Consider the following 144,179-nt stretch of genomic DNA (forward strand, 5'->3'; position numbering starts at 1 on the left):
GGTAGCTTCTTACGAAGCAATCCCTTTCGGCAGATTCCATGCAAAGGGATCTGTTGGACAAATGGTCAGGGTCGCATCTTCAGATGCACCTGCGGATAACCCTGTCGCCGAGGACAAGGGTATCCCTTCTGTGGTGGTTGCAGGAGGCTCATCTATTGGAGGGCCGCAGATTCGGCATACAGGATTGGATCCTGGTGACCACGGATGCCAGCCTGAGAGGCTGGGGAGCAGTCACACAGGGAAGAAATTTCCAGGGAGTGTGGTCGAGCCTGAAAAAGTCTCTTCACATAAGCATTCTGGAACTAAGAGCAATCTACAATGCTCTAAGCCAGGCGGAACCTCTGCTTCAAGGAAGACCGGTGTTGATCCAGTCGGACAACATCACGGCAGTCGCCCATGTAAACAGACAGGGCGGCACAAGAAGCAGGAGGGCAATGGCAGAAGCTGCCAGGATCCTTCGCTGGGCGGAGAATCACGTGATAGCACTGTCAGCAGTATTCATCCCGGGCGTGGACAACTGGGAAGCAGACTTCCTCAGCAGACACGACCTTCACCCGGGAGAGTGGGGACTTCATCCAGAAGTTTTCCACATGCTATTAAACCGTTGGGTAAAACCAATGGTGGACATGATGGCGTCTCGCCTCAACAAAACACTGGACAGGTATTGCGCCAGGTCAAGAGATCCGCAGGCAATAGCTGTGGACGCGCTGGTAACACCTTGGGTGTACCAGTCGGTATATGTGTTTCCTCCTCTGCCTCTCATACCAAAGGTATTGAGGATTATACGGCAAAGAGGAGTAAGACTAGTGGCTCCGGATTGGCCAAGAAGGACTTGGTACCCGGAACTTCAAGAGATGGTCACGGACGATCCGTGGCCTCTACTTCTGAGAAGGGACCTGCTTCAGCAGGGTCCTTGTCTTTTTCAAGACTTACCGCGGCTGCGTTTGACGGCATGGCGTTGAATGCCAGATCCTAAAAGGAAAAGGCATTCCAGAAGAAGTCATTCCTACCTTGATAAAGGCAAGGAAGGAAGTCACCGCGAAGCATTATCGCCGTATTTGGCGAAAATATGTTGCGTGGTGCGAGCAGCGGAGTGCTCCGATGGAGGAATTTCAACTGGGTCGTTTTCCTACATTTCCTGCAATCAGGATTGTCTATGGGTCTCAAATTGGGATCTATTAAGGTTCAAATTTCGGCCCTATCAATATTCTTCCACAAAGAATTGGCCTCAGTCCCTGAGGTCCAGATTTTTATCAAAGGAGTACTGCATATACAGCCTCCTGTGGTGCCTAAGGTGGCACCGTGGGATCTAAATGTAGTTTTAGATTTCCTCAAATCCAATTGGTTTGAACCACTAAAGAATGTGGATTTGAAATATCTCACATGGAAAGTGACTATGTTACTGGCCCTGGCTTCGGCCGGGAGAGTATCTGAACTGGCGGCTTTGTCTTATAAAAGCCCTTATTTAATTTTCCATTCGACATAGGGCAGAGCTGCGGACGCGTCCGCATTTTCTCCCTAAGGTGGTATCAGCGTTTCACCTGAACCAGCCTATTGTAGTGCCTGCGGCTACAGACGACTTGAAGGACTCCAAGTTGTTGGACGTTGTCAGAGCCTTAAAAATATACATTTAAAGGACGGCTGGAGTCAGAAAATCTGACTCGCTGTTTATACTGTATGCACCCAACAAGTTGGGTGCACCTGCTTCTAAGCAGTCGATTGCTCGTTGGTTTTGTAACAAAATTCAACTTGTACATTCTGTGGCAGGCCTGCCACAGCCTAAATCTGTTAAGGCCCATTCCGCAAGGAAGGTGGGCTCATCTTGGGCGGCTGCCCGAGGGGTCTCGGCATTACAACTCTGCCGAGCAGCTACGTGGTCAGGGGAGAACACGTTTGTAAATTTTTACAAATTTGATACCCTGGCAAAGGAGGACCTGGAGTTCTCTCATTCGGTGCTGCAGAGTCATCCGCACTCTCCCGCCCGTTTGGGAGCTTTGGTATAATCCCCATGGTCCTTTCAGGAACCCCAGCATCCACTTAGGACGATAGAGAAAATAAGAATTTACTTACCGATAATTCTATTTCTCGGAATCCGTAGTGGATGCTGGGCGCCCATCCCAAGTGCGGATTATCTGCAATACTTGTACATAGTTATTGTTAACTAATTCGGGTTATTGTTTAGGAAGCCATCTTTCAGAGGCTCCTCTGTTATCATACTGTTAACTGGGTTTAGATCACAAGTTGTACGGTGTGATTGGTGTGGCTGGTATGAGTCTTACCCGGGATTCAAAATCCTCCCTTATTGTGTACGCTCGTCCGGGCACAGTACCTAACTGGAGTCTGGAGGAGGGTCATAGGGGGAGGAGCCAGTACACACCACCTGACCTGTAAAAGCTTTACTTTTGTGCCCTGTCTCCTGCGGAGCCGCTATTCCCCATGGTCCTTTCAGGAACCCCAGCATCCACTACGGACTCCGAGAAATAGAATTATCGGTAAGTAAATTCTTATTATTACTGCTATCCATGTCCGGCGTCAGTATTACCCTGTACTCTGTATAATAAACGCATTCTCTGGATTCTTACTGCATACTGTATATACTGAATATGGATCATTCCCTATATCAGGTAAGTGAATGTGGGGGAAGTCTATCACATAATTTCATACTGGTCATTTGCTGAATACAGTATATCAAATCAGTATATTGAATAAAGAGTCATCAAGTTAATTGGATGTCCTGTTATATGTATTCATCACATATGTCCCATTAATTTTAGAGAATAGAGGCTATTACCTTCTACTTTATATTTTTGGTTATATACATAGGAACCACGTTAATATTATTTATGATGAGGAGATATATAGTTTTAGAGTGCTTCTAAGTGAGATTTTTATAATATGCATTTATTATTAATTATGAATATTCAGTCCAAGAGAATCAGATCAGTGTCTCAATTGTAGTGTCATATAATCTGCAAATATTATAATTAGATTCTGCAAACCTTATAAGTAAAGGTGAAATTATTATGGTGTCAAAAAAAGCTTGGAGTGAAAAGAATAAAGGTGATGGGGATACGGAGGGGTGTGAAGTGAATTAGGACCCCCTAATGGTAGATTCTGAAAGAAAGAGGAGGGGGAGAAAGCAAACAACAAATAGTGTAAGTGTGAGTGAACGTAACTATAACAAAAGGTGTAAGTGCATACGTGTTAGGGACTAATAAGGAAGAGAGGTGGCGGAAAAAGCATTTTTAATAATTCAATCTACACTTTGGGTATCCACTGGGGGTGAAGATGTATTTATTATTTATTATGTTGTGATAAATATTTCTTTGTCTGGCTTTGGACCTACTAAAAGTAGTCATACATGGAGCCAGACATTATAGTGTTGAGATACGTCAAAAGATGAAATTTGGTGTATTATGTATCCAAGATGTGGGGATCATGTTGCTATTTCACTCTTTCAAGTGATCATGATATCCTATTAGAGCTTAACAAGGTAACGTGGATGATCAGAATCAAATATTAGGATAATAATGAGGGAAATAGAAGCATACTCACTCATAAATGCCTATCACTGGTGTGGTATATACCAGAAATTGAGAATCATATGCAGTAAATATTTCCAGGGGCAGAGGGTGATACTAATAACAGATAATGAATTGGCTTTAGCATCAATATATGTGTCCTGGTTGGATGCTGTAGACTTGTTATAGAGATAGATCTACTGTAAGGCAGATTAACTACTGTCGGAGAAGTTCTTCAAGCTATAAAGGGTATATAGCTGTTGGATTCATTGAGTCCATTAGGATATAGACTATCCAGCAGGAAAATCATTTTGGTCTCAAAGCGGAGTAATTCTTGATCCAAGTCTCCACCGCGTATCCCCAGCTGTATATGTCTCAGACCAAAGGCTTTGAGACCATTTGGGTCACTATTGTGGTAACTGAGGAAGTGTCTCGCTACGGGTTGTAGGGTTCTAAAGTTGGAGGTATCTCTTTTGGCGTTACGTATACTTCCAATGTGCTCTAAAATCCTGACCTTTAGAGGTCTAATGGTCTTCCCTATGTACTTTTTGTGACATGGGCATTCTAACTGATAGACGGTTCCTACAGTTGTGCACGTGATCTTTGGGGAGATTGGCCATTTTTTGCCAAATTTGTCGAAAAAGTAATCTGTGGGAACCATATGCACACAGGCTTTGCAGTTACCGCAGGGCATCGAACCCATTGATTTAGATTTTTTATCTGTGACTTTGGTCAGATGACTATGGACAAGTCGGTCTTTTATATTCCTGGACCTTCTCCAACTCGCTTGAGGTTTTATAGGTAAAGCTAGAGATAAATCTCTGTCTGTCTGGAGTATGGGCCAGTGCTTTTGCAAGCTATTCATGATCCCTTTCCACTGAGCGTTAAAGGTGCCCACAAATCTTATGGGTTCTTCTCGGTGGATTTTTTGTTTGGGTTTAAGTAGGGTGTCTCGTTCATACGTACTCACTTCTCTGATCGTTCGTTTTAGGAGTCTCTTACTATAACCTCTTGTTTGGAGACGTTCACTGAGTTCATTCTGTCTGACATGGAAAGCTTCATCACTGGAGCAGTTCCTTTTTGTCCTCAGTAGTTCTCCCTTGGGTATTGCTCGAATAGTAGCTGGAAGGTGGGAGCTCTCTGAGTGTAGGATACTGTTTGTCGCTGTCGGTTTCCTATACAGGTCAGTTGAGATATTTCCCTCATCATTGATATGTATAGAAATATCAAGGAAATGAATGGAAGTCTGACTAGCCTCTAGGGTTAGTTTGAGGTTGAGATCATTGACATTCAAGATTTCAATGAATTCTTTCAATGTTCTCAGTGGTCCTTCCCACAGTATCAATATATCGTCGATATATCTAAGGTATATCAGTATATTGTCTGTATATTTTTCAAAAACTTCCTGGAATACTACCTCCCTTTCCCACCACCCCAGGTAGAGGTTGGCATACGTAGGGGCACAGGCTGTCCCCATAGCGGTGCCCCTCACCTGGAGGTAGTGGTACTCGTTACAGGTGAAGTAGTTCTTGAGGAGAATAAACTCCAATAATTCAATGATGAAATCACTTAATTCATTGTGGGTCTCCATACTCAAAAAATATCTGGTAGCTGCGATCCCCTTATCATGAATAATGCTGGTGTAGAGACTTTCTACATCGCATGTGGCAAGCCACACTCCCGGATTGACACTAAGATTGTTTAATCGATTTAGAACGTCCATTGTGTCACGGATATAAGAAGGTAGTGCGATAACATGTTTGCGGAGATGATAATCTGCGAAGGTACTCGCTTTTTCGGTTAGGCTACCAACTCCTGATAGGATGGGTCTGCCGGGTGGTTTCCTTTCATCTTTGTGTACCTTAGGTAATAGGTACATGGTGGGAGTCTTGGGTTTAGTCACTGTCAGAAACTCCAAGTCCTTTTTATTAATGACTCCATTGTCAAAAGCACTCTGAATCATGCTGTTGTATTGACCCAGAAATTTGATTGTAGGGTTAAAACTGAGTCGTTTGTAACAATTAACATCGTTCAGTTGTCTATTCAGCTCATCTAAGTACATGTTCCTAGGCCACAAGACTACATTCCCCCCCTTGTCAGAGGGTTTGATTATAGTATCTTGCCATTTAGATATTTCGTCTAGGGCAGATCGTTCCAAAGGACTTAGGTTATCGTCATGACATTTATGATGACTGAATAATACATCTAAGTCCTTGGAGACTAATTTCTGGAACACTTCTACTTGGGGACAAAGACTAGTATCTGGAAAGAATTTGGACTTTGATCTTATTAATGATTTATTTCTGACAGCATCTTGAGATGTAACCACCGCAGCTGATTCGTTAGACAGATCCTCCAGGATTTGTAAGGCCATTAGTTCGTCTGTATCGATAAAGTTTCTCCCAGATATCTCTTTTTGAAGTTCTTGATTAATGAAGAACTTTTTGAGAAGGATCTTTCTAATAAATAGCTGCAGATCTTTTTCACATTCAAACCTATCCATAGTCTGTGTCGGTGAGAAGGATAGACCTTTACTTAAAACAGAGATCTGCTCAGTTGTCAAAATTTTTTCTGTCAAATTGATGATTCTAAGGTCATCCACTTTCTCCCTTCCAGATAGTTTGGGGTGAATTACTTGTATCTCCTCCTCTCTCTGGGTTCTTCTCTCCAATCCAAAGAATCTCTTTTTCTTCTCCCTCCCCGAGCCCCGCCTGATCTTTCTCCTTCTGTATCTGTATGTAGTCGTGAATGTTTCTGACCTCTTCCTAAAAAATCACGTCTAAAGGGCCTGCCACCATTGCTACCTGTGGGGTTCTCCCCTTCTGAGGATTCCGCCTCTGATGTTGAATAATTTGCTGAATATGTCGGTCTATTTCTCTGTATTGGAGTATTCCATTTGTAAACCCTATTTGAGGCATAGTCTATCTTGTCGCGTTGGAATTTGCGGCGTTTCCTTTCTATAATTTCTTTCTCATGTTCCTCGATATCCTTCTTAAACCTGTGATACTTTTGTTGAAAAGCTTCCAGTGGTTCAAAGTTCTTAAGTCTCTCACTCAGTAATGTTATTTCACTATTTAGTTGAGTGAGTATAAGTTCGTCATGTCTCATTAAGATTTTAATCAATTCTTTAGAGCAGTTGGTGAGAACACCCTCCCATTCCCTTTTCAAACCCTCCGTCGCTAATTCAAAAGCTGGAAATAATTTGGGCCTAAGGCCACGTGGAATCAGATTGTGTTTGAGATAATTTTCAAAAGTGCTCCTATTCCAGCTTGTTTTATTCTGTTTCATCAGGGCTACTTTTAAGCTATATAAATCATCTGACCAATTTGGGTCATTAGTGAGCTGAGAGTCAGAGTTCATATTAAATATGGAGTCCATATCTTTCTTGAGTTTATCTCTTCTATTTTCCAAATCTTTTGTTAGGCTGAACGTTGACATTTTAATTCGGGAGAGGTACTGGTTCTTGATAAAGAGAAATTTTTTATATATATTTTTGAGTAATTATTCCAAACATTGGAGGGTGCTAGATACTATGGTAGGAGACTGGTAATTTACCAGCAAGATGCAACAAAGTGGGATTGTATCTGCACACACACAATTGTATTATATCAAATTTGGAACTGTATACAGCTCCAAAATAACCCCTATTATATTCAAGTAATCACAATTGTTTGTGGGGGTGCTATCGACTACAGCTAAGGTTAGTCAGCAGAAGAAAAAGAGAAAAGGACTGTATTTGTCGATGCACAAGGAGAAGGGTGACCTGATTGTCACAACTTTCTGAAAAATTGCTAAGATTTAACTTTTATTCGTGTCAAATTAAAATAGTGTGACAATAACTAACACACAAACTACGAGTATGGACGAAACATAGAGGTTAAAATCAAGACATATACAACATATACCACAAGTGCAATGAAATAATAAATGTGATTAAAGATTAAAATATGTATCCGCGTGTCTGTTATTCTATCCAGTTATGTGATATTGCTCACAATTTTTACTCAGTCTGATGATCGTTGTCAGCAATTGGTCTTCATATATTCATATGACTATTTATCAGTATTTATAATGTCTGGAGTGTCCCACTCCTATGTTTATAATTGTAGCTGACACTATGATTCCAATGGTGTCTATAATATTCACACTGTGTATATCTTATATTCTAGGCTTGATGGTCTATCTTATTCCCCACTTCCAATAAAGTGCTTTTAATCACACTTAAGTGGGTCACACTCAGTCTGTATACTTTTATATACTGATATGCAGCTTTGTCAGGATGGACTATTATTTATGTATATATCATTTATTGCAAAAGCACTGGCCCATACTCCAGACAGACAGAGATTTATCTCTAGCTTTACCTATAAAACCTCAAGCGAGTTGGAGAAGGTCCAGGAATATAAAAGACCGACTTGTCCATAGTCATCTGACCAAAGTCACAGATAAAAAATCTAAATCAATGGGTTCGATGCCCTGCGGTAACTGCAAAGCCTGTGTGCATATGGTTCCCACAGATTACTTTTTCGACAAATTTGGCAAAAAATGGCCAATCTCCCCAAAGATCACGTGCACAACTGTAGGAACCGTCTATCAGTTAGAATGCCCATGTCACAAAAAGTACATAGGGAAGACCATTAGACCTCTAAAGGTCAGGATTTTAGAGCACATTGGAAGTATACGTAACGCCAAAAGAGATACCTCCAACTTTAGAACCCTACAACCCGTAGCGAGACACTTCCTCAGTTACCACAATAGTGACCCAAATGGTCTCAAAGCCTTTGGTCTGAGACATATACAGCTGGGGATACGCGGTGGAGACTTGGATCAAGAATTACTCCGCTTTGAGACCAAAATGATTTTCCTGCTGGATAGTCTATATCCTAATGGACTCAATGAATCCAACAGCTATATACCCTTTATAGCTTGAAGAACTTCTCCGACAGTAGTTAATCTGCCTTACAGTAGATCTATCTCTATAACAAGTCTACAGCATCCAACCAGGACACATATATTGATGCTAAAGCCAATTCATTATCTGTTATTAGTATCACCCTCTGCCCCTGGAAATATTTACTGCATATGATTCTCAATTTCTGGTATATACCACACCAGTGATAGGCATTTATGAGTGAGTATGCTTCTATTTCCCTCATTATTATCCTAATATTTGATTCTGATCATCCACGTTACCTTGTTAAGCTCTAATAGGATATCATGATCACTTGAAAGAGTGAAATAGCAACATGATCCCCACATCTTGGATACATAATACACCAAATTTCATCTTTTGACGTATCTCAACACTATAATGTCTGGCTCCATGTATGACTACTTTTAGTAGGTCCAAAGCCAGACAAAGAAATATTTATCACAACATAATAAATAATAAATACATCTTCACCCCCAGTGGATACCCAAAGTGTAGATTGAATTATTAAAAATGCTTTTTCCGCCACCTCTCTTCCTTATTAGTCCCTAACACGTATGCACTTACACCTTTTGTTATAGTTACGTTCACTCACACTTACACTATTTGTTGTTTGCTTTCTCCCCCTCCTCTTTCTTTCAGAATCTACCATTAGGGGGTCCTAATTCACTTCACACCCCTCCGTATCCCCATCACCTTTATTCTTTTCACTCCAAGCTTTTTTTGACACCATAATAATTTCACCTTTACTTATAAGGTTTGCAGAATCTAATTATAATATTTGCAGATTATATGACACTACAATTGAGACACTGATCTGATTCTCTTGGACTGAATATTCATAATTAATAATAAATGCATATTATAAAAATCTCACTTAGAAGCACTCTAAAACTATATATCTCCTCATCATAAATAATATTAACGTGGTTCCTATGTATATAACCAAAAATATAAAGTAGAAGGTAATAGCCTCTATTCTCTAAAATTAATGGGACATATGTGATGAATACATATAACAGGACATCCAATTAACTTGATGACTCTTTATTCAATATACTGATTTGATATACTGTATTCAGCAAATGACCAGTATGAAATTATGTGATAGACTTCCCCCACATTCACTTACCTGATATAGGGAATGATCCATATTCAGTATATACAGTATGCAGTAAGAATCCAGAGAATGCGTTTATTATACAGAGTACAGGGTAATACTGACGCCGGACATGGATAGCAGTAATAGTACCTTAAGCAAAAGCATATATACATCATGTGAAACGAATCTATTCTGAGTGTCCCAAACTAGACTTAATAAATAGAATTAATGATACCAAAAGATGGACAGTTCTACTAAAATACAGCATATGTACACCCCAGCCGAATTATCATTATACAGAGGAAGGGGCAGGAGTAATCAGTAGTGTTCGGGAACGCGATGCAGCTATCAGCCGTCACCATGGAGACCAAAGTATACTGTGATTGGCTACATGGAGCATGTGACCACAAACGGGGCACAGTGATTGGCCAGTTACCACACGTGACCAGTCAGATCACACTGATTGGCAGACGGCAATAGCTCAAATATCATGCCAGGAGAGGCATTCTGGTTCAGCCCTGACGAAGCTGTCAGAGTAACGGCGGAACACGCGTGTGGGCAGCGTGTGTCCGCGTGTCAGTTTATGTCCTTACTCATAAATCAATTCAATGTATAACCAGTTCTGATTATGTGATTAGTTAGATTCCAATGGTATCCACAGCATTGAATAGCAGGCAGATGGATAAATGGTGCTAAGCTAGCAGACACAGTCAGTCTATCGATGTCAGTGAGAAAGCAGTAATTGACAGTGTTGTGGCTTATACAGATAGAAAGGCAACAATGTTTCACAGCTGACTCTTTAAGCCACCTGTGAGTCAGGAGGAGACATGCATGATACAATTTAACCAATGCCAATAGTACAAACGTTACAGTTTCAATCTGTGTAGCAGATATAGAAACTGTTAGTCAGGAGGAGATATGCATGATACAATCTAACCAATGCCAATAGAATAAACACTACAGTTTCAATCTGTGCAGCAGATACAGAAACATTATAAGAAACATCCCCCAAATCTGTGCTGTTTGAGAATTATCAGCACATACAATACAGCATATTTTTGTCTTTAGAAGGAATAATTAAGCCAGCAAGGTTCCAATTATAACTGTTTGGTCATCTATAATTTAAAAGGCATGTGGAAACACATACGATACAATTTAATCAATGCCAATGAATAAAGTGCAGCAATATCAATTTATGTAGTAGGTATATTGATACTATAACAAATACCTCAGAGCCAGCACTGTTTATTTAACAATTAACCTATCTAATTCAACATTGATACATCTTGTGTGGTGGGAATATAAACCACCATTATATAACTTACTATCAATAACCAGCTGGCCCTCTATAACTGACACAATTAGCCCTATCCAAATCTGTTAATATAGGAGGTGTCACCTTTAAGAGGGATATTGTAGCACGGTATACTGCTGCACATTCATAATATCGATATTGAAGTGTTAGGTAAATATTCACTCTCACTATAGGAATGGCATGTCTCCTGATATAATTATCCTACATGACTACAGAGAGTCTTACTTAAATTAAGAGTGCACGTAACATAACTACATAGAGATATTGGTACATTGTAACCTATTTGTACTGCCTATAATAATAATAATCTACACACAAGTACCAACTAATATATTGATTGTGTCAACTCTTAAGCAGAAGAAGTCAACCTGTATTCTTAATGAATGCCCTTGAGAAGGCTCAGGAAAGATGCATTTAATATTGAATAAATGATATATACATAAATAATAGTCCATCCTGACAAAGCTGCATATCAGTATATAAAAGTATACAGACTGAGTGTGACCCACTTAAGTGTGATTAAAAGCACTTTATTGGAAGTGGGGAATAAGATAGACCATCAAGCCTAGAATATAAGATATACACAGTGTGAATATTATAGACACCATTGGAATCATAGTGTCAGCTACAATTATAAACATAGGAGTGGGACACTCCAGACATTATAAATACTGATAAATAGTCATATGAATATATGAAGACCAATTGCTGACAACGATCATCAGACTGAGTAAAAATTGTGAGCAATATCACATAACTGGATAGAATAACAGACACGCGGATACATATTTTAATCTTTAATCACATTTATTATTTCATTGCACTTGTGGTATATGTTGTATATGTCTTGATTTTAACCTCTATGTTTCGTCCATACTCGTAGTTTGTGTGTTAGTTATTGTCACACTATTTTAATTTGACACGAATAAAAGTTAAATCTTAGCAATTTTTCAGAAAGTTGTGACAATCAGGTCACCCTTCTCCTTGTGCATCGACAAATACAGTCCTTTTCTCTTTTTCTTCTGCTGACTAACCTTAGCTGTAGTCGATAGCACCCCCACAAACAATTGTGATTACTTGAATATAATAGGGGTTATTTTGGAGCTGTATACAGTTCCAAATTTGATATAATACAATTGTGTGTGTGCAGATACAATCCCACTTTGTTGCATCTTGCTGGTAAATTACCAGTCTCCTACCATAGTATCTAGCACCCTCCAATGTTTGGAATAATTACTCAAAAATATATATAAAAAATTTCTCTTTATCAAGAACCAGTACCTCTCCCGAATTAAAATGTCAACGTTCAGCCTAACAAAAGATTTGGAAAATAGAAGAGATAAACTCAAGAAAGATATGGACTCCGTATTTAATATGAACTCTGACTCTCAGCTCACTAATGACCCAAATTGGTCAGATGATTTATATAGCTTAAAAGTAGCCCTGATGAAACAGAATAAAACAAGGTGGAATAGGAGCACTTTTGAAAATTATCTCAAACACAATCTGATTCCACGTGGCCTTAGGCCCAAATTATTTCCAGCTTTTGAATTAGCGACGGAGGGTTTGAAAAGGGAATGGGAGGGTGTTCTCACCAACTGCTCTAAAGAATTGATTAAAATCTTAATGAGACATGACGAACTTATACTCACTCAACTAAATAGTGAAATAACATTACTGAGTGAGAGACTTAAGAACTTTGAACCACTGGAAGCTTTTCAACAAAAGTATCACAGGTTTAAGAAGGATATCGAGGAACATGAGAAAGAAATTATAGAAAGGAAACGCCGCAAATTCCAACGCGACAAGATAGACTATGCCTCAAATAGGGTTTACAAATGGAATACTCCAATACAGAGAAATAGACCGACATATTCAGCAAATTATTCAACATCAGAGGCGGAATCCTCAGAAGGGGAGAACCCCACAGGTAGCAATGGTGGCAGGCCCTTTAGACGTGATTTTTTAGGAAGAGGTCAGAAACATTCACGACTACATACAGATACAGAAGGAGAAAGATCAGGCGGGGCTCGGGGAGGGAGAAGAAAAAGAGATTCTTTGGATTGGAGAGAAGAACCCAGAGAGAGGAGGAGATACAAGTAATTCACCCCAAACTATCTGGAAGGGAGAAAGTGGATGACCTTAGAATCATCAATTTGACAGAAAAAATTTTGACAACTGAGCAGATCTCTGTTTTAAGTAAAGGTCTATCCTTCTCACCGACACAGACTATGGATAGGTTTGAATGTGAAAAAGATCTGCAGCTATTTATTAGAAAGATCCTTCTCAAAAAGTTCTTCATTAATCAAGAACTTCAAAAAGAGATATCTGGGAGAAACTTTATCGATACAGATGAACTAATGGCCTTACAAATCCTGGAGGATCTGTCTAACGAATCAGCTGCGGTGGTTACATCTCAAGATGCTGTCAGAAATAAATCATTAATAAGATCAAAGTCCAAATTCTTTCCAGATACTAGTCTTTGTCCCCAAGTAGAAGTGTTCCAGAAATTAGTCTCCAAGGACTTAGATGTATTATTCAGTCATCATAAATGTCATGACGATAACCTAAGTCCTTTGGAACGATCTGCCCTAGACGAAATATCTAAATGGCAAGATACTATAATCAAACCCTCTGACAAGGGGGGGAATGTAGTCTTGTGGCCTAGGAACATGTACTTAGATGAGCTGAATAGACAACTGAACGATGTTAATTGTTACAAACGACTCAGTTTTAACCCTACAATCAAATTTCTGGGTCAATACAACAGCATGATTCAGAGTGCTTTTGACAATGGAGTCATTAATAAAAAGGACTTGGAGTTTCTGACAGTGACTAAACCCAAGACTCCCACCATGTACCTATTACCTAAGGTACACAAAGATGAAAGGAAACCACCCGGCAGACCCATCCTATCAGGAGTTGGTAGCCTAACCGAAAAAGCGAGTACCTTCGCAGATTATCATCTCCGCAAACATGTTATCGCACTACCTTCTTATATCCGTGACACAATGGACGTTCTAAATCGATTAAACAATCTTAGTGTCAATCCGGGAGTGTGGCTTGCCACATGCGATGTAGAAAGTCTCTACACCAGCATTATTCATGATAAGGGGATCGCAGCTACCAGATATTTTTTGAGTATGGAGACCCACAATGAATTAAGTGATTTCATCATTGAATTATTGGAGTTTATTCTCCTCAAGAACTACTTCACCTGTAACGAGTACCACTACCTCCAGGTGAGGGGCACCGCTATGGGGACAGCCTGTGCCCCTACGTATGCCAACCTCTACCTGGGGTGGTGGGAAAGGGAGGTAGTATTCCAGGAAGTTTTTGAAAAATATACAGACAATATACTGATATACCTTAGATATATCGACGATATATTGATACTGTGGGAAGGACCACTGAGAACATTGAAAGAATTCATTGAAATCTTGAATGTCAATGATCTCAACCTCAAACTAACCCTAGAGGCTAGTCAGACTTCCATTCATTTCCTTGATATTTCTATACATATCAATGATGAGGGAAATATCTCAACTGACCTGTATAGGAAACCGACAGCGACAAACAGTATCCTACACTCAGAGAGCTCCCACCTTCCAGCTACTATTCGAGCAATACCCAAGGGAGAACTACTGAGGACAAAAAGGAACTGCTCCAGTGATGAAGCTTTCCATGTCAGACAGAATGAACTCAGTGAACGTCTCCAAACAAGAGGTTATAGTAAGAGACTCCTAAAACGAACGATCAGAGAAGTGAGTACGTATGAACGAGACACCCTACTTAAACCCAAACAAAAAATCCACCGAGAAGAACCCATAAGATTTGTGGGCACCTTTAACGCTCAGTGGAAAGGGATCATGAATAGCTTGCAAAAGCACTGGCCCATACTCCAGACAGACAGAGATTTATCTCTAGCTTTACCTATAAAACCTCAAGCGAGTTGGAGAAGGTCCAGGAATATAAAAGACCGACTTGTCCATAGTCATCTGACCAAAGTCACAGATAAAAAATCTAAATCAATGGGTTCGATGCCCTGCGGTAACTGCAAAGCCTGTGTGCATATGGTTCCCACAGATTACTTTTTCGACAAATTTGGCAAAAAATGGCCAATCTCCCCAAAGATCACGTGCACAACTGTAGGAACCGTCTATCAGTTAGAATGCCCATGTCACAAAAAGTACATAGGGAAGACCATTAGACCTCTAAAGGTCAGGATTTTAGAGCACATTGGAAGTATACGTAACGCCAAAAGAGATACCTCCAACTTTAGAACCCTACAACCCGTAGCGAGACACTTCCTCAGTTACCACAATAGTGACCCAAATGGTCTCAAAGCCTTTGGTCTGAGACATATACAGCTGGGGATACGCGGTGGAGACTTGGATCAAGAATTACTCCGCTTTGAGACCAAAATGATTTTCCTGCTGGATAGTCTATATCCTAATGGACTCAATGAATCCAACAGCTATATACCCTTTATAGCTTGAAGAACTTCTCCGACAGTAGTTAATCTGCCTTACAGTAGATCTATCTCTATAACAAGTCTACAGCATCCAACCAGGACACATATATTGATGCTAAAGCCAATTCATTATCTGTTATTAGTATCACCCTCTGCCCCTGGAAATATTTACTGCATATGATTCTCAATTTCTGGTATATACCACACCAGTGATAGGCATTTATGAGTGAGTATGCTTCTATTTCCATCATTATTATCCTAATATTTGATTCTGATCATCCACGTTACCTTGTTAAGCTCTAATAGGATATCATGATCACTTGAAAGAGTGAAATAGCAACATGATCCCCACATCTTGGATACATAATACACCAAATTTCATCTTTTGACGTATCTCAACACTATAATGTCTGGCTCCATGTATGACTACTTTTAGTAGGTCCAAAGCCAGACAAAGAAATATTTATCACAACATAATAAATAATAAATACATCTTCACCCCCAGTGGATACCCAAAGTGTAGATTGAATTATTAAAAATGCTTTTTCCGCCACCTCTCTTCCTTATTAGTCCCTAACACGTATGCACTTACACCTTTTGTTATAGTTACGTTCACTCACACTTACACTATTTGTTGTTTGCTTTCTCCCCCTCCTCTTTCTTTCAGAATCTACCATTAGGGGGTCCTAATTCACTTCACACCCCTCCGTATCCCCATCACCTTTATTCTTTTCACTCCAAGCTTTTTTTGACACCATAATAATTTCACCTTTACTTATAAGGTTTGCAGAATCTAATTATAATATTTGCAGATTATATGACACTACAATTGAGACACTGATCTGATTCTCTTGGACTGAATATTCATAATTAATAATAAATGCATATTATAAAAATCTCACTTAGAAGCACTCTAAAACTATATATCTCCTCATCATAAATAATATTAACGTGGTTCCTATGTATATAACCAAAAATATAAAGTAGAAGGTAATAGCCTCTATTCTCTAAAATTAATGGGACATATGTGATGAATACATATAACAGGACATCCAATTAACTTGATGACTCTTTATTCAATATACTGATTTGATATACTGTATTCAGCAAATGACCAGTATGAAATTATGTGATAGACTTCCCCCACATTCACTTACCTGATATAGGGAATGATCCATATTCAGTATATACAGTATGCAGTAAGAATCCAGAGAATGCGTTTATTATACAGAGTACAGGGTAATACTGACGCCGGACATGGATAGCAGTAATAGTACCTTAAGCAAAAGCATATATACATCATGTGAAACGAATCTATTCTGAGTGTCCCAAACTAGACTTAATAAATAGAATTAATGATACCAAAAGATGGACAGTTCTACTAAAATACAGCATATGTACACCCCAGCCGAATTATCATTATACAGAGGAAGGGGCAGGAGTAATCAGTAGTGTTCGGGAACGCGATGCAGCTATCAGCCGTCACCATGGAGACCAAAGTATACTGTGATTGGCTACATGGAGCATGTGACCACAAACGGGGCACAGTGATTGGCCAGTTACCACACGTGACCAGTCAGATCACACTGATTGGCAGACGGCAATAGCTCAAATATCATGCCAGGAGAGGCATTCTGGTTCAGCCCTGACGAAGCTGTCAGAGTAACGGCGGAACACGCGTGTGGGCAGCGTGTGTCCGCGTGTCAGTTTATGTCCTTACTCATAAATCAATTCAATGTATAACCAGTTCTGATTATGTGATTAGTTAGATTCCAATGGTATCCACAGCATTGAATAGCAGGCAGATGGATAAATGGTGCTAAGCTAGCAGACACAGTCAGTCTATCGATGTCAGTGAGAAAGCAGTAATTGACAGTGTTGTGGCTTATACAGATAGAAAGGCAACAATGTTTCACAGCTGACTCTTTAAGCCACCTGTGAGTCAGGAGGAGACATGCATGATACAATTTAACCAATGCCAATAGTACAAACGTTACAGTTTCAATCTGTGTAGCAGATATAGAAACTGTTAGTCAGGAGGAGATATGCATGATACAATCTAACCAATGCCAATAGAATAAACACTACAGTTTCAATCTGTGCAGCAGATACAGAAACATTATAAGAAACATCCCCCAAATCTGTGCTGTTTGAGAATTATCAGCACATACAATACAGCATATTTTTGTCTTTAGAAGGAATAATTAAGCCAGCAAGGTTCCAATTATAACTGTTTGGTCATCTATAATTTAAAAGGCATGTGGAAACACATACGATACAATTTAATCAATGCCAATGAATAAAGTGCAGCAATATCAATTTATGTAGTAGGTATATTGATACTATAACAAATACCTCAGAGCCAGCACTGTTTATTTAACAATTAACCTATCTAATTCAACATTGATACATCTTGTGTGGTGGGAATATAAACCACCATTATATAACTTACTATCAATAACCAGCTGGCCCTCTATAACTGACACAATTAGCCCTATCCAAATCTGTTAATATAGGAGGTGTCACCTTTAAGAGGGATATTGTAGCACGGTATACTGCTGCACATTCATAATATCGATATTGAAGTGTGAGGTAAATATTCACTCTCACTATAGGAATGGCATGTCTCCTGATATAATTATCCTACATGACTACAGAGAGTCTTACTTAAATTAAGAGTGCACGTAACATAACTACATAGAGATATTGGTACATTGTAACCTATTTGTACTGCCTATAATAATAATAATCTACACACAAGTACCAACTAATATATTGATTGTGTCAACTCTTAAGCAGAAGAAGTCAACCTGTATTCTTAATGAATGCCCTTGAGAAGGCTCAGGAAAGATGCATTTAATATTGAATAAATGATATATACATAAATAATAGTCCATCCTGACAAAGCTGCATATCAGTATATAAAAGTATACAGACTGAGTGTGACCCACTTAAGTGTGATTAAAAGCACTTTATTGGAAGTGGGGAATAAGATAGACCATCAAGCCTAGAATATAAGATATACACAGTGTGAATATTATAGACACCATTGGAATCATAGTGTCAGCTACAATTATAAACATAGGAGTGGGACACTCCAGACATTATAAATACTGATAAATAGTCATATGAATATATGAAGACCAATTGCTGACAACGATCATCAGACTGAGTAAAAATTGTGAGCAATATCACATACTGTAACTGGATAGAATAACAGACACGCGGATACATATTTTAATCTTTAATCACATTTATTATTTCATTGCACTTGTGGTATATGTTGTATATGTCTTGATTTTAACCTCTATGTTTCGTCCATACTCGTAGTTTGTGTGTTAGTTATTGTCACACTATTTTAATTTGACACGAATAAAAGTTAAATCTTAGCAATTTTTCAGAAAGTTGTGACAATCAGGTCACCCTTCTCCTTGTGCATCGACAAATACAGTCCTTTTCTCTTTTTCTTCTGCTGACTAACCTTAGCTGTAGTCGATAGCACCCCCACAAACAATTGTGATTACTTGAATATAATAGGGGTTATTTTGGAGCTGTATACAGTTCCAAATTTGATATAATACAATTGTGTGTGTGCAGATACAATCCCACTTTGTTGCATCTTGCTGGTAAATTACCAGTCTCCTACCATAGTATCTAGCACCCTCCAATGTTTGGAATAATTACTCAAAAATATATATAAAAAAATTCTCTTTATCAAGAACCAGTACCTCTCCCGAATTAAAATGTCAACGTTCAGCCTAACAAAAGATTTGGAAAATAGAAGAGATAAACTCAAGAAAGATATGGACTCCGTATTTAATATGAACTCTGATTCTCAGCTCACTAATGACCCAAATTGGTCAGATGATTTATATAGCTTAAAAGTAGCCCTGATGAAACAGAATAAAACAAGCTGGAATAGGAGCACTTTTGAAAATTATCTCAAACACAATCTGATTCCACGTGGCCTTAGGCCCAAATTATTTCCAGCTTTTGAATTAGCGACGGAGGGTTTGAAAAGGGAATGGGAGGGTGTTCTCACCAACTGCTCTAAAGAATTGATTAAAATCTTAATGAGACATGACGAACTTATACTCACTCAACTAAATAGTGAAATAACATTACTGAGTGAGAGACTTAAGAACTTTGAACCACTGGAAGCTTTTCAACAAAAGTATCACAGGTTTAAGAAGGATATCGAGGAACATGAGAAAGAAATTATAGAAAGGAAACGCCGCAAATTCCAACGCGACAAGATAGACTATGCCTCAAATAGGGTTTACAAATGGAATACTCCAATACAGAGAAATAGACCGACATATTCAGCAAATTATTCAACATCAGAGGCGGAATCCTCAGAAGGGGAGAACCCCACAGGTAGCAATGGTGGCAGGCCCTTTAGACGTGATTTTTTAGGAAGAGGTCAGAAACATTCACGACTACATACAGATACAGAAGGAGAAAGATCAGGCGGGGCTCGGGGAGGGAGAAGAAAAAGAGATTCTTTGGATTGGAGAGAAGAACCCAGAGAGAGGAGGAGATACAAGTAATTCACCCCAAACTATCTGGAAGGGAGAAAGTGGATGACCTTAGAATCATCAATTTGACAGAAAAAATTTTGACAACTGAGCAGATCTCTGTTTTAAGTAAAGGTCTATCCTTCTCACCGACACAGACTATGGATAGGTTTGAATGTGAAAAAGATCTGCAGCTATTTATTAGAAAGATCCTTCTCAAAAAGTTCTTCATTAATCAAGAACTTCAAAAAGAGATATCTGGGAGAAACTTTATCGATACAGACGAACTAATGGCCTTACAAATCCTGGAGGATCTGTCTAACGAATCAGCTGCGGTGGTTACATCTCAAGATGCTGTCAGAAATAAATCATTAATAAGATCAAAGTCCAAATTCTTTCCAGATACTAGTCTTTGTCCCCAAGTAGAAGTGTTCCAGAAATTAGTCTCCAAGGACTTAGATGTATTATTCAGTCATCATAAATGTCATGACGATAACCTAAGTCCTTTGGAACGATCTGCCCTAGACGAAATATCTAAATGGCAAGATACTATAATCAAACCCTCTGACAAGGGGGGGAATGTAGTCTTGTGGCCTAGGAACATGTACTTAGATGAGCTGAATAGACAACTGAACGATGTTAATTGTTACAAACGACTCAGTTTTAACCCTACAATCAAATTTCTGGGTCAATACAACAGCATGATTCAGAGTGCTTTTGACAATGGAGTCATTAATAAAAAGGACTTGGAGTTTCTGACAGTGACTAAACCCAAGACTCCCACCATGTACCTATTACCTAAGGTACACAAAGATGAAAGGAAACCACCCGGCAGACCCATCCTATCAGGAGTTGGTAGCCTAACCGAAAAAGCGAGTACCTTCGCAGATTATCATCTCCGCAAACATGTTATCGCACTACCTTCTTATATCCGTGACACAATGGACGTTCTAAATCGATTAAACAATCTTAGTGTCAATCCGGGAGTGTGGCTTGCCACATGCGATGTAGAAAGTCTCTACACCAGCATTATTCATGATAAGGGGATCGCAGCTACCAGATATTTTTTGAGTATGGAGACCCACAATGAATTAAGTGATTTCATCATTGAATTATTGGAGTTTATTCTCCTCAAGAACTACTTCACCTGTAACGAGTACCACTACCTCCAGGTGAGGGGCACCGCTATGGGGACAGCCTGTGCCCCTACGTATGCCAACCTCTACCTGGGGTGGTGGGAAAGGGAGGTAGTATTCCAGGAAGTTTTTGAAAAATATACAGACAATATACTGATATACCTTAGATATATCGACGATATATTGATACTGTGGGAAGGACCACTGAGAACATTGAAAGAATTCATTGAAATCTTGAATGTCAATGATCTCAACCTCAAACTAACCCTAGAGGCTAGTCAGACTTCCATTCATTTCCTTGATATTTCTATACATATCAATGATGAGGGAAATATCTCAACTGACCTGTATAGGAAACCGACAGCGACAAACAGTATCCTACACTCAGAGAGCTCCCACCTTCCAGCTACTATTCGAGCAATACCCAAGGGAGAACTACTGAGGACAAAAAGGAACTGCTCCAGTGATGAAGCTTTCCATGTCAGACAGAATGAACTCAGTGAACGTCTCCAAACAAGAGGTTATAGTAAGAGACTCCTAAAACGAACGATCAGAGAAGTGAGTACGTATGAACGAGACACCCTACTTAAACCCAAACAAAAAATCCACCGAGAAGAACCCATAAGATTTGTGGGCACCTTTAACGCTCAGTGGAAAGGGATCATGAATAGCTTGCAAAAGCACTGGCCCATACTCCAGACAGACAGAGATTTATCTCTAGCTTTACCTATAAAACCTCAAGCGAGTTGGAGAAGGTCCAGGAATATAAAAGACCGACTTGTCCATAGTCATCTGACCAAAGTCACAGATAAAAAATCTAAATCAATGGGTTCGATGCCCTGCGGTAACTGCAAAGCCTGTGTGCATATGGTTCCCACAGATTACTTTTTCGACAAATTTGGCAAAAAATGGCCAATCTCCCCAAAGATCACGTGCACAACTGTAGGAACCGTCTATCAGTTAGAATGCCCATGTCACAAAAAGTACATAGGGAAGACCATTAGACCTCTAAAGGTCAGGATTTTAGAGCACATTGGAAGTATACGTAACGCCAAAAGAGATACCTCCAACTTTAGAACCCTACAACCCGTAGCGAGACACTTCCTCAGTTACCACAATAGTGACCCAAATGGTCTCAAAGCCTTTGGTCTGAGACATATACAGCTGGGGATACGCGGTGGAGACTTGGATCAAGAATTACTCCGCTTTGAGACCAAAATGATTTTCCTGCTGGATAGTCTATATCCTAATGGACTCAATGAATCCAACAGCTATATACCCTTTATAGCTTGAAGAACTTCTCCGACAGTAGTTAATCTGCCTTACAGTAGATCTATCTCTATAACAAGTCTACAGCATCCAACCAGGACACATATATTGATGCTAAAGCCAATTCATTATCTGTTATTAGTATCACCCTCTGCCCCTGGAAATATTTACTGCATATGATTCTCAATTTCTGGTATATACCACACCAGTGATAGGCATTTATGAGTGAGTATGCTTCTATTTCCCTCATTATTATCCTAATATTTGATTCTGATCATCCACGTTACCTTGTTAAGCTCTAATAGGATATCATGATCACTTGAAAGAGTGAAATAGCAACATGATCCCCACATCTTGGATACATAATACACCAAATTTCATCTTTTGACGTATCTCAACACTATAATGTCTGGCTCCATGTATGACTACTTTTAGTAGGTCCAAAGCCAGACAAAGAAATATTTATCACAACATAATAAATAATAAATACATCTTCACCCCCAGTGGATACCCAAAGTGTAGATTGAATTATTAAAAATGCTTTTTCCGCCACCTCTCTTCCTTATTAGTCCCTAACACGTATGCACTTACACCTTTTGTTATAGTTACGTTCACTCACACTTACACTATTTGTTGTTTGCTTTCTCCCCCTCCTCTTTCTTTCAGAATCTACCATTAGGGGGTCCTAATTCACTTCACACCCCTCCGTATCCCCATCACCTTTATTCTTTTCACTCCAAGCTTTTTTTGACACCATAATAATTTCACCTTTACTTATAAGGTTTGCAGAATCTAATTATAATATTTGCAGATTATATGACACTACAATTGAGACACTGATCTGATTCTCTTGGACTGAATATTCATAATTAATAATAAATGCATATTATAAAAATCTCACTTAGAAGCACTCTAAAACTATATATCTCCTCATCATAAATAATATTAACGTGGTTCCTATGTATATAACCAAAAATATAAAGTAGAAGGTAATAGTCTCTATTCTCTAAAATTAATGGGACATATGTGATGAATACATATAACAGGACATCCAATTAACTTGATGACTCTTTATTCAATATACTGATTTGATATACTGTATTCAGCAAATGACCAGTATGAAATTATGTGATAGACTTCCCCCACATTCACTTACCTGATATAGGGAATGATCCATATTCAGTATATACAGTATGCAGTAAGAATCCAGAGAATGCGTTTATTATACAGAGTACAGGGTAATACTGACGCCGGACATGGATAGCAGTAATAGTACCTTAAGCAAAAGCATATATACATCATGTGAAACGAATCTATTCTGAGTGTCCCAAACTAGACTTAATAAATAGAATTAATGATACCAAAAGATGGACAGTTCTACTAAAATACAGCATATGTACACCCCAGCCGAATTATCATTATACAGAGGAAGGGGCAGGAGTAATCAGTAGTGTTCGGGAACGCGATGCAGCTATCAGCCGTCACCATGGAGACCAAAGTATACTGTGATTGGCTACATGGAGCATGTGACCACAAACGGGGCACAGTGATTGGCCAGTTACCACACGTGACCAGTCAGATCACACTGATTGGCAGACGGCAATAGCTCAAATATCATGCCAGGAGAGGCATTCTGGTTCAGCCCTGACGAAGCTGTCAGAGTAACGGCGGAACACGCGTGTGGGCAGCGTGTGTCCGCGTGTCAGTTTATGTCCTTACTCATAAATCAATTCAATGTATAACCAGTTCTGATTATGTGATTAGTTAGATTCCAATGGTATCCACAGCATTGAATAGCAGGCAGATGGATAAATGGTGCTAAGCTAGCAGACACAGTCAGTCTATCGATGTCAGTGAGAAAGCAGTAATTGACAGTGTTGTGGCTTATACAGATAGAAAGGCAACAATGTTTCACAGCTGACTCTTTAAGCCACCTGTGAGTCAGGAGGAGACATGCATGATACAATTTAACCAATGCCAATAGTACAAACGTTACAGTTTCAATCTGTGTAGCAGATATAGAAACTGTTAGTCAGGAGGAGATATGCATGATACAATCTAACCAATGCCAATAGAATAAACACTACAGTTTCAATCTGTGCAGCAGATACAGAAACATTATAAGAAACATCCCCCAAATCTGTGCTGTTTGAGAATTATCAGCACATACAATACAGCATATTTTTGTCTTTAGAAGGAATAATTAAGCCAGCAAGGTTCCAATTATAACTGTTTGGTCATCTATAATTTAAAAGGCATGTGGAAACACATACGATACAATTTAATCAATGCCAATGAATAAAGTGCAGCAATATCAATTTATGTAGTAGGTATATTGATACTATAACAAATACCTCAGAGCCAGCACTGTTTATTTAACAATTAACCTATCTAATTCAACATTGATACATCTTGTGTGGTGGGAATATAAACCACCATTATATAACTTACTATCAATAACCAGCTGGCCCTCTATAACTGACACAATTAGCCCTATCCAAATCTGTTAATATAGGAGGTGTCACCTTTAAGAGGGATATTGTAGCACGGTATACTGCTGCACATTCATAATATCGATATTGAAGTGTGAGGTAAATATTCACTCTCACTATAGGAATGGCATGTCTCCTGATATAATTATCCTACATGACTACAGAGAGTCTTACTTAAATTAAGAGTGCACGTAACATAACTACATAGAGATATTGGTACATTGTAACCTATTTGTACTGCCTATAATAATAATAATCTACACACAAGTACCAACTAATATATTGATTGTGTCAACTCTTAAGCAGAAGAAGTCAACCTGTATTCTTAATGAATGCCCTTGAGAAGGCTCAGGAAAGATGCATTTAATATTGAATAAATGATATATACATAAATAATAGTCCATCCTGACAAAGCTGCATATCAGTATATAAAAGTATACAGACTGAGTGTGACCCACTTAAGTGTGATTAAAAGCACTTTATTGGAAGTGGGGAATAAGATAGACCATCAAGCCTAGAATATAAGATATACACAGTGTGAATATTATAGACACCATTGGAATCATAGTGTCAGCTACAATTATAAACATAGGAGTGGGACACTCCAGACATTATAAATACTGATAAATAGTCATATGAATATATGAAGACCAATTGCTGACAACGATCATCAGACTGAGTAAAAATTGTGAGCAATATCACATAACTGGATAGAATAACAGACACGCGGATACATATTTTAATCTTTAATCACATTTATTATTTCATTGCACTTGTGGTATATGTTGTATATGTCTTGATTTTAACCTCTATGTTTCGTCCATACTCGTAGTTTGTGTGTTAGTTATTGTCACACTATTTTAATTTGACACGAATAAAAGTTAAATCTTAGCAATTTTTCAGAAAGTTGTGACAATCAGGTCACCCTTCTCCTTGTGCATCGACAAATACAGTCCTTTTCTCTTTTTCTTCTGCTGACTAACCTTAGCTGTAGTCGATAGCACCCCCACAAACAATTGTGATTACTTGAATATAATAGGGGTTATTTTGGAGCTGTATACAGTTCCAAATTTGATATAATACAATTGTGTGTGTGCAGATACAATCCCACTTTGTTACATAGGCACCTGTCAAGGCTTGGGATATATTAGACAGCATGTCAGCATCTCCAAAATGGCTCTCCACTACACCTTTCATTTTGGAGATGCTCTGACCAGTTGTCTAGCCAGCACAATTTCACCCCTGTCAACGTTGCCCAGATCCTTATACTTGCCCATCTTTTCTGTTTCCAACACATCAACTTCAAAAATGAATTGTTCACTTGCTGACTAATGCATCCCAACCTTTGACAAGTGCCCTTGTAACAAGATAATACATGTTAATTGAAAATAAACCGTATTCCCTGTAATTTTAGATTGTGTACTAAATTTTTGAATAGCATTTACCATGCGTTTTTTGTTAACCTTTAAAATCTGGGAGTTTTTATTGCTTTACCCTGTATATACTGTATGTAACCCATAATTATGTACACTAGCAATATGAATGTTATAGTTGATTCTAAACATTCTGTTAGTCATACAGTGTAAAACACAAACAGTTATGCAATAGGTAAATATTTTTAAAAAAAATTGAGGAAGGGGTTCAAAACTATTTGTGTATATTAATTGTATATGTAGTTTTTATATACTGTTTTAGTAATTTTCAGCACCAAACGGGAAGGAGTAGTGGCACAAGACAGCAGGAATGAAAACGTATAAATAGAGCTGCACCAATGGCTTTAGGGAGTTACTGCATGAGGAGACTGTTAACTGTGAGGAATTTCTGGCTGGAATGGACAGCAGTGAGGTGCAGCCAGCAGGAGACAGTCGGCAACACAACACCCTGACAGTGAGAGGCTGCATGTCTGGAGAGGAGTTCCAGAGTGAGCCACATCATAGGAGGTGGGCAGAGGAAGTAGACAGGCCAGCTGAAGCAGTGGGCAGCACCAAACACAGTGGCTGACAGCTCACCAGGGTGGACTCTAGAAAAGCCGCTATCCATGGTCCTGAAATAGAGCAGCCACAGTAGAGGCTGGCGAATGCAACATCACTGCTTCCCACACTGTACACACTGCCATTAAGATCACAGTAAAGTATCTCATACTATCCAAGAGAAGACTAATCAGCAGTGAAGTCCCCTGATAATAAAATTACATTATTGAAAAGGAGAGTGACTGGACAAATAACACTCCCCAGGCTAATTAACATGTATCCTTTCTCAGTTCCCTCACAGGCTCATTTTTTTGAGAATAATCATTTTAAGCAGATTATTCATAGCAACACACAACCAAGCTGACTGTGAAATAGACTGGCTAGTTTAGACACCTCTCAGCAATACGTATTATCTAACACTACTGTTAATAATAGTCTGCATAATTGAACCAGCTAAGGTAAAGTAATTAAGTATGACAGAGAGACCAAACAGGATCACTGCCAGTGTCTCAAAAACCTTTTGCACCTTCTGCATTAGCTAAGGGAGCCGGAACCACTACCCAAATATAGCAAAGGACACAAACCATGCTGTTTGCTGACAGATTCACTTTAAATACTTACGAGCCCCCTATTAAAACTCTGCAGTTGCACTGTCACCCCCAGTGAGCCCCAACTTCTGGTTTAACGCCCAGCACTTGGCTCTCCCCCAGTACTTGAATACATCCCTGACTCTCTGCTCTGCCCCAGAGTGATTGTGTTCAGATAGGGAGCAGAAGACAGATTTTGTTCTGGAGTGGCTTCACACAGTGCTGGCAATCTCAGAGGAAACCCATCCCCCTGTTGGACTGTAAGTCCAGAGTGCGAATAGCAACAAGAGATTCTAAGTGATAAATTACTGTCCATAATATGCTTACTGGGGCTGCAGACTGTGCAACAGTATAAGCCATTTTACTGCAGCTGTGCATGCGCAAACACTTAGTACTCTGATTCAGTTTAAGGTACAGTATGCTGAGAAGAATATTTAACACAGTCAATTGTATTTCAGTTGTACTCCCTACTGTGCATGAATGTGCGCAAAATTACCACATACTAGTGCTCAGAGTCACTGCTGCTGTAAGTGTTGAAGGTGGGCCTTTCTGGACCCATTATAGATACACCACTGAATTGTACTCAGTGACATGTGGAAAATGAATTCTATAAAATAAGTAAGAAAAACAATTGTAGAACACTAGGCCACTTGTACTGTATAAAAAAAAAAATCAATATACTTATAACACCACACTTGGTAATTATTGTGTCAGATGTGATTTGTATTATTTTAGTGAACCCTACAGTAGCTACCCTATCCATATCATAAAACATATTCAGCATGATTCTGTTGTATACAATGCTGATATACACTCAAATGGTCAATTTGTTTCAACTGTGCATGTGTCTTAGGGGTCTATGAACTAATCCTTAAAGACAGATAAAGTGGATGAAGATAAAGTACCAGCCAATCAGCTCCTAACTGCCATGCCACAGGCTCCCCAGTCTACACTGCACTCATTCTTCAGCGAGCGGACGTCATGACTTTATTATGCTGACTGCAGAGTGATCCCGGCCTCTACAGAGCAGGCACGGGGAGGTCACGGGAGAGGGGACAGCAGCAGCAGCCAGCCAGAGTGGGGTCGGAGGCTGAATTAAGAAAGGAGGGTCCTGGGGTAATTAATCCCTGTGCCCTCCTATAAATCTGGCTCTGGGTGGGGCAAATCAGGAAAAGTAGCACAGAGCTGGTGCCTGACCGGGCGATGTCCAGCACCGCACTACAGCAAAGCAGCTCTTCCATAATCTGGCCCCTTGCTACCGTTAGAGCTGGGAGCCACTTTGCAGGGGATGTTAAATGTCTTTATTTTTTATACTTTGTTTATGTAAAAACGTGTCCAATGCTCTGAGTTTCCTGTTCAGTGCTCTCAGTGGCATGTTGGGGAATGTTAGAGCATAAGTGGGGTGTTTAGGTACTTGTGGGAGTACTGGCAGCAGTTATACTGTATCATGGCGCTGTAGTGCAAAAAAAGGATTAATATTAGATTTGTGTTGGTGGTAGAGGTAAATGGTAGAAGAAGATAAGTGGTACACAGACACAGAAAAGGGAGTTAAAGAGACAGATGGAAGACATATGGGCAAATACAAATTAAGATACAAACACAAAGATGGAAAAAGAAAGGCCAAGACACATACATGTACCCACCAGAGCCGTAACTAGATATTCTGGTGCCCTGTGCCAGAAAGAGAATTGGTGCCCCCTCACATTAAAAGTAGGGACAGTGCTAAACATATAGGCATGTGGCTTCATGGCAAAGGGCATGGACACAGAATAGTACCCGTTTACATTACACCACAGAGTAGCATCCGTTGGTCACATTACCCCGCACAGTAGTATGCATTATACATGTTACTCCAAATAGTAGAGCCCCTTATACACATTATGCCACACATGTTTTAGAAATATAGAAACACCGAATTTGACAGCAGATAGAAACATAATAATAATAATGTGTTTCCAAAAAACAATATGCAGACATAAGAAATCTACACAAGAAAAATGGATATGAATAACTCGTAAGAAAAGGAACACTTATATACCTAAAAATTGAGCTTGATTAAAAAAAAATATTTGCTCTAAAAAAAAAATTCAGCTTCAGATAATAACAGCATTATAATGCTGGCTACAGAGGGAAAAGTAAGTCCACACATGTATTAATATTCTCAATTTTAAGATCCTCAATAAAGCCCCATGTTACACTGACAGCAGCACTGTGTCAGTAGGACACAGCCCATCACCTACCTGGCAGCCCCCAACTCCCTGTGACACTGGTGATACCACACAGCCAGCCAGCAGCTCCCCCCTATATGTAACACACACTGCCTCTGCTCTTACTGACACTGACAGGAGACATGCACTATAACCAGGCACACACTGTTACACCATCACAAATGTACACAGCTGTATTGTTCTCTCTTATTGTATTGCAGCTGAGAACAATAGATAAAAGGCTTATGCTAATAAACCATGGTGTGACTAGGCGCAGCATAGAAGCCAAGATGATCATTGCTCCATCTGTATAAAGACTCAGTAGTCCATTCAACGTTTCGGTCCTGGTGGACCTTTATCAAGGTTCTTGATAAAGGTCTGCCAGGACCGAAACATTGAACGAAATACTGAGTTTCTGAGTTTTTACTATCAAGTCCCATAAGTGCCGACGACTTGGGCAATATTGTATTGGTGTGTGAATATCCTGCAGGGCATCTAATTAATTATCTAATTAATGGAGTGCTGACTATGTGCAGGATATACAGATAGGTCCACGTTTATTTTGGCCTTTAATAGGATTAACTGAGATTGAGCAGTCATACTTAATCCCCTGCTGTAATGACTTAATCCCCTGCTGTATTGTTCTCTGTATTGTATTGCAGCTGAGAACAACAGATGAAGGGTTGAATATGTAAATAAACCATGGTGTGCCTAGGCGCAGCAAAGAGGCCAAGATAACCATGGATCTATCTGTATATATATATATATATATATATATATATATATATATAGATAGATAGATAGATAGATAGATAGAGAGAGAGAGTGGATGGTATAGGTGGCACTCACAGGACTTGCTGAAGAGAAGTTAATTAATAGGCATCAAACAGCATAAGAATGGTAAACGTTGAGTTTTATTTTTTCAAAACTTTTGTCAGGACAAATATACAAAGCATCTTACCTTACATTTATACAGTCACCAAGTGTCAGAGTGTCGGTGCGCCATGCCGGATGCCAGGGCGGGATGACGTTACACACTGGCGATGCACGACTCTGTGCACAGCTCCCGTCAAGGATGTTACCTAGCACCATATCAACAAATAGTGCCTTCACCAAAACCTTGTCACACGAGCAGCAGAAAAAGTAATTTGTATTTAAATAAGTATACTATGTTGCAATACTATGATCTGAAAAAGGGATAAAGGACATAACCAGCCCATCACTCACTAAAAAATATATGCAGGAATATAATATTCAATAAATAACTGAATGAACGGAACACCACATCAGAATATGTCTATACATAATATGCAAAAACTGAACTAAATATAAATACACCTCAAGTTCATAAATATATGCGGACAAGCCCGCCATTAGGGGGGTGCTGCGGGCACAGTTGTCCCGGGCCCTGCCTATCTTAAGGACCATACACACTGGGTGATTTTGAGCTGAAAGCAGGTCACTTTTGGTGTTTTGATCTGCTTTCAGCTCAAAGCCGCCCAGTGTGTATGTCCTGGTGATGAGCGCTGATGCGCATTCCCGCTACACAGGACCAGGGCAGGCTGGCTGCTACCAGAGGTCACAGGAGAATGATCTGCAGCAGCTCCAGCCAGCCTGTGATAGGTAAGTTGAGGGAGAGTAAGAGAAAGTGTGTGTGTGTGTGTGTGTGTGTGTGTGTATTTATGGTTATGTGTGTGTATGGGTATGTGTGTATCTGTGTGGGTATGTATGTGTGTGTATCTCTGTGTGTGTGGTCATTATGTGTAAGTATCACTACTATTGGAGGCATGTATAAGTGGCATCGCTACAGGGGGCAGTTTGTGTTTAAGCGCCACCGCTACTGGGGACAGTTTGTGTGTAAGGTGCACCGCTATTGGGGGCATTAATAATGTGCAAGGGACATTAATATAGTGTTGCACCATATGTGCGCAGGATTTATTTATTTTTTAAATATATATTTATTTATTTTAATATTTATTGTATTATTTTTTTAGTGGGGAGGGGGGATGCCTATTTTGTCAGTCCCGGCCCCCACAATTTTTGATGGCAGCACTGTATGCGGACTGTAGATGACCTCTATAAACCACAGATATCAGAATAAAAACTACATGCACGAAATGACTAAATTAATAACAATCCAAGCGTATGTAGTACTGTAAAGGAAAAATAAAGCAGTTCAATATTAGTACACTATCCCATAGTAAAACACACTGTATCAACAGAAACATGATATTACAGGAAGCAACTTAAACCTGCATATTCATTCAGGCCATTAGGTGACATTGTATTGAGGCTGTGTATGCAGCGGACTTCACATTGGAGTCATTTTTTACCCCGTTTACCACCATATTGTGTGGAATACAGTCAATGATTTTGCACCTCAAGGTGACAAGGCTATGTTTGAATAATTTAAAGTGTCTTGCTACTGGTTGTGCTTCTTCCGAGCCCTCCAAGGCTTGTCTAATTTACAGGCAATGCATGGCCATTCTCTCCTTGAAACTCACCGAGGTCTTGCCAGTGTACATGAGCCCACAAGGGCATCTAATGTAATAAGGCGCCCATAACTTTATTGTGATTACATAAACCTTTCTTAAGCTAGCTTATCACTAATATAAAATGACACACACACTGAAATAAAGACACGAACACTGTAGCTGGAGTTAAAGGTCAGACGATATTTATTGATCGCTGACCAACTCTTTAAACTATAATTGTAATTGAATTGGAATTAATTTAGATTGTAAAAGTTAAATTTAGATTGGAGGATGGCAAAGGAAAAGTCGCTACCAGACACCAGCTCCAGTCACTTAGATGAAAACCAACAAACCAAGGAGGGGAGTACCCAAACCCCGCCTCCTTCCTGCATAACCCGCATTGTGCTGGCCTCACCACTCTTTACTCTGGCAAACGTTCGGTTCCCGCAGGGGAACGTCTAAATGTCCAACCGCAAGAGAAGGACACACCTGCCGTCCTTCTAAAGAGGGTGCCCCACAATGACCACTTATGCCTGTTTGACCGCTGGTTGGTAGCGACTTCCCGCCACGAAAGGTTTACAAAACCGCCACCGCCATCCGAACAAACAAATAGAGCACTGGAAATTTTTCGGGTTTTGTGTTTTGGTTTTGGATTCGGTTTCGCGGCCATGTTTTGGATTCGGACGCGTTTTGCCAAAACCTCCCTGAAAATGTTTTGTCGGATTCGGGTGTTTTTTTTACAAAAAACCCTCAAAAACAGCTTAAATCATAGAATTTGGGGGTCATTTTGATCCCATAGTATTATTAACCTCAATAACCATAATTTCCACTAATTTTCAGTCTATTCTGAACACCTCACACCTCACAATATTATTTTTAGTCCTAAAATTTGCACCAAGGTCGCTGGATGGCTAAGCTAAGCGACACAATTGGCCGACACAAACACCTGGCCCATCTAGGAGTGGCTCTGCAGTGTCAGGCAGGATGGCACTTCAAAAAAAATAGTCCCCAAAGAGCACATGATGCAAAGAAAAAAAGAGGTGCACCAAGGTCGCTGTGTGACTAAGCTAAGCGACACAAGTGGCCGACACAAACACCTGGCCCATCTAGGAGTGGCACTGCAGTGACAGGCAGGATGGCACTTCAAAAAAATAGTCCCCAAACAGCACATGATGCAAAGAAAAATGAAAGAAAAAAAAGAGGTGCAAGATGGAATTGTCCTTGGGCCCTCCCACCCACCCTTATGTTGTATAAACAGGACATGCACACTTTAAAGAACCCATCATTTCAGCGACAGGGTCTGCCACACGACTGTGACTGAAATGACTGGTTGGTTTGGGCCCCCACCAAAAAAGAAGCAATCAATCTCTCCTTGCACAAACTGGCTCTACAGAGGCAAGATGTCCACCTCATCATCATCCTCCAATTCCTCACCCCTTTCGCTGTGTACATCCCCCTCCTCACAGATTATTAATTCGTCCCCACTGGAATCCACCATCTCAGATCCCTGTGTACTTTCTGGAGGCAATTGCTGCTGGTGAATGTCTCCACGGAGGAATTGATTATAATTCATTTTAATGAACATCATCTTCTCCACATTTTCTGGAAGTAACCTCGTACGCCAATTGCTGACAAGGTGAGCGGCTGCACTAAACACTCTTTCGCAGTACACACTGGAGGGAGGGCAACTTAGGTAGAATAAAGCCAGTTTGTGCAAGGGCCTCCAAATTGCCTCTTTTTCCTGCCAGTATACGTACGGACTGTCTGACGTGCCTACTTGGATGCGGTCACTCATATAATCCTCCACCATCTTTCAATGGTGAGATAATCATATGCAGTGACAGTAGACGACATGTCAGTAATCGTTGGCAGGTCCTTCAGTCCGGACCAGATGTCAGCACTCGCTCCAGACTGCTCTGCATCACCGCCAGCGGGTGGGCTCAGAATTCTTTGCCTTTTCCTCGCACCCCCAGTTGCGGGAGAATGTGAAGGAGGAGCTGTTGATGGGTCACGTTCCGCTTGACTTGACAATTTTCTCACCAGCAGGTCTTTGAACCTCTGCAGACTTGTGTCTGCTGGAAAGAGATACAACGTAGGTATTAAATCTAGGATCGAGCACGGTGGCCAAAATGTAGTGCTCTGATTTCAACAGATTGACCACCCGTGAATCCTGGTTAAGCGAATTAAGGGCTCCATCCACAAGTCCCACATGCCTAGCGGAATCGCTCTGTTTTAGCTCCTCCTTCAATGTCTCCAGCTTCTTCTGCAAAAGCCTGATGAGGGGAATGACCTGACTCAGGCTGGCAGTGTCTGAACTGACTTCACGTGTGGCAAGTTCAAAGGGTTGCAGAACCTTGCACAACGTTGATATCATTCTCCACTGCGCTTGAGTCAGGTGCATTCCCCCTCCTTTGCCTATATCGTGGGCAGATGTATAGGCTTGAATGGCCTTTTGCTGCTCCTCCATCCTCTGAAGCATATAGAGGGTTTAATTCCACCTCGTTACCACCTCTTGCTTCAGATGATGGCAGGACAGGTTCAGGAGTGTTTGCTGGTGCTCCAGTCTTCGTCACGCGGTGGCTGAATGCCGAAAGTGGCCCGCAATTCTTCGGGCCACCGACAGCATCTCTTGCACGCCCCTGTCATTTTTTAAATAATTCTGCACCACCAAATTCAATGTATGTGCAAAACATGGGACGTACTGGAATTTGCCCAGATGTAATGCACGCACAATATTGCTAGCATTGTCCGATGTCACAAATCCCCAGGAGAGCCCAATTGGGGTAAGCCATTCTGCGATGATGTTCCTCAGTTTCCGTAAGAGGTTGTCAGCTGTGTGCCTCTTATGGAAAGCGGTGATACAAAGCGTAGCCTGCCTAGGAACGAGTTGGCGTTTGCGAGATGCTGCTACTGGTGCCGCCGCTGCTGTTCTTGCTGCGGGAGGCAATACATCTACCCAGTGGGCTGTTACAGTCATATAGTCCTGAGTCTGCCCTGCTCCACTTGTCCACATGTCCGTGGTTAAGTGGACATTAGGTACAACTGCATTTTTTAGGACACTGGTGACTCTTTTTCTGACGTCTGTGTACATTTTCGGTATCGCCTGCCTAGAGAAATGGAACCTAGATGGTATTTGGTACCGGGGACACAGTACCTCAATCAAGTCTCTAGTTGCCTCTGAATTAACGGTGGATACCGGACACACGTTTCTCACCACCCAGGCTGACAAGACCTGAGTTATCCGCTTTGCAGCAGGATGACTGCTGTGATATTTCATCTTCCTCGCAAAGGACTGTTGGACAGTCAATTGCTTACTGGAAGTAGTACAAGTGGTCTTCTGACTTCCCCTCTGGGATGACGATCGACTCCCACCAGCAACAACAGCAGCGCCAGCAGCAGTAGGTGTTACACTCAAGGATGCATCGGAGGAATCCCAGGCAGGAGAGGACTCATCATACTAGCCAGTGACATAGCCTGCAGGACTATTGGCTTTCCTGTGTAAGGTGGAAATTGACACTGAGGGAGTTGGTGGTGTGGTTTGCAGGAGATTGGTTACAAGAGGAAGGGATTTAGTGGTTAGTGGACTGCTTCCGCTGTCATCCAAAGTTTTTGAACTTGTCAATGACTTTTGATGAATGCGGTCCAGGTGACGTATAAGGGAGGATGTTCCTAGGTGGTTAACGTCCTTACCCCTACTTATTACAGCTTGACAAAGGCAACACACGGCTTGACACCTGGGGGTATATTTACTAAGCTCCCGATTTTGACCGAGATGGTGTTTTTTCTTCAAAGTGTCATCTCGGGAATTTACTAAACTCAAATCTCGGCAGTGATGAGGGCATTCGTATTTTTTTGGAAGTCAAAGAAAAAAATTACGAATGAATACACCATCGGTCAAATCTGCCTGTTAATTGGTAGAACTCGGTAATTTACTGAAAAGTGTAATTCACAAACACTGCCGGCAATAGCCAAACACTGCCGTGAAAAAATACTATTCGTAAAAAAATGCTAAAATAAAACAGACCTGCTTTTTTTTACCGTGTTCTGATAGGCATGCACGGATCCATGAGATCCGTACATGTTTATCAGTGGGAAGGGGTTGGATTGTGTTAAATTTGCTGGACAAAAATGCGTGGGGTCCCCCCCACTAAGCAAAACCAGCCTCGGGCTCTTTGAGCCGGTCCTGGTTCACATAATATATGGGGAAAAATGACCGGGGTTCCCCCATATTTCGTAAACCAGCACCGGGCTCTGCGCCTGGTCCTGGTTCCAAAAATATGGGGGACAAAAAGCGTAGGGGTCCCCCGTATTTTTGAAACCAGCACCGGGCTCCACTAGCCAGGTACATAATGCCACAGCCGGGGGACACTTTTATATTGGTATATAGAACACAAAAGTAATCCTGCACCAGTAACCACTTATTTATGCAAATTGTTCTCTTTCCCTTCTATCCCTTTATTGTATATAGGTCTGAATATGCCTATTATATAGTTGATTAGGGAGTGCCACCCATGGCTTAAATAGTATACACAAACACACAGAAGAGCAGAAGCTGTATTCTGGGTGCACTGAGAACCTTACAATTAAATCTAAAACATAACTTTTATTGACATATTTTTAATATATTTTTATTTTCAGCCAGTATGAAATATTAAAAACGAATCGAATGAGATCGAATGAGATTCAGGAATTTGCCGAGTATGGCAAGACACTTTCGTACTAAACATGGAGGAAATCCAGAAAGTCTGAAGATCAAAGGATTAGAGAGAATACAATTGGGAATTAGAGGAGGAGATCTAATGAGAGAACTTATGAAAAAAGAAACTAGATGGATTTTTCTGATGAACAGCTTGGAACCAGAAGGACTCAATGAACATAATCAATTTTCCTCCTATTTAGAATAAATGTTCAAGAGGAAGTGTATCCAAACTGACAGGAGTCGCAGGTTTGCGATATAAGATCCTAGGGTACACAAAATATCTCTACAGGGGGGAATCTTAAAGCAGGATTGGATATCGATAACATGACCAGGGGACATAGGAAGACCTATGGAATCATGTCAAGAAATACGTGAAGGTCCAATTAGATCTAGAAGTATCTGGTAGGGAAACTGACAGAAATGAGCATAGGATGTTAATCATTGGAAGTAATTTGAGAGGACAATGTAGAGAACAGTAGGTAGAACTATCAGGATTTAAGATTATAATAACTATTGTACAAGAAGGGTATGGGTATGGAGAATCTGGGCATAAGATAGGACATACATTTATCAGATCAAAGGGAGATTTAATAAGCATACTTCCCAATAGATAACTGATACATTGATCAAGAGCCATATAGACATCCAAGAGAGTAATCATTGGATACTATTGTAGTAACAAATAGGAGATAAAGGATGAAATTATTTGAACAAAAAAATAAGAATTTACTCACCGGTAATTCTATTTCTCGTAGTCCGTAGTGGATGCTGGGGACTCCGTAAGGACCATGGGGAATAGACGGCTCCGCAGGAGACTGGGCACACTAAAAGAAAGATTTGGTACTACCTGGTGTGCACTGGCTCCTCCCTCTATGCCCCTCCTCCAGACCTCAGTTAGGATACTGTGCCCGGAAGAGCTGACACAATAAGGAAGGATTTTGAATCCCGGGTAAGACTCATACCAGCCACACCAATCACACCGTATAACTCGTGATATTTAACCCAGTTAACAGTATGAAATACAACTGAGCCTCTCAACAGATGGCTCAACAATAACCCTTTAGTTAGGCAATAACTATATACAAGTATTGCAGACAATCCGCACTTGGGATGGGCGCCCAGCATCCACTACGGACTACGAGAAATAGAATTACCGGTGAGTAAATTCTTATTTTCTCTGACGTCCTAGTGGATGCTGGGGACTCCGTAAGGACCATGGGGATTATACCAAAGCTCCCAAATGGGCGGGAGAGTGCGGATGACTCTGCAGCACCGAATGAGAAAACTCAAGGTCCTCCTCAGCCAGGGTATAAAATTTGTAGAATTTAGCAAACGTGTTTGCCCCTGACCAAGTTGCAGCTCGGCAAAGTTGTAAAGCCGAGACCCCTCGGGCAGCCGCCCAAGATGAGCCCACTTTCCTTGTGGAATGGGCTTTTACTGATTTAGGATGCGGCAATCCAGCCGCAGAATGCGCCAGCTGAATTGTGCTACAAATCCAGCGAGCAATAGTCTGCTCAGAAGCAGGAGCACCTAGTTTGTTGGGTGCCTACAGGATAAAAAGCGAGTCAGTTTTCCTGACTCCAGCCGTCCTGGAAACATAAATTTTCAAGGCCCTGACTACGTCCAGTAACTTGGAATCTTCCAAGCCCCTTGTAGCCGCAGGCACTACAATAGGTTGGTTAAAGTGAAAAGCTGATACCACCTTAGGGAGAAACTGGGGACTAGTCCTCAATTCTGCCCTATCCATATGGAAAATCAGATAAGGGCTTTTACACGACAAAGCCGCCAATTCTGACACACGCCTGGCCGAAGCCAAGGCCAATAACATGATCACTTTCCACGTGAGATATTTCAGATCCACAGTTTTAAGTGGCTCAAACCAATGTGATTTCAGGAAACTCAACACCACGTTGAGATCCCACGGTGCCACAGGAGGCACAAAAGGGAGCTGAATATGTAGCACTCCCTTTACAAAAGTCTGAACTGCAGGCAGTGAAGCCAGTTCTTTCTGGAAGAAAATCGACAGAGCCGAAATCTGGACCTTAATGGAACCCAAGTTTAGGCCCATAGTCACTCCCGACTGTAGGAAGTGCAGAAAACGACCCAGCTGAAATTCCTCTGTTGGGGCCTTCCTGGCCTCACACCACGCAACATATTTTCGCCAAATACGGTGATAATGGTTTGCGGTTACTTCTTTCCTGGCTTTTATCAGCGTAGGAATGACTTCCTCCGGAATGCCCTTTTGCTTTAGGATCCGGAATTCAACCGCCATGCCGTCCAACGCAGCCGCGGTAAGTCTTGGAACAGACAGGGCCCCTGCTGTAGCAGATCCTGTCTGAGCGGTAGAGGCCATGGGTCCTCTGATATTATTTCTGTAAGTTCTGGGTACCAAGCTCTTCTTGGCCCATCCGGAACCACGAGTATCGTTCTTACTCCTCGTTTTCTTATTATTCTCAGTACCTTTGGTATGAGAGGCAGAGGAGGGAACACATAAACCGACTGGTACACCCACGGTGTCACTAGAGCATCCACAGCTATTGCCTGAGGGTCCCTTGACCTGGCGCAATATCTAGTTTTTTGTTTAGGCGGGACGCCATCATGTCCACCTGTGGTCTTTCCCAGCGGTTTACCAACAGTTGGAAGACTTCTGGATGAAGTCCCCACTCTCCCGGGTGTCGGTCGTGTCTGCTGAGGAAGTCTGCTTCCCAGTTGTCCACTCCCGGAATGAACACTGCTGACAGTGCTAAGATGTGATTTTCCGCCCATCGGAGAATCCTTGTGGCTTCTGCCATCGCCATCCTGCTTCTTGTGCCGCCCTGTCGGTTTACATGGGCGACTGCCGTGATGTTGTCTGATTGGATCAGTACCGGCTGGTTTTGAAGCAGAGGCCTTGCCAGACTTAGGGCATTGTAAATGGCCCTCAGTTCCAGAATATTTATGTGTAGGGACGACTCCTGACTTGACCAAAGTTCTTGGAAATTTCTTCCCTGTGTGACTGCCCCCCAGCCTCGAAGGCTGGCATCCGTGGTTACCAGGGCTCAGTCCTGTATGCCGAATCTGCGGTCCTCTTGAAGATGAGCACTCTGCAGCCACCACAGTAGAGATACCCTGGTCCTTGGAGACAGGGTTATCAGGCGATGCATCTGAAGATGCGATCCCGACCACTTGTCCAAGAGGTCCCACTAAAAGGTTCTTGTATGGAACCTGCCGAATGGAATTTTGCTTCGTAAGAAGCTACCATTTTTCCCAGGACTCGTGTGCAGTGATGCACCGATACCTGTTTTGGTTTCAGGAGGTCTCTGACTAGAGATGACAGCTCCTTGGCTTTCTCCTGCAGGAGAAACACTTTTTTCGAAGGAGTATCATCATTTCTGCCATTACCTTGGTAAAGACCCTCGGTGCCGTGGACAGTCCAAACGGCAGTGTTTGGAATTGGTAATGGCAATCCTGTACCACAATCTGAGGTACTCCTGGTGAGGATGGTAAATGGGGACATGTAGGTAAGCATCCTTGATGTCCAGGGATACCATGTAATCCCCCTCCTCCAGGCTTGCAATAACCGCCCTGAGCGATTCCATCTTGAACTTGAATTTTTTTATGTATGTGTTCAAGGATTTCAAATTTAAAATGGGTCTCACCGAACCGTCCGGTTTCGGTACCACAAACAGTGTGGAATAGTAACCCCGTCCTTGTTGAAGTAGGGGCACCTTGACTATCACCTGCTGGGAATACAGCTTGTGAATTGCCTCTAGCACAGCCTCCCTGCCTGAGGGAGTTGTCGGCAAGGCAGATTTGAGGAAACGGCGGGGGGGAGACGCCTCGAATTCCAGCTTGTACCCCTGAGATACTACTTGAAGGATCCAGGGATCCACCTGTGAGCGAGCCCACTGATCGCTGAAATTTTTGAGGCGGCCCCCCCACCGTACCTGGCTACGCCTGTGGAGCCCCCGCGTCATGCGGTGGACTCAGAGGAAGCGGGGGAAGAATTTTGATTCTGGGAACTGGCTGACTGGTGCAGCTTTTTCCCTCTTCCCTCGTCTCTGTGCAGAAAGGAAGCGCCTTTGACCCGCTTGCTTTTCTGAAGCCGAAAGGACTGTACCTGATAATACAGTGCTTTTCTTAGGCTGTGAGGAAACCTGAGGTAAAAAAATTTCTTCCCAGCTGTTGCTGTGGATACGAGGTCCCAGAGATCATCCCCAAACAATTCCTCACCCTTATAAGGCTCTATGTGCCTTTTAAAGTCAGCATCACCTGTCCAGTGTCGGGTCTCTAATACCCTCCTGACAGAATGGACATTGCATTAATTCTGGATGCCAGCCGGCAAAATATCCCTCTGTGCATCCCTCATATATAAGACGACGTCTTATGTTCGCAAAATAGTATCCCTGTTTGACAGGGTTACAGACCACGCTGCAGCAGCACTATCTGCAGGTCTCAGTCTAGTACCTGAGTGTGTAAATACAGACTTCAGGATAGCCTCCTGCTTATTATCAGCAGGTACCTTCAAAGTGGCCGTATCCTAAGACGGCAGTGCCACCTTTTTTAACAAACGTGTGAGCGCCTTATCTACCCTAGGGGATATCTCCCAGCGTAACTTATCCTCTGGCGGGAAAGGGTACGCCATCAGTAACTTTTTAGAAATTACCAGTTTCTTATCGGGGGAACCCACGCTTTTTCACACTTCATTCACTCATTTGATGGGGGAACAAAACACTGCCTGCTTTTTCTCCCCACACATAAAACCCTTTTTTAGTGGTACTTGGGTTAATGTCAGAAATGTGTAACACATTTTTTATTGCCGGGATCATGTAACGGATGTTCCTAGTGGATTGTGTATATGTCTCAACCTCGTCGACACTGGAGTCAGACTCCGTGTCGACATCTGTGTCTGCCATCTGAGGGAGCGGGCGTTTTTGAGCCCCTGATGGCCTTTGAGACGCCTGGGCAGGCGCGGGCTGAGAAGCCGGCTGTCCCATAGCTGTTACGTCATCCAGCCTTTTATGTAAGGAGTTGACACTGTCGGTTAATACCTTCCACCTATCCATCCACTCTGGTGTCGGCCCACAGGGGGCGACATCCCATTTATCGGCATCTGCTCCGCCTCCACATAAGCCTCCTCATCAAACATGTCGACACAGCCGTACCGACACACCGCACACACACAGGGAATGCTCTGACTGAGGACAGGACCCCACACAGCCCTTTGGGGAGACAGAGAGAGAGTATGCCAGCACACACCAGAGCGCTATATAATGTAGGGATAAACACTATCACTGAGTGAATTTTCCCCAATAGCTGCTTGTATAAACAATATTGCGCCTAAATTTAGTGCCCCCCCTCTCTTTTTAACCCTTTGAGCCTGAAAATTACAGGGGAGAGCCTGGGGAGCTGTCTTCCAGCTACACTGTGAAGAGAAAATGGCGCCAGTGTGCCGAGGGAGATAGCTCCGCCCCTTTTTTGCGGACTTTTCTCCCGCTTTTTTATGGATTCTGGCAGGGGTAATTATCACATATATAGCCTCTGGGGCTATATATTGTGATTATTTTGCCAGCCAAGGTGTTTTTATTGCTGCTCAGGGCGCCCCCCCCCAGCGCCCTGCACCCTCAGTGACCGGAGTGTGAAGTGTGTATGAGGAGCAATGGCGCACAGCTGCAGTGCTGTGCGCTACCTTGGTGAAGACTGAAGTCTTCTGCCGCCGATTTTCCGGACCATCTTCATGCTTCTGGCTCTGTAAGGGGGACGGCGGCGCGGCTCCGGGAACGAACACCAAGGACGGGTCCTGCAGTCGATCCCTCTGGAGCTAATGGTGTCCAGTAGCCTAAGAAACCCAAGCTAGCTGCTAGCAGGTAGGTTCGCTTCTTCTCCCCTTAGTCCCTCGTTGCAGTAAGCCTGTTGCCAGCAGGTCTCACTGTAAAATAAAAAACCTAACATATACTTTCTTTCTAGGAGCTCAGGAGAGCCCCTAGTGTGCATCCAGCTCGGCCGGGCACAGAAATCTAACTGAGGTCTGGAGGAGGGGCATAGAGGGAGGAGCCAGTGCACACCAGGTAGTACCAAATCTTTCTTTTAGTGTGCCCAGTCTCCTGCGGAGCCATCTATTCCCCATGGTCCTTACGGAGTCCCCAGCATCCACTAGGACGTCAGAGAAATAATAATAAATGGGGACACTACATGTGTAAGATAATCATATACTTACCATGTATGTGAGTGAATGGGGTAGTAGGGAAGATGGGGGGTTTAGGTAATACACAAGATTAATGGACATCTCAAATTAGAATGCATTATATTATCGACTAACCTCTAATTAATGTTTATAAGAGTGAATATCTAATAGAAGTGAAATTATTAATACCGTCAAATATTATTATACTAAAAAATAAAAAATATTTTCAATATTTTTCTTATTTTCAAATTTATTTTTTTTATCACCGTTTTAGTTTATATACACAATGGAAGAGTGCAGTGTAGTTTTAGAATTAAAAGCACTAGTAATTTTAACACAACAACAAGTGATGCAAATAAGAATAACACTGACATTAATGTCACACCTAATACTGCACAGGAATATTATGATAATATGACATCCAAGGTACGATTGGACTTATATCAAATAAAATCCCACTAGGTCACCAAAGTATATTTAAAAATTTATGTGAACACAACACTATTGTATGACACGGATTAAATAGGGGCACATTATTAATATTTTTATTCACGGTAATCAAATATTTAATATTGGACTGTATAATATTCATAAATATTTTTAATTATTATATATACTCCCTACACATGCTGAAATTGACTGAAGCTGACTGTATAAGCAGTATAATTATTATGCGCACTATTTAGAATTTTCTATCTGGAATATGTTAGTATAAAATAAAAATATCAATAAATTTAGATATATTTGTTTAATTATTACTGAATTTATGGACTCTACATAGATTAGATATCAAAAGATAAAAATGTGTGTACCAATTATGAATAAAATTGAACATCTTTATATACCCTGAATAGCAGATCATCATCCCTATGAATAATAATTATTAATAGATCTGATAATGGAGTGTGATAAGTCTGCATTTTATAGATGCCTGAAATAATATATGATACGGATTTACTTAGAACTGACCATTTTACTAATCAGATAGGAGGAAGGGGTATATAAACCCGTTAACGGATGTAAACGGGTTGATGCCCTATCGAAGCAGCCTACTGTGAAACGTGCGTTGGCGTTCACAGAGACTGTTATAAGAGCTTAAACCGCTGCAGAGAATTATGTCTATGTGTTGAATGCTCAAATGTTATTGTAATAATTAATTGACCACCTCCGTGAGGTAGTGTAGCAGTGTGCAGGCTGCGGCGGTGAGAGTGCCGGAGATAGAACGAGCCGCACACAGCTCACAGACACGAGGAGGTCATAGGTGATTGATCTGACCACCTCCGTGAGATAGTGCAGCAGTGTACAGGCTGCGGCGGTGAGAGCGCCGGTTAGTGGGCCGCACACAGCTGACAGAAACGGAGTGGCCACACGCGTATAAGACACTATTGGAAGTAAGCAGCGGCTAGCGGCCATTAGACGGCTGCAGCACGGACGTAGTAAGATACAGTTCAATACCGCTCACTAGAGTTAGGTATTTGCCGCTTCACTATAGGAAAGTACAGGATTTGTCCAACATGTTGTGAGGGGAGTGATTTGTCCATTTGAAATGTTCATAAAGCACAATCTATAAGGATTACAAGTATCATATAAGGAATTAAAGGACAATCCCTCACAATAACGTACACCTGGGAATAATTTGGAGAGCAATACAGGTAGCAAAAGCATTAACTGATCCCAGGATACTATCCCATAGTACATCAATGTGTATAGGTATAATAAGAAGTTAACATTTTGTTTCAACCACACACCTTCTGAAGAAATTTAAACAATGGAGACAGTAGACAGTGTCTATTATTGAATAAAGGATTGTCGCTAGGATACTGTGACTCAATATATAAATAAGTGACAATTCTACTGATTAAAACAGACAACTAACTGTGACTGTGAGGTAGCTCCAAGATTCCAATATAGGAGAATAAATTTAGAAGGTGACATAACAAGCACATTTTAGACAAACTTTATAATCTGCAGCGGGGGCTACAAAGCCTTGAATGGAGGAGATTTCCTCATGAATTTAGCATAACAGTCTCTGCTTGAAACATTTAATACTGTTTTAATACACTATTTTCATTTCTATATTCACACTTCTTTCTTGTTTTTAATATTTCATACTGGCTGAAAATAAAAATATATTAAAAATATGTCAATTAAAGTTATGTTTTAGATTTAATTGTAAGGTACTCAGTGCACCCAGATTACAGCTTCTGCTCTTCTGTGTGTTTGTGTATACTTTTATATTGGTCCCTGCAGCCCTGGCATTACATACCCAACTAGTCACCCCTGGCCGGGGTACCCTGGAGGAGTGGGAACCCCTTAAATCAAGGGGTCCCCCCCCTCCAGCCACCCAAGGCCAGGGGTGAAGCCCGAGGCTGTCCCCCCCATCCATGGGCGGCGGATAGGGGGCTGATAGCCTTTTGTGAAAATGAGAATATTGTTTTTAGTAGCAGTACTACAAGTCCCAGCAAGCCTCCCCCGCAAGCTGGTACTTGGAGAACCACAAGTACCAGCATGCGGTGGAAAACCGGGCCCACTGGTACCTGTAGTACTACTACTAAAAAAATACCCCCAAAAAAACAGGACACACACACCGTGAAAGTAAAATTTTATTACATACATGCACACCACCATACATACATACTTACCTATGTTCACACGTGGCTCGGTCCTCTTCTCCATGTAGAATCCTAGGGGTACCTGTGAAAAAAATTATACTCACATAATCCAGGGTATCTTCTTTCCTTTGTATAATCCACGTACTTGGCAAAAAAATAAAACGGAAACCCGACCACGCACTGAAAGGGGTCCCATGTTTACACATGGGAGCCCTTTCCCTGACTGCCAGGACCCCCCTGACTCCTGTCAAAGAGGTTCCCTTCAGCCAATCAGGTAGCGCCACGTCGTGGCACTCTCCTGATTGGCTGTGTGCTCCTGTAGTGTCTGTCAGGCAGCACACGGCACAGATACAATGTAGCGCCTATGCGCTCCATTGTAGCCAATGGTGGGAACTTTGTGGTCAGCGGTGAGGTTACTTTCGGTCAACCGCTGACCGCAAAGTTCCCACCATTGGCTACAATGGAGCGCATAGGCGCTACATTGTATCTGTGCCATGTGCTGCCTGACAGACACTACAGGAGCACACAGCCAATCAGGAGTGTGCCACGATGTGCTGACGTGCCGATTACGCAGCACAAGTAAAGGATGCCTGACAGCTACTCCACCTATGGCCCTAACAAACAGAGACACCGCCGAATTCACCTTCTTGCGAGCCTTCTCCAGAGCCGAGAAACGCACCGCACCACGCCAATGAAAACGCGGAACTATCTCCGACCACACAATACGGACTCCTGGCCAGTGACAACGTATCGCCACCAAATCCGCCTTAATGGACAAAATTAAATCTATGCCCTTAACTCGGCCCAAATCATTGCCACCTAAATGCAGGACAATACAACTGGGGCGACCCCAGCGGCGTTCACGGTGAAAAAGGAGCCGCAACAAATCACCCAAAGCATGCCCCTGACACCTAACCAACGCAACACCCTAGACCCAAAAACATCAGCCGCTCTAAGTGCCATGGGATGCCTCGCCGCCCAAAAAATATAAGAATGGCCAACCAGCCACACATGCTCCCCAAAATCAATGACAGCTGAAAAAGAAAAACACCCTAACATCAGAAATTTGAACACAAAACATATATAATGCAATAAACAGAAATAACCCAAGTGAAGGAGAAAACTCAAAAAACCTCCCCGTGGACCTTAAGAGAACAGCCAATTGAAATTAGGCCCCCTCGGAGGAAAATGTAAAAATTCACTTCACACCCTCGATTCCTGAACGGTAAGCGTTCAAAAACCGACGAGTAAACAAGTTTTTGGGTTAGCACCTACATCTTATCAAAACGAACATAAGACTTATAGGAGGCAGACTTCCAACGGCCCAGCTCCCGAATAGCCGCCGGGGATGAGCCCGTAGCCGCTGCATGGGTAGTCGTCCCAATCCGAAAGGAATGGGTACCGAAGTCCGCCCCGTGCAAGCCTAGCGCCTCCAAACATTTCCTAAACACTGCAGCAAATTGAAACTTCATCAGCGGGCCAGCGTGCGCGTGCACCAGCAACTGGCCGCCCCCTGAAGGCCTCAACCGGAGATACTCCTGCGCCAACCGCAGTGGGCAAACACTCGCTTCCTCCTGGGCCTCCAAGGATACCCAGCTACCCCGACCTGTTTGATCTGTCTTGGACCGCACAATCCTACAGAGCAACAGGCCATCCTGCTGGCGCACATTCCCGTAAAGCATACCGGACTCACGAGATGCCTTACTGCACACCACTAACTCGCTCACCCAGAAAGCCCCAAAGAAAGCTAGGGCAAAAGCACATCTAAATAGAGCCACCTCGAACTCCGAGGACGCAATTTGAGGCAGCACACGCAGCAACTCCGTTAGAAGCTGCAACTTCACAGGTCTACGGGAGTCCGCGGGCGCCGGTCGCATCCTAGCCCATCCTTTAAGCGCTCTGGAAAGGACAAAAGACCCATTGGGATCCGTCATCCCGCGGAGCCGAGAGTGAAAAGAAATGCCCGCAAGGGCAGCAGACATGGCCGCTTTTGACCTACCACTTTGATAATGTTCCCAAACAAAGGTCATCAAAACGTCAGCCGGGGACTCACCTGCCACACCGTACCGACTTTGAAAGGCCGACCAATCACGCCAGGCCGCATCATACGCCCTGAGCGTGGAAGGAGCTAACGCACACCTGGCCAGAGCAGCTAACCCGACTCGACAATCTGCCAGACAGAAGGTGGGCACGGTAAACCCTCCGCCGCCGCTCCCGGAACCAACATCCGGAATTTATCAAACTGGAACCGAGACAACGCGTCCGCAATTCCGTTGTCGATACCGGGAACGTGACGGGACCTGAAATTAATATTGCACCGCAAGCAAACTAACACCAGATGACGCAAAAGCCGCAAAGCCTGTGGAGAGGAAGAACGCTGGTTATTGATAGCGTGCACCCCCCCCCCCAAGTTGTCGCAACGGAACGAGATGTCCCAATTCGAGAACTAGCAGGCCCACAACTCAAGGGTGACTATGATCGGGAACAACTCCAGCAACAGGAGGTTCTTGGTGAAACCCCGTGACACCTAAGAGAACGGCCAAGCAGCAGCGCACCATGCCCCGGCAAAAAATGCCCCAAAGCCCTGACTGCCCGAAGCATCAGTGAACAACTGGAGCCAACTGTTGGAACAACAAGGGGGAGGCCACAAAACCTCACTGTTGAAGGATACCAGTAAAGAAACCCAAATCCACAAATCATCCCTGATCTTGCGGGAAAGGTACACGGTGTGATGCTGCCGGACCGTCCCCGCCATGGCCCGTTCAAGTTTGCGACAGAAAACCCTACCCATGGGGATAATCCGACATGCAAAGTTGAAAGAACCCAGCAAAGACTGTACCTGCTTAAGCCGAACCCTGCGCTTGCCTAAACAATCGTGAATTAAACCCAACAGCTTCCACACTTTATCTTCTGGGAGGCGACAGCAACCCGCCACCATGTCTATTTCAATTCCCAAATAGCTAAGTCAACTGCAGGGGCCCTCACACTTGTCCTGTGCGACGGGAACTCCCAAACTTTCGAACAAGGACCTAGCCACCGACAGAATATCGCCACAGACCGAACTTCCCCCTGGACCCATAAAAAGAAAATCGTCCAGGTAATGGGCCACCCGGGTTGCCCAGAGGCGGCTTGGATGCACCAGTGCAAAAACGTGCTAAATCTCTCAAAATAGGCACAGGAGACCGAACAGCCCATGGGGAGACACCGATCTACGTAAAACTCGTCCCCCAATTTGAAACCCAGGAACCGCAGGGAATCTGGGTGGAGGGGAAGGAGCCGAAAAGCAGATTCCACGTCTAATTTTGCCAATAGGCCCCCCGGACTACAGTCCCGCACCAAGCGCAGAGCGTCATCAAAAGACTGATAACGCACCCTGCACACGGCCTCGGGAATGGAGTCATTAACCGAAATGCCAGGTGGATGCGATAAGTGCTGTATCAGGCGGAACTTACCCGGGGCCTTCTTGGGCACCACCCCCACGGGGGAAATGCACAAGGAGGGCATAGGGGGAAAGGCGTAGGGCCCACACATGCGCCCCAAGCCGATCTCCGCGTCCACTTTCCGCCGGACCTCATGCGGGAATTCGCGAGCAGACTTCAAATTCTGGTGCGCCACCACGTGCACCGAATCCGAAATGGGCAGGCGAAAACCATGCTGAAAACCCTCCAAAAGGAACAAACGCTGCCGACTTGTCGGGGTATAAACTAAGCCAGTTCCGCAATTCGGGAACTCGAATAGGGGAGGGGGCCTTACTTACCAACTCCTCCGGTCTCGGCTGGAGCGGAGGGCTTACCGCTCGCCGCAGAGGTGCAGTCTTTGGCCGGGTGACCGGCCCTGCACAACTTACATGAGTGGCGAAAACGACAATTTACGCCCCTAGTGCATTTTCCTTCGTTGTAGGCAAAACACTTGCCTTTACCCGATGACCGGGAACCCAAAACCCCGGCCGCCGCGGGCTTCTTGACCGCGGCGTCCAGAGCGGGCTTGACCTGTTGTGTGACCTTCAACCACACCTCGACATCCCTAAAACCCGCGGGCAGAATGGGGTTGCCATCCTGATTACGACGGAATTTCTTGTCGTAATCCCGCCAAGCGGAACCCTTGGATTTTAAGTACATGTCATGCACCAAAAACAGATATTTGACCAAATTGGGATACTCTGCGAGCCGCGATTCGGTGTAGCAAGCCGTAAAAACCAAGAAACCCTGCAACCACTGGTGAAAATTACGAAAAGCACTTTCACCAATGCCCCCCGGTTTCTTAGCTGCCTCAAAAGCCTGCCGCATCTCATCCATAAGGGTGAAGATGTCAACGTACTTTCCCTTCCTGATTTTTCCCTGCATCCGCTTGCGAACCCCCCTCGTAACGGCCGTATTGGCGCAATGAACCATCTCCGTATAACGGGGGGGTCACGGGAAACTGCCGACGATGGTGCTGCCGCTTTTCGCGATTCCATAGCCACGCGCCGCGCAATAAGTCTATCTAGTTTACGCGGGCGCCGCGGAGAACCTGAAGAAGCGCTGCTAGAAGAGGTGGAAGAAGTGCTAGAGGAACAATGGAAAGTAATAGCGTGCTCACCCGCGCCTGAAGGACCCGGAACAGCGTCTTCCATTTCACCCGACTCCGGTGGCGGTGGAACATCTTCTGTCGGTGCCGCGGCCGCAGCTCTCTCCGACCTCCGGCCCCTCCACGACGAAGACCCGGAACATGGCAGCACCTGAGAGGATGAAACAGAGGGGACAACAGGCACAGGAGAAAACAGCGCATCAACAGACATGGGGGGAACAGGCGGGAGGGGGGGCAAAGCACCTTCGCTCTGCGGAGGGGGGCCAGCGGGTAGCGGCGGGAGAGGACCCCCCACGGAGGGGGACGAAACGGCGTGGGGGAAGGCAGACCCGACTCCGGTCGCGTCACCCATGGTGTAGGCAGGAAGCCACGCGGGAGGCGGAAGGTGCCCGGCCGACACGTGAAATGCCGACGAGACCAGTTGGAACGGAGTAGGAGCGAGGGGTGGCTGCCAAAACTGGGCCAACGGGTTCGTCCCAGCCAGGGAGGACCCGGCATACGAGCCCGCAAAGGCAGGGGGGGGGGGGAATCGCAATCCAGGGGCCACTGGCCGACCACGTGGGTCAGACGCCAGCGGCCGAACTGGCACCATACGGGTAAAAGTGCGGTGAGGACGAAAACCGGGAGGCCCGTGAAAGGCGCTCCGGAGGACGCGGGCAATGCCTGCGCAACTGGCAAGGGAAAGCCACCGGGAAAAAACTGTCCCCCGGCAAAACCGCGAGGCGCGGCAAACGATGGAGGAGAGCCATGCAGGTGGAACGCAGCCGCCATAGATGACCGTCGCCACCAGCTGCACCGTCCCCACCGGGCCGAGGGGAAGAGCCTGGAGCCCGACGCTCGGGGATGCCGACGCGGGAACATAACCAGCGATTGACCGGGAGCCAAAAGAAAATGCCCCCACTGCGAGATCCCTTGCCGGGGAACCCAGCACCGGAACTGCCTGGGGGGCCCCCGACGCGGCAACCTGTGAAAACCCCTCCCCCTGTAATGCACTGAGGCCCGCCCTCACCACTCAATCCCCAACCATATACACGGGGGAAAACGGCCCCCCTGCAGGGGAGATCCCATCCACAGCTGCCCGAGTAACAGAGGGCACAGGATCTCCCTGTAACCCCACAACATATCGACCCCCCAGCAGTGTGTGCCCCCCCTCGCCCCCCGCAGCCCGCCCGCGGACGCCAGGCACCATGTGGGCGCCGGCGGGAGGGGAAGGGGAGCCGCAGCTAGTAGCGCCAGGCGAGGGAGCCGCCCGGCGCACGGAGGTCTCCGGGGATGCCCGCGGCCGCGGCCCAGCCGAGACGTCCTCAGCAGCAGCATGGACTGAGCGGCCGCCGGAGGCGCGATCACCGCTGGCAGGGGCGCAGCGGCCCGACCCCGCCGTGATACTGCAGCCGCCGGGATCAACCTCCGTGGGGCCGCACTCCGGGATCGCGGGCGTGGGGTGCCCGCGGCTTCCACGAGGTGGCGGGAGCGGGGGGCGGATCGGCGGGGACGCGGCATCTTAAGACAGCAGAAAAGGGGCACAGCAGCAGGGGAAAGCACTAAAAGGAATCCTGAAAATAAAACAGTGGAAACAGCAACTGAAATCTCTACTTATAAAACAAAGGGGGACAAAACAGCACAATGGAAGACAAAGATAATATACTCAGCCTTCCTGGGCCATACAATAAATGGCAAGAGGAAGTCTGAGGCACATGACCCTGCCCTATATACTATCCTGAGACCATCCCCTTAAAGCTTGACGGACAACCCTCTGATCCTATAGGAAAAAACCACCGGAAATATGATCTGCCTAGCAACTGCTTAGTCATAAAACAACCAATCACCAAAAGTTGGGCTCTTATATGGTCTCAGTCTTATGCAGCCTTCAGCTAATCTAAACAACAATCTTGTTATTGCAGCCCAAAATATGTTTAATCGGGATCCGTGTACCATTATGTGGATGATAAAAGAATTGACCGGTTTCCATATAGCTTCACGTCGTGCAGCCGGTACATTTGTAGCAACCAGGCTTTTTAGTTAAGAAATTCTGTACCGGTGATGGCCGTAATTTCAAAATATCATTCCTCACCAGCAAATCCTTGAAGTTTTTTACTCCTCCAAAAAAAGGGGGTTGGGTATCCCACACAGAACACAGCGTGTCAATAATTTCTTGTGCTTACAGTGGGAATATCTTTTGCTGTATATAAGGCATGTATGCTTTTGATTCTTTAAGATAAATGTGGTTTCTCATTTGAGGACCCTGCAATCAGACATGCAAATTGATTGGCTGATGGTAACACCTTCAGTGAAATACTGGCTGTAGTCCATTTATGTGGAGAAATTATTTATTACTTAATATCACAATTATTGTTACAAATATCTGTGGCATATTTAATCATTTGATCTATGCTAATAATACTTCAAATGGAGAGTGAAAGATTTAATCTGCACTGTATGTCCTGTGTATAAAAGTATAATACACCAAATTTGATAACAGCACATCCAGTGGCTTGTTAATTGGTACCTAAAGCTGGATAAAGTGATAAATTACTATTAAAGTTATTAATGTTTCTTGAATTGCCGTGCTATATGTATTGAAACATATACTTTTGAAATAACACTACTACCAAAAAAATCTTATTGAGCTTTTAATGTATATATTATATGTATTGTATGTCTTTATACTGTTAGTTTTTTAGATGAGAGAGTAAAAGTTATGTTTTAAATCAATTTATTAATTATTTTCATAAAAGAGTGCTCCACAAAGGGATTTTGTGTTTTCTTGGGATCTTCTCTGGGTCCTTTCTCTTAAGTTTTTTACTCCTCCTGAAGCTGGGCATGATGGAAGTGTTGCGCAAAGATTTTAAATCTGGATCCAAAGACACGATTGACCAAAGTTTTTTTAGCTGTTTGCATATGTTAATGTTCTGTGTATGACACTGTTGAACAAACACCAGTTTGTTCTGATGTTTCTGAACACTGTTATTTGACTGTTAAAGTTTATCCATAGGGGCATTGATAGTCTTCTCTTTGACCCTTATTAACGCCTGTAGATCTTAGCTTCTGGCTATGAAATCCTGTATCATTCTATTAAGGGCCCTCATTCCGAGTTGATCGCACGTAGCAACTGTTTGCTGCTCGTGCGATCAACTTAACGCCGCCTATTGGGGAGTATATTTTAGCATAGCAGGGCTGCGATCACTTGTGCAGCTCTACTATGTTAAAAAAGTTTTCCTGCAAAACAAGACCAGGGTTAGACCTACTTACCCTGTGCGACTGATCCAGCAACGAAGGTCCCAGGATTGACGTCAGACATCCGCCCTCCAAACGCCTGGACACGCCTTACTTAGGAAAGTTTATTTTGCAACTCTATGAACGAACAGCCTCTCTTAGATGGTTGTTGGACAAAGATAACGAGTGGATGTGGTCACATGAACAAGAAGAAAGTTGGCAAAACTTGAAACAGATCATTACAGAGCACCCAGTGCTAAAATTCTTTGATTCTGCGAAAAGAATAAGAATTTCAGCAGATGCTTCGCAATTTGGCCTAGGCTCAGTGCTGTTACAAGAACATGAGGATACATGGCAACCAGTAATCTATGCATCAAGAGCACTGACAAGTGCTGAAACAAGGTATGCTCAGATAGAAAAAGAACTTCTAGCGATCACATATGCATGTGAGCGATTTCATCAGTTTGTGTATGATCAAATATTTACAGTGGAAACTGACCACAAGCCATTGGTAGCTATCATGACTAAATCATTACATGACTGTCCCATGAGAATTCAACGAATGCTTATCAGACTACAGAAATATGATGTACACTTGCTGTACTGTCCCGGCAAATACATGTACATTGCTGATACACTTTCTCGTGCTGTGGACAAAAGTGAAGGTTCCAAAAGTCTGATGGATGAAGAGATAGAAGCCTATGTTAATTTGATCGTAGCTTCTCTACCAGTGTCTCTTGCAAGACAAGAACAGATTAGGAAAGAAACTGAGACAGATGACACAATGAAAGTGTTGAAAGATATCATTCTGAAAGGTTGGCCAGCAGAAAAACATGCGTGCCCGCTGTCTATCCATGATTATTGGATGTACCGCAGTGACCTTACAGTTGTCGATGGTATTATTTACAAAGGCAATAGGTTTGTCATACCTGCACGACTAAGAAAACCTATGCTGTGCAAGATACATGAAGGCCACTTAGGAGAAGAAAAATGTAAGCGGAGAGCGCGTGAAGTTATGCATTGGCCAAGAATGAACCAAGACATAGCACAGACTACAGCTACATGTGAATTATGTCTTACGTATAGACCGAAACAACAAGTCGAGCCACTGAGTCCTCACGCAGTGCCAGAGAGACCGTACCAGAAAGTTGGTGCAGATTTGTTTGATTATAATGGGAAAACATACATTGTCGTGACTGATTATTACTCTAACTACCCTGAGGTGAAGACACTACATACAACTACTAGTAAAGCCGTAATCAATTGCATGAAGTCAATCTTTGCAAGGCATGGTGTTCCTATGGAAGTGTTCACTGACAATTGTCCTAAGTTTTCCAGTGCTGAATTTAGACAATTTGCAGATGAGTGGGAATTTGTCCATACTACGTCAAGTCCCCACTATCCACGCTCAAATGAGTTGGTGGAAAGTTCAGTAAAAACTGTAAAGAGTCTCATAAAAAAAGCTCAAGAAGGTAAAGAAGATTTCTACAAAAGTCTTTTAATCTACTGCAGTACACCTTTACAGAATGGACTTTCTCCTGCACAAATGCTGATGGGAAGGAGGATTAGAGCAAATCTCCCGATACATGATGAACTGCTTAATACACATAACTCAGCGTTGGTCAGACTGAGTAAGGAACGTCAACAGGCAAAACAGAAACTGTTCCATGACAGGATAGCAAAAAGCTTATCTGATCTAAAAATCGGGTGACCAAGTTCATCTCAGAGATCACGAGAAAGGTATTTGGGTGCAGAAAGGTATTGTGCAAGCACAAGTAGCACCAAGATCTTATACTATACGTACAGAGCGTGGAATGGAAGTAAGAAGAAATTGGGTGGATTTAAGATCTCAACCTAACCATAATGAAGACAACATGACTGAAGAATACCCTTCATCTGACATGTATGATGATCCTGATAATGGTGAACAAACCACGATTCTAGAAAGGTCCAACATGGTTGATGAAACACAGACTGTGTATGAAAGACCCAAAAGGGAAATACGCAGACCTGAGAGACTCATTGAAACGTGTTAGATGATATTCTTAATATGACGTTGTTAATTGTTGCATTGAAGCGTACAGGGCTTATCTTTAAAGAAAAGAGGATGTGATGTTAGTGTATTAGAATGCTTAATATTTGTAGACACTCCATTACTAATATGTGTAAGCCTGAATCTTCAGTGATGGTCCCTGGGACCAGGGGGATGCTGGGAAGTGGGTGGTCCAGTGTGCAGTGTGCCTGGAGTTGGAGATAGAATAAAACAGCACAGCAGTGAACTCACATGTCTCTGTGTCCTTATGACTGGATTTACAAACATATGAACAAAACAACTATGACACTGGGTGACTGTATAAATGTAAGGTAAGATGCTTTGTATATTTGTCCTGACGAAAGTTTTGAAAAAATAAAACTCAAACGTTCACCATTCTTATGCTGTTTGAGGCCTATTAAGTAACTTCTCTTCCTCAAGTCCTGTGAGTGCCACCTATACCATCCACTCTCTATGGGCCTAATTCTGAGTTGATCACAGCAGCAAATTTGTTAGCAGTTGGGCAAAACCATGTGCACTGCAGGGGGGCAGATGTAACGTGTGCAGAGAGAGATAGATTTGGGTGGTGTATTTTTAAACTGAAATCTAAATTGCAGTGTCAAAATAAAGCAGCCAGTATTTACCCTGCACAGAAACAAAATAACCCACCCAAATCTAACTCTCTCTGCAAATGTTATATCTGCCCCCCCTGCAGTGCACATGGTTTTGCCCAATTGATAACAAACTTGCTGCTGCGATCAACTCTGAATTACACCCTATATGCGGCCGCATTGACGACCTGGGAAGGCACCAAAGTGTGTAAATCCATCTTGCTTCCCTCTTCTTTAGTTTGTGCACTCGGTCACCACCCCTGATGTTAACTGGTATATAATCAATAAGCTTATTGATTATATACCACTTAACGTCAGGGGTGGTGGATTTACACACTTGACACAGTATCTCCCCGTGGATTAAATGAAAATAACCCGTACAATGTTTTTTTGAAGTGAATGGTTCTGGAGTAGTATATAGGCTTTCTTGGATCATTTTGATTCCTTGCTATATATATCACGAAGTGGTTATGCTGCTTCATGATTTTTTTAATTTTTTCATCAGAAGTGACCAATAGAGAAAAAATGATGTTTTGTTTTTGTTTTAGTTTTGAATTGTTTGGTTTTATATAACTTGCTCATTGATTGACAATGGAGTTGTTACACTCACTAGCGCATGCAGGGGGGGGGGGGGGGGGTTTCTGAGTAACTAGAAACCCCCCCTGGCCTTCAATCCATCGCCCCAGCTGATCGATTGGTGTGTTTTTTTTCATTAGATGGAGGAGCTGGTTAATAACACTGAAGCTGCCTCCTCGTATTCAAAAAGCTGCTGGCAGCGGGCTGTAGGTGGAGCTGTAGAGCACAGCTCCTCAGGAGCAGCAGGTCACATGTTACTAGTGCTGGCCGGGAGAGGCACTCTCCTCTTCCGTCCTGGTCACAGCCACAGGTAACGCAGTGCATGGATCATACTCAAAAGCTGCACTGTGTGTGTGGTTCAAGTGGCGGGTGCAGGGGGCTGGGGGTCATCTGTAATACATGCTGACAGCAGCCCCCTGTGTTTATATTTTCAAGTGATATAGGGGAGAGGGGAAAGGAGAATGTGTGTGTTATTAAGTGAAGTGTGTGTGTGGGTGTTATTAAGTGTGTGTGTGTGTGTGTGTGTGTGTGTGTGTGTGTGTGTGTTATTAAGTAAAGAGAGCGTGTGTGTTTGTGTGTGTGTGTGCGTGATTAAGTAAAGTGTGTTTGTGTTATTAAGTAAAGTGTGTGTTATTAAGTAAAGAGTGTGTGTGTGTGTGTGTGTGTGTGTGTGTGTGTGTGTGTGTGTGTGTGTGTGTGTGTTAGTGATGAGCGGGTTCGGTTCCTCGGAATCCGAACCCCCCCCCCCCCCCCCCCGAACTTCACCCATTTTACACGGTTCCGAGGCGGACTCGAATCTTCCCGCCTTGCTCGGTTAACCCGAGCGCGCCCGAACGTCATCATCCCGCTGTCGGATTCTCGCGAGATTCGTATTCTATATAAGGAGCCGCGCGTCGCCGCCATTTTCACTCGTGCATTGGAGATGATAGGGAGAGGACGTGTGCAGCGTTCTCTCAGTTATGTTCAGTGTGCTGCAAATATCTGTGCTCAGTGTGCTTGCAAATATCTGTGCTCAGTGTGCTGAAAATATCTACGTTCTCTGCCTGAAAAACGCTCCATATCTGTGCTCAGTGTGCTGCAAATATCTGTGCTCAGTGTGCTTTATTGTGGGGATTGGGGACCACCAGTATTATATAGTAGGAGGACAGTGCAGAGTTTTGCTGACCAGTGACCACCAGTATTATACGTTCTCTGCCTGAAAAACGCTCCATATCTGTGCTGCATTGTAGTATATAGTAGGAGGACAGTGCAGAATTTTGCTGACCAGTGACCTCCAGTATTATATCAGTACGGTACAGTAGTCCACTGCTCTACCTACCTCTGTGTCGTCAAGTATACTTTCCATCCATACCTGTGGTGCATTTTAGTTGTTGTGCGCAGTATATATAGTAGGAGGACAGTGCATCATTTTGCTGACCACCAGTATATAATATATAGCAGAACGGTACAGTAGTCCACTGCTCTACCTCTGTGTCATCAAGTATACTACAAAAGTTCAGTAAAATGACCCAAAAATCAAAAGCGTCTGAGGAGAAGCATAAACTTGCCAATATGCCATTTACGGCACGGAGTGGCAAGGAATGGCTGAGGCTCTGGCCTATGTTCATGGCTAGTGGTTCAGATTCACATGAGGATGGAAGCACTCATCCTCTCGCTAGAAAACTGCAGTGCCACTCCTAGATGGGCCAGGTGTTTGTGTCGGCCACTTGGGTCGCTTAGCTTAGTCACACAGCTACCTCATTGCACCTCTTTTTTTCTTTGCATCATGTGCTGTTTGGGGACTACTTTTTAAATCTGCCATCCTGTCTGACACTGCAGTGCCACTCCTAGATGGGCCAGGTGTTTGTGTCAGCCACTTGGGTCACTTAGCTTAGTCACACAGTGACCTCATTGCACCTCTTTTTTTCTTTGCATCATGTGCTGTTTGGGGACTATTTTTTAAATCTGCCATCCTGTCTGACACTGCAGTGCCACTCCTAGATGGGCCAGGTGTTTGTGTCGGCCACTTGGGTCGCTTAGCTTAGTCACACAGCGACCTTGGTGCACCTGTTTTTTCTTTGCATCATGTGCTGTTTGGGGACTATTTTTTGAAGTGCCATCCTGTCTGACACTGCAGTGCCACTCCTAGATGGGCCAGGTGTTTGTGCCGGCCACTTGGGTCGCTTAGCTTAGTCATCCAGCGACATCGGTGCAAATTTTAGGACTAAAAATAATATTGTGAGGTGTGAGGTGTTCAGAATAGACTGGAAATTAGTGGAAATTATGTTTATTGAGGTTAATAATATTATGGGATCAAAATGACCCCCAAATTCTATGATTTAAGCTGTTTGTGAGGGTTTTTTTGTAAAAAACACCCGAATCCAAAACACACCCGAATCTGACAAAAAAATTTCAGGGACGTTTTGCCAAAATGCGTCCGAATCCAAAACATGGCCGCGGAACCGAATCCAAAACCAAAACACAAAACCCGAAAAATGTCCGGTGCACATCACTAGTATGTGTGTGTGTGTGTGTGTTACTAAGTAAAGAGAGTGTATGTGTGTGTGTGTTTGTAATAAGTGAAAGGTGTGTGTCGTAATAAGTGAAAGGTGTGTATGCTTATAAAGTGAGAGATGTGAGCGCGTAATAAGTGAAAGATGTGTGTGTGTGCGTATAAAGTTAAGAGATGTGTGTGTGTAATAAGTGAAAGAAGTGTGTGTGTGCGTATAAAGTGAAAGATGTGTGTGTGTAATAAGTGAAAGAAGTGTGCGTGTGGGCGTATAAAGTGAAAGATGTGTGTGTGTGCGTAACTAATAAGTGAAAGGTGTGTGCGTGTAATAAGTGGTAGTGTGTGTATAAAGTGAAAGAGGTGCGTATGTGCGTAATAAGTGAAAGAGGTGTGTGTGCTATTTATTAATGTACACATATAGTTTCACTTCAGTCCTGCCCCCACCTATTTATGGCTCCACACTTACATTGGAAACCCCCCTTCACATATCCTGCGTTTGCCCCTGGTTACACTTGGGTGTTTATGTATACACTGAATCCCCTGGAAAATTTCCCTTCCTCTGTCAGGCTGTGACATCAGATATATTATAGGATTCCTAGTGATTGAGGTTGTCATGGTGGCATTACCCGTGCTTTTAAGGTTGTCGTCAGTTTGGAACGCATTGGGTCCGCAGTGGAACGCAAGGCATTTCCTGCTGTGTGGTATGCGTTCCACAGCGTGATGACGATGTCCGGTCACTTCCGGCAGTGCTAGTTCTGGGTTCGGACAGCGCAATATTTTGTTCCTGATTCTTCACTAATAGATGCACATATTTAAAGGTTTGATTTGGTCTATGAGTTAGCGCTCTGATACAGGAGCTGGGGATGATCTGTAAGGAACTATATTTGTGATGTTATGTACCAGCCTAACAAATTATTTTTTTACCTTCCCATGATGCAACACTGTCCTGACGGGGAATTCTGGGTAATGAACTGGGGTATTTATTGGTATACAGTCGGTGATGGTGCTTCAGTCTGCCTCTGGGCTGCCTTGGTGAAATGATGCATTGCTACAAATATTATATTATGGTTATAATAATTTTAATGGTGTATGGTGCACCTGCACCCTTTTTCCTATGTTGAGTATTACAGTACTTAGTCCCAGCAAGGTAGCACATCCCATTATAATAAGCTAGGGTGTGCAGTCCAGGCCCCATTTCCATATAGTCTATATTATGTGTGTGTATACACACCTGAGGGATTGGGACAGCCCTCATCTCTGGATTAGCACCCCACCCACTGCCTCTCAGGTTTTTAAACAGGGAACCAGCACATTCTGACTGCACAAAAGACATTGTATATAATTAAAAGGATCATACCTAAGTCAGTTTGGGGGTGAGCTTTTGGGGCATGGAGCTCCCTATATTGCTCTGGCTGGGCCACCTTGGGGCATCACCACCTTACATTTACTTTTAACACTTATATCACATTTTGTTTGTTTTAGATTTATGTAGCTTTTTTCACATATTTTTTACACTTATAACACTGCTCAGCTAAACTTCACATTCTAACACTCTGACACTTTACTGCTGTCCTCTTCTTTTCTTTCACATTCAGCAGCCTCTTTCATCTGCTTAACACTGATCTTTCACTCCTATCCTTTCTGTGTGATGCCCTGGGGTGGTTTGGCTGGGGCAGTCTGGGGGTGCTCTGTGTCCCGGAGGTGAACCCCTATAGTGTTAGGGACCTGTCCGATGAGGTCACCGTGAAGCAGGTGGGCAGGCTCATATACTGGCCAATATATGCCAAGAACCTCAAATATTATATTATGGTTATAATAATTTTAATGGTGTATGGTGCACCTGCACCCTTTTTCCTATGCATTGCTACAAGTCCTGATGATGGTCCCTAGTGGACCGAAACGTCACCTCGACTAAACCTCTCTTGCACATTTGCACTTTACTATGGCCTGTAAATAATAAATGGACTATTTTTCTGCTACAAGCAAAATGTTGGTTTTCTTTGGATAATTGAGTGCCCATCCTTCAATTATTGTTTATGATCCTATGGATTTTAATGGAGCACCGCTGTGGAAATTATATGTGTGCAGACATTTGGATAGTAATAGATAGATATATATATATATATATATATATATATATATATATATATATATCTATCTATCTGTGGACAGGGAATGAGGTACTGGAGGCGACCACTGGTGCCAAATAGTATTATAAAAATTAAGCAGTTTTTTAAAAAAGGAACAACATTTATTTATGAAGCACTAAAACAAACCCAGGTCTTAAAACGGTGGGACTCAATATAGGAAAAATACACACATAAAAAACGCATATAATGCTCATAAAAAACTTCAATAGAAAAGGAACATAGAAAGTAGGACATAAAATCTATAGGAATAAAAACAATCAAATTTCAAAGAAAAGAGGAGTAAAAATCTTAACTTAGTGTTTGAGGTTAGATCAAGGTAGCACCTCAAACACTAAGTTAAGATTTTTACTCCTCTTTTCTTTGAAATTTGATTGCTTTTATTCCTATAGATTTTATGTCCTACTTTCTATGTTCCTTTTCTATTGAAGTTTTTTATGAGCATTATATGCGTTTTTTATGTGTGTATTTTTCCTATATTGAGTCCCACCGTTTTAAGACCTGGGTTTGTTTTAGTGCTTCATAAATAAATGTTGTTCCTTTTTTTAAAAACTGCTTAATTTTTATAATACTATTTGGCACCAGTGGTCGCCTCCAGTACCTCATTCCCTGTCCACACATTTTATCTTAAGGCATTCATACCAGTGCCTTATCATACCTGAGGTAAATAGGCTGACGCCCTAACAAATCATAGGGAGTGCCTACCAAGCAGTTCTCTCCTTTTTCACTTCTCTTTTTTATTTTCATTTTTTGTATTTATTTTTTAGTTTTTTTTTTAATTTCTTTTCATTTTTTGGTCCTGATACTAGTGTTATTATTAGAGATACTGCATCTGTGGCGCTGACGGCTTCTTTGGTACATATATATATATATATATATATATATATATATATATGTATATATATATATATATATATATATATATATATATATATATAGATATAGATAGATAGATAGATAGATAGAGAGAGAGAGGAAATTGGCGCCCAAAGGTTATTTTAACCTATAAATACAGGGAACCCAGTGGGTTTCACAATTAACATTGATTTTAAAACATAAACATGAACTGTTCTTTCATAAAAAAATTATTAAAATGTAAAGAAGCAATGAAGCAAGTCCATCATATTACACAGACAAAATGATGTAATTTCTCTTCGAATACTCCATCTTTGAAGTTGGTAGAGGAATATCGCCAACTTAGTGCAGTATCTTTAATCTTCCTCATATACTATTCAGAGATAACATCAAATATAACAAACCAACGCGTTTCGTTTAGTAACTAGACTTCATCAGGGGTATGTCTAAAAATTATAAGACAACCAATCAGTATTTATACACTACAGTAAAAATCATAATAGCAATAGTATGGTACAAAGAACAGTCAATGAACAATAGGATGTGCGAGACATGGTGAAACAGAGCGAAGAGACAATAATTGGGCTATTGACAACAAAATGAGAACTCAGGTGGTGATCATAAAACTCATATATAATATCTATTATCATTGGGTATTTTACATACCTTTTGGTATTAACATTTATCAAAATGTGATCAATCAGAGTGGACACTCAGGATTTTTCAAAGAATAACTTCAAAACATCAAAAAGGAGACTGCCGAAGCTTCAAGCCAGTCTAATTAAAAGGTAATTGATTCATATTACTATCAAAAAATTGATTTATCAACCATTGTATGGTTCATAAAGTAGAAACATCACATACCTCATATATTCGATTGATCAGAATTCAGCATTCAGAATTCCTATGTTTCTAACTTTCAAAAGGAAGGTGAAAACAGCAAGATCCTGCCAAAAATGGACCTAACAAATCAATTGATTTTATTTAGTGTATATATAATCCAATCTAAACCAAGAGGGAAAAAAGAAAGAGGAGGGAGGGAAAGCTTGAATATCCACCCCCTCACCATTATCCTCTATTAGGAAAACACACATGCGTCTAATACATGGATCACAATATAATTGTCTAAATGGTCAGTGTAAGCTGACTCTTATATACAGAGTCTCCTGATAGAAATACACTATGAATGACTAATGATAGCAGGAAACTGCGTTAATCAAGCTCTACAAATATATAGATATTTAAATATTTATAAGGTTATTACAGATGAAATTCTTAAAGCATCATGACATACCTCATGTGTCAAACACAAACGTGAAATACAGATATGGATATGCTGTCCATACAGATTCACACAGGAAAAAACCTAAGGGTCAATTAGATAACCAATGATTTTAAGTATGGTAGCAGTACTGAACTACAAGCTGTATCACCTGTCCTCTGTGATAGTTTAAAAAATTGTGATATCATTTGTTGCTCACATGCTAACAGGCTTATAGTGAATCCTATATATACTGATTAGAACTCATAAATGAGGCACAATGTGTGTTCAAAAATCACCCTTAAATGTCACTTTTTATGTACATAACACTTGGCACTATAAAAAGTCTGAATTAGAGACTGAGAGGTTAAAACATTAAAGGATTAAGTGCCTATCAGTCTGACCAAAAAAATATACATATCATAGATTAAATGAAGCCCTCTTCTAAAAGGTATAAAGAAAATCCTTACTTTGCAAACAGACAGCCAGTGGTACTCCAGTGTCCTTGCAATGGACCATGGGAGCTAAATTCAAACTTTTATAGAAGTCATCTGACATCATTTCCCCAATTAAACTAATGTGCATAAGGCCTGTGTGAATCTCCTCCACACACCAGCCAATCAATCAATTAACTGATCAATAAACATGTGAAACTGAATTAGTATCGGAGTCATTTTTGCTGCAGTGAAATATATAAACCATAAATGATCTGTGTGCTACTAGTGCAGTAATAATATAGTGTACGCCTGAATAGTTCAGAGTGACTTAGTGCCCAACTGCTGGAAGTGATAAAATACGGGTCAAAGAACTTACAAACAACTACATGCAACCATGAGCTAATTGGCCAAACTTCTTACCTAATCTAATTAAATTGTGAACGAGTGTTTCTCTGCTCATCATTAGTGCCACAATCCCTGCTATCAGAGTTACCCGGGCAACCTTCCCCGTCCGTCCGCGTCATGTGACCCAGTCACGTGGTGCGGAAGTGAAGCGGCTTGCGCTCCAGCGCCATGACAACCGGCGCTGCGCGAAGCCGCCTATGTACTTCCTTAATGGAAGCAATCACCTCTTGTTAATGGGCCAATAAAAACGGAAAATTTAGTGAAATAGACAAAACTGGACGTGTTTATAATCTAATTATAGTGTACAGAAGCCAGATTAACCGAAGGGACCTTAAAAGTGATTAAGTTACTGTAAATAATGTGTGAAATTGTTCTAGACATGAACCATAATTATAGAAATATAATGCGCTACCAGGCTGGTATTATTAAAATCCGTTACATCTTATTTAACTATTTTACAGTAAGGGAACCTCTCCAAACAATGGAGGTGAATAATATGCAGCTTAATATACTACTCATACATTAAAGAAATAGGGCTCCATTTGTACAAATAAGGATATTAGTATAATTCATGCCACAAATACATTAGCTTCCATAATAAAAATAGACATTTTACAGAATGTATATTGAATCATCCCACACAATATTAATCCCTGCAATACAGTTCTGAACGTACAACTCATATCAAATTCCAGAAAAATATTTAATGCAAAATTACATAGAATATGGGGGGAGGGGGGGGAGAAAGAAAGATGATAATGGGAAGAGGTAGAACCTAATTGAGGGGACCTGACTTACAAAGAATGATCCTAGTCTTCTCTAATGGGTAAAGGACCTAATCTATAGAAAGCAAGCCATGTCGATATTCTCATTAAGTCCATTAGGGATGAGGGTGTTCAGGGTATAAATCCAGTAGGATTCTCGCTGGGCCAGATAAAGGTCTCTATCACCTCCTCTTCTATTCTCAGTGATATGATCCAGGACTGTAAACGTTAAACCCTGGATCTCAGAGTTATGACATTCAAGAAAGTGTCGGGGGAGACTGTGATTGGTAACTTGTTTCTTGATATTGCGTAAATGCTCCTGGATTCTTATTTTCAAACACCTCTTAGTTTTGCCGATATAAGACAGCATACATGGACAGTTAATTTTATAGATAACATAATTTGTATTACATGTTACCACGGTCTTCAACTTATATATCCTATTTCTTTCATCCTTCCAGCTGAAACCTTTCTTGTCAACATGTCGACAGCAGATGCATTTATTGCAAGGGAATAGACCTGTTATTGACATCATAGGGTGCTTATTGGAGCAGTCCCTTCGGGATTGACAAGATGGTAATTGACTAGGGGCCAAGATACTCTTGAGATTTCTGGACTTCCTGAAAACTATATTTGGTCTGTCAGGTAGATGCGGGCCTAGTATGGGGTCTCTAAGTAGGAGATGCCAGTGCTTATTCAAAATGTGTCTGATCTTCAAATTCTCTTGATTGAATTGGGTAATGAAAGGTCTTTCGGTTTTCTGGTTATCCTTAGGCTTCCCTTCTGAAGAAAAGAACCTCCTATCTATCTTAGATGCTCGTGTCTGGTCAATGAGTAATGCTGATTCTTCATATCCTCTATCGACAAATTTTCTAACCAAATCTGATGATTGTTCCCAATAGTTAGACAAGGTACTACAGTTCTTTCTTAACCTCATAAATTGTGAGTATGGCACTGACGTCTTCCATCTAGCGAGATGGCAGCTGTTGTACGGTATAAAGCTATTAGCGTCAGTCTCCTTGAAGTAGGTTTTGGTGTTCAGAACACCATCATTGTCCACACTTAAAAGGATGTCTAAATAATCAATAGTGGAAGAATGATGTTTATGTGTGAATCTGAGGTTGTACGAATTCTTCTGTATGGAGGAGATAAAGCTAGCCAATGTCTCTGGTTCTCCATCCCAAATCAAAATCAAGTCGTCTATATATCTTTTATAGAACTTGATGTTATGGTATCTGAACCCCTCATTAGTGTATAGGTATTCCTGCTCCCACTGGTCCATGTATATATTAGCATACAATGGGGCAAATTTGGTCCCCATCGCTGTGCCTTGTCGCTGCAGATAGTAATGTCCTTCAAACTCAAAATAATTATGGTTCAATACGAACCATATACTCCCCAGCATTAACTCGCTCATCTTTGGAGACCATAATGTCTGCTGACAAAATTTTCTCCACTGCCTCTAACCCCTTGGAATGGGGGATGGAGGTGTAGAGAGCCTGAACATCGATGGTTACCCATCTGTAAGAGGAATGCCACCGTATTTCATTGAGACTTTTTAAAAGACTAGTTGAGTCTTTTAAATATGACAACTGGTTTTTCACATATGGCTATAATTTAATATCGAGAAAATGTGATAAATTGGCTCTAAGTGAATCCACACCTGCCACTATAGGTCGACCTGGGGGAGGAATGGGACCCTTGTGTACCTTAGGCAGGTGATAAAAGATAGGTATCTTCGTTTTTTTATTTAAAATGTATTCAGATTTCTCCTTACATAGCACTCCTTTATTCTTAGCCTCATAGAGTAGATTGTGAAGTTCTTCTACAAATTTTTCAGTTGGATCACCTTTGAGTAATTCGTAGGTGGAAGTATCGTTAATTTGTTTCAGAGCTTCACTGACATGCGTGGATCTCTCTTGAATGACGACGACACCCCCTTTATCCGCCATTTTGATCACTATTTTGTCATAATTTTTAAGCTGTTTGATGGCTAATCTCACCCGAGACGTGAGGTTGACGCAGAATTTACCGTTTTGAAGCTTCAATCTCCTAAAGTCCCCTTTGACGGAGTAAAAAAGAAATCAATATGATTACCCCTAGACTCCACTGGATAATATCTCGAGGGGGGAGCAACCACAGGCTTATTCCGAGGTTCATGATTCAGTTTTTGTACAGGATTCTTTAAGAAGTGCCTTTTGAGTGTTAGACTACGTACATATTTGCTAAGATCAACAAATAAATCGAATTTATTTACATGTTGGTTCGGAGCAAATTTTAGACCTTTATTCAATATTGATGTTTGTGGGTGGGATAATTCCTTTTTAGTAAAATTGATGATGCCTGGTTTGGAGGTTCTTGTAGGAAGTTGAATGCCCTTCTTTTTTTGTTGGGCGATTTTTCTTCCACCCCTTGTGCCTCTTCTCCTGCGTTCAAATGTTTCTTTACTCCTTGGGGGGAATTCAAGTGGGTGTACAACTGTTCTCTCTCTTGTCGATAAGGGAAACCTATATTCTTCCTTCTCCCTAAAAAAGCCCCTCTCCTGGGGGAAACTGACCTAAGGGGTTCATACCGGTTATACTGCGAGTACTTGTCTCTCAGTTCAACCGGGGACTGTTGGAATCGATGGGACGGTTTTCTCCCGTATCTTCGTCCTGGGGACTGGTTGGAACTCCTCCTCCTCATCCTATAGGTATTTTCTCGTTTGGGGCGTTGTTGGGAAGGATAATTTCGTCTTTGATGGAATACATCATCATCATATTCATCCGGTTCTCTCCTCCTCACCCCCTGTGAGTAATGTTCCCTATAATCCTGTTTGGAGGGACCATTGGCGCCCCAATCGTGTACTTTACCATTGGTGTAGTCAGATTTATCCCTAGAGAATTTCTTTTGCTTACGCAAAATAATTTCCTTCTCTAAGGAGTCCAGTTTGTACTGGAGATCGGCCACATCCCTCATGAATTCCTCATCATCATTAAATTTGATGAGATCAGACTCAAGTTTGCTTAGTTCAACTTCTAACCCTTCTAGTTCTTTCTTCTTCTCAGTCACAATTAGATCCACTAATTTGACAGCGCTCTCATCAAGTATCCTATTCCACTTGATATTGAAATCTTCACTCAATGCACCCAACACAGGGGTCTTATTTAGCCTTAGGCCTCTTGGAATCCGGCCCACTTCTAAATATTTCTCGAGGGTAATAAGGTCATACCAACTTTTTAGTTCTCTGGTAGCTAGTTTTTCCATTTTGTTAAGTAAATGATAATATTCATCGTTATCCTCCTCGGTCTGTTCCATGTCTGGCACATCATCTAAGAAGATTGTTTTACATTTTTGGTTCCTACTCTTACGATCATTAAATAAAGGCATAATGCTGAGCTGCAATAGAGAGTAACTAACAAAAACTATTACACCAACCAAATACTTTCCTTCTGCGCTGTTCTAAGGCTAATTAGATACAATAAGATACAGTACTCCTTGGGAGGGGCTGCCTATTTCACTAAGTCCCTTGTTAGGAGGGACTAGATACAGAAAATATAAAAAGAAAGGAAATTGGCACCCAAAGGTTATTTTAACCTATAAATACAGGGAACCCAGTGGGTTTCACAATTAACATTGATTTTAAAACATAAACATGAACTGTTCTTTCATAAAAAAATTATTAAAATGTACAGAAGCAATGAAGCAAGTCCATCATATTACACAGACAAAATGATGTAATTTCTCTTCGAATACTCCATCTTTGAAGTTGATAGAGGAATATCGGCAACTTAGTGCAGTATCTTTAATCTTCCTCATATACTATTCAGAGATAACATCAAATATAACAACCCAACGCGTTTCGTCTAGTGACTAGACTTCATCAGAGGTATGTCTAAAAATTATAAGACAGCCAGTCAGTATTTATACACTACAGTAAAAATCATAATAGCAATAGTATGGTACAAAGGACAGTCAATGAACAATAGGATGTGCGAGACATGGTGAAACAGAGCGAAGAGACAATTATTGGGCTATTGGCAACAAAATGAGAACTCAGGTGGTGATCATAAAACTCATATAATATCTATTATCATTGGGTATTTTACATACCTTTTGGTATTAACATTTATCAAAATGTGATCAATCAGAGTGGACACTCAGGATTTTTCAAAGAATAACTTCAAAACATCAAAAAGGAGACTGCCGAAGCTTCAAGCCAGTCTAATTAAAAGGTAATTGATTCATATTACTATCAAAAAATTGATTTATCAACCATTGTATGGTTCATAAAGTAGAAACATCACATACCTCATATATTCGATTGATCAGAATTCAGCTATTTCCTATGTTTCTAACTTTCAAAAGGAAGGTGAAAACAGCAAGATCCTGCCAAAAATGGACCTAACAAATCAATTGATTTTATTTAGTGTATATCTAATCCAATCTAAACCGAGAGGGAAAAAAGAAAGAAAGAGGAGGGAGGGAAAGCTTGAATATCCACCCCCTCACCATTATCCTCTATTAGGAAAACACACATGCGTCTAATACATGGATCACAATATAATTGTCTAAATGGTCAGTGTAAGCTGACTCCTATATACAGAGTCTCCTGATAGAAATACACTATGAATGACTCTAATGATAGCAGGAAACTGCGTTAATCAAGCTCTACAAATATATAGATATTTAAATATTTATAAGGTTATTACAGATGAAATTCTTAAAGCATCATGACATACCTCATGTGTCAAACACAAACGTGAAATACAGATACGGATAAGCTGTCCATACAGATTCACACGGGAAAAAACCTAAGGGTCAATTAGATAATAACCAATGATTTTAAGTATGGTAGCAGTACTGAACTACAAGCTGTATCACCTGTCCTCTGTGATAGTTTAAAAAAATGTGATATCATTTGTTGCTCACATGCTAACAGGCTTATAGTGAATCCTATATATACTGATTAGAACTCATAAATGAGGCACAATGTGTGTTCAAAAATCACCCTTAAATGTCACTTTTTTTGTACATAACACTTGGCACTATAAAAAGTCTGAATTAGAGACTGAGAGGTTAAAACATTAAAGGATTAAGTGCCTATCAGTCTGACCAAAAATATATACATATCATAGATTAAATGAAGCCCTCTTCTAACAGGTATAAAGAAAATCCTTACTTTCCAAACAGACAGCCAGTGGTACTCCAGTGTCCTTGCAATGGACCATGGGAGCTAAATTCAAACTTTATAGGGGAAGTCATCTGACATCATTTCCCCAATTAAACTAATGTGCATAAGGCCTGTGTCAATCTCCTCCACACACCAGCCAATCAATCAATTAACTGATCAATAAACATGTGAAACTGTTCAAAAAAATAAAGGGAACACTTAAACAACACAATGTAACTCCAAGTCAATCACACTTCTGTGAAATCAAACTGTCCACTTAGGAAGCAACATTGATTGACAATCAATTTCACATCCTGTTGTGCTAATGGAATAGACAACAGGTGGAAATTATAGGCAATTAGCAAGACACCCCCAATAAAGGAGTTGTTCTGCAGGTGGTGACCACAGACCACTTCTCAGCTCCTATGCTTTCTGGCTGATGTTTTGGTCACTTTTGAAAGCTGGCAGTGCTTTCACTCTAGTGGTAGCATGAGACGGAGTCTACAACCCACAAAAGTGGCTCAGGTAGTGCAGCTCTTCCAGGATGGCACATCAATGCGAGCTGTGGCAAGAAGGTTTGCTGTGTCTGTCAGCGTAGTGTCCAGAGCATGGAGGCACTACCAGGAGACAGGCCAGTACATCAGGAGACGTGGAGGAGGCTGTAGGAGGGCAACAACCCAGCAGCAGGACCGCTACCTCCGCCTTTGTGCAAGGAGGAACAGGAGGAGCACTGCCAGAGCCCTGCAAAATGACCTCCAGCAAGCCACAAATGTGCATGTGTCTACTCAAACGATCAGAAACAGACTCCATGAGGGTGGTATGAGGGCCCGATGTCCACAGGTGTGGGGTTATGCTTACAGCCCAACACCGTGCAGGACGTTTGGCATTTGCCAGAAAACCCCAAGATTAGCAAATTCGACACTGGCGCCCTGTGCTCTTCACAGATGAAAGCAGGTTCTCACTGAGCACATGTGATAGATGTGACAGAGTCTGGAGATGCCAAGGAGAATGTTCTGCTGCCTGCAACATCCTCCAGCATGACCGGTTTGGCAGTGGGTCAGTAATGGTGTGGGGTGGCATTTCTTTGGGGGGCCGCACAGCCCTCCATGTGCTCGCCAGAGGTAGCCTGACTGCCATTAGGTACCGAGATGAGATCCTCAGACCCCTTGTGAGACCATATGCTGGTGTGGTTGGCCCTGGGTTCCTCCTAATGCAAGACAATGCTAGACCTCATGTGGCTGGAGTGTGTCAGCAGTTCCTGCAAGATTAAGGCATTGATGCTATGGACTGGCCCGCCCGTTCCCCAGACCTGAATCCAATTGAGCACATCTGGGACATTATGTCTCGCTCCATCCACCAACACCACTTTGCACCACAGACTGTCCAGGAGTTGGCGGATGCTTTAGTCCAGGTCTGGGAGGAGCTCCCTCAGGAGACTATCCGCCACCTCATCAGGAGCCCAGGCGTTGTAGGGAGGTCATACAGGCACGTGGAGGCCACACACACTACTGAGCCTCATTTTGACTTGTTTTAAGGACATTACATCAAAGTTGGATCAGCCTGTAGTGTGTTTTTCCACTTTAATTTTGAGTGACTCCAAATCCAGACCTCCATGGGTTAATAAATTTGATTTCCATTGATAATTTTTGTGTGATTTTGTTGTCAGCACATTCAACTATGTAAAGAACAAAGTATGTAATAAGAATATTTCATTCATTCAGATCTAGGATGTGTTATTTTAGTGTTCCCTTTATTTTTTTGAGCAGTGTATATATATATATATATATATATATATATTAGTGATGAGCGGGTTCGGTTTCTCGGAAACCGAACCCCCCCGAACTTCACCCTTTTTACACGGGTCCGAGCCATACTCGGATACTCCCGTATGGCTCGGGTAACCCGAGCGCGCCCGAACGTCATCATCCCGCTGTCGGATTCTCGCGAGATTCGGATTCTATATAAGCAGCCGCGCGTCGCCGCCATTTTCACTCGTGCATTGCAAATGTTAGGGAGAGGACGTGGCTGGCGTCCTCTCCGTTATTGTTGAATTTGATTGTGCATTATTGCTTAATTCATTGTGGGGAGGACTGGGGAGCAGCTGTATAATATAGGAGTACAGTGCAGAGTTTTGCTGATCAGTGACCACCAGTTATCCGTTCTCTGCCTGAAAAAAACGCTCCATATCTGTGCTCAGTGTGCTGCATATATATCTGTGCTCACACTGCTTAATTGTGGGGACTGGGGAGCAGCTGTATTATATAGCAGGAGTACAGTGCAGAGTTTTGCTGACAGTGACCACCAGTATACGTTGTCTGCCTGAAAAACACTCCATATCTGTGCTCAGTGTGCTGCTTTATTTTAATGTGGGGACTGGGGACCACCAGTATAATTAATATTATATAGGAGGAGTACAGTGCAGAGTTTTGCTGACAGTGACCACCAGTATACGTTGTCTGCCTGAAAAACACTCCATATCTGTGCTCAGTGTGCTGCTTTATTGTGGGGACTGGGGAGTCGGGACCACCAGTATAATATTATAAAGGAGGAGTACAGTGCAGAGTTTTGCTGACACAGTGACCCCCAGTATACTATATATAGCAGTACGGTACGGAAGGCCACTACTGTACCTACCTCTGTGTCGTCATTAAGTATACTATCCATCTACATTCTATACCTGTGGTGCATTTTAGTTTTGCAGTTTGCTGACACAGTGACCACCAGTATACTATATATAGCAGTACGGTACGGAAGGCCACTGCTGTACCTACCTCTGTGTCGTCATTAAGTATACTATCCATCTACATTCTATACCTGTGGTGCATTTTAGTTTTGCAGTTTGCTGACACAGTGACCACCAGTATACTATATATAGCAGTATGGTACGGAAGGCCACTGCTGTACCTACCTCTGTGTCTTAATTAAGTATACTATCCATCTACATTCTATACCTGTGGTGCATTTTAGTTGTGCGCAGTATATATATAGTAGTAGGCCATTGCTATTGATACTGGCATATAATTCCACACATTAAAATATGGAGAACAAAAATGTGGAGGTTAAAATAGGGAAAGATCAAGATCCACTTCCACCTCGTGCTGAAGCTGCTGCCACTAGTCATGGCCGAGACGATGAAATGCCATCAACGTCGTCTGCCAAGGCCGATGCCCAATGTCATAGTAGAGAGCATGTAAAATCCAAAAAACAAAAGTTCAGTAAAATGACCCAAAAATCAAAATTAAAAGCGTCTGAGGAGAAGCGTAAACTTGCCAATATGCCATTTACGACACGGAGTGGCAAGGAACGGCTGAGGCCCTGGCCTATGTTCATGGCTAGTGGTTCAGCTTCACATGAGGATGGAAGCACTCATCCTCTCGCTAGAAAAATGAAAAGACTTAAGCTGGCAAAAACACAGCAAAGAACAGTGCGTTCTTCTAAATCACAAATACCCAAGGAGAGTCCAATTGTGTCGGTTGCGATGCCTGACCTTCCCAACACTGGACGGGAAGAGCTTGTGCCTTCCACCATTTGCACGCCCACTGCAAGTGCTGGAAGGAGCACCCGCAGTCCAGTTCCTGATAGTCAAATTGAAGATGTCACTGTTGAAGTACACCAGGATGAGGATATGGGTGTTGCTGGCGCTGGGGAGGAAATTGACAAGGAGGATTCTGATGGTGAGGTGGTTTGTTTAAGTCAGGCACCCGGGGAGACACCTGTTGTCCGTGGGACGAATATGGCCATTGACATTAAAAAGGATATGTATACCAGCGCTGGCTGAACAGATTAATCAGTTAAAATTTGTTACATGTGTTATGTCAAATAAATTGTTACCTTTATACATAGAGCAAACCATCCTTATTATTATTATTATCATATTATTAATATAAATTTTAACTGATTAATCTATTCAGCCAGCGCTGGTATACATATCCTTTTTATTGTTTAGTTTTGAGGAACTGACCTTCCTCCTACCTGCTGCTGTTGGTCGCGCACCTGCTTATTTATTATTATGGCCATTGACATGCCTGGTTAAAATACAAAAAAAATCAGCTCTTCGGTGTGGAATTATTTCAACACAAATGCGGACAACAGGTGTCAAGCCGTGTCTTGCCTTTGTCAAGCTGTAATAAGTAAGGGTAAGGACGTTAACCACCTCGGAACATCCTCCCTTATACGTCACCTGCAGCGCAATCATCATAAGTCAGTGACAAGTTCAAAAAGTTTGGGTGACAGCGGAAGCAGTCCACTGACCACTAAATCCCTTCCTCTTGTAACCAAGCTCCTGCAAACCACACCACCAACTCCCTCAGTGTCAATTTCCTCCTTACCCAGGAAAGCCAATAGTCCTGCAGGCCATGTCACTGGCAAGTCTGACGAGTCCTCTCCTGCCTGGGATTCCTCCGATGCATCCTTGAGTGTAACGCCTACTGCTGCTGGCGCTGCTGTTGTAGCTGCTGGGAGTCGATCGTCATCCCAGAGGGGAAGTCGGAAGACCACTTGTACTACTTCCAGTAAGCAATTGACTGTCCAACAGTCCTTTGCAAGGAAGATGAAATATCACAGCAGTCATCCTGCTGCAAAGCAGATAACTCAGGCCTTGGCAGCCTGGGTGGTGAGAAACGTGGTTCCGGTATCCACCGTTAATTCAGAGGCAACTAGAGACTTGAATGAGGTACTGTGTCCCCGGTACCAAATACCATCTAGGTTCCATTTCTATAGGCAGGCGATACCGAAAATGTACACAGACCTCAGAAAAAGACTCACCAGTGTCCTAAAAAATGCAGTTGTACCCAATGTCCACTTAACCACGGACATGTGGACAAGTGGAGCAGGGCAGACTTAGGACTATATGACTGTGACAGCCCACTGGGTAGATGTATTGCCTCCCGCAGCAAGAACAGCAGCGGTGGCACCAGTAGCAGCATCTCGCAAACGCCAACTCGTTCCTAGGCAGGCTTTGCTTTGTATCACCGCTTTCCAGAAGAGGCACACAGCTGACAACCTCTTACGGAAACAAAGGAAGATCATCGCAGAATGGCTTACCCCAATTGGACTCTCCTGGGGATTTGTGACATCGGACAACGCCAGCAATATTGTGCGTGCATTACATCTGGGCAAATTCCAGCACGTCCCATGTTTTGCACATACATTGAATTTGGTGGTGCAGAATTATTTAAAAAACGACAGGGGCGTGCAAGAGATGCTGTCGGTGGCCCGAAGAATTGCGGGCTACTTTTGGCATTCAGCCACCGCGTACAGAAGACTGGAGCACCACCAAACAATCCTGAACCTGCCCTGCCATCATCTAAAGCAAGAGGTGGTAACGAGGTGGAATTCAACCCTCTATATGCTTCAGAGGATGGAGGAGCAGCAAAAGGCCATTCAAGCCTATACATCTGGCCACGATATAGGCAAAGGAGGGGGAATGCACCTGACTCAAGCGCAGTGGAGAATGATTTCAACGTTGTGCAAGGTTCTGCAACCCTTTGAACTTGCCACACGTGAAGTCAGTTCAGACACTGCCAGCCTGAGTCAGGTCATTCCCCTCATCAGGCTTTTGCAGAAGAAGTTGGAGACATTGAAGGAGGAGCTAAAACAGAGCGATTCCGCTAGGCATGTGGGACTTGTGGATGGAGCCCTTAATTCGCTTAACCAGGATTCACGGGTGGTCAATCTGTTGAAATCAGAGCACTACATTTTGGCTACCGTGCTCGATCCTAGATTTAAAACCTTCGTTGTATCTCTCTTTCCGGCAGACACAAGTCTGCAGAGGTTCAAAGACCTGCTGGTGAGAAAATTGTCAAGTCAAGCGGAACGTGACCCGTCAACATCTCCTCCTTCACATTCTCCCGCAACTGGGGGTGCGAGGAAAAGGTTAAGAATTCCGAGCCCACCCGCTGGCGGTGATGCAGGGCAGTCTGGAGCGAGTGCTGACATCTGGTCCGGACTAAAGGACCTGCCAACGATTACTGACATGTCGTCTACTGTCACTTCATATGATTCTCTCACCATTGAAAGAATGGTGGAGGATTATATGAGTGACCGCATCCAAGTAGGCACGTCAGACTGTCCGTACGTATACTGGCAGGAAAAAGAGGCAATTTGGAGGCCCTTGCACAAACTGGCTTTATTCTAACTAAGTTGCCATCCCTGCAGTGTGTACTCCGAAAGAGTGTTTAGTGCAGCCACTCACCTTGTCAGCATTCGGCGTACGAGGTTACTTCCAGAAAATGTGGAGAAGATGATGTTCATCAAAATGAATTATAATCAATTCCTCCGTGGAGACATTCACCAGCAGCAATTGCCTCTACAAAGTACACAGGGACCTGAGATGGTGGATTCCAGTGGGGACGAATTAATCATCTGTGAGGAGGGGGATGTACACAGTGAAAGGGGTGAGGAATCGGAGGATGATGATGAGTTGGACATCTTGCCATTGTAGAGCCAGTTTGTGCAAGGAGAGATTAATTGCTTCTTTTTTTGGTGGGGGCCCAAACCAACCAGTCATTTCAGTCACAGTCGTGTGGCAGACCCTGTCGCTGAAATGATGGGTTCGTTAAAGTGTGCATGTCCTGTTTATACAACATAAGGATGGGTGGGAGGGCCCAAGGACAATTCCATCTTGCACCTCTTTTTTCATTGCGTCATGTGCTGTTTGGGGACAATTTTTTTGAAGTGCCATCCTGCCTAACACTGCAGTGCCACTCCTAGATGGGCCAGGTCTTTGTGTCGGCCACTTGTGTTGCTTAGCTTAGTCACACAGGGACCTTGGTGCGCCTCTTTTTTTCTTTGCATCATGTGCTGTTTGGGGACAATTTTTTTGAAGTGCCATCCTGCCTGACACTGCAGTGCCACTCCTAGATGGGCCAGGTGTTTGTGTCGGCCACTTGTGTCGCTTAGCTTAGTCACACAGCGACCTTGGTGAGCCTCTTTTTTTTTTTTTTGCATCATGTGCTTTTTGGGGACTATTTTTTTGAAGTGCCATCATGCCTGACACTGCAGTGCCACTCCTAGATGGGCCAGGTGTTTGTGTCGGCCACTTGTGTCGCTTAGCTTAGCCATCCAGTGACCTCGGTGCAAATTTTAGGACTAAAAATAATATTGTGAGGTGTGAGGTGTTCAGAATAGACTGGAAATGAGTGGAAATTATGGTTATTGAGGTTAATAATACTATGGGATCAAAATGACCCCCAAATTCTATGATTTAAGCTGTTTTTTAGGGTTTTTTGAAAAAAAATTTCGGTGAGGTTTTGCCAAAACGCGTCCGAATCCAAAACACGGCCGCGGAACCGAATCCAAAACCAAAACACAAAACCCGAAAAATGTCCGGTGCACATCACTATATATATACAGTTCTTGGGGGCAGCACTCACACACAGTCCGATACTGCTCCGGTGCCCTCCTTGACTCCGCACTTAGCCACGTGTCCTTCACAGAAAAACGATGCAGGCGGCACTCGGAATTCACTGCACAGCACAAGCAGGTACGTAATAACGTTTTGAAGTTTATTCACCTCTTCATCAGATGAATCTGATGAAGAGGTGAATAAACTTCGAAACGTTATTACGTACCTGCTTGTGCTGTGCAGTGAATTCCGATTGCCCCCTGCATCGTTTTTCTATATATATATATATATATATATATATATTTACTGTATATATATACAGATGAAGCCATGCTCATCTTACTGCGATGCAGCATTTTGCATCACAGCATGTTGCATGGCATGCCAGGCTGCGACTATTTACAGCCAGTGATTGCTTTATTAATTCCTTTAGGAATAGTTGCAGCCTGGCACACACATATACAGAGGCGTAGCTATACCAATGGGGGCCCTACAGCACAATTTCCATGGGGCCCCGTGGCTAACTGCTCAGACCCACCTACCTGCCATGGACTACTCAGAGACACCAATTTCCACCCTTCCCTCCCACCAACCCCCCCTCCCCCTCTCCCTCGTGGACTGCCCATGGAGACACCCCACACCTCCCACCCCTGTGGACTAACCAAAGATCCCACCCCAAGATGTCACTGCAGGCTCAGCCATACCTCCTCCCAGCATCAGTTAGGAGAGGAGGAGCCACCCGCCACACCAGATGTGGCTGCAGAAGCACACTGCTGTGAAATAAAAGCAGCCAATGGGACTCAGCAACTAGGTGCAGGAAGAGGGCCCGGCCTGGGCCTGTAGCAGTCTGTCAGTATGAGGGTAAATTGTACTGATTAGACACGCATTCTGTGTGCAGCAGGAGGAATATGCACACACAGGGAAGAAAAGCCAGATGTGAGCACACCTGATTGCTGCAGAGGAGAGTCAGTCTGGACAGCTTTGCAGTCAGAACAGGCTGTGGCCTGTGTATCATGCCCTACTGGTATTGGGAAAGCAAGTCAGAGCTCAGTATGCTAGGAAGCTACTAAGGGCCAGGAGGCCTGAGCCTATACCTGTAGTAGACAGAGAAGGCCACCAAACCCAGCAGGCTGCCCTTGTTAGCCCAAGGCAAGAAAACAGAGGATGTTTGGCGGGAAGCTTAGAAAGCATGGGGGTGTCAGATAGAGGCTCTGAGCAAGGCAAACATGTGATAACAGAGTAGCTGCTGTGAGTAGAGAAGTCCTGCTGTTGAGAGCCAGGGGATCCCTGCTGTTAAGAGGAAGACACACTTTTGGAGAGCTGTGCGGCTACTGCTGGGCAGGAGTGTGATGCAGAGGACAGAGAGAGAAGTGGTCTTAGAGAGGAGAAGCCACGTGGGTGTTGCAGACAGACGTCGAGAACCAGGATACTGCAGGAGACACTGAGATGATGTGAAACAGGTCTGTGTATCCAACCCACATATGTATCCAACTTGGGCTGCTACCAGGGCCGGCCCAAGCCTAAATTTTTTGGTAAGCGAAAATAGATTTTGGCGCCCCCAACCCCCCCCCCGAAATGGTTTATGGAAAATATTATACACACAAAAGCTTAAAGTGCATTAAGCGAAATATGGGTGAAATCAACTGCCTTCCATAAAGTTAAAACTTAAAGGGCAAAACCGTTCAGTAAGTGTATTCTAATTAATCTAACTTTTAAAAATGGGGGTCCTACCTGTCCTTTTCTGGGTCCCATTGGAATGAAGGTTTTTATTAATCTTATTAATTATTCAAATATAAAGACAGAGACTTGATTTGGACACTACAAAGTGTTGAAAGGGGGGTGGGGGGGTGGGGGGTGACAGTGCTGCTGGGCTGTGTAGCATGCAGGACAATGCACCAGACCTGTAACTAGACATTTCGGTGCCCTTTTGCAGAAAGTAAATTGGTGCTCCCCCTCCCATGTCTGAGTACAGGGACAGTGCGCGCCGAAGGCGCGCACCCAAAATTTAAGGGCATGGCTTCATGGGGAACGAGCACAGCGCCGGCCCGCCCGTTACGCGGGTTATGCGTAAGAGTAAGGCGCCACACTGTGGAGGGCGCCGGCAGCGTAGACCACGCTCCCAGATAAACTAGATGCTGCCTGCTGTATACCACCAGCTCCTATGTGGTGTGTGGGCTCCCAGACGGAGTTTAGTAGAGGTGCCCCCGGATGCTGAGGCGGCCAGGGTGAGGAGAAGAGGGAGCTGCGCTGTGACAGCGCCACAGATCGGAGCTCTTAACGATCTGCGGCACTGAGCTGCGCCTCCGGCCTCCCTTGGTTGCCCTTGCAACCTTACACCCGCAGCGCCGACTGCAAGGGCAGCCTAACAGTACAGGACAGCTGAGCGACGGCTCAGCTGTCCAATAGCCTTTAAAACAGCAGCCTTCGGCTCGGTAATTGGCTGAGCGCGCAGGCTGCAGGGTAAAGAAATGTCCCCTGGCAGTGGCAGGCAGCATGTGGAGCAGCATGTACGCGCCTTGGAGGAGACAGAGAAGAGTGAGTTCTCACTCTCCTGTCTTCTGTATTACAACAAAAGTAAGCCTGGCTGTTTTATTATTGCTCCGGGTACTGTGTGTATATATATATATATATATATATATATATATATATATATGTATATATATATATAGACATAGAACCAATGGAGGCACTCAGAAAGAAAAATACGACACACCGCTGGATAGGTCGACGTTTCAGGGACGGATCCCTTTTATCAAGACACGACCAGCATATGACAAAGAACAAGTATTTATACAAGAATACAACTCACCAAACACCTATCGTGGATCTGAGGCCGCCGCGTCCAGCCGAGTTGCGATGACGTCACCTGTGCGACTGTGCGCCGGGAATCATCGTCAGACGGGCAGGAGGCGCGGCTAGCCCGAGTCAGAGTGTGGTTGCCTAGCAACCAAAACAAACACATAGTGCACATCGAAATAGAAAAAACATGTACAGACAGTAAAACAAAATATGAGGACCATCGCCGCTGGTAGCACACTACTGTCTCTACCAGAGTGGATTATTATGACATTATACTCGCTGTGTCCCTACTCCAAATATGACATCAGCTGTGTTAAATACTAGAAACAGCGAGTGTTACCTAAAGTGATTCTATTTTGTTCCAGAAAGATCTCCTCACCATAGCGGGAGAAGAATCATTTGACCAACTTATTGCACAACTTTGTAAACTCAAAAAAAGAGCAGTTGATTATTTATTACATGGGGTTACCCTTTCTGATTATTTTAGAGACAAACGTATACCCAGAGGGTTCAGGATCAGAAATATTCCGACGATAGGTCGGCATAATCCTGATTTTTGTAGAAAATGGCCGGCTGTCCTGAATCATTGCTCTTTTGACTTGATGCTATTAGTTATAGCGGAATCAAGACGTGAGCTGACTATCACAAAAGAGAAAATTGATGCGTTTGAAAAAATCAATTTGACAAAAATACAAACAACCGCACCACCTGATTGGCTTGAACAGCTGACAGCTCAGGTTGATAAATATCAAGCAGACCTGATTACGTTCAAAAAATCCAAAAGGTTAACAGTGGATAGGGATTACGCCTCAATTCAGGTATATAATTGGGTGTTCCAGAAAGGCACAGGGCCCTCTAGGAACCAAAGATTTCGACGCAAACCCAGAAAATTTCCATTGGAAACTAAACAGTCCAGTACCGCTCTGTCATCTAGTGACACTGAACGAGCCTCTACATCTGCTTCGAAGCAATCTGCCGCAGGAGTCAACACTTGCTCAAAAAACGAGCATATAAAAGAGCCCGCACGCGCAGGGGGGGCCAAAACCGCAGGGAAGCAAGCAAAAAAGGCTTCAAAGAAAACATAGTTTTCAATTTATCATCGAGGCAACTCACTGATGATGAAATACGTGTACTGAACAGAGGCTTGTCTTTTGTCCCTACACACACACCCGATGAATTCACCAACAAAGTGGACTTATTCAAATTGAATAGACGCATGAAACTAAAAGAACACTTTGCAGACAAAACAACTACAGCCGATTCGATTCCAGTCTACAAAAAATCTACCTTTAACCCAATATCCAACAATAAAAGTATCAAAACGTTTACCAACTGCCTTGAGAGTTATATTGAAGATAAATCCTTTAACTCCTACAAAGGTCCACGCAATCTCACTATGCAGGAGCATGCAGCACTAATGAACCTGGGCAGCTACAAGGATATTACGATCCGCCCCGCAGATAAGGGGGGAGGAATTGTAATTCAGGACTTGTCAATCTATAAAAATGAAGTATACCGCCAACTGGATGACCAAAGTGTGTATGAAATATTACCAGATGACCCAACATTACAATACAAGTCTGAGCTGGATGGCATCTTAGGTCAAGCAGTACAGGATAAGATCATCACCACTCAAGTTAAGGATTCATTGAGCGAACTCTGTCCAATCACTCCAGTTTTTTACACTATTCCTAAACTGCATAAAAATCCGGTTGATCCGCCAGGACGTCCCATTATTGCTGCTAAAAATTCCTTATACAATAACCTTTCCCGATACTTGGACTTTTATTTGCAGCCACTGATTCAAGGACTTCCTTTGTGTCTCAAAGACACCACCTCTCTCATCCGCACTCTACAGTTAATATCTCCATTACCGACAACCCATCTGCTATGCACGATAGACGTAGTGAATTTGTATACCAGCATCCCTCATGACAGAGGATTACAGGCCATGGATAGATTCTTGAGCAGTTGTTCAGACTACACTGGTCCGGACATTAAATTCTTCTTAAAGTTATTGGAATTAACACTGGGAAGAAATTACTTCCTATTCGACAAAAAGATATTTCGCCAGCGAACTGGGTGCGCCATGGGATCATGTGTGGCACCCAGTTTCGCCAATGTCTTCATGAGCGATTTGGAAAAACAACTGTTTTTCGAAAACGAAGAATCTGCATGCAAGATTAAACTATTCCGCAGGTATATCGACGACATTTTAGTGGTTTGGTCGGGTACAGAGCTGGAGTTTAGAGAGATGATGCGGAGGGTTAATCTGAAGGATCCTGCCATTAAATTTACCTTTGACTGCAGTAAGAAATTTGTTCACTATCTGGATGTCGCCATTTCCCAGGCGGGGGATGGCTTGATTAATACTAGTATTTATTTTAAACCCACTGATAGAAACACGTTCTTAAGTGCAAGGAGTCATCACCCGGCACCTTCCAAATGGAGTTTGCCATACTCTCAATTCCTGAGAATTATTTGCATCTGTAACAACCAGGATGATGTTAAACAACAAATTCATAATATGGCTCAGAAGTTTCTATCTAGAGGTTATTCTCCAGAGATTCTGGAGAAAGCGAAACAAAAAGCATTAGCCACCCCGAGAGAAGTGGCCCTTTCTCCAAAAATCCATAAGCAACAACAAGATTGGATGATTTGGACACAGGAATTCACCACAGCAAGTCCTTCCTTATCCCAACAAGCTAAACGTATCTGGCCAGTAGTCTCCGGAGATAAAGATCTGGGTTGTTTCCAGAATACATTCCTGAGGACTTCCTACAAACGTGGACGTAACATCAAGGACATTGTAGTCCATAATGATATTTCAGACTTTGGTCCTACCCGACCTCTACATTTTTTGACTCGTAAACCAGGGAACTTCAGGTGCACAGGGTGTACCACCTGTAGTTGCCTTAAGGTGGGAGATACTTTTTTGCATCCTAGGTCAGGCAAATCCCTTTCGATCAAATATGCCCTGACCTGTACTAGCAAATTCATAGTCTATTACATCAAGTGACCGTGTGGTTTGCTGTATGTGGGCAAAAGCATTAGGCAATTTAAAGAATGTATTGCCTTACATAGATCGAGTATTCGCGCTGCGTTGGAAGATAGGGGTAGTGATTTACCGGTTGCTAGGCATTTTAAAAACCACAATCATAGTCTGGCCACTATCAGGTATAAAATGATTGACCACGTCCCCGCCAACAGAAGGGGCGAAGACCGTGGGAAGATTCTGCTACAAAAAGAGGCCTGGTGGGTACATAAGTTACACACTGTGTATCCCCAGGGCCTCAATGAATCCTTAAGTTTTAATTGTTTCTTATAATTAATTTGGCTCTGCGCCTGCCTGGTATGTAATTGCGCTAGGTCCTGCTTCTCAGCGAGGGACATAGAGTCACTTTAGGTAACACTCGCTGTTTCTAGTATTTAACACAGCTGATGTCATATTTGGAGTAGGGACACAGCGAGTATAATGTCATAATAATCCACTCTGGTAGAGACAGTAGTGTGCTACCAGCGGCGATGGTCCTCATATTTTGTTTTACTGTCTGTACATGTTTTTTCTATTTCGATGTGCACTATGTGTTTGTTTTGGTTGCTAGGCAACCACACTCTGACTCGGGCTAGCCGCGCCTCCTACCCGTCTGACGATGATTCCCGGCGCACAGTCGCACAGGTGACGTCATCGCAACTCGGCTGGACGCGGCGGCCTCAGATCCACGATAGGTGTTTGGTGAGTTGTATTCTTGTATAAATACTTGTTCTTTGTCATATGCTGGTCGTGTCTTGATAAAAGGGATCCGTCCCTGAAACGTCGACCTATCCAGCGGTGTGTCGTCTTTTTCTTTCTGAGTGCCTCCATTGGTTCTATGTCTGCATGCTCTGCGAGAGGTTGTGCACCAGAACAAGCTGATTGAAGTTGAACAGTGAGTGCCGGACACATGGTATTTATATGTATATATATATATATATATATATATATATGTGTGTGTGTGTGTATATAGTACTGTATGTAAATATACACTGTATATAAATATGTATGTATATATATGATATATATATATATATGTGTGTGTGTGTGTGTGTGTGTGTGTGTGTGTGTGTGTATATATATATATATATATATATATATATATAGCACAAGAACGGGTAGTACTCATGGGACTGTCAATGGCGGAAATCAATGGACACGGGAGTCACACCTGTATTGTGCCCATTGATTTCCGCCATTGACAGTCCCGTGAGTGCCGCCCATTCTTGTGCTATGTATCTGGTGGGAAATCACCTTGGAGGGCACCGTGCTCTACCTGTCGCAATGTGTATAACGTGCTCTGCCTGGCGCAATGTGTATAACGTGCTCTACCTGTCGCAATGTGTATAACGTGCTCTGCCTGGCGCAATGTGTGTAACGTGCTCTACCTGTCGCAATGTGTATAACGTGCTCTGCCTGGAGCAATGTGTATAACGTGCTCTACCTGGTGCAATGTGTGTAATGTGCTCTACCTGGTGCAATGTGTATAACGTGCTCTGCCTGGCGCAATGTGTATAACGTGCTCTACCTGGTGCAATGTGTGTAACGTGCTCTACCTGGTGCAATGTGTATAACGTGCTCTGCCTGATGCAATGTGTGCAACGTGCTCTGCCTGGCGCAATGTGTGTAACGTGCTCTATCTGTGTGGTGTTATGTGAATTGGTACTATTATGTGGCCATGCTCGTTCCCCATGAAGCCACGCCCTTAAATTTTAGGTGCGCGCCTTTGGCGCGCACTGTCCCTGTACTCGGATATGGGAGGGGGAGCACCAATTTACTTTCTGCAAAAGGGCACCGAAATGTCTAGTTACAGGTCTGGTGCATTGTCCTGCATGCTACACAGCCCAGCAGCACTGTCACCCCCCACCCCCCTTTCAACACTTTGTAGTGTCCAAATAAAGTCTCTGTCTTTATATTTGAATAATTAATACGATTAATAAAAACCTTTATTCCAATGGGACCCAGAAAAGGACAGGTAGGACCCCCATTTTTAAAAGTTAGATTAATTAGAATACACTTACTTAACGGTTTTGCCCTTTAAGTTTTAACTTTATGGAAGGCAGTTGATTTCACCCATATTTCGCTTAATGCACTTTAAGCTTTTGTGTGTATAATATTTTCCATAAACCATTTCGGGGGGGGGGGTGGGGGGGGGTTGGGGGCGCCAAAATCTATATTCGCTTACCAAAAAATTTAGGCTTGGGCCGGCCCTGAATGAGAATGGCCACATAATAGTACCAATTCACATTACACCACACAGATAGAGCACGTTACACACATTGCGCCAGGCAGAGCACGTTACACACATTGCGCCAGGCAGAGCACGTTATACACATTGCACCAGGTAGAGCACGTTACACACATTGCACCAGGTAGAGCACGTTATACACATTGCGCCAGGCAGAGCACGTTATACACATTGCACCAGGTAGAGCACGTTACACACATTGCACCAGGTAGAGCACGTTATACACATTGCTCCAGGCAGAGCACGTTATACACATTGCGACAGGTAGAGCACGTTACACACATTGCGCCAGGCAGAGCACGTTATACACATTGCGACAGGTAGAGCACGTTATACACATTGCGCCAGGCAGAGCACGTTATACACATTGCGACAGGTAGAGCACGGTGCCCTCCAAGGTGATTTCCCACCAGATACATAGCACAAGAACGGGCGGCACTCACGGGACTGTCAATGGCGAAAACCAATGGGCACAATACAGGTGTGACTCCCGTGTCCATTGATTTCCGCCATTAACAGTCCCGTGAGTACTACCCGTTCTTGTGCTATATATATATATATATATATATATATACACACACACACACACACACATATATATCATATATATACATACATATTTATATACAGTGTATATTTACATACAGTACTATATACACACACACACACACACACATATATATATATACTAGGTGCTTCATCGCGCCCTACGGGCGCTCTTCACACCGTTGCAAGGGGCTACGCCCCTTTAACCCTTGCATGCCTACATGGGGTTCAATATTTGTATTATATGGAGTATTACCTGCATTCTTTGTTAGTGGTTAAATATTGCACAATGAAAGGGCGTGCGATGGTGAAGGAGGCGCTGCCCCTTGCGACGGCGTAAACAGCACCTGCAGGGCACGATGTACAGAATGAGCGGGTGCGGGGGGGACTGCGGATGGGGGAGGGTGTCTGTAGATGCTGCAGGTGGAGGGGGGGCAAATGCGGGGGGGCCCGGATGGGGAAGGGTTGGAAGGTGCTGCGGGTGGGGGAGAGACAGAAGAGTGGGGGCTGTAGATGGGGGAGGGGTCCGGAGGCACTGCAGGTGGGGGGGCAGGGGTGCCATGGGGGAGTGGCAGGTGCGGGGATGTTGCAGATGGGTGAAGGGTTCCGGAGGTGCTGTAGGATGGGAAGGGGTGGGGGTGCCGGTGGTGGGGTAGGGGGTCCGGAGGCACCGTGGTGGGGGAGAGGCAGGTGCGGGTGGTGTGGCGGACGGGGAAGGGGGTCCGGAGGCGCTGCAGGTGGTGGAGGGGCAGGTGCGGAGGTGCCGTGGGTGGGTGAGGGGGGGACCGCGAATGGAGGAGGGTGTCTGCAGATGCTGTGGTTGGAGGAGGGCAGGTGTGGGGGGAGACATATATGGGGGGTGGATGGTTGAGGGGGTCTGGAGGTGCTGTGGGTGGTGGGGGAGTGGGAGCCGCTGGTGGTGTAGGGGTCTAGAGGCACAACGTGTGAGGGAGGGGTGGAGTGCAGCATGTGGTGGAGGGGAAGGTGCGGAGGTGTGGTGCATTAGGGAGGGGTCTGGAGTCGCTGCGGGTACTGTACCTGCCAAAAAGGTAGTTGGAGGGTATGCAGTAACAGGGCCAGGACAGGGGTGACAGGGTCAGAACAGGGGTGACGGGGCCAGGACAGGGGTGACGGGGCCAGGACAGGGGTGACCGGGCAAGGACAGGGGTGACGGGGTCAGGACAGAAATGACAGGGACAGGATAGGGGTGACAGGGCCAGGGTAGGGGCGGCAGGACCAGGATTTGGTTGACAGGGCCAGGATAGGGGTGACAGGGCCAGGATATGGGTGACAGGGCCAGGATAGGGGTGACAGGGCCAGGATAAGGGTGAAAGGGCCAGGATAAGGGTGACAGGGCAAGGCCAGGGGTGACAGGGCAAGGCCAGGGGTGACAGGGACATGACAGAACACAGAGCACGGGAGAGATTGGTATTAGGGACAAAACAGTGGTGACAGACAGATGTGTCTTACCAGAGTCACTGCTGCTGGCTGCTGCTGTTCCACTCCAACCTGTTTGGATCTGCTGCTGGTGGAGACTTGGCATGGTTGACTCTCTCAGGCTGGAGTCCTGCTTCCTCTGCCCATCCGCATCCCTCCCCCCCACTCCTCAGTCACACACCGCGGACCTCGCGCGGCTGCCGGGCACTGTGGTAAGGGGAGACTGGGAGTGACTGGTTAGCCCCCAGGAGACGCTGCGGCTGGAGGGAGGAGGGGGTCATAGCATGCACGCGGACCAGACCTCGCGGCTGCCAGGCACAGTGGTAAGGGGAGACTGGGAGTGACTGGTTAACCCCCAGGAGACGCTGCGGCTGGAGGGAGGAGGGGGTCGGAGCCTGCAAACAGCGCGGACTTCTGCAGCGCTGCCCGCCGGCTAAAGTGTGTGAAGGAGCTGGGCGCACCTCACTGCGGGCTGCAGCTAGCGGTGGGGTTGCCGGGGCTGGAGATAACAGAGGCAGTACGGAACCTGCACAGCGGCAGGTGCCCCACAAAACTGCAGCTAAGAAGCGTGGAGTCTGCCAGAAAGTGACGCTCCTCCACACCAGAGAGCCCCTGCTGAGTATGCTGATGTGGGGGTCAAGTACACAGTGAGCCAGTGCCCGTCTGTCTGTATGGCATACCCCCTCACACACCCCCATACCTCCCAACTATCCCGATTTTCGCGGGACAGTCCCATTTTTTTGGGTCTGTCCCACTGTCCCACCCGCGGGCCACAGTGTCCCGCGGTGGGGGGGGCAGTTGGGAAGCTCCTGTACTCGCTGTTCTGCTTAGCATGCACACAGCATCTATTTAGTGGAGACAGAGGGAGAGGGGGCATCAGGGGGTATGGATTAAGGGTGGGCCCAGGGGGTACGTACCCCGGGCCTCACAGTTTTAGGGGAGCTCCCAGCTGGAGTAGCTCTGTCCCAGCTCTGAAGCTCCCCCGTCCTGCCAGCAACAGCAGCAGCATTGTGCTACAGTCAGCACAAGCTGCTGCGTGTAGGCAGGTCTGTGGTGTTGCAGGGAGGCAGCAGCTTCCCTGCTTTCTTCTGCCTGTGTGGGTGTGTAGGGGGGAGCAACCACCCCCTCTGGATTTACCCCTAGCTGAGGGGCCAAAATCTCTTTAAAAAAAATCCCGGAATTTGCATAAGGGGGTGTGGCCACGAGGGCCGCAATTAGGCCACACCTCCAAACCCCCAGCCGGCACAGCAATGAGATAGGGTTCCTGTCTCAAGTGCCCTGGGCCCCCCGGACTCATAATCCGCTGCTGGGGGCATGCCAGCAGCTCACAGAGCGCTGAGCATGCCCAGTGCCAGATTAAGGTCCTCATGGGCCTGGAGCTGTAATTTATGAAGGGCCTATTGTGCGCCGCTGCAGGGGGTGTGACCAGCGTAGTGGGGGTGTGACTACCGATATGGGGGTGTGGTGTGGCTAGCACCATGGAGGGCATAGCTACCCACCTACCGAACTATGGTTTATTTTTATGCTGCGAGCTAACGTACCGGTATATACGGTATTTGGATTGTGAGAGGAAACCCACGCCAGTATGGGGAGAATATACAAACTCCACGCAGTTAGGGACATGGTGGGAATCAAACCCATGACTTTAGTGCTGTAAGGCAGCAAAGCTAACCATCACACCATCCGTAGACCTGTTAGTGGTGGCAGTCCAATCCACATGGAAATTTTTCCCCCAGAACATTTACAAAATGCTATCCAATGACTAAACTCATTAATGAGCATGTACTGCTATGGTTTTTTCTAATATGCATTTTCAGTTTCTTTTAACATGCCACTACCATGTAAAAAAAAAAATATGCATTAACGAATATGGTAAAAACCAGGATACAAAAAACAAAACAAAAACAGACAGAATATAATTTGAAGTTTCCAGTTAGCTTCATTAGTCACACCCGCTCCCCGCACACACTACACCACCCCTAACCCTGCACCCGCTCCCCGTACACACTATACTACCCCTAACCCTGCATCCGCTCCCCGTACACACTACACTACCCCTAACCCTGCACCTGCTCCCCGTACTCACTACACTACCCCTAACCCTGCACCCGCTCCCCGTACACACTACACTACCCCTAACCCTGCACCCGCTCCCCTTACACACTATACTACCCCTAACCCTACACCCGCTCCCCGTACTCACTACACTACCCCTAACCCTGCACCCGCTCCCCGTACACACTACATACACTACCCCTAACCCAGCACCCGCTCCCCGTACACACTATACTACCCCTAACCCTACACCCGCTCCCCATACACACTACACTACCACTAACCCTGCACCCACTCCCCACACACACACTACCTCTAACCCTGCACCAGCTCCCCGTACACACTACCGCTAACCCTACACCTGCACCCTGCGCACATTATACTACCGCTAACCCAGCACTCACTCCCCGTACACACTACACTACCGCTAACCCAGCACCCGCTCCCTGTACACACTACATTACACTACCGCTAACCCTGCACTTGCTCACCGCACACACTACACTACCCCTAATCCTGCACCCGCTCCCCGTACACACTACATTACCCCTAAACCTGCACTCGCTCCCCGTACACACTACACTACCCCTAACCCTGCACCCGCTCGCCGTACACACTACACTACCCCTAATCCTGCACCCGCTCCCCGTACACACTACATTACCCCTAAACCTGCACCCGCTCCCCGTACACACTACACTACCGCTAAACCTGCACCCGCTCCCCGTACACACTACACTACTTCTAGCACCCGCTCCCCGCACACTATACTACCGCTAAACCTGCACCCACTACCCGCACACACTACACTACCCCTAATCCTACACCCGCTCCCCGTACACACTATTCTACCCCTAACCCTACACCCGCTCCCCGCACACACTATACTACCGCAAACCCTGCACCCGCTCCCCGTACACGCTACACTAACCCTGCACCCGCTCCCCGTACACACTATACTACCCCTAACCCTGCACCCGCTCCCCGCACACAATACACTACCCCTAATCCACTCCCCGCACACACTACACTACCCCTAATCCTGCACCCGCTCCCCGCACACACTAAACTACCGCAAACCCTACACCCGCTCCCCGTACATACTACACTAACGCTAACCCTACACCCCGCACACACTACACTACCGCTAACCCTACACCCGCTCCCACACACACTATACTACCGCTAACCCTGCACCCGCTCCCCGTACACATTACACTACCCCTAACTCTGCATCCGCTCCCCGTACACACTACACTACCCATAATCCTGCTCCCGCTCCCCTTACACACTACACTACCCCTAACCCTGCACCCGCTCCCCGTACACACTACACTACCCCTAACCCTGCACCCGCTCCCCTTACACACTATACTACTCCTAACCCTACACCCGCTCCCCGTACTCACTACACTACCCCTAACCCTGCACCCGCTCCCCGTACACACTACATACACTACCCCTAACCCAGTACCCGCTCCCCGTACACACTATACTACCCCTAACCCTACACCCGCTCCCCGTACACACTAAACTACCACTAACCCTGCACCCACTCCCCACACACACACTACCTCTAACCCTGCACCAGCTCCCCGTACACACTACCGCTAACCCTACACCTGCACCCTGCGCACATTATACTACCGCTAACCCAGCACTCACTCCCCGTACACACTGCACCCGCTCCCTGTACACACTACATTACACTACCGCTAACCCTGCACCCGCTCACCGCACACACTACACTACCCCTAATCCTGCACCCGCTCCCCGTACACACTACATTACCCCTAAACCTGCACTCGCTCCCCGTACACATGACACTACCCCTAACCCTGCACCCGCTCCCCGTACACACTACACTACCCCTAATCCTGCACCCGCTCCCCGTACACACTACATTACCCCTAAACCTGCACCCGCTCCCCGTACACACTACACTACCGCTAAACCTGCACCCGCTCCCCGTACACACTACACTACTTTTAGCACCCGCTCCCCGCACACTAAACTACCGCTAAACCTGCACCCACTACCCGCACACACTACACTTCCCCTAATCCTACACCCGCTCCCCGTACACACTATTCTACCCCTAACCCTACACCCGCTCCCCGCACACACTATACTACCGCAAACCCTGCACCCGCTCCCCGTACATGCTACACTAACCCTGCACCCGCTCCCCGTACACACTATACTACCCCTAACCCTGCACCCGCTCCCAGCACACAATACACTACCCCTAATTCGCTCCCCGCACACACTACACTACCCCTAATCCTGCACCCGCTCCCCGCACACACTATACTACCGCAAACCCTACACCCGCTCCCCGTACATACTACACTAACGCTAACCCTACACCTGCTCCCCGCACACACTACACTACCGCTAACCCTACACCCGCTCCCCACACACACTATACTACCGCTAACCCTGCACCCGCTCCCCGTACACATTACACTACCCCTAACTCTGCATCCGCTCCCTGTACACACTACACTACCCATAATCCTGCTCCCGCTCCCCTTACACACTACACTACCCCAAACCCTGCACCCGCTCCCCGTACATACTACACTACCCCTAATCCTGCACCCGCTCCCCGTACACACTACACTAACCCTAACCCTGCACCCGCTCCCCGTACACACTACACTACCCCTAACCCTGCACCCGCTCCCCGAATACACTACACTACCCCTAATCCTGCACCAGCTCCCCGTACACACTACACTACCCCTAATCCTGCACCCGCTCCCCGTACACACTACACCACTCCCAACCCTGTACCTGCTCCCAACACACACTACCCCTAACCCTGCTGGGGGCGTATTAATGAGCAATAGGGGCATGGTCACCTATGTAATCTGTGAAGGGTGGGTTAGGGTGACAAGGCCGTTAGCAGGATGGTGGCTGTGTCACTCTTATACTGAGCACAGTCAGTACCTCACTCCTGCTGCCGCCGCCCCCCGCCACTTGCTGTACAGTGCACAGAGCCATAGCAAACAGTCCCCTCATGTGATATGGCCGCCTATGCACAGCAGCGTACAGCCGTATCACAGATTGCGTATCTTTTAATTGTGTCCTACAGGGCTTCCGTAGCCCTGCAGGACACACAGTAAGAGAGCCCACATGGCTGCCGCCGCGCACACTGAACCACCTGTGCCCTTTTGCAATGGAGTAGGCTGCGTCCTGTGGCGATAGCACAGCCCAGGGGGCACCTGGCACTCTGCCCCCCTGGCCAGCCCGCTACTGGACTGGACTGAGGGTTCTAGGTGGGAGGGTACTGGGATGGGTGCAGTGGGCTGTTTGGGGAGGGAACGCAGGGAGACACTGGGATGGGGATCAGTAATGGTGGGGACACTGAGCTGGAGAAGGGGCAGACACTGGATGGGTACACTGACCTGCGGCACCTGCGCATTCACGTTCACAACAGCCTCTTGAGCAGCTCTTCCTGCATCATCTGCCATACAGTGTGGGACAGATACAGTGTGGCACTGATACAGTGCGAGGCCGATACAGTGCGGGTGGGATGTAGTGTGGGACGGATACAGTGCGGGAGGGATACAGTACGGGTGGGATACAATGTGGGATGGATACAGTGTGGGACGGATACAGTGTGGGACCGATATAGTGCGTGTGGGATACAGTGCGGGTGGGATACAATGTGGGATGGATACAGTGTGGGACGGATACAGTGCGGGTGGGATACAGTGTGGGACGGATACAGTGCGGGAGGGATACAGTATGGGTGGGATACAGTGCGGGTGGGATACAGTGTGGGACGGATACAGTGCGGGACGGATACAGTACGGGTGGGATACAATGTGGGATGGATACAGTGTGGGACGGATAGAGTGCGGGAGGGATACAGTGCGGGTGGGATACAATGTGGGAGGGATACAGTGCAGGTGGGATACAGTGTGGGTGGGATACAGTGTGGGTGGGATACAGTGCAGGTCAGATACAGATGCTCTCCCCCGACGCACACCTGATTTAAATTGTAGAGCGTTATGCTGTGCGTTGGTGGGCAGAGAGGGGAGGACGTTGGTCTCAGGCAGCGATTGGATAAGATCGCTGCCAGCGGTGAGAGACTGACTGCACAGCACGTCCTGCAGGGCCCACTCATTTTTGAAAACAGGGTCAAAAACTGCCTATCTCTGAATCTCTGATATCACATGCTTGTCTTCTTTTCTAATCTCTCACAGTATCTGTCTATCTCAGGTGCATTACTGTTCCTCAGCTGCACTCATTCCTTACATTCCACCTTTCACTTTCCCTCCCATGTTACTTCTCTCTCTCTTACCTTTTCCTGCCTCTGCTCAGTATAGTAGTGTGTGTCATGGATGGCTGGCAGCAGTGTCGAGTCCTGGCCCCGCCCCCTGCACGATGTCATGCAGTGGGCGGAGCTTGCAGTATCAGGAAGTGCTGCACAGCCCACTGACTGAGCCCAGCCACCGAGCACCAGCACAGGCTGCAGTATCAGGGATACTGGCTGCACGGGGTGCTGTTACCATACGCTGCCTGATCGGGGTTGAGCTCCGATCACGGCAGCCGGACCAGTGGAGGGGTAAGCGCAGTCCTCTGTGGGGACAACGCTATGCAGCCAGTGTTTTTTTTACTGTTAACACTGGCTGCATTGCAGGAGATCCTGTGGGCCTATTTTCAATGGGGGGCCTTGAGCTGCAGCTCCATCTGCCCCATTGTTAATCCGGCCCTGGGCATGCCCTCTCACTGACGAAAACTGGGGCGTGGCTCGCGATCTCGGGTCCACCCATGAAGCCACGCTCCCTTTCCCATTGGTCATGCCCCCTTTTGCTGTGTGCGTCCCTCCTGCCTGAAGAAAGTTGGGAGGTATGCACCCCTGCTTGTGCCATGGCCATACCATCTGCTCCTGCTCCAAGTCTCCTATAGATTTGCCCAGATCTGTGACTCATTTGACTAACTCCGCCCTGTGTTTTGACTCCGCCCAGCGTTAGCAAATGAAGCACAAAGTCACAGATCTGGGCTATTATATAGGAGATATATATACACATATTATAATATATATATATATATATATATATATATGTATACACACAGTACCCGGAGCAATAATAAAACAGCCAGGCTTACTTTTGTTGTAATACAGGAGACAGGAGAGTGAGAACTCACTCTTCTCTGTCTCCTCCAAGGCGCGTACATGCTGCTCCACATGCTGCCTGCCACTGCCAGGGGACATTTCTTTACCCTGCAGCCTGCGCGCTCAGCCAATTACCGAGCCGAAGGCTGCTGTTTTAAAGGCTATTGGACAGCTGAGCCGTCGCTCAGCTGTCCTGTACTGTTAGGCTGCCCTGGCAGTCGGCGCTGCGGGTGTAAGGTTGCCAGGGCAACCAAGGGAGGCCGGAGGCGCAGCTCAGTGCCGCAGATCGTTAAGAGCTCCAATCTGTGGCGCTGTCACAGCACAGCTCCCTCTCCTCCTCACCCTGGCCGCCTCAGCATCCGGGGGCACCTCTACTAAACTCCGTCTGCGAGCCCACACACCGCATAGGAGCTGACGGTATACAGCAGGCAGCATCTAGTTTCTCTGGGAGCGTGGTCTACGCTGCCGGCGCCCTCCACAGTGTGGCGCCTTACTCTTACGCGTAACCCGCGTAACGGGCAGGCCGGCCCTGGCTGCTACCCCACACAAATATACACTAAGCTTAAGGTCAAGGATACAGCTTAACTGCCTCACTTAAACCCCTGTACATCCTGCATCTAAGACACTGTATATTAGATTACAGAGATATTTATCAAACCCTCAGTGCCTGCAATCAGTCCGATTCTAATCACCACTGAACGTCATAGTGTGCAGCAAGTAAAGTCCCCTGCTTTAACCATAGTGTGCATAGAGTGCATTTTAACCTGTTGTAGCCTGAAAGCATTGTAATGGTGCTAATTTAAGTGTCAGCAGTACTGATGTGATGCAGAATTGTATCATACCTGGGACAGTACAGTATCTTACAGTTGGTTGCTATACCAGGAATTGGCAAGCAGAGATCCGCATAGGCTCGAAGCCACATAAGCACCCTGACTTTTTGTGACATGTGTTGAGGATAGGCAGGGCTAGCCTTAGTGATGGACAGTTGTGGTCAGGTGACCGATGGGTGCCTATTAGGGATATGTAGGAGGAGTATACACAGGGGTATATAGTACTGGGTTTAGGCAGCCATCTTCCTCTTGCCAGTTTCCTTGGATGTGGTAAGGTTAAACTGTATTAGCCATTTTCATTTGCCTTTTCTCCTTTACAAGCTGTGCCAGTTTGCTTCAGCCTGCTAGCTCTGCATGATGCCTCGTCCTAGGAGATCTGCTCCCCCTCCCCGCCGGCTGGCTGAGGCCGCCCGTCCGGTCACAGCGGCTGGCTACCGCCGGCCGCGCGTGATCCCCCCCGCCGCTTCGCCGCCCGCTGGAGACAGTGTGCTGCTCTCCTCGGGCGGCGGTTGTTCGCCTGCCACGGCCGCTCTCGGAGCCCGGCGCGGCGGTAGAGCCGCGTGCGCCGGGGCTCCGGCCTCCATGGGTGGGCGGGTCTCGCGCCCCGCGACCGTAGTGAGCGGGTCCGGCGACCCGTCGAGCGGGTCCTGCGACGCCGCGCGGAGTAGTGTGCTTCAGGGTCCCTCACCGGCCAGCTCCCCTGCGGGTGCCTGGCTGGTGCAGGACATGGTGTCCTTGCCGTCGCTTACAGGGGTGGTCCGGGGGGCGGGGCCTCGGTTTACGCAGGCATATGGGAGTGGGTTAGATACCCTGTTTTCCCCCGCTGTGCCCGTGGTTTCCACTGCCGCGGGGCATGGGGGGGTGTCGGGCGTCGGCGTGCAGACATCGGGGATTCACCCGGGGGCGCTCCCGGTATCCCAGATCATGCTGCCGCCGGTTAGTGGCCTGTGTCCCGGTACGGCGACGCCATCTGCTGGCCAGGTCATAATACAGCAGGTGGGGTCAGGGCACAGCTCCATGGCAGCGTAGTTTTCGTTCGGGAGGGGCGCATATCAGGCTGCGCCCGTGGGTGTACTGCCGGCCGCTTCGGTGTCGGTGGCCTGGTCGGGGGCGTTGCAATTCCCGGTCATGACCTCCGGGGCGTCACCCGATTTCCGAGGGGGTCGGGCCCCTTTCTCGTCCCCTTATTAACCGGCGGCGTTTGCGCACGCGCAGGGCACGGTGACATCCTGGCCCACACCGAGTGGTCCGGGGTTTGCTCCATGGGGGGGTTCTTATGCCTGCGGGTTTACCCCCGGGGCTCTTGCACAGACGCCTTACTGGTCGGCGCCGTTTTCTCAGGCTTCGTCCGGCTAGCACGCTGGTTTTACCGGTCCGGCCGCTTGGCCTCCAGCTGTGGGCGCAGCCAGTGAAGCGGCGGGCGCTGCGGTGTTAGGCATGCCTGCCCCATGTTCCCAGCCCCCCCTTTCTGCTTCCCCCCCTCCGTTGCCGCCAGTTCCCCCTCCGGCGGATGCTGGTTTTGTGCCTCCCCTCCCCCCCCTTCTGTTTCCCCATCAGGTGCCGGGATGTCGAGGAGGGTCTCTCCCCAGGGCGGATCGTCTGGAGCCACGGCAGCAGCAACATCCAGTGCACCACAGTCGGGAGGGGCGAAGCAAGCTGAACAAGTGGGATCTGGCGCAGCAGGGGGATCTCGGGCCCCTGAAGAGGTGCCGTCCGGCCCCGCCGCCGCAGCAGGAGAAGTGGGCGGTCCTGCTGGAACGGGTGAGACAGTTAATCCTTCTTCTGATAGTTCTTCTTCCAGCTCTTCTTCGGATACCAGGTCTTCCGGGTCCCCCAGGCGCCCGCGTAAACTAGCCAGGCTCATTGCGCATCGCTTACACAAAAAAGATAGGAAGGCTAAGGGCCCAGTTTCGGCGGTCACACAGGACCCTCCGCGTTTTACGGAAATGGTGCACTGCACAAACACTGCGGTTACCAGGGGTTTACGTAAACGGATGAGGGAGAAGATTAGGAAGGGTAAATATGTCGACATGTTCACCCTTACGGATGACATGCGGAAGGCGTTCGATAAGGCCAAGAAGGTCGGGGGCATTGGTGAGAATGTATTTCGCAATTTTCACCAGTGGCTCCGAGGGTTTTTAGTGTTCACAGCGTGCTACGCCGAGACGAGACCTACGGAGTATCACAACACGGTCAAGTATTTGTTCCTGGTACATGAAATGTATTTGACCTCCAAGGGTTACGCGTGGCGGGATTACGACGAGAAATTCCGTCGTAACCAAGAAGGTAACCCGACACTACCCTTGGGGTTCAAAGACGTTGAAGTCTGGTTAGAGGTCACGCAACATAATAAGCCCCTTTATGAAGCCCAAAGCGGCAAGCCGGGTTTAGGTGTCCGGCCGAGCCCGCCTCTGGGGAATAAAGGGAAATGCTTCGCTTTCAATGAGGGCAAGTGTTCCCGGGGTTCTAACTGCCGTTTTCGCCACTCCTGCAAGGTGTGCGGCGGGGGGCACCCGGCCAAAGATTGCCAGTCCCCTTCCGGGTTCAGGCCCTCTGATGCTGCCGAGGTGCCCGGAAGTGGAAAGTAAGGCATTTTCCCCCATCAACGTCCCCGAATTGACTAAATGGTTGGGCATTTACCCCGACGTCACTTCGGGGTTGTTTTTGTTAGACGGTTTCCGTAGCGGTTTCAGGCTCCCTATCCCGGATTCGGTCCTCCTGGTCTCCAGGCGCAATTTAAAATCCGCACGCGATTTCCCCTCCGTGGTCGCCCGTAAGGTCCAGGCGGAAATCGATTTGGGGCGCATGTGCGGCCCTTTCCCGTCCCCACCACTGCCCCGGCTGTGCGTCTCACCGTTAGGGGTGGTCCCCAAGAAGGCCCAGGGTCAATTCCGCCTCATTCAGCATTTGTCACACCCCCGGGGCGGCTCGGTCAACGACGCCATCCCGGAGGAAGCTTGCAGGGTGCGATATCAATCTTTTGATGAGGCCCTTCGGTTAGTCCAAAGGGCGGGTCCCGGCGCCCTCATGGCCAAGCTGGACATTGAGTCCGCTTTCCGCCTCCTGCCCATCCACCCCGATTCCCTTCGTTTTCTTGGTTTCAGGTTAGGGGGTGGGTTTTACGTAGACAGGTGCTTCCCTATGGGGTGTTCCATTTCTTGTGCCTACTTTGAGAAATTCAGTTCATTTTTACATTGGTGCGTGGTGTCAGCCTCCGGCCACCCGGGGGTTGCCCACTATCTAGACGATTTTCTCTTTGTGGGTCCAAGGGATGGGTCGGTCTGCGGTGACGTGCTGGGTTTAGCCCAGAGTTTGTTCGGTCTCCTGGGCGTTCCCGTGGCCTCGGATAAGACTGAGGGGCCCACGGCGTGTCTCAGCTATTTGGGCATTGAAGTTGATTCGGAGGCCGGTTGCTGCCGGCTTCCGGCCGATAAGGTGCACAAGTTGCTGGGTCTCATAGAGCAATGCCTCCTCAGTCGTAGGGTCAGATTACAACGGGTCCAGGCGTTGCTTGGGTCTTTTAATTTTGCGTGCAGGATCATACCCATGGGTCGGGTTTTCTGCCGTAAGCTTGAGAGATCCATGTCGGGGGTGCGAAAACCTCACCATACGGTTTACATTTCACGCGAGATTAGGGAAGATTTGAGAGTCTGGTCCACTTTTTTGGTTTCTTTTAACCGGGAGGTGTTGTGGCCAGCGGGGCGTTGTTCCAACGCCGCGTTACAACTTTTTACCGATGCCGCGGGGGGTTCGGGCTTTGGGGCTTTTTTCAGGACAGAGTGGTGCGCCGCGCCTTGGCCCGCAGCATGGGTGACCCGGGGTTTTACAAAGAACTTGCTGCTTTTAGAGTTATTCCCCTTGATAGTGGCTGTCGAATTGTGGGCACCCAGCTTGTCGGATCGGAGTATTGTGTTCCGCTGCGACAATCTGGGCGTCGTGCACGCCGTTAATAACCAGCGCTCGTCCTCTCCGGAGGCTCTGCGCTTGTTGCGTTATCTGGTGCTTAAGTGCTTGAGGCATAACATTCATTTCACGGCTGCGCATGTTCCGGGGGTTGACAATAGAATTGCTGACGCACTGTCGCGTTTTGAGTTCGATAAGTTTAGGGAGCTGGTTCCTGATGCTGCATTTGGGGGTCTATCGGTGCCGCCCTTCCTGTGGAAAATCGTTGACTAAGGCCCTCCCCGGTGAGTGGGTCTTGCCTATGCGGGCTGGATACCGTCGTGGGTATGGCAGCCCGGTCTCAGTTGGCTAGGCTTGCGCCTGGTCTATGGAATATGATAAGCATTTTGTTATTGCGCCTGTTGCGCGAACCCGGAAACGTGTTTTACCCGTCGGTTCTTGAACGGCTAGCGTTCAGGAATGGAGGGTGTGAAGTGAAATTTAAAATTTTCCTCCGAGGGGACCGAATTACAATTGGCATCACACACGGTTCACGGGAGGTTTTTTGAGTTTTCTCCTTCACTCGGGTTCTTTAACTGCATGTTTCGTTATTGTTTTCGGTATGTTATAGTGTCTGACGGTAGGAATTTTTCTTTTGCAGCTACTTTGGACGTCTCGGATCAGATTTGGCTTATTGGCCATTCTTTTATTTTTTGGGCGGAGAGGCATCCTATGGCAGGGCGAACAGGCGAATTTTTTGGGGACAAGGTAGTTATATGGTTGGGCGTTAGAGGCTTGCGTTGGATGGGTTTACTTTGCTTGCTGTTTCGCCATGAGCGAAGGTGGGGGGAGCCCGGCTGGATTGTTATTCACCTCGGGGGGAATGATATGGGGCAGGTCAAAGGCATCGATCTCATTCTGAGTATCAAAGCGGATTTAGTGGCGTTGCGGGCATCCTGGCCCCAGGTGATTGTTGTGTGGTCTGACATGGTGCCCCGTTTTCACTGGCGGGGTGCAGTTCGTTCTTCTGCAATTGAGAAAGCGAGGAAGAAAGTGAATTCCGCGGTGTCAGTATACGTGCAGGCGATAGGGGGTTTAGTAGTTAGGCACCCGCTCTTGGTTCTGCGCAATGTACAGTTTTATAGGGAAGACGGTGTTCACCTTTCCCCTGCGAGTATTGGTGTGTTTTTGGAAAGTATCTTTAGAGTACTGTCTGGTTGAGTCTTTCTTTTGTTTGGGTTGGATGGCGATCTGCGGTTTTGTTAAAATCCTTGTTGTGGCGGAAAGTCGCTATCAGCCAGCGGTCAAAAGTTACATAAGTGGTCACTGTGGGGCACCCCCTTTTGATTGAACAGCGAGTGTGCCCTCCCCTTGCGGGTGGACTACGGATGTTCCCGTGCGGGTTCGTCCACGGCTCTGCTAAAGTAAGGGGGGTGAGTCCTGCGCAGTGCGGGTTATGTTAAGGAGGCGGTTGTGAGGCCCCTCCTATTTTATTGTTTATTATAGTTGACTGGTGCTGGTGAGTTGGTAGCGCCTTTTCTCGCCATCCTCCAATATTCTTAGTTTAAACGACAGGTCATCAAACAATAAATATCTGTTTGACCTTTAAATCTAGCAGTTGGTGTCTGTGTGGTTATTTCTTAGTGATAAGCTAGCTAATTATAAATGTTAAGTTCGTCAGAATAAAGTCATGGGTGGCTTAGGCAGGCAGAGATCCGCATAGGCTCGAAGCCACATAAGCACCCTGACTTTTTGTGACATGTGTTGAGGATAGGCAGGGCTAGCCTTAGTGATGGACAGTTGTGGTCAGGTGACCGATGGGTGCCTATTAGGGATATGTAGGAGGAGTATACACAGGGGTATATAGTACTGGGTTTAGGCAGCCATCTTCCTCTTGCCAGTTTCCTTGGATGCCCTCCCACCCTCCCTATAAGGTTGCTTGAGGCTCGCTTTTCGGACCTCTTTTTCATTCATAGCAGGCTTTGATAGCCAGATGGGCGGAAAGTCGCTACCAGCCAGCGGTCAAAAGTTACATAAGTGGTCACTGTGGGGCACCCCCTTTTGATTGAACAGCGAGTGTGCCCTCCCCTTGCGGGTGGACTACGGATGTTCCCGTGCGGGTTCGTCCACGGCTCTGCTAAAGTAAGGGGGGTGAGTCCTGCGCAATGCGGGTTATGTTAAGGAGGCGGTTGTGAGGCCCCTCCTATTTTATTGTTTATTATAGTTGACTGGTGCTGGTGAGTTGGTAGCGCCTTTTCTCGCCATCCTCCAATATTCTTAGTTTAAACGACAGGTCATCAAACAATAAATATCTGTTTGACCTTTAAATCTAGCAGTTGGTGTCTGTGTGGTTATTTCTTAGTGATAAGCTAGCTAATTATAAATGTTAAGTTCGTCAGAATAAAGTCATGGGTGGCTTAATGGTGCTGCCCATTGTAACTATTTACTATATACAATACTGAGCCTTCTAACATACAGTTGCCTGCAACCCCTCACTTTTATGTGCAATGATGTAAGAGCTAGTCAGCAAGGATTCTGAGGTTAATCTATTCTACTGTATAGCAGAAATTATCTTACAAAGGTTAAGATATCATTACTGGACTTATTGCACTTGCAGATTTACTGTGTATATTGTTTGCATTATATTGTGTCACAGTTGAGCAGCATTTGCGGCATGGGTCCCGGAGCTTACCTGTACGGATGTTGTGGCACTGTCTGCTCAGTGGGGCCAGTCTGCTGGCATTCAGCGGTGGAGGCAGGGGCTCCATGTGCAGGTTGATTGGGGAGTGTAGTGTATCAGGTGTTTGGCAGGAAATGTCTCCCATCGCGACCAGGTGCTAGGCCATTTGCTTTCATCCATGTGATCAGTTCTCTGCCTGTCTGGGTCAGCTAGTCATTCAGCTGATCACAGTAGACAATCCCTTCTTCTCAGCAGGTAGAAAGAGGCCAGTCAAAGAGTCTCCCGCTGCCAGTGCAATGGTGTCCACAGCCTAGCTGTATGATCCTGTGAGAGCTCCTGCAGATTTCTATCCTTATCACCATCTCCAGTGCAGGTTGCCATGTTGCTGCAACACCTGGCTCCATAATCGGCTCCAGTCCTATATCCAGTTTATCGCTTCCATGCTCTATCCTGTATTATCTGTTCCAGTTTGACATTCAGTAGAATTGGTTCCAATCTGATATCCTGTAAAATCAGTTCCATTTCAAAATCCTGCAATTTCAGTTCTAGTTCGATATCCAGTATCATCGGTTCCAGTCTGGTATTCTGTATCTTCAGTTCCAGTTTAGCTTCCCATGCCATCGGTTCCTATATAATATCATGCATCATAGGATTCAGTCTGGTATCCTGTACTATCTGGTTTCCTGCTACTCTATTCTTTTGTGTTATTCTGGCATTTAGTATAGGGAGAAAATAGCTAATACACAATAAATGGTCCTGGTGCCAAACTGTGCTTAAAATGGAATCCAAAGTGTGTCCACAAAATTGTAGCAGACAATCTAAATAGATGAGTGCCAATCCTCTTAGTCAATAGATAGCTACAAAAAAAAAAAAAATCTGGTGGCTCTTCTAAGATTAAACCACTTAATAATTCAGGCGCTAATAATTTTTCAATATTTTAGACCATTATAAAAGTCAGTGCCGTAACTAGACATTTTAGCGCTGTGTGCAAGAAACAGCATCGGAGCCGCCACCCATATTTAAAACAGGGCCAGTGCGCATGTGACCAAAATGTAGGAGCATGGCTTCATGGGGAAGAGGCTTAGCCACAAAATAATACCAATTCATATTACGCTGCACAGTAGTCTCCATTAGTCAAATTACGCCACACAGTAGCGCCACTTACACATATTACGGCAGGCAGAGCTCCCTTTTACACATTACAGCAGGCATAGCTCCCTTTTACACATTACGGCAGGCAGAGCTCACTTTTGCACATTACGGTAGGCAGAGCTCACTTTTACACATTACGACAGGCAGAGCTCCCTTTTACACATTACGACAGGCAGAGCTCCCTTTTACACATTACAGCAGGTAGAGCACCCTTTTTACACATTACGGCAGGTACAGCCCCCTATTACACATTACAGAAGGTAGAGCCCCCCTTTTACACATTACGGCAGGTAGTGATCCCTTTTTTCATATTATGGCAGGTACAGCCCCCTTTTACACATTATGGCAGGTACAGCCCCTTATTACACATTACAGCAGGTAGAGCCCCCTTTTACACATTACGACAGGTAGAGATCCTTTTTTTTTTACATTACGGCAGGTACAGCCCCCTTTTACACATTACGGCAGGTAGAGCACTTTACATCGCCCCCCCTACCCTTAGGGTGTAATGTAGTGTACTGTAGTTTAGTATAGTGTAGTCTAGTGTAGTGTACTGTAGTGTAATGTAGTGTACTTTAGTGTAGTATAGTGTACTGTAGTGTAATGTAGTGTACTGTAGTGTACTGCAGTATAGTATAGTGTAGTGTACTATAGTGTAATGTAGTGTAGTGTAATGTAGTGTACTGTAGTATAGTGTAGTGTAATGTAATGTAGTGTAGTGTAATGTATAGTGTAGTGTAGTATAGTGTAGTGTAATATAGTGTAGTGTGTAGGCAGTCACTTACATGATTTCTTCTTCCTGCGCTGCTGCAGGCTCCTGACCCGGCACTCCCTCAATCTGTACACTGCACTGCAGGCCAAGAGGAGTCGGGAGGCTGCGGGAGTGCAGCATGGGGGCCAGGAGAGGAGGCAGGCTGCGGGAGCGTGGCTGAGCAAAGGGGGGACTAAGAGAGTGGGGGGCCAAGGCAACGTAGCTGAGCACACGGGGGCTAAGAGAGCAAGGGGAAGGGGTGCGGGAGCGCAGCTGAGCATGCGTGGGCTAAGAGAGGGGCACCAAGGGAGCGCAGCTGAGCACGTGGGGGCTAAGAGAGCGGGGAGACCGAGACAGCGCAGCACACAGGGGATTTACAGGTAGCAGAGGCTCCCGCTGGTCGGAGCTTGGGGCTGCGGGCGCTAGGTCCTGCAAGAGCGCAGAGGGGATCGAGAATGGGAGGAACAGCTGTCAGCAGGAGGGATATGCGGCCACTCGGAGTGTATGTACAAGGTGCGCCCACAGGGCAAATACGCTGTGGGCAATGCACCTTCTGCACACACCTAGTTATGGCCCTGCTAAAAGTTAAGTTCTTTCTCAGCAGCAGAAAAAAATGCATATGTGTATATACACCTAATAATACCCTACGGACGCATTTGTAAACAAAGACTCACCAGTGGTAAACACAGAAGAAAAAAAGTGACATTTCTGTGCTGATTATGACCGAGGTATGCGATATGGCTGAATCAACATACACTACTCTTATAGTTAGTAAAAAAAGTTTTATTCCTAAATGGCTATAATTCAATACATAAAACATATATCTAAAATGCAGACAATACAGCTGTATTAATTAATCACACAATGTCTGTGAGTATCCAATGCAAATGCCAGAAAAATAAAACAAAAAAAGTAACAAACAAATGTACATAAAGATAAAAAATGAGCGACAAAAATGAAGAATATAAAATGGAGTAAAAGAAGGAAAGTGCAATGTCCCTTTAAGAGATCTCTTGTACTGATATAATAGTTAATGGTATGCCTCCTTTATGAAATCCAACCAGTGTGGAGACCAAGATGTTTTACTTAAATAAGTACAGTCTCTATTTTTTTCTTCTGGTTCTACTAAGAAGATACTATAATCTAATAAGATAATATAATAATATAATTTAATATATAATATCAATTTAAGAAAATACACTCCCAGGAGTAAAAGTTATTTTAGTTAAATAAAACGGGTGTAGTATGAGTGACCGGCTATCCCTGTGGTCAGGATCCTGGTGCCGGTATGCTGAGCGCTGGGATCCTGACAGCCGGTATATCGAGTGCATCCCAAATAAAACATATATAGAATGCAGATATGCAACACATATGCATAGATCTAGTAGATCTACAGTAAATAAAAGGAACCAATTAAAGTCACTGAGCAATCACTAAATTGTAAATGTTTAAAAAAAAATCATAAATCATCCAGTTGTTACATTGTAACGATAATGCTGTAGTGAAAACGAAATAGGGAATCAGCAGCAGTCAAAGATCATATTAGTAGTTACCGTGGAGACTGTCCATGTCAACATGGTCAGACTCAATACGGTTAGCACACTCACCAATGTGGCACCAATGCTGGGCAGCTAATAGACCTCTGTTTTGGTTTCAACTCCAGTATAAAGTTATGGGAGCCTCAGCTCTGATATGGCTGTGACCCAATATTAAGTTCCACCAGATGGTAAAGCGGGTATCAGGTTTCGACGGAGATGTCTCGTTGGGCCGCAAACCGGGACCAGTAATGCAGCCGGCACACATCAACCTCAGCCGGATATATGATATGCCCTAACCAGGAGAAGGGATCTCTCGGCACCAAAGAGTTCCGACTGAGCAGCTCCTATTAACTGGAGTTGATATAGATGATAGTCATCAGCCTAATTCAGCATGTGTTGTAGTTGTGTCAAAAATCACACAACTACAACTCTTTACACGAGCAAGTCTGCCCCGCACAAAGCAAGTCCACCCCGCATGCCGGGCCCTTCCCCCGCAAACATGCAAATGCTCAGCAGTAAAGCACTCGCATTTTAAGGGTAGCCCTCTGCCTGTGCAGCCTAGCTGCGCTCCGCCCCACAAACACCCCCCCAGCGCCGCAATGGCGCCTCAAAAAGGTAACGTTGACGCCCCCTCCCAGCTTGCGAATGCCTCTACCTGTCAATCAGGCAGAGGTGTTCACATATGTGAGATGCTGTCGCATCTCGCTGTGTGCGCACATGCAGTGCGGCTTCTGCCTCTGGACACACTCCAGAAGGGCTTCAGCATGTGAACACATGCTAAATTAGGCCCTATGTGCGATGACAACCAGAGCATTGCTACGCAGATCAGCAATATATTATGCAGATAATGAAAAAAAAAAAAAAAAAAAATATATATATATATATATATATATATATATATATACACAACCCGGTATGGCGGCACTCAGATATCAGTCACGTCTCAAGGCAGAAGTACAACGTTTCGGAGAACTTTATTCACACTCCGTCATCAGGTAAGACAAACATACAATAAACATACCTTAAATAGAATCCCCACCACGAGTGACGCTAGGCGCGGCTCCGGAGGGCGGGCGCCCGCTGATGACGTCCGTGCTCTACTCGATCACACTAAGGCCAACATGTGACCCAGCGTGTGCTGTCAGAGGACGGACGCTCGTGAATGACGTCCGCTCCGGTCCTGTCTGCACCATAGCAACCACTATAAACAAAAACAGGAAATACATTACATTTAAAAACAAAGGAACATAGCGAAACCTGTGTCAAGAACACTTAGCAAAATACTCCCTAGGATACAGTTAGGCTAAGGACATCTAAATAGCAGCAATATACATCCCGGAACAAACCCCACAATGAATAGAAAATTAAGTTATAATACACTGGAGTACATACAAACTCCACAACGATGTAAAAAAGTATAATATACAATCTACAAAAAAACAGTGTAGACCAGGAGTTTCATTTAAGCCTCTGGGTGAAAGTGTCCCTAATTCATGGATCCACCGCGCTTCTTTCTGTAAGAGGCGTAGGGATCGATCCCCACCTCTAAGCCTAGCTGGTTCATGGTCTATGATGATGTACTTAAGAGAAGCCAAACTGTGGCCGGCATTAAAAAAATGACGTGCCACAGGTTGGTCACTGTTACCAGTACTAAGTGCATTACGTATTGCCAATTTATGATTGGCCATACGCTCTCTAAGAGTGCGATCGGTCTTTCCTAGGTAATTTTTTCCGCAAGGACATACAATCATATAGATTATGAATTTTGTGGTGCATGTCACTCGGTGCTTGATTTCATACTTTCTACCACTGTGTGGATGTGAGAAAAATTTTCCCACCATCAACGCACTACATGTAACGCAGTTAAGACACCTAAAACATCCTTTTTTAAGACTCATGAAGTTGCTTTGCACAATCTGATGGGATTGAAGACCCGTAATATCGGTTTTCATCACCCAGTCCCTGATGTTGCGTCCGCGTGTATAACATGGCATAATAGTTGTGCTACCCAGATTAAGATCCTGGTCAGTAGCAACTATTGGCCATAACTTTTTCGCTGTTATGATTACAGCTCCACTTGCGGTACTATAGTGCTTAACCCAGGGCATCCTGTTAGATTCTGATTTGACATTTCTGGAAAGCAGCAGAGACTCCCTGCTGCATCCCAATGCTCGTGCTTTGGCCTTCAATAGCAATTCCATATCATATCCCCTACTTTTAAATTTACGAACCATGTCGTCTATCTGAATCACTGCCTGTTCATGATCACTACAAATCCTAATAGCGCGTAAGAACTGCGAATAGGGTAACTCAAATTTCAAGGGTCTAGGATGAAAGCTCCGTGCATGGAGCAATGTGTTCCTATCCGTCAATTTACTGTATAATTCAGTGGAAATTTTACCATGCTTAATAATAACTTTCACATCTAGATAATTAACGGTATCGGGGCTAATGTTATATGTAAATTTGACCGGATGATCTGATCCATTATGTTCTTCTAATACCTGGATGAGAGCATCCTGGCCCCCTGACCAGATCATGAATAGATCATCGATATATCTTACATAAAAGTGGATGTGTTCATTGATGGTACAATTATTAAAAAATATATCCTGTTCGACCATAAACATATATGCATTAGCGTACGATGGGGCCACACTGGACCCCATCGCACAACCAGATGTTTGCAAATAAAATTTCCTGTCAAAAAGAAAGAAATTGCACTTCAAAACCATTTCTAACAACTCCAAAAAGAATTCAATCTCTGGACCTTTATATAGAGCGTTACCCGTTATCAACCTTTTAACAGCCAATAAACCCTGCTCGTTGGGGATAACTGTGTAAAGGCTAGAGATGTCAATACTACTCAGTAGACTACCCGATTTGACATCACCCAATGATTCTAACTTATTAAGAAATGTAGTGGTGTCAAGCAGGTATCTAGAATGATTAGTTACACAGGGCTGAAGTAATGCGTCAAGGTATGTAGACACCTTCTGAAACAGACCACCCCGAGCAGAGATGATCGGTCTGCCGGGGGGATCCACGATACTCTTGTGGATTTTAGGCAATGAATAAAGAACCGGTGTCACTGGTGATTCAGTTATTAATGCCAACATCAGATCACCAGTAATGATACCAGCGTCCACAGCCTTTTGGAGTGTATCTCTAAGTTGTTTACAGAGGATTTTAGTAGGATCACCCTTGAGTAATCTATATACCTTGTGATCCCCCAGTTGGCGCTCAAGTTCAGCCCTGTATATGCCACTATCTTGTATCACGATAGCCCCGCCTTTATCAGCGGGGCGTATCGTGATATCTGTGTATGATGAAAGATCACGTAAAGCATCATACTCATCCTTGGTCATATTGTTAGCCACAAATTTATTAGCCACCATAGTGTCAGACAACTCAGCACTATTTACAGAACTGTCCAGCATACGACTGAAAGTCTTAATAGCAGCGCTATTGGAAACTGGATCAAATCTGGATCTTTTCTGTAATTTCGCCAATTGAGCTGGTAGATCTTGATGCCCATGAGAACTAGGAATAGCTCTAGAACCCCTAAAGTGTTCATGCAGTTTCAATTTTCTGTTTAAACTATATTTTTCTATTTGCCATTGCATAGAATTAAAGCGAACAGTGGGAACAAAAGACAGTCCTTTCGATAGGACTTGGGTTTCAGTAGGAGTGAGGGGATGTGAGGAGAGATTGAACACTATCTCCTCCCCCGTAATGGCGGACGACCTCTCTTGCCACGGCCTCGTTCTTTTGCATTGGCCGCCCCTCCTCGTCCATCTCCTCCTTTGCCGCCTCCATGGCGGGTACGTGCCCCTAAAGGGGACCTCATACCTCAGGTTTGGCCTTCACTTGGTCCATCAACGTCACTGTGAGATGTTCCTTCTTGGGATGAATCAGATTGCCATAGTTGTTTGTAATTGCGCTGTTTGAATGTGCGCATACGCTCATTGCGAGTACTGCTGGCCCATTGGTACACTCTGTTCAGGTCATAATCTGCATTGACCGTCGACAACTTTTGCTTTTTAAATTGTATCAGATCCCGTTTGTAGATTGATATCTGATTATTTAACTTCTCATACCAGTTCATTTTGGTGTCTGCTACCAAAGTTGCTTTATGCTGTACTTCAAATGCCTTGATTTTATCACGAGATATATTCAGTTCCCTGGCCGACTCTTCTATAACTAGAAGTAATAAATCAAAACTGCATTTATTCAACACGGCTATCCATTTTTTACAGAATGCCGTGTTGTAGCGGCCTATTGTGGGAGAGTTCTTAATTCTGAAGCCGCGAGGGATCTTCTTGTCCTTGTAGTAATCGCTGAGCGTAATTCCATGATATAGGAAATCCATCTCTTTTTGTCTCAGTCTCAGTAATTCCCTATATAAAAACTCAGTAGGTTGTGCATCGACATCATCCTTAAGCTGCTGTGCAAATAATATGGATTCAGCTTCTGTATCCGTGAAAGTGAGTATAGTGCCTTGTGTCAGTAACGCCAGGTTCACAGTCCCAATACCAACATCATCCACTTTGGTATTCCCCTCAGCCATGCTGAATAAAACTGATGCGTGTCAGGAGATTTCACACTTATAACAAATGGGTGCTTAAGCCCAGATAACCCTATTTCTGCAAGTAAGGGAATCTACACACGTCCACAATTAGGGCAGCACTCCCATTAAAGAATACATCTGCTCCGGTGCCCTCCAAGGAACCCAAGTAAGGCCCACAATATACAACCCGGTATGGCGGCACTCAGATATCAGTCACGTCTCAAGGCAGAAGTACAACGTTTCGGAGAACTTTATTCACACTCCGTCATCAGGTAAGACAAACATACAATAAACATACCTTAAATAGAATCCCCACCACGAGTGACGCTAGGCGCGCGGCTCCGGAGGGCGGGCGCCCGCTGATGACGTCCGTGCTCTACTCGATCACACTAAGGCCAACATGTGACCCAGCGTGTGCTGTCAGAGGACGGACGCTCGTGAATGACGTCCGCTCCGGTCCTGTCTGCACCATAGCAACCACTATAAACAAAAACAGGAAATACATTACATTTAAAAACAAAGGAACATAGCGAAACCTGTGTCAAGAACACTTAGCAAAATACTCCCTAGGATACAGTTAGGCTAAGGACATTTAAATAGCAGCAATATACATCCCGGAACAAACCCCACAATGATTATACTTTTCTACATCTTTGTGGAGTTTGTATGTACTCCAGTGTATTATAACTTAATTTTTTATTCATTGTGGGGTTTGTATTTTGCTAAGTGTTCTTGACACAGGTTTCGCTATGTTCCTTTGTTTTTAAATGTAATGTATTTCCTGTTTTTGTTTATAGTGGTTGCTATGGTGCAGACAGGACCGGAGCGGACATCATTCCAAGCGTCCGTCCTCTGAAAGCACACGCTGGGTCACATGTTGGCCTTAGTGTGATCGAGTAGAGCACGGACGTCATCAGCGGGCGCCCGCCCTCCGGAGCCGCGCGCCTAGCGTCACTCGTGGTGGGGATTCTATTTAAGGTATGTTTATTGTATGTTTGTCTTACCTGATGACGGAGTGTGAATAAAGTTCTCCGAAACGTTGTACTTCTGCCTTGAGACGTGACTGATATCTGAGTGCCGCCATACCAGGTTGTATATTGTGGGCCTTACTTGGGTTCCTTGGAGGGCACCAGAGCAGATGTATTCTTTAATGGAAGTGCTGCCCTAATTGTGGACATTATATATATATATATATATATATATATATATATATAAATAAAAATGAAAAAAAAATGATAGTAAAAATAAAAAATAAAATAATAATAATGAAGTAAAAATAAATAAAAATAAATGAAAATGCTAAGAAAAAAACTATGAAGTATTAATATAGAACAGATATTTCTTCACACATTTGTATATATTTTAACTAAGAGTACCAAAGAGGAAGGAGCTTTTCAAAGCAATATGTGCTTTTATAGATATCTGTAACCCCGATTTAAGTATAAATGGAAACTATGTATACTGTAGTCAAATTAATTCAAGATCTATATTTTCATTCAAGCCCTGTGGTTTAAAGAGTTGTATTTTCAGAATCCAGGCAGCTTCTTGTCTGCACAGGACGCTGAAATGATCCCCTCTTCTACTAGTGACTGGGATACATTCGAGACCTATTAATTTTAGACAATCTGGATCACTATAGTGAAAATTCATAAAGTGTTTAGAGACACTATGTTTCATGCAGTTGTTTAGAATATTCCTTTTATGCTCCATAAACCTAGACTTCAATGGGCATTTGTCCTTCCAATGTAATACAACCCACAGGGGCAGATCAATAAATTACATATTGAGAATTACAGTTCATATAAGTTTCAATAGAAAATTATTTTTTGACACTGTGGAGCATACCCTTTTCATGTTATTCTGTACAAATGAACAGGTGGTACATTTGTTACGATTGCACCTAAAACAGCCTACCACTGGTCGACCTAACAGTGGATGGGCTATATCAGGTTGCTTTACAAGCCCAGAATGTTTAAAAAAGCCATGAGCAAGGAAATTGCACAGGTTCTTAGCCGTATTAAGGATGACAGTAGGCTTCTTATCTAGATTTTCCCTCAGCAGAGGATCAATGAGAAGTTTATAATTCTTATTGATAACGTTGGTAACTTTCTTCGATGCCACATTATATCTTGAGACAAATTACAAGTCCAAAGAATGTTTTTTTCCTGGAGAGCTTTGAAACTTTTTTTTATTGATCCAACATTGCTGACCTATTTAAAAGTAGTGAATGTTCGAGGGCTTGATCTACTATATAGGTTGCGGATATTGTCGTTCCGTAAAGGCATCCACTAATTAAACTGCTTGAGTTTGAAATGTATTAATGTTAGTACAGTTCCTTTAATTGCAATATAGTTGGCTCTTTGGAACATTATTGAGCATTTTTTTATTATAATTACTTGTATATGGGATAAAGTTAAGGTGTGTACACACAGTGAGATAAATCTGTAAGATTTTGACTATATAGTCAAAATCTTAAGGAAAGTTAGTGCACATCTCAAGGTGTTAAGCAGCTTGTGATACCAATTTGATTCCAATGCGCTCTCCCGCGGGGTCGATATCGCAAGGCTAGATAGACTGTGCAGGCAAGTCAATCTTGACTATCTAGTGTACTATCTAGTACGAAGTATAGTCAAAATTGGCACTTAGTCAAAATCATACATAGACAAACTCGAATGTACAGATAGACAAAATCTGTGCTATCTGAGCTCTGGGAGAGTTCAAGGGAAATTGCATAGTCAAAATTGGGCATAGCTAGCAAGGATCTCACCGTGTGTACACACCATTACACATATCAACCAGTTTCTTATAGGTTGAGGTAACTATAATTCCCTCAACCACCTCCACCGTGATAACCAAATAATTAATACATGAAGGATCATGAGTGTAAGTGAAGGATAACCCAAAAGTGTTATTATAAATGTAATCAACGAAATTAGTGATAGAAATAGAATCCCCCTTCCATATAAAGAACAGGTACTTGATATAGCAACAATAGAGACTAGATTCGCAGAGAAGGCTCTGTCCAAGATCGAATCCCGCTCCAGGTGGCTTATGTAGATATTCACAAAACTTGGTGCGAATCTGGTCCCCATCGCAGTACCAACGACCTCAGGATAGCGACAGTGATCAAATAGAAAGTAATTGTGCTGCAAAATAAAACACATAGAATCTACAATACATTTACGCTTCCTCTCTGAAAGCCACACATCATTAGATAGACTAATGCCCACTGTTTCTACTCCCTTAATGTGCGGGATGTTCATTTACAGTACATGGACAACACAAGTGGCAAACAGATAGTCATCTTCTCATGTTATTCCTTCCAAAAACTTGATAAATTCAATTGTGTCTTTGATGTGGGATCTCAGAGAGGAAGCATGTGGTTGTAAATTGTGATCAACAAAAAAAGAAAGATTAGATGCAAGACCCTCTATACAAGAAAAAATAGGTAACGCGGGAGGGTTGTGCAGGGTTTTGTGGATTTTGGGAAGGTGATAATAGGCCAGAGTTATTGGGTAGAGAGGGTAGAGGAAATTCAGCTCCTCTCTAGTCAGAACTCCATCACTATGAGTAGAGATGAGCGCCTGAAATTTTTCGGGTTTTGTGTTTTGGTTTTGGGTTCGGTTCCGCGGCCGTGTTTTGGGTTCGAACGCGTTTTGGCAAAACCTCACCGAATTTTTTTTGTCGGATTCGGGTGTGTTTTGGATTCGGGTGTTTTTTTCCAAAAACACTAAAAAACAGCTTAAATCATAGAATTTGGGGGTCATTTTGATCCCAAAGTATTATTAACCTCAAAAACCATAATTTACACTCATTTTCAGTCTATTCTGAATACCTCACACCTCACAATATTATTTTTAGTCCTAAAATTTGCACCGAGGTCGCTGTGTGAGTAAGATAAGCGACCCTAGTGGCCGACACAAACACCGGGCCCATCTAGGAGTGGCACTGCAGTGTCACGCAGGATGTCCCTTCCAAAAAACCCTCCCCAAACAGCACATGACGCAAAGAAAAAAAGAGGCGCAATGAGGTAGCTGTGTGAGTAAGATTAGCGACCCTAGTGGCCGACACAAACACCGGGCCCATCTAGGAGTGGCATTTTTGTTCTCCATATTTTAATAGGCACAACTAAAAGGCACCTCAGGTAAACAATGGAGATGGATGGATTGGATACTAGTATACAATTATGGACGGGCTGCCGAGTGCCGACACAGAGGTAGCCACAGCCGTGAACTACCGCACTGTACTGTGTCTGCTGCTAATATATAGACTGGTTGATAAAGAGATAGTATACTCGTAACTAGTATGTATGTATAAAGAAAGAAAAAAAAACCACGGTTAGGTGGTATATACAATTATGGACGGGCTGCCGAGTGCCGACACAGAGGTAGCCACAGCCGTGAACTACCGCACTGTACTGTGTCTGCTGCTAATTTATAGACTGGTTGATAAAGAGATAGTATACTCGTAACTAGTATGTATGTATAAAGAAAGAAAAAAAAACCACGGTTAGGTGGTATATACAATTATGGACGGGCTGCCGAGTGCCGACACAGAGGTAGCCACAGCCGTGAACTACCGCACTGTACTGTGTCTGCTGCTAATATATAGACTGGTTGATAAAGAGATAGTATACTCGTAACTAGTATGTATGTATAAAGAAAGAAAAAAAAACCACGGTTAGGTCACTGGTATATACAATTATGGACGGGCTGCCGAGTGCCGACACAGAGGTAGCCACAGCCGTGAACTACCGCACTGTACTGTGTCTGCTGCTAATATAGACTGGTTGATAAAGAGATAGTATACTACTAATATTATATACTGGTGGTCAGGTCACTGGTCACTAGTCACACTGGCAGTGGCACTCCTGCAGCAAAAGTGTGCACTGTTTAATTTTAATATAATATTATGTACTCCTGGCTCCTGCTATAACCTATAACTGGCACTGCAGTAGTGCTCCCCAGTCTCCCCCACAATTATAAGCTGTGTGAGCTGAGCAGTCAGACAGATATATAATATATATAGATGATGCAGCACACTGGCCTGAGCCTGAGCAGTGCACACAGATATGGTATGTGACTGAGTCACTGTGTGCTGTGTATCGCTTTTTTCAGGCAGAGAACGGATTATAAATAAAAGTGGTGGTCACTGGTCACTATCAGCAAAACTCTGCACTGTACACTACTGAGTACTCCTAATGCTCCCCAAAATTAGTAAATCAAGTGTCTCTCTAATCTATTCTAATTCTAAACGGAGAGGACGCCAGCCACGTCCTCTCCCTATCAATCTCAATGCACGTGTGAAAATGGCGGCGACGCGCGGCTCCTTATATAGAATCCGAGTCTCGCGATAGAATCCGAGCCTCGCGAGAATCCGACAGCGTCATGATGACGTTCGGGCGCGCTCGGGTTAACCGAGCAAGGCGGGAAGATCCGAGTCGCTCGGACCCGTGAAAAAAAACATGAAGTTCTGGCGGGTTCGGATTCAGAGAAACCGAACCCGCTCATCTCTAACTATGAGCTGTTTGTACTTTGTAGTAGAGTATTTAGTTTGTGTTGAAACTATAGTGTAAGATCAAAAGATATTTTTTTATAAGAATCCATATTATCAAGCTGACGCCTAGCTTCCAAAATATAATCCTCAGAATGCTTGTCTGCAGGTTTAATGACAAAGAAGGGGTCTGAGGCTAAATATTTGATGGTTTATTTTTCAACAGCTGTAATATTATACAGACTAGAGTGGATTTTAATTTCACACAAAAATGGAACATTTTCTAAGGTGGTTAAATAAAAAGAATTTATAGCACTAGATTTGTGCTTTATGGGGAAAAAAATAGGTTTTATTTTAAACATTGAAAGATGGTTAATATTTATATCAAATAAAGTTCTTTGTGTTTATATCTCTTGTGGATTGATATTTTCCATGAGGAGTTCATTAAGAATGTATATAAAATCTTGAGTAGTATGATCTACCACAGATTTTTTTTTTTTTTTTTAGAGTTAGTCTCAACACGTGTCCAAACTTTTGACTTTTGACTGGTACTGTATATATATTTTTTTTTCTTTTTCTTTTTTTACATATATATGTATACTAGGTGATTCATCGCGCCCTACGGGCGCTCTTCACACCGTCGTAAGGGGCTACGCCCCCTTAACCCTTGCACACCCTTGTGGCGTGCAATATTTTTATTATATGGAGTATTACATCCAATCATAATTGTGTGAGTGGTTAAATATTGCACGGACAAAGGGCGTGCATTGGTTAAGGGGTGGAAGCCCCTTGCAACGGCGTGAACAGCGCATGCAGGGCCTGGTGAATCACCTAGTAGGTTGGTTGGGGGAGTAAGGGGTGCGGGGAAGAGGCGGATGGGATCCTGGGGTGCCATGGGGAGGGGGGCGGTTGCGGTGGTGCCGCAGGTGGGGGAGGGTGCGTGGGTGCCGTGGGTGGTGGTCCGTGGGTGGTGGTCCGGAGCCGCTGCGGGTGGGGGAGGAGCAGTTGCGGGGTTGCCCCAGGAGGGGTGGATGCGGTGGTGTGGCGGGAGGTACGGGTGCGGGGTCGCTGTGGGTGGGGGAGGGGTTCCGGAGCTATCGTGAGCGCTGGAGGGGGTGTTTGGGGGTGCCGCGGATGGGGCTCGGAGGTACTGTGAATGGGGGAAGGGCAGGTAATGCTTATCCTGCTTCTCCTCCTGTCAGCAGCTAAGCTGCTGTCCTCCCTTTGGCAGTGGCTCTCCCGGAGACTCGCACAGCAGCCAGTCACTATTGTTTGCGCCGGTGTCCCAACGCACCGCATTACAGGGAAGAAGATCTATGCAATAAACTACAGCTCCCAGCAGCCCTAAGGGGTGTAATGCTTCGGTGCTAAGGGCTGCTGACAGCTGTAGTTTATGTAGTGCATCTACTTCCCTGTATTGCGGCGCATTGGGACACTGGTGCTAACAATAGTGACTGGCTGGCAGAACTGTGTGACTGGCTGAATCAATGTAAAAGGTGAGAGTGCTGTGCAGTGTTAGTGTCAGTGACACTACACACAGGCCGGCGCTAGCTGCTCAGCAAAGGGATGCAGTGCAGGGAGGCACCAGGAAGGAGAGGCGTTCTCCCTGCTCTGCATCCCTGTGCTGAGCTGCTGCTGCTATCCCTGCTGCTGCCGGCTGCTGTCACACGTGCAGCGGCGCCGGCAGCACAAAGCCTCCTCTCCCCCCTCCCCTCCCCTGTGTGACATTCAGTGGCCGGGAGGGAGCCAAACTGGGCAGAGCTAGATGGGAGTAAGGGGTGGAGCTACACGGGACCATGCTGCAGCAGGAGGATGAGCTGCTACAGCTTCGGCCAGCCAGACTTCATTAGATAAGTGTCTGGAAAGAGAGTGAGTGTGTGTGTGTGTATATACAGTGTCTGTGTATACTGTATATATGTGTGACTGTGTATGTGTGTAATGTATGTACAGTATGTATGTGTTTGTATATATGTGTCTGTTGTGTGTGTGTGTGTGTGTGTGTGTGTGTGTGTGTGTGACTGCTGCATAATGTGTGTAAGTGTTGCTGGTACAGGGGGCATTACGTGTGTAAGCGACACTGGTACAGAGGGTGTTACGTGTGTAAGCAGCACTGGTACAGGGGGCGTTACGTGTGTAAGCGACACTGGTACAGGGGGCGTTACGTGTGTAAACGACACTGCTACAGGGGGCGTTACATGTGTAAGCGTCACTGGTACAGAGGGCGTTATGTGTGTAAAGTTTAAACGGTACTGGGAGAGGGGGCATTACATGTGTAAGCATCACTGGTACAGGGGGCGCTACGTGTGTAAGCGACACTGGTACAGGGGGCGTTACGTGTGTAAACGACACTGCTACAGGGGGCGTTACGTGTGTAAGCGGCACTGGTACAGAGGGCATTATGTGTGTAAACGGTACTGGGAGAGGGGGCATTACATGTGTAAGCATCACTGGTACAGGTGGCGTTACGTGTGTAAGCGTCACTGGTAGAGGGGGGCGTTATGTGTGTAATCGTCACTGGTACAGGGGGCGTTACGTGTGTAAGCGTCACTGGTACAGGGGGCATTACATGTGTAAGTGTCTCTACTACAGGGGTCATTATGTGCGCTGTGCGTTTGTAAAGTATGCAAGGGTGCAAATTTATAGTTTGGAGGGGGCGCCGAACACCCTAGCACCGGGCCAGACTGCACACCCACTCTACTGCACAGCACTGTCACCTTTAACATTGATTCAGCATCCAGACATTACCCTCCGCGATATCACCCTCTCTATCCATTACATTAACCATCTTGGGGCTTCCAGGCCGGCAGGCCAGGTGCTGTGTTGCGGAGTCAGGGCCTCTGGGGATCTGGGTGCGGCTGTGGCGGGGAGGCACTTCTGTGACATCACACGCAGAGCAGGCTCCCGGGCTCAGAGAGTATGCGGCGCAGGGAGGCCTATGAAAGTCTTCCGGTGCGCCGCTTTCATACACATCTATGCCAGTGGACGCAGCAGCTTTTGTTCCACCTGCGGCGCGGCTAGGGAGTGGGGATTGTCGATGCCGGAGGGGGCAGGTGAACTGGCAGCAGGACATTTGTGGTCATTCCGAGTTGATCGCTCGCTAGCAGTTTTTAGCAGCCGTGCAAACGCTATGCCGCCGGCCACTGGGAGTGTATTTTAGCTTAGCAGAAGTGGGAATGAAGGGATCGGAGAGCGGGTACAAAAAAAAATTGTGCAGTTTCAGAGTAGCTTCAGACCTACTCAGCGCTTGCGATCACTTCAGATCATTCAGTTCCTGATTTGACGTCATGAACACGCCCTGCGTTCGCCCAGCCATGCCTGGTTTTTTTTCCAAACACTCCCTGAAAACGGTCAGTTGACACCCAGAAACGCCCACTTCCTGTCAATCACTCTGCGGCTGCCTATGCGACTGAAAAGCATCATCGCTAGACCCTGTGTAAAACTACATAGTTCGTTGTAATCGTAAGCCGCACATGTGCATTGCGCTGCATACGCCTGTGCAGAAGTGCCAAGTTTTTGCCTGATCGCTGCACAGCGAACGAATGCAGCTAGCGATCAACTCGGAATGACCCCCATAGGACGCTGCAGTAAAAGGATTGTTTTTTACCCTATATGCAGTACAGAGACTTGCTGCAGATGCAGTGGCATACCCTCCAGCTGCACCTTTTTGGCAGGTACAGTTCCTTTTTTTATGGTCTGTACCTTTTTTGACTCTCCAAGCTTCCATTGAAAGTATAGGAAAAGGGGCGTGGCCACGCGGTTGCACCCGTGGCCACGCCCCCTTTTCGAATTTGCACCAATGTTTATGTGTAGATTGTTGGAGGGTATGTTGCTGCAGATGCAGTGGGCCTATTTTGGGGTGTGGGGCTGGAGCTGCAGCTCCATCAGTCCCATTGCTATTCCTGCTCTGTGAAAACACAGCAGGCAAAGGGCAGAGCCTCCCATTGGATGTAACCTGTGTGGGAGGGCGTTTCTCGCCCAATCAGCTGTGGGCTGGGTGTGATAGACCTGCCACTAACCCAATGAGAGCTCCTAGCCACGCCCAGCGTTAGAAACCCAGGCACAGAATCACAGGGCTATTATATAGGAGATACAGTATATATATATATATATATATATATATATATATAAGTATACACTGGTTGCACTTAGGGATTCAATGTAACAGCAGCTATTTTTGGTAATAGTAGGTGCAATCTAGATTTCAATAAATTCCTGAGTGCCTCCACTTTCCACCTGTACCTACAGACATTCATCCAACTATGAAGGGTAATGAGCATCCTATGGAGAGCAAAAACAAAATTTCCACAGGGCTCCGTCTTCCACTGTGCATTATTTAGCATGGGGCAGGAGCTCAACAGTGGCAGCAATGAGGGTAACAATCCCCCTAATATACATTCACAGCCACCAGCCCTTAGCACAGTGTGCAGCCTCGAACAACCAACTACAGTATATACAACCACCTGTCTAACTACAACCATTTTAAATGGGGAAGGGAAAATAGGATAACTAGTGCACTAGTATTATTTTTTTATGTATTGTTCATTTTGACCCCGTATTGTTCACTGTCATAAATTTGACTCACAATGGGGGTGCTGCCACCGAATATATTGTTGCCAATATATAGGAACTAATTTGCAAGAAGAGAAAAGAATTGGATTTGAAGTGGTGCACTGGTTAGAATTAATTATTCATATAAAATTTTACTTTTATTAATGTATAGTTAAAAGACCCGTAACTGTGAAATATTAAATCCACATACATACAAATAAACAAACAAAGTGCTACATAAATAATTTAAAACCACACACTGTGCTCTATGTGTTTGTGCAATAGTATGACCTCTTGGTACTATGGGGGTAATTCCAAGTTGATCGCAGCAGGAAATTTTTTAGCAGTTGGGCAAAACCATGTGCACTGCAGGGGGGGCAGATTTAACATGTGCAGAGAGAGTTAGATTTGGGTGTGGTGTGTTCAATCTGCAATCTAATTTGCAGTGTAAAAATAAAGCAGCCAGTATTTACCCTGCACAGAAATAAAATAACCCATCCAAATCTAACTCTTTTTGCACGTTATATCTGCCTCCCCTGCAGTGCACATGGTTTTGCCCAACTGCTAAAAAAATTCCTGCTGCGATCAACTTGGAATTACCCCCTATGACCTCCAATGAGGTTGAATATGTTAACCAATATGTGTTTGTCCCAAAATATTTTTCTCATCACATGTGAATCTCATATCATACATTTCCCAATAAATAGTTAGGGATTAATTCTAAATTAATTCAATGAGATATTACACATGTCAAATCCAGTGAGATTGATGTTGGTCAGTGAGTAGTAAAAGGGTCTATTGTATATTCCGGCACAGTTATAAAGATAATGGCTAGTGACCCCTCTGCATGGCACCTGCTATATCTAGTCAATAAGAGCATACATTCTCAGTCACTGCTGTCAATGTTGCTCAGTAGGAATCATTAATTTATAAGATCTCTAGTATAATCTCTGATACTGGCAAAGTCTGCCTTTGAATGTTCCAGTATGATCTATTCAATATCAATGGCTGTGCGCAGACGTTCTCAGTCATCGCTTTCAACGTTGTCCAATCATATGTGATTTTCTACTGACAATTCCTCAGATGGATAATTTAATAGTACCATCCATTTATTAACATTTATTAATGGATTCATAAGCTTGACACCATTGTCCCTCGTGGACCTAAAGAACATAATCCTTTTAATATTTTCATTCATTAACATACTTACACTGTTGTCAGGGATAATTTTTCGATCTCGATTGATAGTGAGAAGTACTGACTGGTTGCTAACGCTATGCAATTTTTAATCTTTGATACTATGATTAATAGATTATGATATATATGATATTTGTTGTGATGAATTTTGATTTTTAGGATTATATGTATTAGTGTTGGTTTCCTTCCGGGCTCCTTTATATGGCTACTAATCACCTTTATAGGGACTATCTAATTTGGCGATGTCTATACTATATATGGTTCAGTTGGCTGAGCCTATTGCTGAATACTTAATAGCTAATATAGGTATCATGGCTATTTGTACCATGTTAATGATATATTCTATACTGACATAGTAAATGGGTGATACGTTACACTTATTTGACATGGTGATTAACTGAATACTAATATTATGCAACATGTGTCTTGGCTGCCGCTACGTTTCCAATACCTGGTGAAATGCTATTGGCAGAGTGTTGCATCCTTGATGGTGGAACGCAGGCTTTATGGCCGGTGGAGTGCAAATGACGCGCTTCCGGTAGTGCCGTAAATGCGGCTCAGGGTATTGGGTGGAATGCAAGCTTATTGACCGGTGGAGCACAAATGCTGTGCTTCCGGTAATGCCGTGAATACGGCGTGGTGTACTAACTTATGTAGCTGATGCCACTCTATGTAGTTTCCTATGATGTTGTTGTATATTCTGATGGCACCTATCGGAACCTTATGCTGTAAGTTTTGGTTGGTTTGGTGTGATACATGTTTTAATTGGGTGATTTTGTGTCCACTTCCGGTAATTAGCTAATTAGGTGATTACTGTGTGCTATATAAGGGGGCCCGTGAGATTGTGTCAGTATGCTTGCATCTGGCGTGCTCATCTGATGTCTCCTGTGGCTGTCTTGAAAAAGGCCCTCTGGGTCGAAACGTCAACACATATTTGGTGACTTTGATGTACTAATAAATTCTACAAGCTTTTGTTGGACTGGTGAGTGCCCTCTGATAGGATCTTTGTAATCTTACTGTATCTGGTATATGTGGATGCCCATAAAGGCTTCCTTGAGGAGCACCCTGCTGATGACTATTACACAGAGAGTGCAGACATTTACCTTGGAATATATATAATGTATTTATAATACTACCTCCATTTTTGTTTATAATACTTATTTATACTAATTACCATGCACTTAATCTTGCATGTTAACGAAGTGTGCAAACACTAGATCATTTACAGTCATAATGGTTAAATTACAAAATAATTTTCATACATGCTTTGCATGGCCCTTGAATCAATTGTGACACCTAAATAACATAAATAACATAAAATAATAATATACAGTATGCAATGGTAGAAGTGTAAATGTATAGGTCTGATTAGGATGAGACACACGTTCCAGATTCAAGGAGCACAATAATGAAAGGAATAACACAGGAAATAGTATTATATCTTCAGACAGTACAACGCTTCTCATATACATAAAGTGCATATTTTAGGGTAAACAGTGGACTTATACCAGTGGACTTATACCAAATATTCTAGAGATATTGGCCCTCATTCCGAGTTGTTCGCTCGCAAGCTGCTTTTAGCAGCATTGCACACGCTAAGCCGCCGCCTACTGGGAGTGAATCTTAGCTTAGCAAAATTGCGAACAAAAGATTCTCAAAATTGCGAATAGATAGTTCTTAGCAGTTTCTGAGTAGCTTGAGACTTACTCTGCCACTGCGATCAGTTCAGTCAGTTTCGTTCCTGGTTTGACGTCACAAACACACCCAGCGTTCACCCAGACACTCCCCCGTTTCATCAGACACTCCCGCGTTTTTCCCAGAAACGGCAGCGTTTTTTCGCACACACCCATAAAACGGTCAGTTTCCGCCCAGAAACACCCACTTCCTGTCAATCACACTACGATCACCAGAACGAAAAAAAAACCTCGTAATGTCGTGAGTAAAATACCTAACTTAATAGCAAATTTACTTGGCGCAGTCGCACTGCGGACATTGCCATGCGCATAAGCGACTAATCGCTCCGTTGCGAAAAAAAATAACGAGCGAACAACTCGGAATGACCACCATTATGTTGATCAACATGCATGTCTTTTAAAACTCTTTCCAAATAACTTTATTAGTCAAATATATATTTTATTTATATATACAAAAATATATAGTGGGTACTTAAATAATAAAAACAGCTTATCTGATTGTTTTGTGATTTGCAATCTTAACCCAAATAAATTAGATCTATCAAATAGTTACAAGAAAATATCCACAATGTGTGAGGCATCACGAGGATACTACAGCTATTCTCTATTATTAACAAACTGAATTCCAAAAGCCTGGTAGACACCGAGCAATAAACAAGTCAACTTCTCACCTATGCAGATGGCTCCAAAATGTGTGAGGTGATGCTTCCGAGCTGATCCACCAATTTGATAAGTAGCATTTGTAAGTCAATTTAAAACATTCTTGCAGCTGCACACCTATGGCTTGCTCTTATCAGCAAATGCACACTCTGAATTCTGCAGTCACTATGGGGTCATTCCGAGATGATCGTAGCTGCCCAAAATTGAGCACAGCTACGATCATTCACACTGAAATGCGGGGGTACGCCAAGCCCAGGGCTATCCTGCCCCGCATGTCAGTGCCGCCCCCCCCCCCCGCAGAAGTGCAAAGGCATCGCACAGCGGCGATGCCTTTGCACTTCAAGAGTAGCTCCCGACTAGCGCAGCTTTAGCGTGCTGGCCGGGGGCTACTCATCGCTCCCCGGCCCGCAGCGGTTGCGTGTGATGTCACGCAGCCGCTGCGGCCCGCCCCCCGTTCGGTCCGGCCACACCTGCGTTGGCCGAACCGCACCCACGAAACGGCGGTCAAGCGCTGCTGTTCTGCCCCCCCACCCCAGCAACCACCTCTGCCTGTCAATCAGGCAGAGGCGATCGCAGCGGCCCGGCGGCCTTCAGCCGTCTGGCATGCGCCGGTGCGAGCATGCGCAGTTCTGACCCGATCGCACCGCTGCGATAAACTGCAGCGTGCGATCGGGTCAGAATAACCTCCTATGGGGGTAATTCAGAGTTGATTGCAGCAGCAAATTTGTAAGCAGTTGGGCAAAACCATATAGTGCATATAGTTAGATTTGGGTGAGTTATATTGTTTCTGTGCAGGGCAAATACTGCATGCTTTATTTTTACAGTGCAATTTAGATTTCATTTTGAACACACCCCACCCAAATCTATCTCTCTCTGCACATGTTATATCTGTCCCCCCTGCAGGGCACATGGTTTTGCCCAACTGCTCACAAATTTGCTGCTGCGATCAACTCTGAATTAGGCCCTATTTCCTAAGTCTTAAGAACTGTTTCTGAGCTATTGTTTTTCTGCTCAGAGTGACTTCCTGATGATCAATTAGTTTTTAAATGACAAATTCTAAAGTAAATTTTGATTCTAATCTAGCTTCAACGGAATTAATTAAATCTCAATATGATTCAGGAACGCTGCACAGGAATATGGAGTTTTGGCAGATGCCAGGTACTAGTTGCAGCGATTGGAGAAAAATACAGTTTGAAAAAAAAAAAATCTCACCTGAGATTTTGCATAAAATGTTATTCTTAGAAAGATGAACAGTGAACAGTCTTAGGGGAAGACGTATGAAACATTGGGGAAAGATAAAGTGGAGAGAAATAAAGAACCAGCCTACCAGCTTCTAAATGCCATTTTATAGGCTGTGTATGTAAATTGACATTTACAGTAGGAGAGGATTGGTTGGTACTTTGGGGCTAATTCAGACATGATCGGTGCTGTGCGTGTTCGCACAGCAGCGATCAGGTCTGAACTATGAATGCACCGGCACCACAGTGCGCTGGAGCACTCCAGACAGCCGACGGCTGTCTTTAGCTAGCAATCGCCTCTGCCTGATTGACAGGCAGAGGCGGTCGCTGGGCGGTAGGGGGTGGGATGGTGGCATTAAGCCGCCGTTTAATGGGCACGGTCCGGCCAACACAGGCGTGGCAGGGCGTGGCGGCTGCGTGACGTCACACGCAGTCGCTGCGACCCGGGCAGCAACGAGTAGTTCCCAGCCAGCGTGCAGGAGCTGCGCTGCCTGGGAGCTACTCCGGAAGTAGAAAAGCGGCAATGCTTTTGTACTTCTGCGACGGGGCAGGGACTGACATGTGGGGCGGTCTAGCCTGTGCTGGGCTTCCCCCCGCATGTCAGTGTGCCTGATCGTAGCTGTGCTAAATTTAGCACAGCTACGATCAACTCTGAATCACCCCCTTTATCTCTCTCCACTCTTCCCAAGCTTTTGATACATCTCCCACTTAACTCATCAATTGTAGAGATGTGCAATATCATAAAGTCCAAACTGATCTCAGGTCCAGAGTATTTTTCTTTATGACTTACTAGCTGTTGACGTGGCTGCATGTGTTGAAGTTGATTCTGCCAAAGGAAAAAAAATATATATATATATATTACTTTATTACTTGATGTGTTTTATTTGTATTAAGGCATCACTCAATTTTCACAGCATGCCGTATAAATAAGTCGCATATAATAAAAGGCTATCACTGCTCCTCACCTCTATGGGGGGAAGTCACGTATTTTGCGTGACAGTGGCCACTAGATGGCACCTGATGGAGCAATTCAACTGTTGCTGTATTCGACCATACACAGCCGCCAGCGCTGATATTACTGTTATGTTGTTCCATCATTTTGACAGGCTGGTTACAAGTTTATTTATAATATTTGTATGTACTTTGGGAGCATGCTTTATATACATATAGATAAATATTGGTTCCATTCGTGAATCTTTAACATGATTTTTATAATTTTAGTTTCACATTCTTAATAATTAGGGTGAGCCATTATTAGACATGACCATTTGCGTATTTTTAGGGTTTTTAGCTAGAAATGGAAAGAACCTTTTTACAATCCATAAAGTGTGAGTATAACAGGATATTGAAAATATTATTATTATTATTATTATTATTATTAGATTTCTTATCACTGTCACAGAGTATATAGGGTTTATGAGTCCTATGACAAGGCTGGCGGAACATGGTAAGGAGGATAGTGCCACATTACCTGGGTGTTCTGGCTGCACTAAAAGATATTGGGCCTAATTAAGAGTTGGACATAATTCTGTATAAATGCATACACAGCTGCGGTTTCTTGTATTCTTCAGCATGTAAATGCGAGGCTGCCCAGAAAATGTATCCGCTTATGCGATCGCTAATACAAACACAGTTGCGATCTATGGACACGCCTTTGTCCTTGTGTATGCATTAGCAGTTGCACTGTGAGAAGTATTGATATGATTTGTATGCTGACATCTATCCTATTGAATCCATTATATCTTCTTAATTAAACCACACTGATCAAATAAGACATCTACACAACATATTTAGTTTTATGCTTTACTATTGTGTGTTTAATGCCTTAATTAATTGTTCTGGATTAAAAAAGAACATATAAGGGAGTTAAGTGTGATGTGTTCACATTTAACAACAAAACAGATTATGCAAAATATATTGATATTGATGTTTCAGCATACTCAGCATGTTATCCCAGTGATCGGACTGCCGATTGTCACATGACCAACATGACACCCTGACCTTGGAGATCCCGATGTCGAGGGGGGGGGGGGGTTAAGCAGTTTAACCCCTCGCCTCCACTACCCTAACCCTATCCACCCGGTGGTAGTGGCTAGGGGCAACTCCATACTTGCCTACCTGACCCTCTCCATGAGGGAGAAAATGCTCTGTTCCTGGACTTTCCTGGTAATGTATGATTGCCATCACCTGTGGTGAGCTAGTTAATTGATAAGAAAGGTGTTTCACCACAGGTGATGGCAATCATACATTACCAGGAAAGTCCAGGAACAGAGCATTTTCTCCCTCATGGAGAGGGTCAGGTAGGCAAGTATGGGCAACTCTCAGGACATTCCTGCTCCATGTCCTAGTCTTGTTGTGACCTTCCAGTTTTTCTCATACATGCTCCTGATCCATATCCAAGCTCCTGTCAAGTCTCTGGGAATGTATCCTTCCAGTCCTTGTTCCATGCACATACAGCCTGTGTGTCTGTGGATGCCTTCTGCAATAAAGTATATTCACTCATGCCTGTAAGTCATCAGCCTGCAGCATATCCAGTATTCTGGCTACATTTTACCACTGTATGTTATTACAGACTGCAGCCTAGTCACTATTCACCTAGCAAGTCTCTCTGCTTCAAAGGTTAAGCTGCCAGTACTCTGCTTTCAATCAACACACACACACACAGCACCTGGTTGTTCCCAACAGTTAACCACCTCTTTACTTCAGTTATCATTGTTTAATTACCAGTGCATATCCGGTCCTGCAATCTTCTGTCATCATATATTGGGGGTAATTCCAAGTTGATCGCAGCAGGAATTTAGTTAGCAATTGGGCAAAACCATATGCACTGCAGGGGAGGCAGATTTAACATGTGCAGAGAGAGTTAGATTTGGGTGGGTTATTTTATTTCTGTGCAGGGTAAATACTGGCTGCTTTATTTTTACACTGCAAATTAGATTGCAGATTGAACACACCCCACCCAAATCTCTCTCTGCACATGTTAAATCTGCCTCCCCTGCAGTGCACATGGTTTTGCCCAATTGCTAACTAAATTCCTGCTGCGATCAACTTGGAATTACCCCCATTGTCAAGCCTGTCTGCAGTTACCATTTCAGTATCCTGTTACCCCAACCTGCAATTAACTCCTGTGCTGCTGGTTTTCTTCAAGTCCTGCTGTCTTCAATTATACCAGCCTTGTCTGCATAACCTAGCCAAATTCTGTTATTAACCCCAGCCTTGAACAACAATAAATAATGGAGTCTCCATGAGTTGTATAGCTAATGAAAAGTGGTGTAAATGTAGTTAATTTTTTACACAAGGTAGGCTGACAAAGGGAAAAAAATGCCCTTGATAAAAGTAAAGTAACCTTTTTTATACCTTGAATAAGACTGGACAAAAAGATTTTTTTTTTATTCAAAGAAAGTATATCTTGTAATACTGTACTTACCTTTATTTAGCTATACTTTGCAGTTTGTGTGTATTGCATTATTTGAGCGTGCAGAACTACATTGGGTTATCAGCAAAATAATAAAAAAAATTAAAAAGGGTATCTAAAAAAAAGTCAATTTACTAATATTCAATTATGGCGGATTTAACAAATCGCCCTAAATAGCCCCAGCTCACCTTTAATCGACAGAACAAAAGGCGCACATTTATTAACAAGCATTTTCACTTGCGTCACTTTTTCTGCCGATGGTATATTGGCCCTCATTCCGAGTTGTTCGCTCATTGCCAATTTTCTCTATTTTGCGATTAGTCGCGTACTGCGCATGCGCAATGTTCGCAGAGCGCATGCGCTTAGTTATTTTACTCAACAGTTAGGTATTTTACTCACGGCATTACGAGGAATTTTCTTCCTTCTGGTGATCGGAGTGTGATTGACAGGAAGTGGGTGTTTCTGGGCAGAAACTGGCTGTGTATGGGTGTGTGTGAAAAAACGCTGACGTTTCTGGGAAAAACACGGGAGTGGCTGGAGAAACGGGGGAGTGTCTGGGCGAACGCTGGGTGAGTTTGTGACGTCAAACCAGGAACGAAACTGACTGAACTGATCGCAGTGGCAGAGTAAGTGTCGAGCTACTCAGAAACTGCTAAGAAATTTGTATTCGCAATTTTGAGAATCTTTCGTTCGCAATTTTGATAAGCTAAGATTCACTCCCAGTATGCGGCGGCTTAGCATGTGCAATGCTGCTAAAAGCAGCTTGCGAGCGAACAACTCGGAATGAGGGCCATTGTGTCACATTGTAGCGTGTGTGTATAGGTTTGTTGTTTTCCCTGCAGAAATCCCATTTCAGCTCATAATAAAAGATGCACAAAAATCGCACCTCAATGCACCTTCAACATGTGCATGTTTAACAGAAGCATGCACAGATCTATAAGATCTGTGCATGCTTCTGTCTGTATGAGAAAAGAAAGCGTTAAATAATATAAACAAAATTACGTGATGACCCCCCCAAAAAGCATAACCAGCACCAGAATCATTCAGCCAGTCTTGGTTGTAAAAAAATAGGGGGCAAAATGACTGAGGTTCCCCTGTATATTAACAACCAGTATCTTGGACCAGTTCTGGTCCCAAAAATATGGACGGAAAAAGATGTAGGGGTACCCCATAGCTTTCAAACCAGCACCAGGCTACACAAGCCAGGGAGGGAAGCCATAGCCTGAGGACACGTTTATATTGGTGCCTGCGACCATAGCATTAACCTGACAACTAGTCAGCCCTTGTTGGGGATTCCTGGTGGAGTGGGGACTAGAGATGAGCGGGTTCGGTTTCTTTGAATCCGAACCCGCACGAACTTCACTTTTTTTTTCACGGGTCCGAGCGACTCGGATCTTCCCGCCTTGCTCGGTTAACCCGAGCGCGCCCGAACGTCATCATGACGCTGTCGGATTCTCGCGAGACTCGGATTCTATATAAGGAGCCGCGCGTCGCCGCCATTTTCACACGTGCATTGAGATTGATAGGGAGAGGACGTGGCTGGCGTCCTCTCCATTAGAATAGATTAGAAGAGAGAGAGAGAGAGAGAGATTGTGCAGACAGAGTTTACCACAGTGACCAGTGCAGTTGTTGTTAAGTTAACTTTTATTTAATATATCCGTTCTCTGCTATATCCGTTCTCTGCCTGAAAAAAACGATACACAGCAGTCACACAGTGTGACTCAGTCTGTGTGCACTCAGCTCAGCCCAGTGTGCTGCACATCAATGTATAAAAGCTTATAATAATTGTGGGGGAGACTGGGGAGCACTGCAGGTTGTTATAGCAGGAGCCAGGAGTACATAATATTATATTAATTTAAAATTAAACAGTGCACACTTTTGCTGCAGGAGTGCCACTGCCAGTGTGACTAGTGGTGACCAGTGCCTGACCACCAGTATAGTAGTATATTGTTGTATACTATCTCTTTATCAACCAGTCTATATTAGCAGCAGACACAGTACAGTGCGGTAGTTCACGGCTGTGGCTACCTCTGTGTCGGCAGTCGGCACTCGGCAGGCAGTCCGTCCATCCATAATTGTATAATTATATACCACCTAACCGTGGTATTTTTTTTTCTTTCTTTATACCGTCGTCATAGTCATACTAGTTGTTACGAGTATACTACTATCTCTTTATCAACCAGTGTACAGTGCGGTAGTTCACGGCTGTGGCTACCTCTGTGTCGGCAGTCGGCAGGCAGTCCGTCCATCCATAATTGTATTATTATAATATATACCACCTAACCGTGGTTTTTTTTCATTCTTTATACCGTCATAGTGTCATACTAGTTGTTACGAGTATACTACTATCTCTTTATCAACCAGTGTACAGTGCGGTAGTTCACGGCTGTGGCTACCTCTGTGTCGGCAGTCGGCAGGCAGTCCGTCCATCCATAATTGTATTATAATATATACCACCTAACCGTGGTTTTTTTTTCATTCTTTATACCGTCATAGTGTCATACTAGTTGTTACGAGTATACTACTATCTCTTTATCAACCAGTGTACAGTGCGGTAGTTCACGGCTGTGGCTACCTCTGTGTCGGCAGTCGGCAGGCAGTCCGTCCATCCATAATTGTATTATAATATATACCACCTAACCGTGGTTTTTTTTTCATTCTTTATACCGTCATAGTCAGTCATACTAGTTGTTACGAGTATACTACTATCTCTTTATCAACCAGTGTACAGTGCGGTAGTTCACGGCTGTGGCTACCTCTGTGTCGGCACTCGGCAGGCAGTCCGTCCATCCATAATTGTATTATAATATATACCACCTAACCGTGGTTTTTATTTTCATTCTTTATACCGTCATAGTCAGTCATACTAGTTGTTACGAGTATACTACTATCTCTTTATCAACCAGTGTACAGTGCGGTAGTTCACGGCTGTGGCTACCTCTGTGTCGGCACTCGGCAGCCCGTCCATAATTGTATATACCAGTGACCTAACCGTGGTTTTTTTTTCTTTCTTTATACATACATACTAGTTACGAGTATACTATCTCTTTATCAACCAGTCTATATATTAGCAGCAGACACAGTACAGTGCGGTAGTTCACGGCTGTGGCTACCTCTGTGTCGGCACTCGGCAGCCCGTCCATAATTGTATATACCAGTGACCTAACCGTGGTTTTTTTTTCTTTCTTTATACATACATACTAGTTACGAGTATACTATCTCTTTATCAACCAGTCTATATATTAGCAGCAGACACAGTACAGTGCGGTAGTTCACGGCTGTGGCTACCTCTGTGTCGGCACTCGGCAGCCCGTCCATAATTGTATATACCACCTAACCGTGGTTTTTTTTTCTTTCTTTATACATACATACTAGTTACGAGTATACTATCTCTTTATCAACCAGTCTATATATTAGCAGCAGACACAGTACAGTGCGGTAGTTCACGGCTGTGGCTACCTCTGTGTCGGCACTCGGCAGCCCGTCCATAATTGTATACTAGTATCCAATCCATCCATCTCCATTGTTTACCTGAGGTGCCTTTTAGTTGTGCCTATTAAAATATGGAGAACAAAAATGCCACTCCTAGATGGGCCCGGTGTTTGTGTCGGCCACTAGGGTCGCTAATCTTACTCACACAGCTACCTCATTGCGCCTCTTTTTTTCTTTGCGTCATGTGCTGTTTGGGGAGGGTTTTTTGGAAGGGACATCCTGCGTGACACTGCAGTGCCACTCCTAGATGGGCCCGGTGTTTGTGTCGGCCACTAGGGTCGCTTATCTTACTCACACAGCGACCTCGGTGCAAATTTTAGGACTAAAAATAATATTGTGAGGTGTGAGGTATTCAGAATAGACTGAAAATGAGTGTAAATTATGGTTTTTGAGGTTAATAATACTTTGGGATCAAAATGACCCCCAAATTCTATGATTTAAGCTGTTTTTTAGTGTTTTTGGAAAAAAACACCCGAATCCAAAACACACCCGAATCCGACAAAAAAAATTCGGTGAGGTTTTGCCAAAACGCGTTCGAACCCAAAACACGGCCGCGGAACCGAACCCAAAACCAAAACACAAAACCCGAAAAATTTCAGGCGCTCATCTCTAGTGGGGACTCCCCAATCAAGGGCCCCTCCCCAAGGGCACCCAAGGCCAGGGCTGAAGCCAAATGCTATGCCTGGCACCTATAGGTTGCGGGTGATGAGTTCAAAGCCTTAAAGTGTAAAAATAAGAATTAATATTGTCTTTAACAGTGTAACTACAGACCCCAGCAAGCCTCCCCTGCATGATGGTACTTGGAGAACCATAAGTATCAGCATGTGGGGCATTAAAGTGCCCTCTGGTACCTGCAGTCCCACTGTTAAATAAGTATTACAATAAACACAGGACACACACCATACAAAGTACATCTTTATTAGAGCATACATGAACACTCACACTCACATACATACTCACACTCACACATACTAACCTACCTACATTCCCCGTTGTCCTTCACATCCTCTTCTCTAGTAGTAAACCATGTCACCTGTAAAAAAAAATTAAATAAATACTCCCCTTATTCCAGTGTACATCGGTCCTCTTTGGTCCATGTAGGCATCCAAGGGGATAAAAAATTAACAAGCTGAATATCGGAATGCAGCGGACTGAGGAGCAGCATGTGTTTCCACATTCTGCTTCTCTATGCAAATGATGGGTCCCCAGGTGACTGCTGTCACTAGTTGACCCAATCAGCCAATGAGCACTGGGCTCAGGAGGAACTCCATTGCTCATTGGCTATGTGCGGCTTCCACAGATGAATGGGTGTGAAAACACCATTCATTCTATGATGGGGAACACTTAATTATGTGGTTAACCATAAAGATGAAGGTGCATTGAGGTGCGATTTTTGTGCGACTTTGGTGGTGCTTTTGATGGGGCGCCGGCCACTTGAGGGCGGCAGTTCACGCTGCCGATCAATGCTTCCATTCACACTACTTTTTCTGAGCTTCTCCTCTACCTTAAGAGGAATATGACGAGTGTTACTGCAGAGAAAAGTGGAAGACAGCTGCTATAACAACTATAACAATAGCCGGCAGAACGCTGTTTACTCTATGTGCATAGCGTATTAGAACCGCTGCCGATGGGTTATACCCACACTGTCAGTGCTGCCGGCTAATAACAGTTGGGCGGCCGCGGCCTCCCTGCAGTACTGACAGTGTGAGTGTAACCCATTGGCAGCGGCTCTAATACGCTATGCACGTAGAGTAAGCAACGTGCTGCTGGCTATTGTTATAGTTGTTATAGCAACATACTTCCGCTCCTCTCTGCGGCAACAGTCATCATACTCCTGCCCCCCCGCAAACTCACCCTGCATATTTCACCCGCCCCCCCCCGTGATAACAACCCCCATGTGATTGCATCATGCATATAACACCCCCCCCTTTGGGTAAGTGAGAACTTCATTTAATATATAAAGAGTCGGGACGGGAGGGGGAAATACTTATGGGTTGGGGGAATCATTAAATCTAAACAGTAAAGGTCGCGGCTGATGGTGGATCTTTAAATATATAAGAGGTAGAGGTGATGGGTTGCTGGAAGGGGGCAAAGGAATTACATTTCTATATATATTATACACTAGTTACCGGCTCGTCAAAATGATGGAACATCATAACAGTAATGTCAGTGCCGTTGGCTGTGCACGCCCGAACGGAGCAACACTTGAACTACACGATTGGGCACCGTACAGTGGCCGCCAGCGTGCAAAACACTTGAATTCCCCCTATACAGGTGAGAAGCAGCCATGGTCTATTATTACATAGTGTGTGCATAAATATATAGCCCCTGTCTTACGTGCCCTGGGCCCCCCAAAGGCTTAATCCAGCCCTGGTCTAGCAGCTCTTGCGCACCCTGGTTAGAGCACCTGCAGCATTACAGCAGCAATCTGTCCTGAAGTTCCCACTATGGGAGGTATTAAATTAGTTCTGTTTTTTTGACTACTTGAAAAAAAACTTCACTTTCCGCCCGTTTGTAGGTCGAATTCACATTCGACCTATTCAAAGCCTGTTCCGATTTTTCAACCTTTTAAAAAATCTGCCCGGGCAAAAATATTTGTCAAATTTGTTGAATTCACAGGTGTTTTCAACAGTTTTTTGGTCCATTTTGACCCATGCCGATTTGACCAAAAAAAAAAACTAAAAGGAAAATGGAGCAGTAACCTGTTGAAAATGCCCATTATTGAATACCCAACAGTCAAATTAGTGCTGATTTTCTGACTGTCAGAAAACTCAGCACTAATTGAATATAAGAGTCAGCTGGACGGGATGTACTAACAGGAAAATGCTATAAAAACCTGTTGTCTGAGTTTTACCTCATTACCTGTATGTACTAAGACTTGGTGTGTGGTCTGGGGTGTGCGGCAGGCTGAAATTTTGCCTAGGGTGTCTAGAAACCTTGCACCAGCCCTGGGTATTAAAAAATGGTTGTTCCATGTTAACACGCTCAATTATTCAGTGCATTGATTTAGCGCATTAAGGTGCGACTTTGAGGCGATATTGGTGTGAAGTAGAGGGATTTCACAAAAGCGATCTTTAGTAAATTTGCAGTTTTCAATTATACCAATGCAATTTTGTCGATGTTTGCACTGATGGTAAATCGCTGCAATGGAGTACGAAGTTGCATTTGACTTATGTGAATTAGTCCTTAGTAAATTAGCCAAAACTAGCCAAAATAGTCTGTGAAGAAGAGGATGTAGACAGTGACAGTGATGGGGGTAAGCAATCAGATTATGATGATGACAACTACGACATCGTGGATGTAAGCTAAAGCCAGTTTGTGCACTGTCCATTGCCAGCTTATTTCGTGGGGGCCCAAACAAACCAATCATTTCAGCCACAACTTAAGTAACAATCCCTGTCACTGAAATGATTGGTTTGTTAAACTTTGCATGTCCTGTTTAATATACAACATAATGGTGGGTTGGAAGGCCCAAGGACAATTTCGATCCTGCACCTCATTTCTTTGCATTATATACTCTTTGGACCATTTTTTGGCCCTTGTTTATACAACTGCCATCCTGTCTGCCATTGCAGTGCCACTCCTAGACATTCCAGGTGTTTGTGCCACCCACTTCTGTTGCTTAGCTTAGTCATCCAGCTGCCTCGATACAACATTTTGGCCTAAACTGGATGCAAACAATATTGTGAGCTGCGAGGTGCTCAAAATAGACTGGAAATAAATGGAAATGAATCTTATTGAGGTTAGTAATACTGTAGGAAAAAAACCACCCCAACATTCGGTGATTTTAGCTGTTTTTATGATTTTTTTATTAAAAAAAATTAGAACCAAAACCAGAACACACAAAGGCAGGTTTGACAAAACCAATCCAAAACCAAAAACACAAAGAAGAAGAAAACCAAAACCCGAAAAATGGCCAAGTGCACATCTCTAGTGCTAATCACCAGTTGTGTACAACTCTGTATTAGGCCCATTGTTTTTTGCTGGCCAACTTTATGAATCCTGCACTCTGAGGGGTATATTTACTCTAATGTGTGGGTTTTTAGAAGTGGGGATGATGCCCATACAAACCAATAAGAATCTACTTATCATTTATCTAGCACCTTCTAGAAGGTAATAGCTAGGATCTAATTGGGTGCTTCGGGCAACATCTCCACTTCACACATCAGTATTTATACCCCCTGAGTGAGTGGAATGTGGTGTAAATATGAATAAATGGGGAGGGGGCAGTCCATGCACAGTGTCATGTGTCCAGCACAGGAGCAGCTAGACCCCAAAACCAAAAAGGTTTTGCTGAACCCAGCACCTGTCTGTGACCATAGAAAGTGCTTTATTTATAGTACAGGAATCTGAGGTGACTCTTCATATCTGTAATAAGTTACAGTGGGGGATTGCATTATTCACTAAAGTCAGGCATCACTGACTATAAACAATGACACTAAAACAAAACTCAGTATTCATACAGATATCATACCTCCCAACATTTAAAATATTGCAATGAGGACTACTCTGAAATAGAGGCGTGCCTCTGTTCAGAAAGGCCACACCTCCTGAATGGTGACATTTTGGGGGCATGCCCACATGTCACACCCCCATTTTACGTCATGTTGGTGGTGAGCCCTCTACTCAGGCAGCTGCAGGGCTGCCTCCAGCTTCTCCTGTGCACTGAATGGATGCTATAGTTATACATATATGTTGTACATATATTAGCATAACTTCTGCATTATAATATGTTAAAGTTACGGATTCTGTATGATATACAGATGGATGGGATGCCGGTGGTTGGAATACAGACAGTGGCATCACGACCATCAGAATACCGTCAGGCCTCCAAAAAGTACCCTAACCCTCCCCTGCCCTCTACTCTAACCCTCCCTTGTGGGTGCCTAACCCTAACCCTCCCCGGTGGTGCCTAACCCTCCCTTCCCAGCTGCCTAAACCTAACCCTCCCTGCCTGGTGCCTAACCCTAACCTTCCCTCGTAAGTGTCTAACCCCCCCTCCCTGGTACCTAACCACCCCCTTCCCATCCCTGAACCCTAACCCTAACTCCCCTTCTAATGTCGAAACCTAACCTCCCATCCCCCGCAGCAGGACGCGAGCACATCCTGCTGGACAAAAGATCGGATTCTGGCTGTTATAAATAAATTAATAAAATATTTAATTTCAGGACTCAACAATGTGTGGACAAACACTGACAAAAGTATATACACAAATATACTGTAACATGGAATAGGTGGGAAGAACCTTACCGGCAGGTTTAGAATATTAAAGATAAACATTATATTAGTAGCATTTTCAATCAAAAAAGCATGCAGATTATATAGAGAATTGGTCATAATATGTTTATGTCTGTCCTGATCAGCTTAATGTGGCTCATTTTGCTTTATTTACTAGCGCATATTTAATCAAATCCTTTGCTAATATAAATTCTGTCCTCATTATGCTAATGTTTGCACAAGGCCAGCAAATCCAGATGTAATTTGCATGATTCAGATGGCAGTTTCCGCACAGAATGTTGAGGTTTCAGTTAACGATTCGGATTGGGTGACTTATGGATTGTTAAATCTTGATATTTATTTCAAAATTGTGACATATTTGCAATCACAGACAGGTTTATGAGCAATGAAAAAACTGCAACACACAGACACTAAATACTAATGACATAAATTGTGTATAGTACTGTTGTGAACGTGGATGAAAGATGCTTCGCACATATCTCTTTTTGAACACACAGGCTGCTAATTTTTCTACATTGATGACATAAATGGTGCATAGAAACATTAGCAGTTTGAAAGTACAAAAGAAGACCAGTAACAGAGGGGCTGTTCTGAAGGTCCACCAGAGGAAACCAGACAATAGCATTGACCTTTAGCCCTTTAAACCATTCTTCTTTACGACATTTATACATATCTCCTTTAGCGCTAAAACTAGTTACTGTTAGTAAAATGAGAGAAACGAATTATGTACCTACTACAAAAATTAAAACAAAATATATTTTGTAAAAGGAGATGATAATGATAACATGTTTCTACCGTACATAACACAATATAAACTAATAAAAGTTTTTTAATACCTTAGATATGCCACCAGATAAAGTACTTAGCTTTTCAGTTTTGAGGGATATGTCCTTCAATTTCCATTTGATTTCCATTAGATTTTGACTTTACAGATTTACTAAAGGCAAAATTGAATGTCAAATCGAACCTAAAACTGAATTAATCTCAAATCCCACTCAAAATCTAATTTCTGAAAAACAATGATGATTTCCTATAGTCAAATATATGATCCCCTACCTAATACTGTAATACTGTATGGTAATGAGGCAGGAGGTAATGATGCCTCCTGCCTCATTACCATACAGTATTAGAGCTACTGCTGCTGCTTCCATGTAAGCTGTAACGATATCACCTCCAACTACGGTAAAAATTTACTAAGGTCCCGATTCCATTCAAAGCCATTCCAGTTTGTTTGTTTTTTCGAAGTGGCATCCCGGTAATTTACTAAACATTAAACTCGGTAGTGTTTGGGCCATTCATATTTTTTTTTTCACGGCTGTCTACACAAATACGAATGAATAATAGACCATTGGTTAAATACGGTTGTTATTTCATGCAACATGGTAATTTACCAAGGATTCGTATTTATGAATGCGGTCAGAAATAACTTAAACTTGGCCACAAAAGGCCTTGATTCATAGAAATGAAGACATTTCAAATAGAACTGCTTTTGACTGGCATGTTTAACATCTCTCACTACTGTCCAATTGCTAAGGTAAGTGTTATAATTAGTGATGTGCACCGGACATTGTTCGGGTTTTGTGTTTTGTTTTTTTGGATTCGGTTCCGCTGCCGTGTTTTGGATTCGGACGCGTTTTGGCAAAACCTCACAGAGATTTTTTTGTCGGATTCGGGTGTGTTTTGGATTCGGGTGTTTTTTTACAAAAAACCCTAAAAAACAGCTTAAATCATAGAATTTGGGGGTCATTTTGATCCCATAGTATTATTAACCTCAATAACCATAATTTCCACTAATTTCCAGTCTATTCTGAACACCTCACACCTCACAATATTATTTTTAGTCCTAAAATTTGCACCGAGGTCACTGGATGACTAAGCTAAGCGACCCAAGTGGCCGACACAAACACCTGGCCCATCTAGGAGTGGCACTGCAGTGTCAGACAGGATGGCACTTCAAAAAATAGTCCCCAAACAGCACATGATGCAAAAAAAAGAGGTGCACCAAGGTCGCTGTGTGACTAAGCTAAGCGACCCAAGTGGCCGACACAAATACCTGGCCCATCTAGGAGTGGCACTGCAGTGTCAGACAGGATGGCAGATTTAAAAAATAGTCCCCAAACAGCACATGATGCAAAGAAAAAAAGAGGTGCACCAGGGTCGCTGTGTGACTAAGCTAAGCGACCCAAGTGGCCGACACAAACACCTGGCCCATCTAGGAGTGGCACTGCAGTGTCAGACAGGATGGCAGATTTAAAAAATAGTCCCCAAACAGCACATGATGCAAAGAAAAAAAGAGGTGCACCAAGGTCGCTGTTTGACTAAGCTAAGCGACCCAAGTGGTCGACACAAACACCTGGCCCATCTAGGCATGGCACTGCAGTGTCAGACAGGATGGCACTTCAAAAAATAGTCCCCAAACAGCACATGATGAAAAAAAAAGAGGTGCACCAAGGTCGCTGTGTGACTAAGCTAAGCGACCCAAGTGGCCGACACAAACACCTGGCCCATCTAGGAGTGGCACTGCAGTGTCAGACAGGATGGCAGATTTAAAAAATAGTCCCCAAACAGCACATGCTGCAAAGAACAAAAAGAGGTGCAATGAGGTAGCTGTGTGACTAAGCTAAGCGACCCAAGTGGCCGACACAAACACCTGGCCCATCTAGGAGTGGCACTGCAGTGTCAGACAGGATGGCACTTCAAAAAATAGTCCCCAAACAGCACATGATGCAAAGAAAAAAAGAGGTGCACCAAGGTCGCTGTGTGACTAAGCTAAGCGACCCAAGTGGCCGACACAAACACCAGGCCCACCTACGAGTGGCACTGCAGTGTCAGACAGGATGGCAGATTTAAAAAATAGTCCCCAAACAGCACATGACGCAAAGAAAAAAAGAGGTGCAATGAGGTAGCTGTGTGACTTAGCTAAGCGACCCAAGTGGCCGACACAAACACCTGGCCCATCTAGGAGTGGCACTGCAGTGTCAGACAGGATGGCACTTCAAAAAATAGTCCCCAAACAGCACATGATGCAAAGAAAAAAAGAGGTGCACCAAGGTCGCTGTGTGACTAAGCTAAGCGACCCAAGTGGCCGACACAAACACCAGGCCCATCTACGAGTGGCACTGCAGTGTCAGACAGGATGGCAGATTTAAAAAATAGTCCCCAAACAGCACATGATGCAAAGAAAAAAAGAGGTGCACCAGGGTCGCTGTGTGACTAAGCTAAGCGACCCAAGTGGCCGACACAAACACCTGGCCCATCTAGGAGTGGCACTGCAGTGTCAGACAGCATGGCAGATTTAAAAAATAGTCCCCAAACAGCACATGATGCAAAGAAAAAAAGAGGTGCAATGAGGTAGCTGTGTGAATAAGCTAAGCGACCCAAGTGGCCGATACACCTGGCCCATCTAGGAGTGGCACTGCAGTGTCAGACAGGATGGTACTTCAAAAAATAGTCCCCAAACAGCACATGATGCAAAGATAAATTAAAGAAAAAAAGAGGTGCAAGATGGAATTGTCCTTGGGCCCTCCCACCCACCCTTATGTTGTATAAACAGGACATGCACACTTTAACAAACCCATCATTTCAGCGACAGGGTCTTCCACACGAGTGTGACTGAAATGACTGGTTGGTTTGGGCCCCCACCAAAAAAGAAGCAATCAATCTCTCCTTGCACAAACTGGCTCTACAGAGGCAAGATGTCCACCTCCTCATCGTCCGATTCCTCACCCCTTTCACTGTGTACATCCCCCTCCTCACAGATTATTAATTTGTCCCCACTGGAATCCACCATCTCAGGTCCTGTGTACTTTCTGGAGGCAATTGCTGGTGAATGTCTCCACGGAGGAATTGATTATAATTCATTTTGATGAACATCATCTTCTCCACATTTTCTGGAAGTAACCTTGTACGCCGATTGCTGACAAGGTGAGCGACTGCACTAAACACTCTTTCGGAGTACACACTGGAGGGGGGGGCAACTTAGGTAAAATAAAGCCAGTTTGTGCAAGGGCCTCCAAATTGCCTCTTTTTGCTGCCAGTATACGTATGGACTGTCTGACGTGCCTACTTGAATGCGGTCACTCATACAATCCTCCACCATTCTTTCAATTGTGACAGAATCATATGCAGTGACAGTAGACGACATGTCAGTAATCATTGGCAGGTCCTTCAGTCCGGACCAGATGTCAGCACTCGCTCCAGACTGCCCTGCATCACCGCCAGCGGGTGGGCTCAGAATTCTTAGACTTTTCCTCGCAGCCCCAGTTGCGGGAGAATGTGAAGGAGGAGCTGTTGATGGGTCACGTTCCGCTTGACTTGACAATTTTCTCATCAGCAGGTCTTTGAACCTCTGCAGACTTGTGTTTGCCGGAAAGAGAGATCCAACGTAGGTTTTAAATCTAGGATCGAGCACGGTGGCCAAAATGTAGTGCTCTGATTTCAACAGATTGACCACCGGTGAATCCTGGTTAAGCGAATTAAGGGCTCCACCCACAAGTCCCACATGCCTAGCGGAATCGCTCTGTTTTAGCTCCTCCTTCAATCTCTCCAGCTTCTTCTGCAAAAGCCTGATGAGGGGAATGACCTGACTCAGGCTGGCAGTGTCTGAACTGACTTCACGTGTGGCAAGTTCAAAGGGTTGCAGAACCTTGCACAACGTTGAAATCATTCTCCACTGCTATTGAGTCAGGTACATTCCCCCTCCTTTGCCTATATCGTAGGTAGCTGTATAGGCTTGAATGGCCTTTTGCTGCTACTCCATCCTCTGAAGCATATAGAGGGTTGAATTCCACCTCGTTACCACCTCTTGCTTCAGATGATGGCGGGGCGGGTTTAGGTGTGTTTGATGGCGCTCCAGTCTTCGGCACGTGGTGGCTAAATGCCGAATTTGGCCCGCAATTCTTCGGGCCACCGACAGCATCTCTTGCATGCCCCTGTCGTTTTTTAAATAATTCTGCATCACCAAATTCAATGTATGTGCAAAACATGGGACGTGCTGAAATTTGCCCACATGTAATGCACGCACAATATTGGTGGTGCTGTCTGATGTCAAAAATCCCCAGGAGAGTCCAATTGGGGTATGCTATTCTGCGATGATGTTCTTCAGTTTCCGTAAGAGGTTGTCAGCTGTGTGCCTCTTAAGGAAAGCGGTGATACAAAGCGTAGCCTGCCTAGGAACGAGTTGGCATTTGCGAGATGCTGCTACTGGTGCCGCCACTGCTGTTCTTGCTGCGGGAGGCAATACATCTACCCAGTGGGCTGTCACAGTCATATGGTCCTGAGTCTGCCCTGCTCCACTTGTCCACATGTCCGTGGTTAAGTGGACATTGGGTACAACTGCATTTTTTAGGACACTGGTGACTCTTTTTCTGAGGTCTGTGTACATTCTCGGTATCGCCTGCCTAGAGAAATGGAACCTAGATGGTATTTGGTACCGGGGACACAGTACCTCAAGCAATTCTCTAGTTTCCTGTGAATTAACGGTGGATACCGGAAACACGTTTAACACCACCCAGGCTGCCAAGGCCTGAGTTATCCGCTTTGCAGCATGATGACTGCTGTGATATTTCATCTTCCTCGCAAAGGACTGTTGGACAGTCAATTGCTTACTGGAAGTAATACAAGTGGTCTTCCGACTTCCCCTCTGGGATGACGATCGACTGCAAGCAGCAACAACAGCAGCAGCAGTAGGCGTTACACTCAAGGATGCATCGGAGGAATCCCAGGCAGGAGAGGACTCGTCAGACTTGCCAGTGACATGGCCTGCAGGACTATTAGCATTCCTGTCTAAGGAGGAAATTGACACTGAGGGAGTTGGTGGTGTGGTTTGCAGGAGCTTGTTTACAAGAGGAAGGGATTTAGTGGTCAGTGGACTGCTTCCGCTGTCACCCAAAGTTTTTGAACTTGTCAATGACTTCTGATGAATGCGCTCCAGGTGACGTATAAGGGAGGATGTTCCTAGGTGGTTAATGTCCTTACCCCTACTTATTACAGCTTGACAAAGGCAACACACAGCTTGACACCAGTTGTCCGCATTTCTGTTGAAATAATTCCACACCAAAGAGGTTATTTTTTATTTTATTTTACCAGGCATGTCAATGGCCATATTCATCCCACGGACAACAGGTGTCTCCCCGGGTGCCTGACTTAAACAAACCACCTCACCATCAGAATCCTCCTTGTCAATTTCCTCCTCAGCGCCAGCAACACCCATATCCTCATCCTGGTGTACTTCAACAGTGACATCTTCAATTTGACTATCAGGAACTGGAGTGCGGGTGCTCCTTCCAGCACTTGCAGGGGGCGTGCAAATGGTGGAAGGCGCCACCTCTTCCCGTTCAGTGTAGGAAGGTCAGGCATCGCAACCGACACAATTGGACTCTCCTTGGGGATTTGTGATTTAGAAGAACGTACAGTTCTTTGCTGTGCTTTTGCCAGCTTAAGTCTTTTCATTTTTCTAGCGAGAGGATGAGTGCTTCCATCCTCATGTGAATCTGAACCACTAGCCATGAACATAGGCCAGGGTCTCAGCCGTTCCTTGCCACTCCATGTCGTAAATGGCATATTGGCAAGTTTACGCTTCTCCTCAGACGCTTTTAATTTAGATTTTTGGGTCATTTTACTGAACTTTTGTTTTTTGGATTTTACATGCTCTCTACTATGACATTGGGCATCGGCCTTGGCAGACGACGTTGATGGCATTTCATCGTCTCGGCCATGACTAGTGGCAGCAGCTTCAGCACGAGGTGGAAGTGGATCTTGATCTTTCCCTATTTTACCCTCCACATTTTTGTTCTCCATTTTTTAATGTGTGGAATTATATGCCAGTAATGTATCAATAGCAATGGCCTACTGTACTGTACTGCTATATATTATATACTGGTGGTCAGCAAAATTATGCACTGTCCTCCTACTATATATACTGCGCACAACAACTAAAATACACCACAGGTATGGATGGATAGTATACTTGACGACACAGAGGTAGGTAGAGCAGTGGACTACTGTACCGTACTGCTATATATTATATACTGGTGGTCAGCAAAATTATGCACTGTACTCCTACTATATATACTGTGCACAAAAACTAAAATGCACCACAGGTATGGATGGATCGTATACTTGATGACACAGAGGTAGGTAGAGCAGTGGCCTACTGTACCGTACTGCTATATATTATATACTGGTGGTCAGCAAAATTATGCACTGTCCTCCTACTATATATACTGTGCAG

This window comes from Pseudophryne corroboree, chromosome 11 (genome assembly GCF_028390025.1).
Source record: "Pseudophryne corroboree isolate aPseCor3 chromosome 11, aPseCor3.hap2, whole genome shotgun sequence".
NCBI lineage: Eukaryota > Metazoa > Chordata > Amphibia > Anura > Myobatrachidae > Pseudophryne > Pseudophryne corroboree.